The 106,241-nt window shown below is 39.1% G+C and overlaps 5 protein-coding genes across 6 annotated transcripts; 3 read left to right on the top strand and 2 right to left on the bottom strand.

Moving 5' to 3' along the window:
- Positions 1 to 14,974: 14,974 nt before the first annotated feature.
- Positions 14,975 to 22,336, bottom strand: LOC124272818. Its single transcript, XM_046708034.1, has 2 exons — positions 22,228 to 22,336; positions 14,975 to 16,063 (listed from the first exon to the last, which is right to left on the bottom strand). The coding sequence occupies exon 2, from the start codon at positions 15,877 to 15,879 to the stop codon at positions 15,130 to 15,132; it is 750 nt and encodes a 249-aa protein (XP_046563990.1). The 5' UTR covers positions 15,880 to 16,063; positions 22,228 to 22,336; the 3' UTR covers positions 14,975 to 15,129.
- Positions 22,337 to 22,389: 53 nt separating this feature from the next.
- On the top strand, positions 22,390 to 37,507 carry LOC124272815 (cytochrome c oxidase assembly factor 7 homolog). Its single transcript, XM_046708032.1, has 3 exons — positions 22,390 to 22,589; positions 23,957 to 24,097; positions 33,006 to 37,507. Exons 1-3 carry the CDS (start codon positions 22,490 to 22,492, stop codon positions 33,437 to 33,439), a joined length of 675 nt encoding a protein of 224 aa, XP_046563988.1. The 5' UTR covers positions 22,390 to 22,489; the 3' UTR covers positions 33,440 to 37,507.
- A 3,268-nt stretch (positions 37,508 to 40,775) lies between these two features.
- LOC124272814 (histone H2A-like) lies at positions 40,776 to 41,678 on the top strand. Its single transcript, XM_046708031.1, has one exon. It carries the CDS (start codon positions 40,853 to 40,855, stop codon positions 41,261 to 41,263), a length of 411 nt encoding a protein of 136 aa, XP_046563987.1. The 5' UTR covers positions 40,776 to 40,852; the 3' UTR covers positions 41,264 to 41,678.
- A 5,756-nt stretch (positions 41,679 to 47,434) lies between these two features.
- LOC124272813 (UMP-CMP kinase-like) lies at positions 47,435 to 73,752 on the bottom strand. Of its 2 annotated transcripts, XM_046708030.1 has the most exons (8): positions 73,607 to 73,752; positions 73,252 to 73,420; positions 67,790 to 67,936; positions 66,362 to 66,499; positions 49,693 to 49,769; positions 49,302 to 49,398; positions 47,784 to 47,829; positions 47,435 to 47,726 (listed from the first exon to the last, which is right to left on the bottom strand). In XM_046708030.1, the coding sequence occupies exons 2-7, from the start codon at positions 73,333 to 73,335 to the stop codon at positions 47,785 to 47,787; spliced, it is 588 nt and encodes a 195-aa protein (XP_046563986.1). In that variant the 5' UTR covers positions 73,336 to 73,420; positions 73,607 to 73,752; the 3' UTR covers positions 47,435 to 47,726; position 47,784. The 2 variants fall into 2 exon arrangements, with proteins under 2 accessions (XP_046563986.1, XP_046563985.1); XM_046708029.1 differs by having other exon boundaries at positions 73,252 to 73,752.
- Positions 73,753 to 75,499: 1,747 nt separating this feature from the next.
- Positions 75,500 to 101,978, top strand: LOC124272812 (SCL-interrupting locus protein homolog). The gene is given in 18 exon segments (XM_046708028.1): positions 75,500 to 75,585; positions 83,580 to 83,710; positions 84,356 to 84,460; positions 90,453 to 90,565; positions 90,839 to 90,942; positions 91,196 to 91,258; positions 91,524 to 91,771; positions 92,284 to 92,367; positions 93,064 to 93,150; positions 93,428 to 93,575; positions 94,000 to 94,109; positions 94,482 to 94,575; positions 95,097 to 96,656; positions 96,658 to 96,800; positions 97,496 to 97,577; positions 97,809 to 97,877; positions 99,255 to 99,442; positions 100,099 to 101,978. Coding segments are annotated over 17 exon segments (4,149 nt in total). The 5' UTR covers positions 75,500 to 75,585; positions 83,580 to 83,591; the 3' UTR covers positions 100,931 to 101,978.
- Positions 101,979 to 106,241: the final 4,263 nt, after the last annotated feature.

The raw sequence follows: 106,241 nt of genomic DNA, 5'->3' as shown, positions 1-106,241 counted from the left end.
AGTGTGGCCTTAAACAACATTGGATGGTGAGGCTTGCATAAGTGGTTGATGTATGTCTTTCTACCTCAGTTGCGCAGATTGATGCTCATGTCAGTCATGTTATTGTCTGGTTCAGTACAATGTGTCTGAGTGGGGTATTCATGCTCAACTGTGACATGGTATCTCAGTGAGCTAGCACTATAAAACCAGCTTAAGTCTGGGCTAGTGCAAGCTGCCACACATATACATACACACGCATGCACGTCGTCATATGAGCGAAATATTCTTAAGTGCGATGTTAAACCCCATTTCACCTGACCTCACCTTGTTCACTTTGTGAGGTAGGTACGTAGGTATCCTGCACCCACATTTTTCAGCATCCCGGATTAGCACATTTTGTTATAATGGTACTTGATTTGCGAGCATGAGTATCTTTTCACGAACAAAAATGTCTTTTTCATCTGACTACAGTTAATCTGTGATGGCTGGTTGGTATTCACAGCCTTCCTGCTGTAACTTCCCTTGACTGGCATGATTACATTAACTGCAGCATGTACAAAGAGCCTGAATGGGGATGTGGCTTAAGTAGTGTTTCACAGCATTTGAATCTGGTTCAGCAAGTGACAAGACAATGTAACATCAATGTGATCATGACATTTCAGTTCTTAGGTTTCAAGACGGAGCGTCAATTTGGAATAGTAACAAAGGGATTCACCCAGGTGTGTTACGGCTCAAACAGGTTCTATAATCCTAATCATGAACACTTTACGTCACAAGCCTGTACGTCACTGCTTTTGTCAAGCAATAATTATGTTTACAGCCCAAACTAAACATCAAGGACACAACCAGATTCAAAATGCATTCACTTTTCCCAGCCATTATATGTGTATAACAATTTAGCTTTTCACTTCAGATTGTATTAATGTTGGAAACTGTACAAGTTTTGTTTGAATTCTTCAGTTTCACTACTGGGTCTGCAGAGTTAAGATTGTGCTGGTCACAGAAAAAACCCACCTTTCTCTAAATAAAGAAGGATTTTGAGAAATTATCCACCTTTATGTATTTTGTGTATACTTACCTGCCTACACTATAAGTCACAGGTTTACCTGCCTACACTCTAAGTCACAGGTTTATCTGGCCCAGTCACAGGTTTACCTGGCCCAGTCCCAGGTTTACCTGCCTACACTCTAAGTCACAGGTTTATCTGGCCCAGTCACAGGTTCACCTGCCTACACTCTAACTCAGGTTTACCTGCCTACACTCTAAGTCACAGGTTTACCAAGCCCAGTCACAGGTTTACCTGCCTACACTCTAGGTAACAGGTTTACCTGGCCCAGTCACAGGTTTACCTGCCTACACTCTAAGTCACAGGTTTATCTGGCCCAGTCACAGGTTTATCTGGCCCAGTCACAGGTTTATCTGGCCCAGTCACAGGTTTACCTGACTACACTCTAAGTCACAGGTTTACCTGGCCCAGTCACAGGTTTACCTGCCTAAGTCACAGGTTTACCTGGCCCAGTCACAGGTTTACCTGCCTACACTCTAAGTCACAGGTTTACCTGCCTACACTCTAAGTCACAGGTTTACCTGGCCCAGTCACAGGTTTACCTGCCTACACTCTAAGTCACAGGTTTACCTGGCCCAGTCACAGGTTTACCTGCCTACACTCTAAGTCACAGGTTTACCTGGCCCAGTCACAGGTTTACCTGCCCACACTCTAAGTCACAGGTTTATCTGGCCCAGTCACAGGTTTATCTGGCCCAGTCACAGGTTTACCTGCCTACACTGTAAGTCACAGGTTTACCTGGCCCAGAATTGATTGTAATTGGCCACCACAATAAAGCGAAGACATTAGATGACATATCCACCTGGTCTGGTGCAATTTGGAGATGGAGTTCGGCTACTTATACCCCGCTTTTGGTCCATTCCCATTGCATACTTTCATTTCAGTGAAGATACAAATAATGCTGGACAGTATTTTTCAATATCCAAAATCATGAAAAGGCTCTACTACACCAGGCACCAATATAACAAGTTTCATCCAGAAATATTTAATGGTTTTGGAGTTCTGCTCTGGAAGCATCACTACCCTTATTTTCAGTAATGTACAACTTGTCATCATGAAAATAAACATAATTAAAAATACATGGAGTCTTTGAAGGACATTTAGAAGTGATACACATAAGGGCAACAATTGATGGATGTCAACTTCTTTATTTTGATGGACACAACGTTTCAGAGTGTTTTCTTACTCTTGCCTTTCAAAAATACATACTTCTCTAATCACCAAAAGTCCCCACTAGACTGATAAATATTGCAAGGTTTATCAAGAAACATTCAACGGGTTTGGTGATCTGCTTCAGCAATGGACAAGCTGATATCCTCCAGTTTTTGAAGTTGTTAAGGTCTTTTTTACCTGGACCCAGTTGTATCAAACTTTAATGAGTGAGTGAATTGGGTTTTACACCACTTTTAGCAATATTCCAGCAATATCACGGCGGGGGACACCAGGAATGGGCTTCACACATTGTACATATGTGGGGAATGGAACCCAGGCCTTCAGTGTGACGACCGAATGCTTTAATCACTAGGCTACCCCACCGTTTTAATGACGTCATGTTGTCATTAGCGCATCATTAACTTTGTGAAGGTTCTGGGGTATCATCAGAGCGTCATCAACTTGCTGGAAAAGTGAATGTTGCGCCAGAATTTTGTTTGCGCAGCACTGGCTCTACCTTACAGCTATAAAATTACACAGAAATGTAGAATATTAAATTCCCTGTACCATACTGTACACTCAAGTGCAAATACTTAGGTGGTTTGTTATCCGAAAAGTAAAAAACAGTAAATTCCTCCGCTTTTTATCGTCCACCGATAAAAGCTCAGTGCAATTATATTTTTAATGTGGCATCTTTATGGACAGTGTGAGTGAGCAGAATACTGTCTGATATCTGAACGACATAAGTATATATGAAATGAGCTTATGTGCTTCTGTATAACGTTACACACTCAATCTAAAAAATGACTCTCAATAAATGTTGAAAATGGAGCTTTCTCTGTAACGTCAAATGACGACAGAGAGGTCATATGCATCTAAAGATGAGGGTATATGCACAGTAAGATATGCACAATATGGCCTTAGAGCTGCATTAAAGAGACAAATTTTGACTAGGTTAACCAATTCCTTTTCTGAGTACAGGAAGCTGGGGACACCACCCCCAGTTCCACACCAAATGTCACCTACTTGAAAATATCTGTGCACACATTCAGTCATTGTGTTAAAAAAGGCAGAACTTAATATTAAAAAATGTCAGTTTTAATTACTGGATGGATGTACATTTACAAAACATAAATATTTTACACAATATCGTCAAATCACACCTGTCACATGCCTCCATCACAATTGAAATTTACTAGAGATTTGCTGCACTGAGGGAGCTGTAAGAGTTAAATAGTGAAATCATGTCTATTGCATCAGTGCTTTGCAAAATGTATTAGTTTTATAATCATACAGAAACCATGGCAGTTTACTCATATTTCACAAAAGAAGGGGGTCATGGGTTAATTCCATACATGGCTGGGGCTGCCTAGATCATACCAACCCAAAACATATTTTAAATCGACAAAAATTGAACTAATTTTTAAACCTGAAAACTAGTAACAATACATATTTCATGTCTATTAATGGTCAGTAGTTTGCCTTCCTCTGTTGACTTCATCAGACCACAGCAGAGTCTGCTACATTCATGGAATATGGTTTTGACAATCTTGACATGATGTGCTTGTGATTGTTTATAATTGATTGAACTTGAAACCCTAATTTCTCATATAGTTATACACTCAAATGACTGTCAGTGTTTGGTAAATCATCTATGAGAGTGCTAACATTAATGTTTGTTCTTTCCAGCAATATCACGGCGGAGAACACCAGAAATGGGCTTCACACACTGTACCCATGTGGAGAATCGAACCCGGGCCTTCAGCGTGACGAGAGAACGCTTAAACCACTTGGCTACCCCACTGCCCCTCTACACATTCAGAAGCCAGGTAACCATTACTTGATGGTAAGATTCATCGTGGGGGTCTCTTGCCACTGTTCGACCATAAACCGAAGCAATGATCATATCCAGGACACTAAAACAATCTCTTCCACCAAAACAGCCCTATCCTTACTCCCATTACCTTGTCATTTGCTTCTACATTAATGCTAACTTATATCCATGGTGAAATATAAACCGTAGAGCATATAAAGTATGAATTACTGAAATGTGCTCGAACCCTACAGGTTACTCAAAACCAAATGTTTTCCCACAGACTTCCATAGTAAAAAATAACCAGGGCGTTTCAAGCCATTACATGTACATATTTGCACAGTATGGCCTTCAAGCTGCAATAAAACACAAATTTCACTCAGGGAGCAACTGATATTTATTTCGTAGAACCTCAGTTCACTTGGAGAGAATTTACTGTGGGAAAGGACACCATATTTTCATGCTGTTTTGTTCATGGTATCATCGAAAACAATGATAGTCAAAACGCATCTGGCCCCATTATTTTGTCTATAAAATGACATAAACAAATTCAATGAACAAGACAATTCCTTTACAAATGTGTGCATATACATTTCATGAAATAAATATGGTAAATATTTTCATTAATATTGTCTGTTTTACTTATGAGGTTAAATTAAATTGCTGTTCATATGAAACTACAAAATTGGTTCCATGATAGGAACTAAAGTACATGTTGCAGTTATGCCTATGTTTCATCTTCTTACACTTGTGTAAAGGTTTAATATACTGGTGTACTACACTATATGTGTTAATTTCTTATGTAAATATTATTCAAACACAATTTTCAAAGACTACAAAACATGTAGCCCACATCCACGTATATGATATTGAACAAGGCTAAATGTTGATAATGAAATTAGTTTCATGACAAAATATCTGAACAATATGCAAAATATACATGATAATACTGAAAGGATAATTGTATTTACTCTTATTCAACTGACTTTCACCTCAAAGAAATTGCTAAATATATATGTTCAACAATGTTGATGTATGAGATCTGGGTTGTAGTCAAAAGGGCCAAAATTGAAAAAGTCAAAAAGGGCCAAAGAAAAGTCAAAAGGGTCAAAGGAAAGTCAAAAGGGCCACAGACTTAGGTCAAAATGGCCATAGGTCATATTTTATATATTTCATTATATGTGTATCAGTATGTAATGTTTCCTTTAATGTTAATGTTAACTGGGAGAGATTTCAAAGATATATATCAGAAAAGCTGGTCTGCTCTTGTGGGCACAAAACTGAGAATTCATATAATTATTTCTTAACTTGTACTAAACATAGTGAAATCAGAAAAAAAATGCCTGTGAACACATGAGTTGTCAATTATTTTCGTTTTAAGTGTAACCATTACGATTTTGCGGGAATTGTTAGGTTGCTGGGGCGGTATTTATATTAGCATAAAATGCTTGTTTACCAACCAAGGTTTAAGAAAATAAATATGTTTAAACCAAATGTAGTAACAATAGTAATAACATATAGTGTAATCATCATACATTCGAGTGTTGATATGTGATAAATATTCATAAGTGGTTCAAATGTTCATAATTCACACATCTCTAAAGTTCACTACAGACATCATCACTACAGACATCATCATGCACATCATAAACTAAACACTTAACCACTCCTGTTAATCTTCTTTGGATTACTGACGAGTGTAATTATCACCACTGACTGTTTAAACCTCTTGTAATCATTACACAAACAGTTGTATGGTTGACTATACTCATAAAATAAACAATTAGGCACTCTGAGATGTTTTAAATAAACAACACTGAGACACTCGGAGATGTTTAGGATGCAACAACATGTAATGAATTTCTTCTAATTTACCATTTTCTAACAGTTTGGCCCTTTTGACTTTTTTAATTTTGGCCCTTTTGTCCTGTTCCCTGAGATCTCAACCGATGACTGATTTCTTACAAAATGGCAGCTTCGCTGATATGGGTATGCAGGATTTTGTGAGGGACCTCCCCTTGATTCAGGGGTCATTTGTCCAAAGATGTGTGATGTAAGTAATCAGAAACATTCAGACTATCTGAAGGAAAACCAAGTTCTATGGATAGACAACTTCTTTATTGCAATGAGTACGACGTTTCGGTGTAGGTACTAACACCGTTATCATCACTCGCCTGATAACGGTACCTACACCGAAACATTGCACTCATTGCAATAAAGAAGTTGACTATCCATAGAACTTGGTTTTCCTTCATCTATATAACTTCTAAAATGCCTCTCAAAGAAATTCAGACTATCTGCATATGGTTAATTTGTTTCTATTGTTTTCATTGTAAGTGAAGCCAGAAATGCTGACTACTACCTGTTGTTTTCCGTAAGTCATGGCGTCACACTGCACAGAAACTGACAATTTCGTATGAATATATCAAAAAACTGTATTGTATCTATTTTTGATTTTCTGTTTCTTGCTACCATACTCTTACTATGCATAGTCTAAAAATATTGAGCCTATGCATGCTACGAGTGAATGTCTGAAAATTTGAGAAAATGCTACACCGTATAAAATCTGATTTTTCTTTGTTTATATTTCAAACAAGCGCGCTCTCTTATGAGCACAACGTTTGCTTTCACACATGCAATGTTTCGTTTTCATCTAGACACTTAATATTGGTGACAAAGACCATTTGTTATTTGATTATAAAATGTATGATGCGATGCATTTGTCACAATTGAATATGAAATATATGTATATGTGATGTAATAGGCATCCCATGACCGGCCTTAGCGAAACATGATTTTGTAAACACTAACCAATATGGCGGAAAGCCCACTTGAACAGCGTTGATGTTTGTGTATTTTCGAAAAACATCCAAACCGATTTTAGGTTTATCGGCGACATTTCAGAATTAAGATTGGTGATTTGATGAAAAAGAGGTATCAGTGATCACTAATCTGTTATTTTTTAAACTTTTATGCTTTGAAAAATCTTTCATGGGTGATGCCCGTGCTGCACAGCTTACTATCCAGTATTGAGACGTGTTTCTTCACAGCTGTGGAAATTTGTTTGTACCGAGGTTTAAGTGGTAGAGATACCATTTTGACAGACGACCGGAAGTAACGGTGATGTGTTTATGTCGGGGAATACCTGAATTTAATGAAAGTATTAACATTAGGACATAATTAGAAAATGCTAATAAGGGTTTGATACAACTGATTTTAATGATGCCATTAACTAATGATGCATTAAGAGATTAATATATCATAAGGTTTAATGTTGATATCAGTTAATGAAGCAATGATATAACCGGATCCAGCTCTATATATGTCCCTACTGAGCAAGGCAGTTTCAAGACAAAAGCTGAAAAAAAAAGAGAGACCAGCATATAGAGACAAAACACATTTGTAGGTTTTCCAATGATTTACTACTTACATCATGTTGAATATTTACACAGAATGAGAGCTAAAAATTTTCACATTTCAACACATAAGGAAAACACCCAATGTACATCAAGATAAATTTAACATACATTAGTCTCTTGGATATAATCCATCAGTACAGTAACATGATCAACAGGAAACAGTTTGTACAGCCAGAGGGACTCACATTTAATGTAGCATGCTCAGATGGGAAGGAAGGGTGTTATACGGGTCCATATCACATAGTCGGGTTATATTGGTCATATCACAGGGTACTCCAGAAGGAGAAGGGAGACTGGCGACCAAGGCAGGGGCAAAGCAACTGTAACCATGGTAACAATATCAACACCATGAATGACACAACAAGTTACTTGAGTCTTGAAGGGTGAACCATAAGACCACAGTAATAACTTTCAAAATATACCTAACTGCTACCAAAATGTAGCACGAGCCTGGACAAGCTTGCCTCTATGCAACAGCCTTCTTGATGAATGTATCCAGTTGTGTCAAACATGTCGGCCTGAGCCAATGAGGGCATGTCAACAAGCTTACCATATGTACACTGCACCTCAAGTCAAACTGACATCTTCATGTACAACAATGTACAACCTCCAACCACACTGTACAACACTGTACACCTTGAACCAGTCCATATCAACTACAAACCATCTGTGCAACAGTACCCAGCACTGGATCATTAACACAGGCTTTGCAATCTAAATAACTAATAATCATAAGCTTCATGCCTACCACTATGTCAAACATTATTTTCACCCACTGGTCATGTGTTTATCTAAAGGCCGCAGTAGTATTCCCCTTCTCTCAACAACCCATAACTTAACCCTTTGAACAGTAGGAATGATGACACACTGTGACTCATAGGTCAGTAACTGACCAGTTAGTTTCTGCCATCTTGTTAATTTTCTGCTGCCTTCGAACTTTTTAAATAAGGGCAGGTAACTCTAAAATGTTATACATCACACATTATACTATTCAGGTCAGAAACTTTAACACTTTCCAGTACTGTTTCAATTTGAAGTACAATGTCATACATAGGTGTTTGTCACCCACCCTGAAAAAGAATAACATACAAACAGTCACAGGGTCTACTAATTTTAGTCCAAATCTGGGGTTTATGCCTTAAAGGTTAATAAATGTTAGCAGGTTGGAGTGTACCCATCATCTGTCTGTTATAGACTTAATCCTTGTATATTAGTAACAGAATTTGGCATGAGAAAGGGTAAAGGTGAGAGAAAATCAGTTACTCATGCTCATTTGACCAACATCATGGACAGGCATCAGCACCATCCATTTGCAATCTTAAGCAGTGGCTCTCATTACTTTGGTTTCTTAGCAACAGAGGAATACTACATACCATAGATTTCAAAAACCCAACTTACTAAATATCTGTAAATATTTAACAAAGAAAATGTCTATTTTTACCCTCAAAATAATTCAATTACATTTACTACATGCAATCCCCAAAACAACCCTGCATGGGGAAAACCAGTGTAGATATTTCATAGCTTACAGCAGAAATTTAATTAAGAAATTGACCACAACTACTTGTCTTCCAAAATTGTAACAGCTAATCTGACTGACATTACATCATAATATAATGACAAATCAATAGGTTTATGTATATTTTCATACAAAAGTTGTTCATGAGGGCAATGAATGCCAAAATTCATGAAGATGAAGCAGTACAATGATATTTACACAGAAATAATGGTTGTATTCATGTTTTAGGTAAACAAACAAATCCAGTAAAAGTCTGAAGCAACAGCTTTACACAGAAATAACTTGCATGAAGCCTATGGTACAGGCACGTTTAAACTTAATAATAACAGTATCCATTGACTGAAACATCCGTACATCAGCCATTTTAAAACAAACACTATGTCACCATGGTGACAACATATTGTATAGATATTAGATACTTACATCTGGACAAACATTTGTGAAAAACTACTACATGTACTTTGTTGATTACTTAACTTAAATTTTTTTTCTAACTTTGAATATTAATGTCAATGATCTGTATCAGAATATAAAAGTCACATTAACATTAGAAAATACCATTTACTTCTATATATGTCTTCAGGCGGAATAGAAACTATATATATTCCATCGAACAAAGAAATGACAGGAGAAACTGTTGGTGTTTATAGCACTATTTTGACATGAAATGAGGGAACACTTTGTGTAGTAGATCTACGTATATCTGCCACATAGACACTATACAGATACACAATAACAAGGTGAACACAAATTAAAGGCCAAATTTCATCTAAGAAAAATATCCCTTCAATTCCACGGATTGGTAATTACATTCACTACCATGATTTCATACAAGAACAGGTGTCATGGACAATGTATCCCTTCTTGGTGCAAGTGAAAGTAAAACTAACTACATTCACACAACGGATAATGAGATTCAAAGTACAATGATATTTACACAGAAATAATGGTTGTATTCATGTTTTAGGTAAACAAACAAATCCAGTAAAAGTCTGAAGCAACAGCTTTACACAGAAATAACTTGCATGAAGCCTATGGTACAGCCGTTTAAACTTAATAATAACAGTGCCATTGACTGAAACATCCGTTACATCAATAAACACTATGTCACCATGGTGACAACATATTGATATTAGATACTTACATCTGGACAAACATTTGTGAAAAACTACTACATGTACTTTGTTGATTACTTAACTTAAATTTTTTTTCTAACTTTGAATATTAATGTCAATGATCTGTATCAGAATATAAAAGTCACATTAACATTAGAAAATACCATTTACTTCTATATATGTTTTCAGGCGGAATAGAAACTATATATATTCCATCGAACAAAGAAATGACAGGAGAGAAAAGTTGGTGTTTATAGCACTATTTTGACATGAAATGAGGGAACACTTTGTGTAGTAGATCTATGTATATCTGCCACATAGACACTATACAGATACACAATAACAAGGTGAACACAAATTAAAGGCCAAATTTCATCTAAGAAAAATATCCCTTCAATTCCACGGATTGGTAATTACATTCACTACCATGATTTCATACAAGAACAGGTGTCATGGACAATGTATCCCTTCTTGGTGCAAGTGAAAGTAAACCTAACTACATTCACACAACGGATGATGAGATTCAAACAAATGAGTTTGTACGACTCTTTTCATGCATGATCAGTTATCTGCTACATAAATAACAAAAGGTGTGGTAATTTGATCTTGGCTGTTATGTCGATATCAAAACCAAAATCTAGTTCATGAAGATAATGAAACTTCTTGTCAGTTAAGTAGAGACAATGCGAGGATGTGTTCAACTGTTAAATAGACATAAACCTGTGAACATGCACATACCAATCAGATGAAGCAATTACATGCAGGGACTTAGCTGCTTAATTTGAAAAAAAAAAAAAAAAAAAAAAAAAACCCAACAAAAATCAAAAACCCAAACATATTTATATAAATCTCTCCATGTCTTTCATGTGTTAAACTGAATGAAGTTAAATTGAAATTTGCAATGCATTTATCTTTTAGCGTGTTTTTCCTTGTTTAACATCATTTCCCCCCTAATATTCCAGTTATATACCAGCAGCCTGTAAATAATCCTGAAGTCCTGACTTCAGTGACTATCGATGTGAGCATGATCCACGTTGTTTAGTATAAGATTTCATACAGTCTGGCAAATCACCATATCTAACCACATGATCTGTTTGGTGTTGCTGTATGTGTAACACAGGCTTCTTGGTTACCAATACTAACCTGGGATCCATAGGGGCAGTGTACTCATCTATAAAGAACACACCAAATCTCAGGATTTACAGGACGCGAATTCCTGTGTCCTATACCCATAAAAATTGACAACGGATGCAACAAAATTTATTAGCGTGTCCACAGGGACTCAGAAAGTCTAAATACTTTTTGTAAAAATTCCAATGAAGTGACAATAAGTTATCACTGAGCTTGCTACTAGTTGGGTTATGGTATTATTTGCAATTTAATTACTCTTAACAATGTGATGATCATGATACACAATACAATAACAGTATAAAGAACAATATTTAAGTGTCTGGGACCCCCATTTTGTTGTCCAGGACCCCTGAAAATTAAGAGTATGAGTCCCTCAAATACAGGACTCCAGGTAAATCCCTGACCAAATCTGTTATTTGTTATGGATACCAATTAACCAACCTGGTACAAATTAGCAAAATAGAACTTAAGAAGTGTATCACACGTTAAAAAGAGAATTTCCATTAAGGAATTATAGTGCATAGGACAGTATGTCCTTTGTCCTACATATGATAAAACAAGATTACCAGTATACAAATCAATTACTGAGAAAACATTGGGTCTTGTAAACTCTCCCCACATTCAATTTCCAGTATTTTGGCTGGGACTTCAAAGTGTGATTAACAAAGTGAGATAAAGTATTGGTGTTGTTAAATTGGCTGATCACTGATAATGTACCTTATCTATTAACTAAAGACAAATTGTGGTTCAGATGTTTAGCAAGTTTGAGAAGCAAGTAAAGTGAGCAATTTTGGTATTGGTGGCCTCATAAAAGCATCCAAGTATGAAACCAGTGTGATGTACACAAAGCATTATGGGAACTCATTGTGAGCTCAGGTCAAGGTGCAGTACTGACACGTTACAACAGCTGACAGTATGTATCACAATATCACTTGCCACATTTGCTACATTCTACATGAAACAAGAGATCTGACTGGAGATGAAACACTTCTTAAATAACAAAATGGACTAAAATAAGTGTCAACATGCCTCTTTTCTCCATGCCTCTGGACAAGTTATATGTAGTGTATTCCCCCATTTCTTTCTTGGTAATTACAATACATAAATTTCATGCAGGGATTGAAATAAATAAAAGACAGGTTTATAAATCAGACTTGTGTGCTCTTTATAATCCAGATATGAATGAATATGATGCATGTATTCTCAAATGACTCACTTGCAACACACAAAGCATCTCATGCATTAACACTGGGACAAAATAACCCAACGTTTTGTGGATTTTTCCCCCATAAATAACTCTTAAACTTTAACAACACTATCACTGAAAATGTGACCCAAACGTGTGCTAAATTAGAATCATAAGGATCTGTGGCTCACTTGTTCTGGCATATCAGTACTCCCCTGAAGTTAAAACATGGAGTTACATACTTCATATACCAACATTCAGCAAAATTACGTTTCTGTTGTGAGAAAAAAATATGATACCATTTTTATGAAATATAAATCCCAATGAGGTGAACAAAACATTAGGCCATTATGAGTGCCCATTATAAAAAAACATTCCAGTTGATGGTTAATAAAATATACATACAAATTTGAACATCTGGTCCTTCCCATTACTAGATACATTCACAATTTGTCATTAAGAAGACTGCGCAATGGCAAATAATGATTTTTAATAATGTTCATTGGAGTTCATACTGTGAAAAGGATTCAAACCTTTTTATAAAAATACATCCTTTGTGAGAAATACTTAAGGAGTTTCAACTTTGGGGCTTTCTGAGATCATGTTTAGCCAGACAATAGACAACATACGGCAGACTAAAAGGCCACAATATAAACTCACTTCACTTGCAGTCATGTGAGCCCAAACACAGGAACTTAAAAATGGTAAAATATACAGCATGAAATATGAATATTACAGCAAATATTTTACTACCATAGTCTACAGCAACAGGTAAAAAATATATTTTGTCTTGATGTTTATAGTAAGTTCATTTTCCAACAGTAACGATGTACCAAAGTTCAAATATATACAGTATGACAAGCTAACATGACTGGGTAACATCGGACAGACCAGGCATCTTTATATGTCAAATTAACAGATCAACAAGTTGAAGGCAAGTGCTCAGGATGCTAATTTTAAAGACACTGACATACAACACAGATTAACAAACAGTTGCATGAAGATAAAACCAGATAAACATTTTAACAGGGAACAAGGACTGTCAGTAGCACTGTCATAGACATTTCATAACATTGTCCACTGATCATTGCAGTAACAATTACATGCAATAACTGTGAAACCTCATAAAGGCATTTCTTTTAAAAAAAAATAATAACTGTATACTAGTATTAAGATATGAAAAAACCAAAAAACAACCAAACTTGAAATGCTAACCACAAATATTTTTAATATTTTCAACTTTCAGTCAAGAACGTTAATTGTATATATGAAGATACTAAGATGTAGAGCCATTGCTACAAGTAAGTATTGCCACTACAAAGTACATGGAAATATTTAGAGATAAGAGTACAAAGTATCAAAATTATGTCTGTTGTCTTGAATAGAGAGAAGCTTGTTGTTGTGAAACATGTTGAATCTATTTTTTTCTAACAAAAATATATATAAGGACTATGTAATGTATTTGACCATGACGACATCCAGAAACATGCAACAAAGTAGCACAAATGATCACGTGTTCTTCTTGTTCTGGGCTATGACTTTGTCAAGGAACTTTTCTAGGTCCCGGTGTGATCTGTAGCAGTTGTTTTCGATACTCAGGGTCAGCTCAGGCAGCATCAGTTGAATAAGGAGGAACACCTTCTCTCTGAACTCTTCCAAGCACACATCGGAGATCGACATAGACTCACACAAGGTTCAAATACAGGCACCCCACAGTTTACCCCCAACAAAGTCAAACTCTCCAACTCGCTGCTCAACTCTTCAGAGTCCTTCACATCATCCTCTGCTTCAGCCTGCTGCAACAGCAGAATAACGTCATCAACAATCCTAGAGAAATGTCGCCCCTCAGGGGCAACCTTTGATAGCACTGGTTGTAACCTTGGAAACAGATGGCAGAACAGAGTGTGGAGTTTCGTCTGCAGGTTGGACAAATACAGACAATGACGCATGAATCTTCGTTCATGGGCTTGAAGTGAATTTTTGCCACAGACTGAAACCAAACTGCACTCACTATGAGACCTGGAGTGGCGTTTCCTTCGAGCAGGGCTCTTCGATCCAACACAACACTGACAGGAGGAGCTATTTTTTCTCCCTGCCTTTAAACGTTTGCTTCGGGATGAGCCACCCTTTTCGTGGCACTTGTGAGTGTCCTGGGAATGACTTTGAAACACTTTGCTTTCAACAAGTTCTGTTTCAGGTTTCTTGATGTTTGCTTCCCTCTTATCAATCACCTCAACAGCAAAATATTTTGGTGGAGAATTCTTAATGCTTGATTTCCGTTCACACTTTTTCAGCTTCAACACAAGTGGTGGACTACCATTACTGCTGGTCTTATTTGTGAGGTCACTGGGAATTACAGTAAAACGATGACTATCACATGAAAATTGTGGACTTTTTGTATGACCAGAGACATGATTGTCGTGTTCATGACGTGGACTCTCCTCACAACAACTTTCACTCTGTGAACCAGCGCCTGAGTCACTGGCACCTATTTCACAGCCATTCCGAGAAACATAACTAGTGCTGTCACAGTCAACACCAGCAGACAAAGTCCTCTCAATACACAGATTTCCACTGTTCGACTTTTTGTCCAAGTCTGAACCAATACCTGAACAAGAATCAATCTTGCTTGTGACCAGCTTTCCATTGGCAGATTCTAACTGATGGCAGCCATTACTTCTCACTGACTTCTCCTCGATCTGAGGCAGAAAGAGAAGCTAAGCAGTGCTTGCTACTTGTTTTCTTTGATCTATGAGCGTCTTTGGGAGCGAAAACATAATGTTTCCAATAAGGAATTGCACATTTTATCACCGACTGTTTTTGATTTAGGAAAAGATTGTTTCTTGATTTTCACAGACGACAGATGAGAATCTCCAACTGATTTTGATTGCTGACTGAGTGAATCCTCCTCCTCTCCCTGCACAGAAGCAGTTGTGTTATTTGGGAGCTGAAGGCTAGGAGTGAGTTCAGGGGGGTGTTCATGGAAATTACCTTCCAGGTGTTGCGAGTAGGGCATGCCTGGGGGCCAACAGTTACTGCTGGAGAAGTCATCTTGGATGTTGGGTGGCGAGTCATCACCACTAAGACATCCTTCACTTTCTTCTTCCAACATCATATCCTTTCCAATCCCTACAGAGGTGTCACATCCAGGGGACACAACTCCGCTGTCATCTGTCTGGCTGCCAGGGCTGAGGCTTTTCTTACAACGGACCCATCGCTTGCGGGAGTATTTCCTTATGACTGCCTTATATGCATGAAATCGCTGACGTGTGGTGGACTTCATACGCCTGCTGACTAGACTTGCTGGATTCATCTGTGTTGATTGCGGAGATTGATAGGATGAGAAGGGAGACAACTCTGTGTCAGTGTCGCTGTTGTTGTTTGTATCTACCAACATCACCTCATCTTCAGTGTCACTGTCTCCATCGCCACTCTTGGACTGGTTCAGCCAGGCTTCAAATGCCTGTTCAAAAGCCCCAGATTCTGATGGCAAACTCATTCTGTTCACTTCAGTTTTCACATTTCCTATGCTTTCTCAGTACTACTGTTCATAGGACAGATTTCGACATGTTGTTCACATGATTTAGAACCGCTTGAAACAGACAAATTTCACATGTTGAAACAGGGTGCAACACCTTGGTTGAAACTGATCTGAAGCTGTCCAGGATCTGTCAACTTGCCTCCTGAAATAAGAACAAAGAAAAAAAATCAAACAACAATGATGGATTTTTCAGCAGTTTTTTTTATCATGATCAGCTGATTATTTCATTGACATATTGGAGACAACAATCTGCCGTTAACAAATTTCTAGCTTACTGACTGTTTTGAGACTTCAATATATTCAAAGTGATCAGGCATGATTGAAATAGTAACTGCTGTCAAAGTACTTAATATTATTACTGGCAAACAATTCACCTTCAACAATTACTTTTTATTACATACACTCTGCCATGGTGAGCTAATGCAATGGTATTGGAACTGATAATGCAGTGTGAGAGACTGCATGAAATGCAGCAAGTATGTAAGTTATTACATGTATTATTCGCACAGTAGGTTACTTTGAAGCAACCATACAACATTTTCTTGTTGAGAAAACGAGACTGTCAGTGCAAATGAAACTATTGAAAGTGTAACAGTTTGATGTACATGCAATTTTGAATGATGTTACTGAATGTTTATGAAATAGGGAGTAGGTTCCAAGTCAGTCCCTGTGCCCCTGGATCATATTTTGGGGTTACTGTTGAGCATAGTTTGTTCTGGAGTGTATGTGCAAAAGGAACACAACATAAAGGCATGCATATCATCAGAATAAAATCAAAGGATGTGGTTGCTACATTGCATCTAAATGTCCAATCAACAACTCATGATTTAACACTTTATTATGACCTGGCAAACATCACTTGTTGACACAGCATTGTCACAATTAAATGACAATACCAAGCCATTTACATAACAACTACAGAAGCCAACATGGATGTACTTTACTTTATATATGTATTAAATTTATTTTATTGGTAACCATCTTGACTGGAAGCCTTTTATTCTGGTTGCAATAAAATCCCATTAAAAGGGGAGGTAACTTTTCACTTATGGTGATTTTTGCCTGAAAACAAAACATTCCAGATTAACTTGGTTTCACTGAACATGATTACTTCCTTGTGTGGACATCTTATAACAAAAGCTTAAAATATATATATGTCAGGGTAGAGACTGCGTCAGGGTAGAGTCTCAGTAGACATTGCGATCGGAGATTCTACCAGTAGAGATTGCGATCGGAGTCTCTACTGGTAGAATCTCCGATCCTACTAGTAGAGATTGTAACCGTAGTCTCTACTGGTTGAATCGGAGATTCTACCAGTACATTTTCCAATTCAACTGGTAGAAACTCCGATCCTACTACTAGAGGCTGCAATCGTCTTCAACTGGTAGAAACTCCGAGTAATCTGTAGGTAAACAACACAGACACTTTTTCTGAACAGTACTATGCATTTTATTCAGATATAACACTAGACTGTTTCCACTTCTACAGATATATTAAGGACTAAAAATACAAATGTGACTTGAGAGATCATATTACAATATATACATATATTACAAAACTGATTACAAGCAAGATCAATTGCATAATCAGTTTTTGTCCTAGGCATAAAAATTTAGGATTCATCGTGACTCCCTGGTGTCATGAGAGGGAGTCATGGACATGTTTTTGGGAGTCAACTTCTTTCATCAAGAGATCAACTGTTATTGTTTAATAACAACAGGTCCAAGTAAGGCAGGTCAGGTATTTAATCAGCACTGAGCAGTTACTTGGCAAACATTAAACTTAGTAGTTTTAGGTTTCTTGGCATGTCTGCATTTTGGGAGGATAGGTGTAGGGCAATTCCCCACCAGGTCATTACCCCATCTGCCATATCCCCACCTGGTCATTTCCCCCCTTTGGAAAGCAGTGTTTTTATAACAAAAAGTGTAGAAGTGAGCAAAGCTCACATACCCCCGCTTCCCACTTTGGGACATGGAAATGACTGATATTGATATATATAATGTGACAAGGATCAGCAGCTCACAAGACTTTCTCTTTGACTCTACTAAACTTTATATACATGTTAGATAATAGTTTTGGCATGTACTGATTACGGTAATTTATGGAAACTAGATTTTTTTGTGTTTTCCGTGGAAACCTGACATGCAATTGAACTTGACTGTCTCAAGTTGCACACAATGGACGTAGATGAAGATTGCTATTTTTTAGCACATGGCATATCTGTGGGTCATGATTAACTTGTGTATTAAGTTTGGTGAACCTAGCATGTATAGTTGCGATGATATGCCGTGGTCAGGTCACCTTATACATTTTGCATGTACCTAGCATGAACCTAGCATGCAAATTTTAAGAGATATGCTCTGGACAAAATAATCGAACACATTTGGCACTAAGTCATGTTTCCATGGAAACAGCAAAAAATACAATTCATATCTGGATCTACCCCCCAAAAGGCACATCTAGGGATCATGCTTGATATGTGTACCAAGTTTGATGAAGCTAGCATGTATAGTTTGGAAGACCTGCTCCGGACAAGATGACATCCTCATAGTCACAGCCTAAATCATGTTTCCATGGAAACAGCAAAAAAACTAAATTCTGAAAAAACTTTAAAATAGCAAAAGGCACATAAATGGGTAATGATTACTATGTGTGTGAAGTTTGGTGAACCGAGCATGTAAACTTTAAGAGATATGCTCCGGACAAAGTTTCGGGACGGACGGACAGAATGAACGCTATATACCCCCGTTACTTCGTAGCGGGGGTATTATTACTGATCATAAGTTTTGAAATACATCTGAATGAACTTCCTACTTTTAACTGAGACTTTGATAACAAACATTTAACACCTCACTGTAAACAATATCAAAATAAAAAATAAAAATGGTTTGTAACACTGTATTTACATCATGAGACCAAGCTGCCAAATTTGGACTCCACTCAAAAAAACAAAAATATCATTTCCCAGGTAGACAAATCTTACTTACATTTAACTGTAAATTTGGTATAAATAGGGATGTATTTTTACAAGGCTTCCTGATATTAAAGTTAAATATTGTTTGTTTATGGTTCGGACTATACATTGTAATTGAGTTTGAATATTCTTATAATAGAACGTAATATGATAGTGAAGTTCCCTTATAAATGTGGAGGAAACAATCATATAATTGTATTATTCGAATTTGAATAAATGTTACAATATTAACATTTCCATCATGTCTGTTGTGTTGATATCAGCCATGTTGGCGGTCAAGCGGAAGTAGTGATGCAGTTTATTTGAGACTCAGTGTAGCTGTCATAAAACTAGACACATTTCAATCCAAATTGATAATTTTATTGAGTGTCCTATGAAATTTGAGTATTTCACGTAGTCATGGTAGAATGTCAACTGCATGATGATGGTTCACATTCTATTATTGGTCTTATATATGGGCCAAAGGCCAATAGAGAAGTACTAGGGATGCCATGATACATCGATGCATCGATAGTTTTTCTAAGACAATACAATTATCGATACATTGAAAAGTGATGTTTAGTTTTGAAAGTATCAGTTTAAATGTTTGTGTATCATTTACGTTTTGCAATTGTACCATGTTTTTTTTTTGTTATGAGAGTTATAAATGATTATTTTTCATGCATAAAGATGGGAAATTAGAACTTTATAATCTCTCCGAATAAAAAATGTTGTTCTTTCATGGACAATTATAAAATATGAAATATTAACGTTCAAAATGTAACTAAATTTAAGCAATGCCACGAAAATAGGTATCGTGATAAGTATCGAATCGTGATGTGGGTATCGTGATACATATCGATTCATGAAACTTATGTATCGTGACATCCCTAACAAGTACCATATTGTTTACATTGATTTCCATATGTCTTACATATCTGATGAAAAAATGCATGAAATAAAGGAATGTGTGTCAGTCAAGAACTATGTTGGACATGGGTGAGCAAACTTTTCTTCTGTTTGGACACTGTTGTATATTATAATGGATATAGTTTGAATATTTTGATACATTGAAAATGGGAAATCGTATATAAAGAATTTCACATGATGGCATCTCAAGTTGAACATTTCAACACTGAACTCGCAATTCAGGGGTCTACATTGATATATATTTAGTATACTATTCATACATGCGCCCCAAGTTCCCTTTCTCAAATACAACACACACAACAATCAGTGGCAAGAACTTATTAGCCCCTATATTTGGCAGTGGAGCACCTTTAGAAAACAGCACCACAATTTCTCGTGCGGACGGTCTCTGTCATAGGTCACATGTCACTAAGTCAAGCAGCCAGTTTTGTGAGATTCCGTCAGACGCGAACCTGCGACCTTTGGATTGTTAGCCTGAAAGTTAACCGACTAAGTAGTTACCTAGTCATTCCTGAGAAGTTACAGAAATGAACGGAAAGCGTCAAATAGGTCACGGACAATTACGAAGGTTGCGGGTAGACTTGGGCATCTCGTGATTTTAATCTACGGACAATTGAAGAATGGTCCTGATGCAACTTGGCACATTTGTTCCATTCTGTAGTATACAAGATACTGTGGTGTGGAATGTGGCGGGAACTGAAAACGGCTGTTAACGTCAGATGTCAAATTCATGATATGCATGAATGACATGCTATTTAAACATCATTGGGTGACATCGGATAACAGAAAAGCATTGCTAAGAACACTGTAAGGATAATGTGGATCGCACTAAGGAATGAGGGAGGCATGAGCATGTCGAGGGTGAGTTAGCCTTTGAATCATTGCTGAACAAATGTATAGTGTGTGAAAGTGGCTTAAGTGCAAGTTCCAGGACAGTTTCCATTAGCCCAAAGTTTCAACATTAGCCATTTCATTGTGTGAAAAAATCTTAGAAATGCAAAAGGACAAAACAACAACAAATGGTACACATGCATTGCCATATTGGATTAGGACCCTAACCTAAACCCCTAAAAATAATCCCAATAAATAAAATACATTGACTGAAGCGACACGAAAATGGCTGATGGGTCCAGTGTAATGCATTCTTACTGCTTCAAAATATAATATTTAAATAAATAAACTCCATTCATGTGTAAAGATGCAAATTACTGAATGAAAATAATGTATGTATATAATAGTTCCCATTTATAATTCATTTAGTCCTAAATACTAAGTTGAAAGCAAAATCTTAAATATTTTCTAAAATAAAAGTGCTTTCTTAAACTGACGTTTGCTATAATATGCGCCACCGCCATCCATGTTTAACACACAAACTCCCTACAGTGCTTGGCTTACTTAATGCCAAAAGAGACAACCAAACACTGAGGAACTTAAACACACTTGATAACCGAGAAACAGTTTCACGTCACAGAGCATTGGTTTTTGGTAAAAGTTTCACAAATTATGTCATAAGGTATTGTGATGTAATTTGTAAACTTTGTGGTGCTGTATGGAATTTAAAGAAAAGTATGCAAATACAGAGAAAGAAAAATTATGAATATTGTCTGAATCAGATCGGGGCACCCATTACTACTCGTTTGACAATCACCCAAACATTTCTCCATGTTAGGCCCTGTTAACATGTGAACAATGATGCAGCATATAACTGTGAAGGTTACAGTTCTTCCTAATTACTTTTGACTCTTTGTCATAAGAATCACTGTAACAAAGTGTAACAGTTATATTTTGAAGAGTGAACATTCCATCATCAGGATTTAAGAATGCTTTAATTGGGTATTAAAGCAAATCATCGCAAAACTTTGCCGTCCACCATGTCAGTGTCACTTAACATACAGATGAGACAAATGCTTAAATGAATACAATCAATTAGAATGTACCTTATAGATGTCTAAGATAGGGAAAGTGAACCTGATTTGTAATACTAACAATATATGGTTTCAATATTAAAACAAACAAAAAAATATGCCTAAATGCGTAATGTTGCATATAATTATGCGTGTTGTGAAGCTATATTGGTTTTGCAGAATCATCTATATCTTATTACAGAAATGCTGTTTGCTAAAATGAAATGTCATTTAATGCGACAGACATTCTGGGCAATCCAAGAATATTAAACATGGCATTATTCGTGTTTAATCAATCATACGAGTTCGTGACAAAATAATAACATACTATTTACGCTTTGGGTAGGTGCTATTTAAGTTGTTTCGTCTGTTCTATTTTAGAAAAGCGATCACCTGCCCAAATGGAAAATGAATGTCAAGTGAAAATGTAAACATATCCCATCTGAATTTGAGACAGCAAAATACACTAAATTATAAACGACAGTTGATTCTATTTCTGTTTCAGGTATTAACACTCACATATAAGGAAATATGTCCGTACAACTTGCAGTCTCTAAGAGAAAATTGATGAAACTGTGAAATTTTAGTCCTATGGCAGCCGCTTCCCAATCGTTTAGAAGGCGCGAACTGCCACCTAGCGGCGAGTTCTTCTTCCGGCTTGCACCAGTTTGTGACGTAACATCCGTCGATCAAGTTCGGTAACTCGCGGCATGTTCACAAGTGCTCTTTGCTTTAACAACTAAAACTGAAAAAGAGCTTCCCTGACCCATAATAATTCAAAATGCAGTATGATTTCAGAGACGAGAAGCAAGCTCAAGAGTACCTAAAAACTCTCGACATTGAATACAGATTTCAGTGTTACAAGGAAAAGAAACCCGAAGGTCTAGGCCAACTATTCCTGAACTTGCTGCAGTTTCACAGAATTTGTAATTTGTTTTGGTTGTACAATTTCTTCGAATCAACGAAAACACGTGTTAAACAAGTTGTGTCGGCGCTCGACTTGTGACTGGAGGGCTGTATTTTAGTTTTACCGAAAGAAGTAAACATATGCATTTCCGCACAATACTAATTTCGTTTTTGTAACCGACCTATTTATATATTTGACAATAACATCAACAGTGAGAACAATATAGACACGATTTCATCATGAGTGAAAAGAAATCTTTTTCACTTTGATTGAATATGCTCTAATTTGTAAAAACATTTTGTTAAATGTTCATGATTTAAATCTCATTTCTCCCAGACATATACACATGTGACCTCTTGAGGTTACTGGTATGTGAAATCCTTCGCTACAATGTTAGTCCAGTACTTCTTAAACAGCTGATACCCGTCAGTTACAAGTTCAAGGACATGTGAAAAAAATGAAAAGTTTTCAGATTTTTAAGGATGGTATGTTATAGTTTAGAAATGTTATTTTTCAAAGAATTCAATCTGAAGTTAAGGAACACACACACCTGCATTGAATATGATTTATACATAAATGTATGTGCAAGCAGTGTTTCAAGGCAGTATATGTGAACAAAGTGTATCTTGTAAGACAAGAATACGCTCAAGAAATAATGGGATGTTTTCAGAATCTTGCTGTTATTGTCAACATGAGATTTAGGTTTATCTTTTGCAGTGAAGGAGTGTTTTGTAAAAAAGAAATTCAGCTAAATGCTTGCATTAATTTCTTAGGGCGGTGGGGTAGTCTAGTGGTTAAAGCGTTGGCTCGTCATGCCGAAGGCCCGGGTTCGATTCCCCACATGGGCACAATGTGTTAAGCCCATTTCTGGTGTCCCCCGCCGTGATATTGCTGGAATATTGCTAAGAGCGGCGTAAAACTAAACTCAGTCAGTCAGTCAGTCATTAATTTCTTATGTCATTGGCGTTTATAAAGAAATAATTCATTGGAGTAATCAACAATGGTCAAGTGTGTCGGTAAGGTGAAAAAACCTTATCAGTCAGATTACATCAAGGGCGAAACATGTTTCATGAATATGACTAGAGCATCATAAGCGTCGGCACAAAGTATTATTGAATCAAAAGAAGTGAAAGGTGAAATGAAAACTATTGACATTAGATCAAAGTACATACTCGTACTTGGGGAAACATATCATTCATCTTTGTATAATACAGTAACTAAATGCAGTTGGGTAAATTTCAATCAGGATTTGCCATCTAAACCATTAAAGATTAAATCTCTGATGCATCAAATTATAAAACCTGTGTATTAAGGTATTAAAATCTGCGCCTAATTTTGTAGGATGTCAGCGTCTTGCTGATTTCCTGGACAGCATCAGGAAGGACTTTATGCAGGCTGCCACTGTATACAAAGCAAACTGTGAGGACAGCAACTATGGCCTCAGCTGTTACAAGTACGCCAACTATAACATCATGGGGAAAGGTATGTAAAATGATGGACATCTGCCCTTCAATGTAGGCATTAAGAAAGTCTCTCAGTTATGCATCAAGATCTTGTCTCTGTCTTCCATATTAGTGAGCCCATACCCTGGTGACCAACAGTTTCTCCTTGCCTTGTTAGCACTACATGATCATGATTATCCCCTTGGAACAAGGCATTTCACATTTCTCATACATATTTCTGGTGTTTGAGCTGGCATGTTAAGTAGGGCAACGTAGCAGTTCATCACGTGTTTTGTGTGGTTTGATCATATTAAAAGAATGAAATGTGTTGGTGTGTGGTCCTGTGCATAGAGCTCAGATCACAAATCAGTTGAAGTTAAGCAACGAAGGCGCACAGAGTGTCCTTGGATGAGTGCCCATGTTTGGCAGCTTGACTCCTGAGAGTTTCTAGGACATCAGTCCTGCCCCACAACGAAGCACATGTGATACATGTGGTCTCACCTTAGGCAAGCGAGTTTGTTCAAAATTGCCTCTGTTCACCCAGCAGAAAATGGGTACTCAGTGAGATAGTGACTAATAACCTTCTAGCGCCTCACAGGCAGCTTGGGTTATCAAGGGTAATAATGGGCTGCGATTTGATTGTTAGCGCTATGAGCATTCACCTTGTGAAAGGAGTTTAGCTAGACCTAATATTATTGTTATGCACTTTTTGTTTCCCTGCCTTGGGGATAAAACACCGACTGGTCATCTCACAGTATGGTGTGTCTGACTTCCGTGTCTATTCTCAACAATGACTGGTCATCTCACAGTATGGTGTGTCTGACTTCCGTGTCTATTCTCAACAATGACTGGTCATCTCACAGTATGGTGTGTCTGACTTCCATATCTATTCTCAACACCGACTGGTCATCTCACAGTATGGTGTGTCTGACTTCCTTATCTATTCTCAACAACGACTGGTCATCTCAGTATGGTGTGTCTGACTTCCATATCTATTCTCAACAACAACTGGTCATCTCACAGTATGGTGTGTCTGACTTCCGTATCTATTCTCAACACCGACTGGTCATCTCACAGTATGGTGTGTCTGACTTCCGTATCTATTCTCAACAATGGCACAGTATCTCAGTGGGCTGGTACTATCAAACCAGCATTAGTCCAGGCTTGTACAAGCAGTCACACACATATGGATGCACATCACTGAATAAGCAGTCACACACATATGGATGCACATCACTGAAAAGTGCATTATTCTTCCTTATCCTGACTCATGCTAAATACTTGTCTCCCTCTTCTTGCGAATGATAGTGGAACACTTGAAATCCCTTGAAGTTCCCTTCTAAAAAGCGGATGTGAAATCATCACTCATCCCCGAGTAGTCTCCCTTGCCCCCTTTGGCACCCTTTTGGGTCACATGACCAGCCATGTTTGTCACTCTCCTTCTTCGCCCTTGAGGACGGTTGTGAGAGCAACTGGGTCCCTATACGGCACATATCCTTTTCTCTTTTGGACCTTTACATCAAAATTATTGCTATATACGGTTTTAGGATTGTATACTACTAATATGGTTTGAAATCATATCTAAATTATACATTGTTTGACATGTTTTTTCATCGTGTTTACATTTGATGAAAACTTGTAATCGTTGTAGGTACCGGCAGTCTGCGGCTGACCCACATTTATTATGTCCTGATTGCACTACTTCATGTTCTTCCAGCTCTTGCTGTAAATATTGTCAGAATTTAACCACTTTTGAATTTAATAATTACCTCTTTTCCATTCATAGACATGCAAAGGACTCGGTAAGAAGGTATTCACAAGTCATGTCTAAATCGAGTGATTACGCTGATAACCGTGTGTTAACTACTGCTGCCAATGTTCATAATTCCAGTGAACTGCCGAGCGTTTTACGGGGGCAGGTCGCTGTTCCAGTGATGAACTCTGGCTCCAATAAGAGATCGCCGTCAACGGAGCTGTCCTCTTCGCAGATGAGGAAGACTAGATCGTCTTCAACGCAGAAGAAGAAGGCTACAACCCCTAAGACTTTGACGAAGTCTCTACACAGCTCTACGCAGTAGACGAGATCCTTCTCTGCCGAGATTGTACCTCCGGAAGAAGCAGACGTGTATGATGATCCCCCCCATCCTCATACCTGAAGTAACAGTCATCAGCAAGAAGACGAAGCCTGTTTCTACAGCTACATCATCAACTTTATCAGCGCAGACACTGACAGAAGACCTTCTATCAACGCAGATATCAGGTACCAGAGATAGCAGCAGCGTCAGCTCTTCACAATTGCAGCGTGCTTTACAAGAGGCCTCATCGTTATCAGAAGCATCATCAACCCTGCAGCAGTCTCAACAGACATCGCAGAACTTCAACCCGGGGCTGTTTATGCAACAGTTTACAGACCAGATGATATCGATGATGGAACGTCGCTTCGCGCAGAAGAAAGCTGCTATGAAGACCACTACAATGACTACAAGCCTGCGTGAAGATTCAGCAGCCTCTCCAACGCACTTGGAAGACGAGGGAAGCCTGCGCTGAAGGCTAACGCACCCGACGTTCTTCCCCGTCTCAAGCTATGAACCTGGACAACACTACCAACGTCAGCTCAGCCTATGACGTCCCTGAAGGAGCCACTAAAAATTCTTCACGCAGAAGCAGATCTAAATGTTCTCCAGAATCCTACAGACGTCGTAGATATGGATCGTCATCACCATCGGACTCAGACTCACATCAGGTACCTGCATGCAGGCACTCCACATCTCACAGAGGGCAGACTACGCCTAAGAATCAACCTTCACGAAGGCCTAGAGAGAGATCTCAAGACTCCAGGAGGGATACACGATCTCATCGGGATCGTTCACCTGCGCGCAGTTTGACATATAGATCTTCATACAGAGACTCGCGTCGTCATGGATCGTCAGATCGAGAGATGTCTAAATCTGATGAAGAAGGTGAAATCATTTTCTCCGATGTGGAAGTAACCTCATGGATTGCCAATTGCCTGGACAGAGCACCACCTTCCAAGGACACAGACGAAGCGTTTACATACAAGATGTCCAACGATGATTTCGACACACTCACCTTTCCGCCTATCGACCCGATCTCCCAAGTACCAGACAGTCTCAGCTCAGCCTTTGATAAGGCTACCAAGTTCCAGAATCAACATATCCCGACGTTCAACACCAGGAGATTCCCCCTACATCACATGGAACCCTTCCTGAAGGCACCAGAGATTGATGAGGACTACAAGGTCATCAACGACTCCCGCTATAGAATTTACAAGATAGAGGACAAGAAGCTAGCGCAACTGGATACGACTGCTAGACGTACCTTTTTCGGACTAGCCAGGTCTAGGGCTATCAACGAAGCACTCATCTCGAAGTTCAAGAAATCCACCGCCGAAGATGACCGGATGATATATTCTGCTCTACTGACTCAGAAAAAAGGACCACCAGTTTATGTCGGAGCATCTAGCATCCACATAAGTGGGCCTGACTCTCCTGAGGAGACAAGGATTATTGTCAGTGTGCACCTGGAGTGAGCGGTTCACCAAGTCCTTATACAGAGCCCCATGGTCAGCATCATCCATCTCCGGAGGAGGAATTGAAGAAGTAGCCAAAAAGGTTACACACGAATCAAGGGAGGTCATGATGAATAAGTCCATAGATACTTTGGCAAATGTGATTCGCCAGACGTCCAAACGCTACTCCAACAAATCCAAGTTTGGAGGCGTCCAGAGAGCCAGAGAAAAGAAATATTTCAACTCGAGAGGAGGAAGAGGTTCTTTTCGTCGCCCAACCGGAGCCCCCAGAAGCAACCCTGAAAGAGGCCACGCACCCAGAGGTGCCAGGGGAAGCAAGTGCTGAAGGACAGGTTTGGAACAACTGGAGTCTTCCACCCCCAGCCGTTCCCGTACAACCTTCGGCAAGTGGGTGGACGTCTACAACGGTACTGGGAGAATTGGGGAATACTACAGGACGACTACGTATCCAAGATACTACGCAGAGGATACAAGATACAGTTGGAAGCCACTCCGCCGCTTACAAGCAACCTGCTGGCCTTCAACTACGCAGCCGACCAGACAGAAACTGGACGAAGCAGTCAAGACTTGACTCGACAAAGATGCAGTCAAAGATGTAAATCAAGATCTCATCACGCCCGGTTTTTACTCCCCAATTTTCCAAGTACCGAAGAAGAATTCCAAGAAGAAGTTTTGGCTCATCTACAACATGAGGAAGTTCAACCGGGAGTATCTCCGCAGACCGGCAAAATTCAAGATGCTACATCTTCCTCAGCTCCGACATCTCGTTTGTCCATCAGACTACCTCGCCAGCATAGATCTACAAGATGTTTACCTACACATCCCGACACATCCAGACTCAAGGAAATACCTAAGATTCCTTTTCAACGGACATCACTTCCAGTGGAAGGTTCTACCGTTTGGAATATCGTCGGCCCCCTGGCTGTTTACTCGAGTGACAAAGCCCATCGTCACATATCTACATCGTCGAGGTCTATGCAGTGCTTTTTACCTGGATGACGGAATTCAAGTTCATCACGATCCCAGTCAACTCAGACTGCAACTAAACTTCACCATCAGGCTTCTCACTCAGTTAGGATGGCTGGTAAATGTCCTCAAGTCGGAACTGGAGCCGAAACAGGATATTCAATTTCTAGGAATACGACTGTCATGCCGGTGAATCGCATAGTCATCCCAGAGGATCGTTGGGTCAAGATATAACATATGATATCTCAAGCAATGCTCTCTCTGTTGACACTATGTGCTTGGCAAAGCATGCTCGGTCTACTCACCTCAGCTCAAGACATGACTCGTAGAGGGAGATTACAGTTGCGCCCACTACAAATATTTGTGAACGCCCATCTCGACAGTTTGGATCCGCTGATACTACCGGACAGCCTGAAACCATACCTCCTACGGTGGACTCAGAAGTCAAATGTTTGCGGAGGAACCTTTTTGTCAGAGCCGGTTTGCAACACTCATCTTTACTAGATGCATCACTGCAAGGATGGGGTGCTCACCTCGACAACGAAGTGGCAGCAAGGAAGTGGTTGAGTCAGGATCAGAGTCTGCACATCAACCTGTTGGAGATGAAAGCAGTGATCAATGCTTTACAACACTGGTCCAGCGTACTAAGGAACGCAAGGCTCACAGTCCACACGGACAACTCCACAGTAACGTTCTACATCAACAGACAAAGATCAACAAGCCTGCTAAAACTCAGCTTTCTCCTGTTCAGCATCGTCGATGACCTGAACATCTACATGAAGGCATGCCACTTTCCAGGAGCCAAGGATGTCATAGCGGACGCCCTATCTCGTCCACTACAACCATCCCCGACGGAATGGATGTTACACCCAGAAGCGTTCCGGTTCGTCATACAGACAATAGGATCTCCACTGATAGACCTGTGCAACTACCAACATTCGTCTCACCGATTCCGGATCCTCAGGCATGGGCAACAGATGCTTTAAGCAACTCATGGGAAGGACTAAACGCTTATGCGTTTCCAGCACTTTTACAACAAGTAATGCAGAAAATCAAGCAGAGGACAATGTTGCAACTGATTTTGGTCACGCCCTATTGGCCAGCGAGGGTATGGTTTCCCGTCCTCATACGAGTCCAACCCTGAAACTACCAGAGTGGTCGAACCTGCTCGTCCATCCACACACCAAGAAAGCTCACGGGAATCCGGCATTGTTCCAGCTACACGCATGCTGCATGTCAAAGCTTGCCTGAAGACAAGAAGGTACTCCGCCAGACCAGCGAAAGCAGTAACACTACGCAGTAACTCTACACAGATCAACTCGCAACTTGTACAACGACAAGTGGCAGAGATGAACAGTATGCAACAGTATGCAACGAGGAAAGGCTTTCGACGGTAAAAGCAACCCATCCTCAAGTGGCGGAATACTTGTGTCATTTGCGACAGACAAGACACCTAAAAGGTTCAACACTCTCAACGTACCTGGCTGCTCTCAGCACAGTTATCACCATGAAGACGGGTGTCAAGCTGACCAAGGTACCAGAGATGCTGGCACTACTACACTCGTTCAAGTTGGAAGACCAACAGAAGAAATTCAAGGCTCCTGCCTGGGATCTCAACATGGTTCTACAACATCTCACTAGTGACGCCTACGAGCCTCTAGAACGCACATCCTTTGCACTACTGACACAGAAAACGCTGTTTCTGATTGCCCTAGCCTCAGCAGCACGGATGTCAGAAATACATGCTCTGGACTTTGAACGAACACGATTTGAATCAAGACATCGTGACATTGTACATCTAGGACTGAGATGGGACTTTATTGCCAAGAACCAACAGCCTGGCCAGCCTGAAAGACAGTTCCACATCCCAGCACTTTCTACAGTCCTTGGGCCACAGGATACACAGGATTTATCCTTATGCCCTGTCAGAGCATTGAAAGTCTACCTACAAAGGACAAAACAAGGAGACTAAAATTCAAGCGCGCCTATTCATCCCCTTATCCACTGAGACGCCCACGGAATTCTCATGGACAACTATATCGATTTGGATGAGAGCCGTCATACTAAGGGCCTACAAAGCAGCAGGACTTGAGCCTCCACGAGCCTCCAATCCCCACGAATTCAGAGCCTTGGCGTCTACACTTGCTGTTCATGGAAACTGCTCGATTACAACAATAATGGAGGGCTGCTTTTGGAAATCGAATACGGTGTTTTCCAACCACTGCCTCAGAGACATTGCCACCAAAGACATCTCAGGCATTCACCAGTTTGGGCCACTTGTTGTAGCACAACAACTAACGGTTCAACAAAGGTGCTGAGAAAAAATCTCATCCTTTTATCACGTGACTTGTGAAAGCCAACGCTCTGGGGAGCAAATGGTTAAAGTCCATGCACACGTCTAGGACAGGCTAGCATGAGTGATAGACCCTGTACTTGTATACTACTTACTCGTACATGAAGAAGGGTCGCATCTCCACTTGATGCGCATCAAGAGATGGAGTTGCAATAGATAACATTAGTATATCTAAATCCACACGAATATGTCAGGTGAAGTTTCGGAAGAAATCTGACAAGTTGTGGTTTCCCCGACTCATCAGAGGGAAGTTGGAAGAACAGAATCATCAGCAGTGCCGTCATAAGTTCCCATGGGGGTAATACAGGACGTAAATCAACAGCCAGTGAATCCAGGAAGTGGCCTGACCCACCACGATTCCGACGGATTCTGCAAGCATTTAGCATGAGTCAGGATAAGGGAAAATATGTAATTTTCTGACTAAAATTAATATTTTATACTTATCCTGACTCATAAGGTCAGCCCTCCCAACCTCCCCTCTCAGGGCACTCTGGATTTCCCTGTAAATCTGGGTGTCGGGCGTACAAACAGAGAGAGTGACAATCATGGCTGGTCATGTGACCCAAAGGGGAGGCAAGGGAGACTACTCGTGGGTGAGAGATGATGTTACGTCCGCTTTTTAGAAGGGAACTTCAAGGGATTTCAAGTGTTCCACTATCATTCACAAGAAGAAGGAGACAAGCATTTAGCATGAGTCAGGATAAGTATAAAATAACAATTTTAGTCAGAAAATTACATTATTCTGAAGACGACATTAAAACCCATTTCATCCTGAGTGGGAGTGCAGGTATGTGCTTCTCACCTTTTAGAAGCCTACTGATCATATAATGGATATATACTGACCACATAAAGAAACTGTGCACACAGAAAATATAAAGATAGGCAGACAGCGTCTTTATACATAAATAAAGGTGTGAACATAGCAAGTATTGGAGACAATCAAACGCTCATGCAGGTGCTAGGCGATGTGACGTCATTGATGGTGGCCTATAGACTTACAATGTGTTACTGCACGTGCAGCCTGTGCAGCTGCACACAACATGTGAAACTCAGAAATTGCTGTCACTGTCGAAAGCTTGATCTTTGGTCATTCAAACGTTCACAAATTCACATGAGAAGTCACATGCACATCATTCCAAGATTAACATCTGCTCAACGTCATGAAACCATTGGAATGGTTCGAGCAGGCATGAGCAAGCATGAGCCAACAACAGGTGGCAGCACATTTCCAATGCCATCGTAACATGATATTTGCATTGGTCAGGCGTTATGGAAACAGTAATGACGTCGCCGACCACCCACGTTCTGGGCGTCCCCATGTAACGACTCCAAGACAGGACAGATGGATTTGGGTGACTCATCTCAGACACAGGTTCCAGACAGCAGTGACCACGTCCCAAACCATTCCCCAGGCCTTTTCAATGCTCATTTAGTAGCCTCTATGCATCGACGATGCATTGCTGTGCTTCACGCGCATGATGGTCAAACCCGTTAATGACTTTGTGACTCTGCCATGTGACCCCCTGCTCAATTTTGAACTTCTGACGTCAAACGTTACGGATATTGTTCATGTTCTTTTGACGTTGTTGTGGCCCAATACTTCAGCTTATAAAGTGTCTACATCATTTCGTCCTTTCTGTGTTGTATTCCAATGCTGAAGGAATGTTCTGTGGGCACAGTTTCTTTATGTGGCCAGTATATAACAGATTTTTCAGAAACAAATGCAGACTGTATCCTGAATTTTGTAGTAGCATTTTTGCATGTTTAACTGACTCTCTCTCTCTTGAGTGGTGTGGTTATGACTTACTATAATGTAATCAATGTAAAAATGGACAACACCTTATGTCTACCATGACCCTTGAAAACAGTGATGAATTTTCTATCTTTTACCATGGAAATCAAAATCTGAAACTACTTCAGAGTGAGTAGAATAGCATTTCATATAATTTGCTAAATACTAGAAAAAAAACCACAAATAAAATTCTGTTTAACATTTAAAAAACAGTGGTTAGTTCAAGATGTTTTCATTTCTGACAGGCTGCCATTTTCAAATATTTATTTTCATGTTAAACATCACAGGTATGGAGAAGAATGAGAAAGAGGCAATGAAGTATTACAGTAAAGCTTGTGAGCTCGACCATATGCCAGCATGTCACAGCGTCGGCCTGATTCACGGTAGCAAGAAGATCTGCCCCCCGGATGACATGGGGGCTGCATTGAAGATGTTTATGAAGGCATGTGACAAAGACTTCGTTCCCAGCTGCTACTACATCAGCGGCATGTACATCAGGGGCAGTGACAAGGTGCCCAAGGACATGAAGAAGGCCTCAGACTTCTCCAAGAAGGCATGCGAAATGGGTCACCTGTACGCATGTTCCAACCTCAGTCAGATGTACAGGAAGGGAGAGGGAGTGGAGAAGAGCACCAGTTTGGCAGACAAATTCGAGGAGATGGCGAAGGAGATACGAGATGGTCAAACTCGAAAGGAAAGAACTATAAAGTTTGGTGAATAGGAGTGTAGTTCATATTAAACATAGCTCATGAGACATTACATACCTTTAATATTCTGTGTGATTTGTGTGATTTTTAGTGTACTTGACCAATCAAAAGCGATTGTTTGGAGTGGATGAAAAATCAGAAGATTGTAGGTATTTGAGAGACATTTACATATCTATTTTTATTAGGTGTTTCGTAATCATTTGTCATGGAAAATACATAAATCAAGTGTGAAAGGTGAGTTGATATTTAAAGTTCCATTTACAATATTTCATCCATGTCTATTGAGACAGTTGGATGCTCTCTGTTCAACATGTTTGTATTGCATATCTGATGACAGGATTGTATTAATATCTACTGGAGAAGGTTCATAAAACAAGCACTGAGCTGTCGGCCACATGTGGTATACTTGTGCTGCCTGTTGAGATGCACTCCTTTGTTGCTAGGGTCATCTAACATTGGGTTTGAATTTTAGCACACAAACCATCATCCTCAGTCAGACTGTAACATCAAATTATTGAGGGTATGTCAGGCAAAGGGTTCCATTGTTACATACTCCATGAAATTAGAGACTTGACATTCACATTATTGATAATAATTTTGAGAGAGGTAATTCAATTTAGTTTTTTGTTGTGCCATACATATGGTAATGACAAGCAAGCTATTTTAATGTGTTTGGCGACTGACATGAAAAATTTGGTCTATAAGACTGGAAAATGTGTGACAGACAATAATCACATGTAGCATGTCACATGATCCCCTAAGCAATCACACATGCATTGGAATGCATGCTCACAGACATTGCTCACAGGAAAATACATCAAAATTGCAAGTATAAACCAAAAGTGAGATGGCAGCGTGTGCCACTGGTAGGCCTAATGCTTGACAGTTTGAAGCAGCAGTCATCAGACAATACATGGTTGAAGATCACACAATGCCTAGGGCAATACATGGGACATTACACAAAAATGATGTTCAAATCAGGTTAGGTCATCTCTGCCACAGATTTGTGACTGCAGTCTGCAGAAGGAGACAGTTGTTCAGAGGAAGGGTGTCAGCTCAGACCATCAAGATATTGAGTGCGCACAGCAGGTATCCAGCTAGGCGACCATTGGGGGATCATGTAATGTCATGATTTATCTTGCCAATAGAATGATGCCACAATCCACTTTTTATCATCTGTGTTGTTACCTTGATGGAAGCAGAATGATAAACATATTCTTACATAATAACTAATATGCAGCGTCCATCGTGCCAAAGTTGTGTCAAGTTTATAAGTTGGTTGGGTATATTTCAAGTCACCCTCAGTGTATGTTTCTAGAGACCCAGGTGGCCCAATCATCTAATACCCTGTTCACATGCACAACACTTTGTCAAATAAATACTTTAGCACATATGTAACAATTCATTTGTTTTTATGTAAACTAAGGTGTGAATATGGCACATACATGATGCAAGGCTAATATGCTGTCTATAAAATGTCATTTTCCAGTCAATTTAATGATAACAATAATAGTCCATTTATCATGCACGTTGCAAGATGTCTGCATAAATGTTGTTTATGGTTTCAATATATTTTCCTTTCTGAGTAAATCTGAATGAGTTAAAAAGCAATAACTGCTTATGTAAAAACCTCTCCAGGCATTGTTTACATGGTAAAGGATGTATATACAGAAATATACAATGCCAGTACTTGTGTATCTGGAAGTCAGTGGTGTCTGTTGAAAAATACAATAGTGCAATCATCTTTTCTATATGAATTTAAAAATTGCTCAAATTCTTTTCTTTTGACAACAAAAAATCTGCACTTGATTTGCTTGATCTGAGCTGTCAGATACTGATGAAGCAGAGTTGAAATTCGATTGAAAAGATTTTAATGAGTTAAAGTTACTAATTTGACAGTCATGACAGTTTATTGTCATTTTCAGTGTCCAAGTCTTATGTTTGGCCTTCTGTGTTGTGAAATGATTGAAGGGTGTCAATGTTAGTATAACTACTTACTGAAATATTGCTATGAAATATTGATTTAAGATCATATGAATGTATGTACAAGTGCATAGTATTTCTGATATTATCAAATATTATGACAAGAAAAGAAAAACCTAGTTGCATCCTCCAAGGCATTCCTGCAAGTGTAGTCTGGTCAGTCATGGCATCTAACCTCATCTAAGTCTCTGCAGTCACGTCCAGATTATTGATAATTATATCAGAACAATTACTTAAGGATTTTAAATTGTTTTAGTGAACATGCATTAGTTGCTTTGTCAGGTAGACTGTTCCACAGGTTAAAGGTATCTGGAGAAATAATTTTTCACAAGGCTGGGATTCTACATTTTATTGTTTGCAAGTTTGATCTATTTCTCAGGTTCTAATGGCTATTTTCATACACTTGATTAGATATGAGATCGTTGACATATTCAGGTGATAAACCATTTCTCATATTGTAAAATGCATTTATTTGAAATCTTTGTTCTTTTAAAGAATGAAATTTGTTGTTATAAATTTGGCATGACTATTACCATAAACTGCCCCACATGGAGTTGTCATGATGGCAAATGCAAATTGTCTTAAAAATAATTATCTCCCGCCAGAAAGTGGGAGGGGGATATAAGTTTGAGCTCTGTCCGTCCGTCTGAGATGATGGGGTCAGATTTTCTCAAAAAAAGTTATAGATAGGGAAACCAAATTTGTTTTACGGAGAGGGTGTTCTAAGTTGTATAACTTGTACCCAATCCTTTTCTCATGAATAAAATATGTTTAAAACAAAATAAATTTGTTATGTGATTTCAGGACATGGATGCCTTGATGGAGTTCGAAAATTGAAACTGTGTTACAATGTGTTACAGAGTTCTGGCCCTTGTCATGCATTTCTTGACTTAGTGCATGTTATCCCCAATCGGGATAGATTTTCTCAGAAACCATGATAGATAGGAAAACCAAATTTATTTTGTGTTTTCAGGACATGAATGTCTTGATGGTGTTCGAAAACAGAAACTGTGTTAGGATTCTTTACAGAGTTATGACCTTGTCATGCATTTCTTGACTTAGTGCACATTATCCCCAGTGGGAACAGATTTTCTCATTTAACTTACGTAGCGTTTTTTGTAGGAAGAATGAAAAGTTGTCAAAACAGGAACAGAACACTGTGGTGGGGATATTGATGACCAAGTATGGTAACAGTAGTCGAAGATAAGGAGAACAGATGTTGACAAAATATCAAGCATATTTCTAGTCAGTCTGCACTTAAAGCTCCTTGATTATTGTACTAACTTTTCTAATAGTTTTGTTGATTTGTATTTTCCATGAACAATCATTGGAAGTGTAATACTTAAATGTTAAGGACATCGTACTTCATTATAAGAGTATCCGTCATGTATTAATTTGGTCCAACACCAGGTAAACAGTTGTTAATGCTGTATCCTGAACAAGACAACTTCAAAATTTGTGTAAATTTGCATGTGCATCTGCTGCAGACATGGTGCAGATTGATATACACGAATAAACTACTTGACAAGTTTACTTATGAGTATATTCATGCATGTATGCAAATATACGTAAAGAGACATATGAACAGGTAATAGGCCCAGCAAATGTCTGTGCAGGATTGTGTCACTTGGGTACGCCATATCTGAATGAATGTGGTTTGACTCCCAGTTTGCACTGATTACGATTCCTAGGTTCGTCATCACCATTACCCAACACCTGCATCATTCCCCTGGCTTCTCTTTCCCCCCATCAAACTAACAGGCAGTTATAAATATTGTTCAAAGCTGCTTAAACCCAACTCATTATATGTTTTTCTTACTTTTACCTATAGTGGTACATACCTCAAGTTTGTTTATTTCACATTTAAGTTACGAAAACAAGAGTTGATGTCATTATTTCCCAATTGTTTTTAAGAAGCAATTTTGGCTGTGAGCTGGGATTAGTAATATTATTTATTTGTAACCTGTTTGAAGAAAAGTGAGAAATGCAAAATATACATGTTAGTTTTCATTATCCAAGGTAAAGCATGGAATAATTGTGTGAATAGATGTGAAAGATTTGTGTGTTGTTGATTGATTGTATTATATAAAGTTGTTTTATACAAATAATTTTGTTTTTTGTCTTTTTGCAACAAACAGTTGCTTGCTCCAAACGTAATATTTTGGTCCAATTGTAGAACCATTCATTGAGAACACGAACACGAACATGGCTGACAACTTGCCATGAGATGTAATTATCAGAGATAGGGTTGCCCTGAGCTTTGATAAATATGGCCGGATTTCCTGATCTATGATCAGCAGCGATACAGTTGCTCTTAGCTGTTATTAGCAAGGTGAGTTAACAGCTGCCTTTAGCAATATTCCAGCAATATCACAGCAAGAGACAACAGGTCTTCACACATTGTACCCATGTAGAGAATAAAACTGGATGTTCAGCATGACATTCTAACGCTTTAACCACCAGGCTACCATACAACCCTAGCAGCAGGGGTGTTTGCTGAGCTGTTACCAGATAGGATATGGTTGCCCTGGCTGAGGTATGATTTTCCCAAGTTTTTCTGTGGTCAGCAGAGATAGATTCTCTGATCCAAGACATTTTGTACATGGTTGCAATGAGGTTTGACTAGTTATGACATGGTTGCCCTGAGTAATAGTTCACCATGAGCAGGGTCCAGGCTATTGGGGCATGCAAGGGGTACCCAGCCCCTTTATAACCACCCACCAGTTCCAGACTACCTTCATGTACTTGGGTTCCCAGCATGCCCATGTGATAGTTGTTAAAACAGATTCACATGGATGCATTCAAGTCGAACAGGGTCCAGATGTACATTATGTAATCAGTGTCATTTGTGCAACATTTCTCTGTGTAATTAAGTGTCAGCTGTTAAGACTGATAATCAGGATACGAGTTGAATTAACATACTAAGAAAGGTGTTTTGAGTGTTTTTCTAGGACATCGGTTGACTTTGGCATAGTCCCTCCAGTGTTCACTGACGTGTGTCATCTTACACTGTATAGACTAGTAGGGGCAAATATAAAACTGGAGGGATAGTGAATGCATCTTGTTCAGATGACAGTCACTTTACACAAAAAATTAACATACAGCGTCCCTGTGTATAGGAACCTGGGTCAAAATAGGTGAACTAATATAAATTGTCTCTGAGAATATGATCCAAGGGCTGAATAGTTGAACTAATATTGTGTTCCTAATTAATATCCCCAGACTGTATAGGTGTACTGATATACAAATGTTTAGAATCTTCAGTCAGAATAGGTGAACTAAAACTCTTATGTCCCTGTGGAGGGGAACTAATATACAAGGCCTTCCATATGTATGATCCGAGTGGAGTTTAGTCACCAATCATCCTACCCATGACGTAAGATATGACTGGGCATTTAGTGTGCAGTGTGCAGGTGTTTCTCATCATCCCAAAACATGCCGGCTGATTCAGTAATCATATATTGGTTTGGCTGGTCCAGGATCTGGTGTAGATTTAGTGCACTACAAATAAGCACAGCTGATGGATGGTCAGTTTCAATGGTCTGGGTGTTATTGCAATTCTTAATCATTAAACACATGTGATACATGTCTCACCTTTGGCAAGTGAGTTTGTTCAAAATTGCCTCTGTTCACCCAGCAGAAAATGGGTACCGGGTGGGATGTCATATGACTATAACCTTCTAGCGCCTAACAAGCAGCTTGGGTTATCTGGGGTCATAATGTGCTGTTTGTGTGTGCTTTGAGCATGCCCCTTTGTGGTGTGGAGTATTTTGTGGTATAAGTACCCTCATTATTATTATTAACTCTAAACGTCAAACACGTTTATTCAGTCTCTTCCACATCTGCTAACAAATTTCTGTCCTCATTTGCCTGTCTGTCTCTATAGGTTCCCAGGCGGACTCGATTCTGAGTATTATGCTGGGGGTTGGTTATGCTTGGTTTGTGCAATGCTTGAAATTATCTGAAGCTGAGGTGCATCAGGTTGAGGCACAAACCCTTACTCCAGAAGTAAACAAACAATCTGCACTTGATTCAGTCTATGGGTCTGAGCTTTCAGATACCGATGAATCAGGCTTGCGAATTCGATTGAAAAGAATTTTAATGAGCTAAAGTGACTATTTGACAGTCATAAAGTTTATTGTCATTTTCAGTGTACAAATCTTGTATGTACGCCCATCAGTTGTTTTTACGTTAGTCAAAATTCTGGACCGGGGCACATTTATTCTTTGGTCAAGTTGCCAGTCCTCCTTCATGCATTATTGGGTTGTTTTCCTGTTGATCAGGCCCATTTCCGAATTGTCCCCATCCATGGTCAGATAAAGGAATTTTGAGGGTGGGGGGTGGTTTCCAGGGGGTTCGAACCCTCTGAACCCCCCATTGTCTCCGCCAACGCAAAAACAATCTTCAATGTGGTCTTAAGTCATTTTCAAGAGGGTGGGGTTCGAACCCCCTGAAACCCACTCTGGATCCGCCAATGCCATCGAAACCTCCCCATCAAACAATAAATCCATTATCCCTCTTGCATAACTCTGGTCTATCTGCCCTTGGTTGGCGCATATACAGTACACACAACACCATTATATTCTGGATGTTAAATACCTTTATTGTTTCATTTGATCAACTCTGCATGTGTCACCTCGGGAATTATCTACAGCTCCTGCGTGTAGTGTCTGGTTATGCAACTTCCGGCTGTATCTATAAAAAGAATTTCATCACTATAATGTTTACGCAACGTCTTTGATTTACCCTCCTCCCCCGACAAAACTGCCTTCGAACACATAAATGACTAATATTTGCTCCTCGATGCACTCTCATTTTTTTATCACATAGTTTGTTGTAGTAAATTCTCGTAAATAGTGGAATCTGATAAAAATGGAAAAAATTATGTCGTATCCTTGTGAACTGAACCTCTCAATTCCTTTTTCACCAACAAATCAAACTTTATGAGACAACAACACTTTCTTTGGGTAGATATCTAATCATAGGCGGATCCAGAGGGGGATGCAGGGGTGCGCACCCCCCCTTTTGTGCTGAAAGTTTGTTAAATGACCATTGAAACTCGGGTGAAAATGAAGTGTGCACCCCTCCTTTACTCAATAGTGTGCCCCCCCTCCCTCTCTCTCAAAAAGCTGTATCCGCCCCTGATCTAATGTTGTTTCACCAAAATGCAACACGAGGTTTTGCCACAGCATGTTATCAAATACACATTCAGTATTTCAAACGTCCCTGTCATATTGTGATGAATTGTCGCCCCTGAACGGTTATCACCAGAGGGCGCTGAGCGCTCTACATCGGTTCTCGCAAATGATTGGATGTTTTTTAGGCGGGCAAGTAAAATTTCGATCCACTTCCGGTCTATATATACAACATTCGCCCGCCATATTATTAGCATTCAGGCTGCATTCGTGACGGTGACAGTAGCGTAAATATTTTCTGAAACAAAAATGTCAGGCCGTGGTAAAGGTGGAAAAACAAAGGCAAAGGCTAAGAGCCGTTCAACAAGGGCTGGGCTGCAGTTTCCAGTCGGCAGAATCCACAGATTGCTCAGAAAAGGAAATTATGCAGAACGTGTTGGTGCTGGTGCTCCAGTCTACCTGGCTGCTGTTCTCGAATATCTAGCGGCAGAAGTTCTCGAGTTGGCGGGCAATGCAGCCCGTGACAACAAAAAATCCAGAATAATTCCAAGACATCTTCAACTGGCCATCCGAAATGACGAGGAGTTAAACAAACTTCTTTCTGGAGTGACCATCGCACAGGGAGGCGTGTTACCAAACATCCAAGCCGTGTTGTTGCCTAAGAAAGCCGCAGCTGCTGCCGCCAAAGGAAAGAAGTCATCCCAATCGCAAGAATACTAAATTGAGAGGCGTGAATTGTGCTGTTGACATTTTTAGCCAGGACACTGAACATTTAGTTGGCCAACACCGTGCAACTTGCAAGCACGATCTGTTGAACCAGCTCGGCAGACATTTGTGTTTCCCGCCAAGTGTGTGATACCAGGTCATCCATTGAAGGGGTACCTGTGTTGTGAAATCAAACATTTTTAACTCATTCTATTCGTCTTAATTCATACTTCATCGTCCTCTGCATGTTTCTTTTAGACTTAAACATTCTTTTTTTGTGTCTTTAACCATTTTGTCATATGACTCATTGATAATCTTGTTGCACAGAACATATCATTTCAACTGAAACCTGTTCTAAGACACATTCATCTTTTATCCTCCTCTCATTTGTTGAAGAATCGTATATTTACGACATAAATTTACATGTACATATTCTTGTTGTGTCTTTTATATCTGCTTGGATAAACCTTGCTTTAGGTTTTCCATAACCTAACAAGATTTTTTAAATGCGAATATCCAGTTATTTGATATTTTAAATTGCAAGGCAGGGGTTACAGGTGGAAGTGTTGACTGACACTCAAAGCAGTTCTACAATTTCAGTTTCTCTGAAACTATAGAACCTCCAAAAGAAACGATTGAAATCCATGTTGCATGTTTCTGGATTAGTCCGGTTTGTGTGTATAGTTTGCAAGTTCATATAGTAATGATTCATCATGATATGGCTGAGATATTGCCGTTAAATATTAACTTGCTCACTCTGGAGTAATGATTCAGTTCAGATAATCCTTTAGAAAATGGCGTGAAATCCCTGATCTGAAACTGCCTATGGACTGAATGGGTGTACAAGAGCATTTCTGTGACATCTACCCATGAAATTCACGGGATAAAATTGTGGTCTTCAGCAACCAATGCTTGTAAGAATAGAATAACGGATTGGGTGTAGTGGGCGAGCTTGAGGTGTCGTGATTGTGCCTACCTGTGACCGTGTTAAAAAACCTTCGAGTCAACTTTGTGTGCAGATTCTTTCAGTGTTGTCACAACCCTTTAAGTACTGTCGGAAATAGAAAAAAACCTGTTTTTAGGCTGTTACTCTGTATCCCCAAAATATACACAACTGCGAATAGCATATGTCGAAATATCTCACTTCGGCCTAACTTGGCGTTCAGTGGGATGCGTAATAGGATATCCAGAAAAGCATGTTTACTCGTAAAAATCGGGCAAAACTTAGAAAAAATACGAATAGCTGCTGAAAACAATAGATCAGACTATAGATGGCAATTAGGTCGCTCAGCCAGGTATGACGATGGATCGTCGACTCGCCTGGCATGAAATGCATGTGCTGCCTACAGGCACAAGGGGGCATCTCAAAGATATTTTGTGCTTTTTCATGTGTGCTGACTAGGTCTCACCTATTGATTGCTCTAAAGGATCATCTTATCTTAGCTGATACTCTATCCCCTAGCCCGACCCCAACGATTGTCTGCGACACCCCTAGGTTTTGATTTTGAGATGAACTGTTTCTTTGTATAGTGACAGTGAGACTCCATGGAAGCTACATCCTTAACAGTTTCAGCATGAAAGTTATTATTTTTACGCCAGCTATCGTTTATAATGAATTTACGTCTAAATTCAAATTGGGCATTTAAAAAGTGTCCTTTGAAATACAATATCGTCGCACACTAATTTGCATAAAGCCATGGTGGGTTCCAAATAAATCGCATTGCTCATTTCTGCTCTAATCTCTCCTCAGTAAAGTCCTTTTTCTACGTTTCCTATGTCCCTCCCACTGAGACTGTAGTTAGGCCGAACTTAGTTTAACAGATATTTCACACTTGCACATATCAACTACATAAATTGTAGAGATAAATGAGAAAATACAGTTTTTATCTATTTCCGACACTACTTTAGTGTACAGTACACAACCCTGTGCACTTAAAAGAACCCACAAATCCATTCGTATATGACCAGATTGTGGCCACATGATTATGTGCAAACACCTAGTTGTGGTTACAGCAATGTGCAGTAAAACTTTGACAAAGTTGAAAGTACTGTGACAATGTGTCCCAGTCCACCCAGCTGTGAATGGGTAGCTCGTAAGGATGAGAAATCTGCAATAACTTGGTGCGCCTAGTGGCTGCAAGAGTTGTATGATCCTTGGGTAGTTGAGATTGATAATACGATGTGTTGTTGAGATTGACATCCAATGATCAAGGGGAAAGTATACCAGCGCCTTGAGTATGTAGTTTCGCGGATATGTGGGCTATATGAATATGATATAATAGTCTCTCACAGTCCCTGAACCACATTATTTTCTTTACTGCCAAGCCCCCACCCTGCAATGCTGAAGTTCTACATGAAGCAAGTCCAGATTTCCTCAGGTCCTGAATCTCCCATCTCACTGGGGCTTAAAGGGCAATCAGGTGGTCAAACTCGCTGACTTTGTTGACACATCGTCACATCTCAATTGTGTAGATCAATGTTCATACTGTTGATCACTGGATTGTCTGGTCCAGACTTCATTATTTACAGGCCGCCAACTCAGTGTTGAACAACCAACAAACCTTTTCAATTCACAAATGGGATTATTTGTTATCAAAACTACACATATTTTCAAAACTTAATGTTAGTTTAGATTGGGTAGTCAAGTTTGCTGACTTGGTTGACATATAGTGTTTATAGTACACAGATGTTTATCTCTCAACCCAGTTTGGACTGACTGACTGACTGAGTTTGGTTTTACGCCGCTTTTAGCAATATCCCAGCAACATCACGGCGGGGGACACCAGAAATGGGCTTCAGACATTGTGCCCATGTGGGGATTCGAACCCGAGTCTCGCCATGCGTGTGAGCCAATGTTTTAACCACTAGGCTACCCCCACTTCCAACCCAGTTTGGAAAATAGGGAATATCAGCATGTGTGATGGTTTTTGTTTCTGGGACAGAACTCTATAAAACCACTGAATATTTCTTGATGAAACCAATTATAAATATCAGTGTAGTGGGGAACTGGTGCCTTTTTTATAATTTGGGATAATTGACAAAAGCATTGAAAGGGCATATTATTTATAATGGGTCCTGATTATGTATTTAAAAAACTTACAGGACCCAATGAGAACAAGATGCCAAAGTCCATTTCCAAAATACACCAGGCCAGCTTGAGAGAACAAACACTTTATAGTCTACAACTTCAACTGATCTGAATCAGTACACAAAGTTCAAGTCCATATAACAACATTAATGAAAATGACCTTGAACATTCTGTGACCCAGATCACTATAGCTGAAAGCATCCTTGATAAACACCTTGTACCCATTCACTGAGTGTAGAATTTACTGGATCATTGATGCTGAGCTGTGAGTTCCTTCGTACCAGGTGAATCCAATCAGTATAAGTATCTTCCAATAAAACAAATAAAAATATTAGTGTATATTTTAATGACTTTATTATATTTGTCCCAATACTTCCAAGTGGTGTTTCTACATGTTAAGAATTCAATGTCATGGTACACCTGTAAACATTCAGACATGCATAAAATATATTCAGACAAACCAACATTTTGAAATTCTGACACTATATTAAATGAAATGAATCACAAATGCTATCTGAAAATGTCTGCAGTATAGACAAAATACATTATTTTGAACTTGCTCCTATTTAGATAATGTTTTTTCAAACTACTCTTAGACATCTATGTTTTTGTAGCCTTATCGACACTGTTGTGGGAACCTTAGTACATCAACAACTGTGACCACTACTGTAGGCTACTACAACATTTATAGGGAACTGGTCAAAACAGTTTGGATCATTTGAAAAATATACAGTTGTAATGTCAGATAATGTGAATGGGTATATGGATCTGATATCTACTTAGAGACATCTTAAGATTGTGTTGACTTAATGCAACCATCATAATTGTTTTTGTCATCATTACAATACAAAATCCCAAAGGGTTCATTACACACATGTCCCAAACAAAACTTAGACATATCCATTTGCATTTTTATACCTTACATGTTGGACTCCATACAGGTAAAAACTGTTAAACCTGACATCCCTCTAAGGGTGATATGCTCCATAAATACTGCTGAGATAAACACAAGACAAAGTGAGAACAGCACAAAGTCAGTTTGAGATAAGCACTAAATTAGTTAAGGCCACAGTTCTAAAGTACTTGGGTTATGTTGTTTTGTTGTCAGTGCCTGACTTAAAGTTGCAAAAAACATTTCTTGGTGAGTGACCTAATTAAAAGATTGTTATGGTGAAATAAAGTGAAAAAACCCTTCAATATCTGTCTACTTACATTACATGAAAATCACACATTACTGAATATTTGTAAGACTTGGAGGAAAGATTGTACTGATGGACACTATATGTGTATATTGTGAAATCCTGTTAGTTGATTCTTAAACCAAATGCTCCAAAAGAGAAGCACCCTCCTTCAACATGTAATATACACCTTACCCCACAAACAAACTCCATAGTGAAATGAATATGACTGATCAATTAAACATTTAATACTGGAAAATATACATGTCAAAATCATAACAAATAACCTTGTTCTGAGACAGCTGCTTGTTCAGGAACAACAATATAGTTTATATCACCACAATCAATAACCAGATTCCAACTATCACAATGGCTATTTCAACTTAAAAGGTAAATAATTTGCCTTTTCTGACACCCATAAGACTAATTAATAAACTGACAGGTGGAAATTACATTCGTGAAAGATAAAAAGATAAGCATAACAAAAGGCAGGTACAGTGGAATCATCTCTCGAGCCTGATGTGAGTCTGAACATAGTTTCAGTAATATCAAAGAATGATGGGAGTCCAGCCCAGTGACAGGATAGAGATTTTGTAACTTTGTTACCACTTTCAAAATACCAACCATGAGTGCAGGTATGTTTCAGACTGACCAAGGTTTTTTGTTGGCAATGGAACAAGTGTAAACACTGAACTACCTCTGTTTGGTGGGAAATAACAGGAAATGATTAAATTTGACATAAAACATGTTGATGCCAATGAGGGTTGTTGGCTACATATTATATATATCTAAATGAAATGGACATGAAATATCATGTGCTTCTTTTTGAAGCTTTGAAATTATTGCACATCAATCTCACTAAATGCAGGTTTTATTCATTCTTTAATATGAATAATTTAGAGAACTTCGTACAAACCAGGGGTGGAAATAACTTTAAAATTAATAGTGTACTCCGGTACAGTGGCACATGTAAAATCACTTGCCCTGATAATTTTTCCACTATACCGGCCGTTTTCTTGTTGAATTTTGTAAATAAACAACACAATTAACATTGGAAAGTCAACTGGACATCGGTACAGTGTGATATACAAATTTGCTTGCCAGACAGGAAAAAAACACTGGACTTGTCAGGGCAATGGGTTATTTCCACCCCTGCAAACAAACACAAAGATTCTTTCACAGCTATAGCCTTAGAAATATATTTCAAGATGAGTCCCAAGGACTAGAGTGAACAATATTCACTAGTCCTCAGAGATTGTAGCTAGTCCTGCTTGAACAGGACAAAAATGTGTTCTAATTGTAGCAGCATTGAAAACAGAAATATTGCCTTATGTGCTACTAGTCAATAACAACTACCATTATTGGAATTTTACTTTAGCTCAATGATTGTGAGGCTAGCAGACAAATGCCAACTTTAATGGCTGCAATTGTGATAACACCAATAGTCAACATTACTTTTTTTCATTTGTCACAAACATAAAATTGATTAATTGTGCTCACACAGAAAAGACATATTGGTAGGATACTTCTGGTACTTAAAGCTATCAGTATCTTTGTAGTAGCCAACATCTTCACATGAAACAGACACTGGGGATCTATCTCATCACTGCCTGGAGACCTAGGCATCAAACCAAGCAGAATCCTCTAAATGCAGGAGTTCAAACAGAGTTTTCCACTGTACTACCTATAAGTACTTGATCTTAATGTGCAACTGAACTAAAGGAACTGGTAAAGGAATGCAAACCAAGACTGAAAACCAAGCATCTCATATCTCCTGACAAAACATTAGCTTTATTTCCATATGTGGATGTTGTACACACAACAGTATATATAAGAAATAATACATCAGTGTGTGCAGGTTGATATCAGTGAATTACACAAGAGACTGTGAACATGGTGGAACAGGGAGACCAGGAAGACAACATCACATAGTGACCATTAAGACCTTGCTCAATATGCTCAGTTTCACATTGATTATTTAAATTTCCATACTCATAATAATGTAATGTCTTCAATTTGTATTAAAAATATACAAAACCATCGCCATCAATTTTTTAAAACTGGTATATTTCAACTCAATATACAGTGTACCATCACATATATACTGTATACAAGCCATCATCAATACACCTTGGAGGATAAAACTCTTTCTTAGAACATATTTTTTAAAGATGGCACAATATTTTCTTTGCAGTCAGTTTACTGTCAATAGCTGTCTTTCCTGGATTCCCAATATTTAATATATATCCCAGAGCAGTGGGTGGCCAACATTAACTGCGGATCTTCTCGAAAATACCCTTTACTTCAGCCCACACCTGAAAGTAAAAGATATATTTACATGACACCTTTTGGTACATGTACAGGATACAGGAAACTATGGTTGTAACAAGCTCAAACAGTATGCATTTCAATTACCGTAGATGACCATAGCAGTCTGTAAAAAGGTGTTTGGTCATCTATGGGTTACACTTTCAAACTTATTTTTGTGGTGGTAAGAAAATGTTGTGAAATCACTTCGTGTAAAAAGAACAAAACTTTACTAGACAAGATTATTTACCTTTTTACTTCTAATTTGTTCTTGTTCAGCATTGTATTATATGCAGGCATTAACATTACCATGTGTGCCTGTCTCATAAACAGAGTCAGAAATGGCAATCAGCTGTGCACACCTTTCCCTGTGATCTACTGGTGATTAAGTGAAAACATACCAAATAATATCATGGAAATATCTGATGCAGTGAGCAAAAGAAATATTATCTGAACTATTATTTTACCAAGAGAAATGTATTCCAGCAATGTGTCATTTTAATTGCAGGTTTTGTCCTATAAATGTAAAATATATAACACCATAACTAGGGATATGCAGCAGCACTCATGTATTGCCGGATGGAACAATTTGACCTGTCAATGTGGATTTGTTGACACTCTATTTCTGAAGACTGATTACAACAAGTAAATGAACGAAGGTTGGTGGTTTGGCTTATCTTGGGTCAAGTCAGGACCTCGGCTTGTCTATGGATCGGCTCATCTATGGTCACATACGGTAGACATTTACTCACAAGAAGGACCGTAGGGGAGCGCGATTCTATCCCATGTCCAGTGTTCCCAGTGGGGATTCCGGGTTAGGCTTGGTTAATACCAGCAAAGTATACTCAGGCCTACCACAGAAAACTTTCCCACTGTGCAGAAAAACACTGAAAAGTCCACATTAATCATGGAAATAGCAACATAAACATAATACCGCGCTATTGAAACAGTAAAAACAGCCGCTTTAAACCACTAAAACTGGATAAAAAAACGAAGAGCCTGCAACTTAGATTTTGCGCCTGTGCAGTAGAGGTCAAAGTTCGCTGAAAGAAAAATGTTGCAGTTTGATAGTCTTCTGTGCCATTTTTTACTGTTTCAGTAGTGAGGTATTATGTTTATGTTGCTATTTCCACAATTAATGTGGGCTTTTCTGAATTTTTCTACACAGTGGGAAAATTTTCTTTGGTAGACCTGTGTACTGGTGAGCAGCCACTTGGGTTGGCTGTCACTGTTCCGCATGGATGGTTGCTCTCAGCTTTGACTGTGAGCACACAGCTCAATAATGCAGAGTGTGGCATTAAGCATGTTATTAAGAAATACACACACAGCCAGAGACAGACTCCTCCCAATCCACACACACACACACCATATTAAACACTCAGCATATGAGGACATGGGTTCACCCCACAACTTCCTGTCTCAGTCCCTACTGGAATTCCTACATGTCTACACAAGGTGTACAGCAACTTGAATCACTTACATCATCCTGTGTCTTGTCTGCTTGTATTTCTGACACCAGGTCCAAATTGCGGTAATGTTCGATCACAGGCAGTGTTGAATCTCTGTATGTGTTGATCCTGGAGTACATACAAATAAAATCAAAACACTTGGCAAGTCTGTATCACTTTTGCAATTAAAATTGTGGGCTAATATATCTTCACAATGTCTGAAAGAAAAACATGAAAGTCTGAACATCTCGAACCATGGACACACTCTTATGTTTGTAGAGTGAGTGTGTTTAGTTTTATGCCGCACTCAGCAATATTCCAGTTATATGGCGGCAGTCTGTAAATAATCGAGCTTGGACCAGACAATCCAATGATCGACAGCATGAGCACCAATCTGTGCAATTGGGATTACCATTTATTTACCTTTTCTTTAAACTTTCCTCATTGTCATCAGATCTGCCGCTGGTTTTGCCTCTATTTAAGCAACGTTGAATGCAAACCTGCAAAAATGTAATTTTTTTTATTAAAATTGATATTTTATACTTATCCTGACTCATGCTTAATTGGTCGTCTCTTTCTTTTTGCGAATGATAGTGGAACACTTGAATCCCCTTTTGAAGCTCCCTTAAAAAAAAGCGGACGTAAAATCACTCACCCAGTTGGCGGGAAAATGTGTCACATGACCCAACATGCCCCTCACTCTCTCCTAAAAATGCGCCCGACACCTGGATTACAGGGAATCCAGAGTTTGAGTTTGGGGGGACCACAACTTGTCAGATTTTCTGGGAACCGCTTCTCCGACAGTAAAATTGGATTTATACGACTCCATGTCTTGATTTTCTCATCAAATGGAGAAGTGACCCTTCATCATATACGAGTAAGTCCTTACAAGTATAGGGTCTGTCACTCATGCTAGCCTATCTTAGACGTGCGCACGGACTCTAAGCTCCAACTCTTCCGAGTGTTGGCTTTTACAAGTCATGTGATAAAGGATGAGATTCATCTCAGCGTCTTTGAGGAACCGTCAATTGTTGTGCTACAACAAGAGGCCCAAACTGGTGGATACCGGAGACATCCTCTGTAGCAATGTCTCTGACGTAGTGGTTGGCAAACACCGTCTCCGACTTCCAATAATAGCCCTCCATTATTGTCGAGATGGAGCAGTTTCCATGTAGAGCAAGTGTCGACACCAGTGCTCTGACTTCATGAGGATTAGAGGCTCGTGGTGGCTCAAGTCCTGCTGCTTTATAGGCTCTTATCCATATTGATATTGTTGTACGTGAGATTTCTGTAGGTGTCTCCGTAGATAAAGGGATGAAAAGGCGCTTGAATTTTCGTCTCCTCATCTTAGACCTTTGTAGGTTAATTTGTAATGCTCTGACTGGACATAAGGATAGATCCTGGGTATCCTGTGGTCCAAGGACAGATGAAAGTATTGGTATGTGGAATTGCCTGTCTGGCTGACCGGGCAATTGGTTCTTTGCTATGAAATCCCATCTCAATCCCAGATGTATGATATTGCGATGTGCATCAAATCGTATTCGTTCAAAGTCCAGAGCATGTATTTCTGACATCCGAGCTGCTGTTGCCAAGGCGACCAGGAACAGAGTTTTATGTGTTAGAAACTCATAGGATGTCCTTCCTAGTGGTTCGTAAGCATCACTGGTGAGATGCTGTAAGACTACGTTGAGATCCCAAGCAGGCACTTTGAATTTCTTTTGTTGGTCTTCCAACTTAAAGGAGCGTAGTAGAGCTAGTATCTCTGGTACTTTAGTCAGTTTCACACCCGTCTTCATGGTGATAACTGTACTGAGGGCAGCTAGGTATGTAGAGAGTGTTGAACCTTTTAACCGCCTTGTTTGTCTTAGATGACAAAGGTATTCCGCCACTTGAGGATGTGTTGCTTCCATTGCCATGAAGCCCTTCCTTAAAGCATATTTCTCAAAACTCTGCCACTTGTCGTTGTACAAGCTGTGGGCTGATCTACATAGAGCTAATGTGACTGTGTTCACTGCTCTGGTGGATAGGAAACCACACCCTCACTGGCCCGTAGGGCTCGACCAAAATCAGTTGCTGGTTCTTCGTCTGCTTGATTTTCTGTAATACCTGCGGTATTAAAGCTCGAGGTGGAACCGCGTATGCGTTTAGTCCTTCTCAGGAGATGCTTAGAGCATCTGTTGCCCATGCTTGTGGATCCAGAATCGGAGAGACGAATGTTGGTATTTGTTTGTTGAACCTTGTAGCAAACAGGTCTATCAGCGGAGATCTTATCCTTTGTATGATGCATCTGAATGCTTCTGGGTGTAACATCCACTCCGTCGGGGATGGTTGTGTTGGACGAGATAGGGCGTCTGCTATCACATTCTTGGCTCCAGGAATGAGACATGCTTCCACATCGATGTTCAAATTGTCTATTATTTTGAAAAGGTGAAAGCTGAGATCTAGAAGATTCCTTGACCTTGTTGATCCTTGTTTGTTGACGTAGAACGCCACTGTGGAGTTGTCCGTATGGATCTTCAGTTGTGTGTTCCTTACTATGCTGGACCAGTGTAGTAAGGCGTTTATTACTGCTTTCATCTCGAGCATGTTGATGTGCAGACTATGCTCCTGATTCGACCATTTCCCTGCTGCCACTTTGTTGTCGAGGTTGGCACCCCATTCTACATAGAGATGAGTGTTGTACTCCGGCTCTGATAAGTAGGTTCCCCCGCAAACATTGGACTTCCGAGTCCACCACAGGAGATATGGTTTTAGTCCGTCCGGTAGTCTGAAGGAGTCCGGACTGTCTACATGAGCGTTCACAAACACTTGAAGTGGGCGCAGTTGTAGTCTTAGATTAGAAGATTAGGGAGTAAAAGCCAGGCGTGATGAACTCCTGTTTTATTTCCTTCTCGAGTAGAGTTGTGATAGCGTCGAGTAGGTTCTCCCTCTGGTCGGCAGCATAGTTGTGGGCCAGAGAGTTGCTTTACAATGGTGGTACTCCTTGTAGTTGTATCTTGTATCCTCTGCGTAGGATCTGGGATACGTAATAGTCGTCCTGAAGAATTCCCCAATTCTTCCAGTAGCATTGTAGACATCCACCCACTGTTGAAAGTTGTATGGGAACGGCTGGGGGTGGAAGACTCCAGTCGTTCCGAACCTGTCCTTCAGCATCTAAAGTTCCTGGCACCTCTGGATGCCCTGCCTATTCCGGGGTTACATCTGGGAGATCCGGTTGGGCGACGAAAAGAATCCTTGTCTCCTCTGGAGCTGCCGTATTTCTTTTCCCTGGCTCTTTGTATTCCTGTAAACTTTGACTTGCCAGAGTAGCGTTGCGAGGTCTGATGGATAACATTGGCTAGTGTGTCAATGGACTTGATCATCATTACCTCCCTTGACTCTTTCGTTACTTCTTTGGCTACGTCCCCAATTTCCCCTGCGAAGATAGATGGTGCCAACCACAGAGCTCTGTATAGTGACTTGGTGAAGCGTTCACTCCACGTACAGGAAGATAGCAATACTTGTCTTCTCAGTGTCAGTCCTGCTGATGTAGATGCCAGATGTTCGGACATAAACTGATGGGTTAGTAGTGCCGAGTAGATCATTCTATCTTCTTCCGAGATCAGGTTCATAAACTTTGTGATGAGAGTTTCGTTGATGGCTCTTGACCTGGCTAGGCCAAAGAAGGTACGTCTGGTAGTTGTGTCTAGATGTGCCAACTTCTTATCTAAGTCCTGGCTAGGGAGTAGTTGTAAATGTAAATGCTTCATTATCCTCTTTAGAAGGTGATGCAAGTTCAAATCTATTTGCCATCCAAGATTTGATCTCTGTATCGGAAAATATGATACCCCCATCATCTTCCGATTAAGAGGCTTCTTGTTCTGGAGATGGTTACGTGGAGACCTGCGTGGAGTCCTTAGCGAAGGCGATAAATTCAGAAAAGGATCCTCCCTGGAGTCTTGAGATGTATCTCTGTGCCTTCGTGAAGGTGTAGATTCTCTTCTATGGTGCCTTCGTGACTCCTGATGGCTGTCCATATCAGAGGAGGATGATCTGCGATGCTCCGGTGAACGTCTGGTTCTGATCCTTCGTGAAGGCTCCTCTGGTGAAGATGTCGTGGTACATCGTAGAGTGTGTGATCCTTCACGCAGGTTCCCTCCTTCGTGCAGGCTGCTATCTTCGGCGGGATGTGATCTGCAGGCTGCTTGTAGATGGGGCCTCGCAGGTTCGATGTAGATGGGGCCTCCGTCACTGCTTTTTCCTTGCGAACCTCCGTTCCATCAGGTCCAACATCTGCTGTGTAAACTGCTGCATGAAGACCCGGGGTTGACGCTCTGCGACGACTGCTGCTGCTGCTGCACTGCGGACGACGCATCTGAGAGTACCGAGGCTTCTCCCAAGAACTGCTGCACTTGTTATGATCTGCCATCTCTATCTGATGTCTGCATTGATAAAACGTCTGACTGCGTTGAGATGACTGCTGATGTTACTGTAGATGAAGACCTCGTCTTCTTCCTCACTGGCACTTCAGGGATGAGGATGGGTGGCTCATCATATACGTCTACTTCAGCTGCCGGGATGATCTCTGTAGCGAAAGACCTCATCTTCAGCGCTGCCTCATGTGAAGACATCGCCGGAGTCTTGTGAGTAGACGACTTCTTCTGAGAAGACGATGCCCTAGTCTTCTTCAACTGATGTGAGGTTATAGTTGATGTAGACGACCTCTTCTTGGAGCCAGAAGTCCATCAGTCACAGCGAGCTGCTCCGCAGACGCAGCCGGTAAAGCACTGGAATGGTGAATGTCAGCAGAAAACAACAAACGGTTATCAACGCAATCATTTGGTTTAGACCTGTCCTTGGCACGCCTAAGAATGGAATATAAATAATTATTAAATTCAAATTCAGATAAATGCTGACAAAGTTGACAGTGAAAGCTGGAAGAACATGGAGAAGTACAATTAGGACATATTTTATGCGGATCAGAAATCGACAACTGGTATCTGCAACGACTGCAAGTTTTCATCAAATGTAAACACGGTGAAAAAACATATCAACAACATGAATAAATACAGATAATTTGGACAAAAGTCGAAACCATGTTGTTGGTGTATCAATCCTAAAAGCCGTATACAGTTAATTAAGTAGCAAAGGCCTTAAAATTAAAGGATATAACGCCGTATAGGGGACCCAGGCGCTCTCACAACCGTCCTCTAGGGCGAAGAATGAGAGAGTGAGGGGCATGTTGGGTCATGTGACACATTTTCCCGCCAAAAGATCTAAAGGGAGATAACACTGGGCGAGTGATTTTACGTCCGCTTTTTTAAGAGAGCTTCAAAAGGGGATTCAAGTGTTCCACTATCATTCGCAAGAAGAAAGAGACAAGCAATTAAGCATGAGTCAGGATAAGGAAAAATATGTAATTTTCTGAATAAAATTGATATTTTATACTTATCCTGATTCATGCTCTTTAGCTGGTCTTCTTCTTCTTGCGAACATAGTGGAACACTTGTATCTCCGTAATTGAAGCTCCCTTCAATGTAAAATCACTTATTAGTACTCACCAAGAGTTGCTTCCCTTTCCGAAATGCGCGGGAGCGTAGGCGCCACCTCTTCCCACATGCTTCACTCTCTCCTGTTTAACAAGCCCAACACTTGAATTTACAGGAAGATGGGAGGGCTTACCTCATGAGTAATAATGAGTAATGTTGTTGGATAAGTATAAAATATCAATTTTATTCAGAAAAATACACATTTTTCTTTATCCTGACCTCATGCTCCTTTGCTTGAAGAATCCTACGGAAACAGAGTAGGGAAACAGAATACTTTGGATTATAAATAATTAGTGATTTATATATGTAATAACCCCCTACGGGAACTTCTTAATGGCACTGTAATTCAGATAATTCCTGCTGCTATAATACATAAGTTCTACCAGCTGCCATAGATGGGGGTACTACAATATTTAGATATTATGATAATAATAAGAATAGTATAAAGCGACTCCAAAGTGGAGAAGCGACCCAATGTACATGTAACATCAGTACTGGGCTTAAGGTTAATGTAGACTTAAGATATGTATATAAATAGCACAAAACTCCGTAGAGTTATAAGCTAGATAACAGTGTTACGATATATACAGGAATAATCTCGTGAGACTATGTCTCATCGTCTACAAGGGACTGTCAACTGCGGTGCGAGGACCATGGGACCGAAATGGTTGATACCTGAGACGTCCTCGGTGGTGATATCTCTCAGATAGTGGTCGGCAAACACCATGTCAGATTTCGAAAAGCAGCCCTCCATAATGGTATTCAACGAGCAATTTCCGTGTAGAGCGAGTGTCGAGAAGCCAGTGCTCTGATTTCATGGGGATTAGATGCTCTCGGAGGGTCGAGTCCTGCAGCCTTGTAGGCACGAAGTATGACAGTCCTGATCCATATCGATATCGTGGTACAAGAGCGTTCGGTCTGCGTCGCTGTCGATAGAGGGATGAATAACCGCTTGAGTTGTTGTCGCCTCGTTTTGGATCGTTGTAGATAGATTTTGAGTGCCCTCACTGGGCATAATGATAGGTCAAGCGTATCATGAGGTCCGAGAATTGAGGAGAGTGCAGGGACATGGAATAATCTGTGTGGTTGACCTGGCAATTGATTCTTGGCGATAAAATCCCAGCGCAGACCCATATGCACTATGTTTTGATTGTCATCGAAACGTGTTCTCTCATAATATACAGTGTTCACGAATAGCGTCTGAACAGAAGTCTACAACCCGCCGGCCCCAGTGTCTGACTGTATATTTCACAATGACTTTGACTGATGTTGTTTTATGTGACATGTGACACTTGTTTGCTGTATATAAAACTTATGTTTGTTAATAATTTCAATGTCAATTATAAAATATTAAATCTGAAATGCGTGTTTAATTTTATTCCATGGGTCCTGTGCATTTTCAGGACCCATGTCAGACAGACATCTGAAACTTACAGGACCCAATGTCCTGTGACTTTGAAACACCATTCGTGAACACTGAATCTAGCGCATGAATCTCTGACATCCTGGCTGCCGTTGCTAGGGATAACAGGAACAATGTTTTCTGCGTCAGAAATTCAAATGATGTTGATTCCAGTGGTTCATAGGCCTCACTTGTGAGGTGTTGGAGCATATATATCTAGATCCCATGCTGGAGCGAGAAATCTCTGTTTCTGATCCTCCAATCGGAATGAATGTAGCAAGGCCAGTAACTTTGGCGTTTTGGTTAACTTGACACCCGTTCTCATAGTTATCACTGAACTTAGAGCTGCGAGATATGTTGACAATGTCAAGCCTTTTAGACGTTTAGTTTGTTGTAGGTAACAAAGGGAGTCAGCCACTTGTGGATGTGTAGCATTTCTAGCTGTAAATCCCTTTTTAACAGCATTATGTCTCAAAACTGTGCCACTTGTCGTCATACAAGTTCTTGTGAGAATTGCGTAAAACGCAAGCGTGACTGCTTTCGCCGCTCTGGTTGAATAACCTCTCTTGTTCAGACACACTTTAATACAGTCCATACGTGAAGTTGGAATGCTTTGGGGTTTCTGTACGCTTGTTTGGTGTGAGGATGTACTAGTAGATTTGAGCGCTTTAGTAGTTGTAGTATTGGTTGTCCGATTTCTTGAATTAGAATGGGAAACCACGTTCTCGCTGGCCAGTAGGGCGTGACCAAAATCAGTTGGAGGCTCTGAGTTTGTCTGATTTTCTGTAACACCTTTGGAATTAGCGCTGGCGGCGGAAACGCGTACGCATTGAGGCCTTCCCAGGATATGCTTAGTGTCTCCGTTGCCCACGCTTGTGGATCGGGGACTGGTGATACGAATGTTGTTAGCTGATTGTTGAAGCGAGTGGCGAATAGGTCTACTAGCGGAGCTCCCATTTCCTTGATAATTTGTGCAAAGATTTCTGTATAGAGCATCCATTCTGTCGGTGTCGGTAGATGTGACCGAGAGAGTGCGTCTGCTAGTACATTCTTGGCTCCAGGAATGTGATATGCTCTGACATGTATGTTGAGATCGTTGATTAGATTGAACAGTTGAAAGCATAGAGTCAATAGGTTCAATGATCTCGTTGAGCCTTGTTTGTTTACATAAAACGCCACTGTTGAGTTGTCTGTGTGAATCATTAGATGTGCATTCTGTAGAATGGTGCTCCAATGTAGTAGGGCGTTGATTACTGCTTTCATTTCTAGCATGTTTATGTGGAGGTTCCCTAACCCTGATGTTGTCTGGTTGGCGAGATGAGTTCCCCAACCTTGGAGCGACTCGTCTACATAGAGATGGGTTTTGAATTCCGCCTCTGTTAAATAGATGCCTTCGCAGACATTCGACCTCCTGGTCCACCATAGTAGATGAGGTCTGATGTGCTTCGGTAGACTGAATGGTTGTAGGTCGTCGAGATGAGAGTTGATGAGGACCTGTAACGGACGTAACTGTAGTCTGCCTCTGACTGTCATGTCTTGGGCTGACTTGAGGAGACCCAACAGACTCTGCCATTGTCGTAGTGGTAGCGGAGAGAGTAAGGCTTGTGGGATGGTCTGTTGGATTTTTGAGCCATCGGTCCTCTGAGTGCGACGATACGATTCTGTGTCGGGATGAAATCGAATGCCTAGAAATTGCAGATCTTATGCGTAGGTTCTAGGTCCGACTTGAGTAGATTTACTAACCATCCTAGCTGTGTTAGTAGCTTGATGATGAAGCTTAACTGTAGTTTGAGACGCTGTGGATCTTGATCTACTTGAATCCTGTCGTCGAGGGTAGAATGCACTGCGTAGCCCTAGACGATGTAGGTAAGTGACGATAGGTTTCGTTACTCTGGTGAACAACCAGGGGGCCGATGATATTCCAAATGGCAGTACTCTCCATTGGTAATACAGCCCGTCTAGTGTAAACCGTAGGTATTTCCTGGATTCGGGATGTATCGGGATATGTAAATAAGCATCCTGCAGATCTATACTGGCCATGTAGTCCATGGGACGAACTAGGTGCCGTAGTTGAGGTAGATGTATCATGTGAAACGTTGGCGGTTGGCGTAGATAATCTCTGTTGAATGTGCTCATGTTGTAGATGAGTCGGAACTTTTCCTTGGAATTTTTCTTGGGCATTGGGAAAACTGGGGAGTAGAAGCCTGGTTCGATGTTTACTTGATCCAGTACTTCTATGGCCTGCTTGGTTAGGAGAGATGAAACAGCTTCTCGTAACTTTGGTAGTTGTTGAGCCTGGAAGTCAAACTTGTGAGGGTTGACTGTAAGCGGAGACGTGGCCTGTAGTTGGATTCGATATCCGTGTTGTAGGATGTTGGAGACATATGGATCCTGTAGAATTCCCCAGTTCTCCCAGTGCAGTTGAAGGCGTCCACCCACTTGTGATGGTTGTACTGGAACGGCTGGGGGTGGAAGACTCCAGTCGTTCCGAACCTGTCTTTCATCGTTTATAGTTGCGGGAGCCTCTGGGTGCCCTGCCCCTTCCAGATCCTCCCCTGTAGTTGCCGTAATGGCGTCGAAAAGAATCTTTTCCTCCTCTTGAACCGGCCATCTTCCTGTCCCGTGCTTTCTGTAAGCCAGTAAACTTTGATCTTCCTGAATATCTCAGTGATGTCTGCCTGATGACGCTAGCTAGCGTGTCCATCGACTTTATCATAAGGACTTCCCTTGAATCCTTGGTGACTTCTTTACAGACTTTATCTATTCCTCCAGCGAAGATGTGACGGTGTAGACCACGGGGCTATGTAGAGTGAAGATGTAAACTGTTCATCCCAACTGCAGGAAGCGAGGAGACCTTGATGACGAGCTAGAGTTATCGCTGCGGAGACTGATGCAAAATGATCCGTTAAAAACTGCTGGTCCTTCTTCTGCATAAGGAGGGCCGAGTATATCATTCTGTTGTCTTCTGATGTAGAATCTCGAAATCAGGTGATGAGAGTTTCATTAATCGTTCTTAATCTTTTAAGGCCGAAGAACATTCTTCTTGTCATGGTTTCGATCTGAACCAGCTTGCGGTCGTCTATCTTGTACGTCTTAGTCTTGGCATTGTTGATTACTTTGAAGTTATCGTCGATTTCTTGTGCCTTGAAAAATGGGTCCATGTTTTGGGCTGAGAACTTTTTGGCGTTGAACTGTAGTAAGTGCGGCGTCTGGGCTTTAGTGGCTTTATGGAAGGCTGTGTCGAGATTCTGTGGGACCCCTGCTATCGGGTCGATCGGAGGTAGGGTGATCGTGTCTGCGTCGTCCTCCCTCATGAGATAGGTGTGGGCCGGGTTCTCGTTCTTGGAAGGTGAAGATAGGTCCAGGTTGTTAACCATCCATAGCGTATTTCTGCGTCGGAGAAAATGATGCCTCCATCATGAGATAGGTGTGGGCCGGGTTCTCGTTCTTGGAAGGTGAAGATAGGTCCAGGTTGTTGACCATCCATAGCGTATTTCTGCGTCGGAGAAGATGATGCCTCCATCATCTTCTGTAACGGGATCGCTGATAAGAGGTTGATGCTCTTCCGATGGTGACTGAGGTGGAGTCCTGTATACTTGTACAGCTCTGCAGGGTGACGTCAACGGAGACCTGTCTGGGGATTTCCGTGAAGACTTGTGAGGCGAACGATGTGGTGAACTGTGAGTAGATCGACGAGGTGAACGACGAGGAGATCGACGAGGAGATCGACGTGGAGAACGGACTGACAAGCTGCGTCTGGGTCGCTGGACGCAGCGTCTGGAACGCTGAACATCTGGGTCCTTGGCAGAGGTGGGCCGTGACGTCCTTCGCTCAGGTGGGTTCCTCGATGATGACTTGGTAGCAGCCTCTACGTTGACGGGGGGTCCCTCTGGTGTGACATCTACGTTGGAGCCTTTGGCTCAGGCTCAGGCTCTGGGCTGGTTGCCTCTCCAGTCCGTAGTGGTCTTCCATCATCTTCATAATCTGAAGCACCAGGTCGTCTGGGACGGTCTGCGAAGAAGTAGTTGCTGCCCTATCTGCGTTGGTAGCAACGGGACCCTCAGGAAGATCGTCAGACATCAGCATTGGTACATCAGGCTGCGTGTTGATCTGCGCTGACGTCACTGTTGCTGACACCAGTCGTTTCTTGCGATGCACATCAGGTATGATGATCGACTGATCATCATACAGGCCCAGTTCTGCGGCGGGAACAATCTCGGCTGAGAAAGTCCTTGTAGACTTCGTTGATTTCCCCTTGGAGGTAGACGCTGCCCTGGGGGTGCGGAGTATGCGTTGAGTTGAAGTAGAAGCCCTCTTAGTCTTCGGCTGCGACGACGGGATGTCTGGGGATGCAGGACGCTTCTTAGAGACGGCGGACTCCGTCCCACGCCTCTCCTCCGAGGGTAACTCTACTGGAACACCAGATTGGAGGGGGTTGTCCGACAGCAGTTGACTTTCGAGGGGTTCAGGTGCATCAGCCATGGCTAGACTGTGCTTACGTGACCTATCTGCTGCACGTCTCAAAAAGCAAAGTAAATATTTGTTAAAAGCAGAACTAGACAAATTATTACAGCAACTGCAACGTGAAGAAAATGAACATGGCGCAGTACAGCTAGGGCATATTAAATGCGGATCAGCAGCAGAAAAACGTAACCTGCAAAGAGTACAGATTTTCATCAACGTAAACTACTGATCAATCACGGCGTCCCGTGAATAAACAGTAGAAATACGAATAAATATCAATACATAATGTTGAAGGATACTAGCTAAACCTCTATAGATGACTAAAAGAGGTAACTAAATAAGAATAATCAAAGGATATAGTGTGTAGGGAGACACAGGCGCTCTCACATCCTGCTCACTGGGCGAAGAAGCAGAGAGTGAAGCATGTGGGAAGAGGTGGCGCCTCCGTTCCCGTGCCTTTTGGAAAGGGAAGCAACTCTTGGTGAGTACTAATTAGTGATTTTACATTGAAGGGAGCTTCAATTAGGCAGATACAAGTGTTCCACTATGTTCGCAAGAAGAAGAAGACAAGCAAAAGAGCATGAGTCAGGATAAGGAAAAATATAAACTTCACTTAAATCTTTCAATAGTTTTGGAAAAAATATCCTACTATATAGGTTTATAGTACATTCAAGATTATTCTCACTTATACAACATACATCTTTGGGGCTAATGCTGGTGCCAACATACATGTTTGTGGCTAATGCTGGTTCCAAGTGCTAATCATCTGACATGCCAAACAGTAGTTTCTATATGGCAAGCCCACTCGAGACGCAATATATAGATTCTAGGCCATGCGGGTGGGCACTAATCATGACAGGAAATTTTACTGTCATGTCTTTCCATGCAAGCCCTGACTAAGGTGAAAGAATACAAATAATCGAAGGTAGACAACAAATATTTTCTGTCTGAGTGACTGCATATTACATACACATTAAAAATGTTCATGTGAAAGCATAAATCACACATGGAATCAATACATAATACACATGTGCTGCCCCGGTGAGGTCTACATTCTGTCATAAGGAACATGCATCACTATAGGTAACATGCATCACCAAACTTAACATGCATCACTGTATCAAATATGCATCACCATAATTAACACTAATCACCACATACGAAACACACATCACCACAGACATAACACATCACCATATATACGGAACACACAATACCATATATGTAACACACGTCACAATATACGGAACACACATCACCATATACGTAACACACGTTACCATATACAGAACACACGTCACCATATCATGAACACACGTCACCATATCATGCAACACACATCACCATATATTAACCTGCAGCCACCATATACGGAACACACGTCACCATATAATGTAACACACATCACCATATACGGAACACACATCACCATATACGGAACAGACGTCACCATATACGGAACACACGTCACCATATACGAAACACACATCACCATATACGAAAAACACTTCACCATATACGAAAAACACATCACCATATACGGAACAAACATCACCATATATGTAACACACATCACCATATATGAAACACACATCACCATATATGTAACACACATCACCATATGCGGAACACACATCACCATATACGAAACAAACATCACCAAACTTAACATGCATCACTGTATCAAATATGCATCACCATAATTAACAGGAATCACCACATACGAAACACACATCACCACAGACATAACACATCACCATATACGTAACACATATCACCATATACGGAACACACATCACCATATACGGAACAAACATCACCATATACTGAACACACATCACCACAGACATAACACATCACCGTATACGTAACACACATCACCATATACGAAAAACACACCACCATATACGGAACAAACATCACCATACACTGAACACACATCACCATATGCGGAACACACATCACCATATACGAAACACACATCACCATATATCGAACACACATCACCATATGCGGTACACACATCACCATATACGAAACACACATCACCAAACTTAACATGCATCACTGTATCAAATATGCATCACCATAATTAACAGGAATCACCACATACGAAACACACATCACCACAGACATAACACAACACCATATACGTAACACATATCACCATATACGGAACACACATCACCATATATCGAACACACATCACCATATATGTAACATGCATCACCACACTTAACATGCATCACTGTATAAAATATGCATCACCATAAATAACATGAATCACCACATACGAAACACACATCAACACAGACAACACATCACCATATACGGAACACACATCACCATATACGTAACACACATCACCATATAATGTAACACACATCACCATATACATAACACACGCCACCACCATATATCGTGTATGCAATACACGTCCAACATATACAGATCACATGTCACCATATATATGAACACACATCACCATATATAATGAACACACATCACCATATATCATGGAACAAACATCATCATATACTGAACAGACATCGCCATATATATAACAACATACATCACCATATCGCATAACACACATCACCATATCTAAACACACATCACCATATAATGAACACACATCACCATATACGGAACAAACATCACCATATACGGAACAAACACCACCATATACGAAACACACATCACCATAGGTAACACACATCACCATATGCGGAACACACATCACCATATACGAAACACACATCACCAAACTCAACATGCATCACTGTATCAAATATGCATCACCATAATTAACATGAATCACCACATACGAAATACACATCACCACAGACATAACACATCACCATATACGTAACACATATCACCATATACGCAACATCCATCACCACATACATAACATCCATCACCACATACATAACATCCATCACTACATACATAACATCCATCACTACATACATAACATCCATCACCACATACATAACATCCATCACTACATACATAACATCCATCACCACATACATAACATCCATCACCACATACATAACATCCATCACTACATACATAACATCCATCACCACATACATAACATCCATCACTACATACATAACAGCCATCACTACATACACAACAGCCATCACTACATACATAACATCCATCACCACATACATAACATCCATTACTACATACATAACATCCATCACTACATACATAACATCCATCACCACATACATAACATCCATCACTACATACATAACATCCATTACTACATACATAACATCCATCACCACATACATAACATCCATCACTACATACATAACATCCATCACTACATACATAACATCCATCACTACATACATAACATCCATCACCACATACATAACATCCATCACCACATACATAACATCCATTATTACATACATAACATCACCACATACATAACATCCATCACCACATACATAACATCCATCACCACATACATAACATCCATCACTACATACATAACATCCATCACTACATACATAACATCCATCACACATACATAACAGCACATACATAACATCCATCACTACATACATAACATCCATCACTACATACATAACATCCATCACTACATACATAACATCCATCACTACATACATAACATCCATCACTACATACATAACAGCCATCACTACATACATAACATCCATCACCACATACATAACATCCATCACTACATACATAACATCCATCACCACATACACATACATAACATCCATCACTACATACATAACATCCATCACCACATACATAACATCCATCACCACATACATAACATCCATCACTCCATCACTACATACATAACAGCCATCACTACATACATAACATCCATCACCACATACATAACAGCCATCACTACATACATAACAGCCATCACTACATACATAACAGCCATCACTACATACATAACATCCATCACTACATACATAACATCCATCACCACATACATAACATCCATCACTACATACATAACATCCATCACTACACATACATAACATCCATCACTACATACATAACAGTCCATCACCACATACATAACAGCCATCACTACATACATAACATCCATCACTACATACATAACATCCATCACCACATACATAACATCCATCACTACATACATATCACATCCATCATAATAGCCATCACACATACATAACATCCATCACTACATACATAACATCCATCACCACATACATAACATCCATCACCACATACATAACATCCATCACCACATACATAACATCCATCACTACATACATAACATCCATCACTACATACATAACAGCCATCACTACATACATAACATCCATCACCACATACATACACAGCCATCACCACATACATACATAACAGCCATCACTACACCATTACATAACATCCATCACTACATACATAACATCCATCACCACATACATAACATCCATCACCACATACATAACAGCCATCACTACATACATAACAGCCATCACTACATACATAACAGCCATCACTACATACATAACAGCCATCACCACATACATAACATCCATCACTACATACATAACAGCCATCACATACATACATAACATCCATCACCACATACATAACATCCATCACTACATACATAACAGCCATCACTACATACATAACATCCATCACTACATACATAACAGCCATCACTACATACATAACATCCATCACTACATACATAACATCCATCACTACATACATAACATCCATCACTACATACATAACATCCATCACCACATACATAACATCCATCACTACATACATAACATCCATCACTACATACATAACAGCCATCACTACATACATAACAGCCATCACTACATACATAACATCCATCACTACATACATAACAGCCATCACCACATACATAACAGCCATCACTACATACATAACAGCCATCACTACATACATAACATCCATCACTCACATACATAATACCATCACCACATACATAACAGCATCACTACATACATAACAGCCATCACTACATACATAACAGCCATCACTACATACATAACATGACATCATCACCACATACATAACATCCATCACTACATACATAACAGCCATCACCACATACATAACAGCCATCACTACATACATAACAGCCATCACTACATACATAACAGCCATCACTACATACATAACAGCCATCACCACATACATAACAGCCATCACTACACATAACATGCATCACTACATACATAACATCCATCACTACATACATAACATCCATCACCACATACATAACAGCCATCACTACATACATAACAGCCATCACTACATACATAACATATCACATCATACATAACAGCACTACATACATAACATCCATCACTACATACATAACAGCCATCACTACATACATAACATCCATCACTACATACATAACAGCCATCACCACATACATAACATCCATCACTACATACATAACATCCATCACCACATACATAACATCCATCACTACATACATAACATCCATCACTACATACATAACATCCATCACTACATACATAACAGCCATCACTACATACATAACAGCTTCATCACATCCCATCACCACATACATAACATCCATCACTACATACATAACATGCATCACCACATACATAACAGTCATCACCGTACTTACGCTATCTGAGCAGTTGAAGAACAACACTCTCTTAATCTCGGTCACGCTAGACATTTCTCGGTTCCAGCCATCAAGGTTATCCTTGTTCCGAGGAAATCCATCGATCAGAAAATTCTGTTTACCACTTTTTTTCATGGCCTGAAACACAAATAGAGTCACAAATTGTGTCATGTTGATATTATTTAAAGATTCATATATTTGAAAAAATTGACAAACAATTAACCATTACAAAATTAGATTTATACTCCATAAATGTACCTCCAAGCATTATAAGGAAACCCCCAATCTCAGCTGATCATACACAGCATATTTGATTTGTGTTTCTAAACAATACATACACCAGGTAATCTGGGAAATCTGAAGGGACAATTAGAAAGTAATGTTTATTTGTTGTGGCTAGCTAATAAGTTTTGGCATTATTAGCAAAATGTCATCCACATCCACAGGGATACTTTTGCAGCTGACATTCGACTGGCTGAAGAACCCACACATGCTTCACTTTAATGGAGTGGTCAAAGCTTGCTTGGGATTCACCTCAATATGAGAAACAAATTTGATTTTGAACATAATGTACTCTTCAAAGATTTTGTTGTCTACCTACATTGAATTACAAATGTTTCACAACAATGTGATTTTTCCTAATTTGACTTCACTGAATTATCTTAATCACCTAATTTAATCTACATACATATGTGAACCAAGGCTATGGATAATTATCAAACAATCCTGTAAATTTCCTAAAATACATAACAAAAGTTTGATGAAACTGTTGTTTCTTCATTAAAGAAACTTTGTTCAAATCTCCTTTTTCTGCATTTGTGATTTTGCCGAAGATATCTGCCATCTTGCAGCTGCTACAGGTACTGATATGAAAGAGTTAAAAGGTATTTTGCAGGGCTCCAGATAATTTTTCAACATCAAGAGTATGTACTCCTTATTTTTTCAATATAAGAGTACTGGAAAAACTTAAGTGTACATTTAGAGTACTGAATGGAATATAATGGCGGATCAGTAACCTTGTGTTTCGTTTCACAAAAGCATCATAATATTGCTACTCTTGTGTAAACAGGTCAATAAACAATAAAACAATACTTTTTCAGATAAATACGTCTGTACATGACTGTAAGATTTCTGTGGTGCGTATCTGTTACGTTTTCTAAATTATTTCCTACCATATCGTGCATATTTTATATCAGTACATACGCCGATACAGCCCTTATTTGGAGCCCTGATGATGGGTTCGTAAAGATGCAGAACATAGCTATTTACCCTTTAAGAAGAACAAGCATCATAAGTGGGACAAATATAGGTTATCAGCCCATCACCAAGACCTGATCCTGGGACTGCAAGGGGATGTAACTCAGAAAACATTGCAGCACCTTAAGACAACAAGACTACTACTGAAGGACAGAGAATTGTCATACAAACCCTGTGTAGGAGGGAGCAGGTTATTTCTACTGGCACAATAGTTCCATTGCGAATATGGGTTTCAATCTCATTGCCAATCTTGGAATCTTTGTTCTGGCGTTCTTCTCGAAGCAAATCCCCAGCGGAAAGGTGAATAAACCCAAATTCCTAAAACCAACAACATGCTCAATATTAGTTACATAATAGTGACAACATATTCTTATCAGACACATAAGAATTCATCCATGTGTAAACTTCACACTATAGCGAACATCTATCTCATTAAAATAAGATCTTAGTTCTTGTAACTTCTTAAAAAACATCAGAGGACCTTCCATATAAAATAACTTAACATCCAACCTAACAGGCATCGTTTACCAGATTAGCAAATTGACAGCTGGAAGGTGTTTTATCATCAAAAAATGTATATATAATTAACACAGGTTATTTGAAAGAATGTCACAGGCTGTATGACCGATTCCATCGAAATCTATCCACTGTAGCAGGATAAACATTTGAAATATAAAGCACTTCCCATGACACATGAAAAGTACAGCCATACAATCTTGGCCATCTACAGGACATTCAGATTCTTGCATTTTGTTTGTTCACTTTAAGTTTGGAATTCACAATTGTCAAAGCATAGTCTTGGAAAGTAGTTGCCATCTTGTAAGTTGTAATAGTTTGAACTGACTGACTTAGTATTGTTTTACGCCGTTTTTAGCAATATTCCAGCAATATCACGGCGGGGCACACCAGAATGGGCTTTACAAATTGTACCTATGTGGGGAATCGAACCCTGGCCTTCGACGTCAAGAGCAAACCCTTTAACCACTAGGCTACCCCACTGCCCCGTAGTAGTTTGAAACTGTTATAAAACTTAGCTTTATGAATGGCTAATGTCAATTTTTTGCTGCCCATCTCATTTGTCAAAGTTTGTGAAAGGTCATTTTGACATAATCTGAAAAAGGATGTTCCCAGATGTTCTCTGTTTATCATTAGTGAGCGCCAGGATCTGATTTTTATAAGGTTGGGTAATGATTAAAAACTCATTTGCAAATGTGAAAATCAGCAGTGTAAAGTGTGTGCTGGTTCTACAAGTGAAAGCTTTCTAAGATCCAGAATTTACTTGCAATTCAAGTGCTGTACTAGCAATATGGATAGTGTACTCCATGGAATCCATGTACCAACAATCTGGATGATGTAAGCCTCCATGGAATCCATGCATCAGGAACATGATGTACTCCCCATGGAATCCATGTCCAACAATCTGGATGTGTACTCCATGGAATCCATGTACCAACAATCTGGATAGTGTACTCTATGGAATCCATGTACCAACAATCTGGATAGTGTACTCTATGGAATCCATGTACCAACAATCTGGATAGTGTACTCCATGGAATCCATGTACCAACAATCTGGATGGTGTACTCCATGGAATCCATGTACCAACAATCTGGATGGTGTACTCCATGGAATCCATGTACCAACAATCTGGATGGTGTACTCTATGGAATCCATGTACCAACAATCTGGATAGTGTACTCTGGATGGTGTACTCTATGGAATTCATGTACCAACAATCTGGATGGTGTACTCCATGGAATCCATGGACCAACAATCTGGATAGTGTACTCCATGGAATCCATGTACCAACAATCTGGATAGTGTACTCCATGGAATCCATGTACCAACAATCTGGATAGTGTACTCCATGTATCAACAATATGGATAGTGTACTCTATGGAATTCATGTACCAACAATCTGGATTGCGTACTCCATGGAATCCATGTACTGGAATCCATGTACCAACAATCTGGATAGTGTACTCCATGTATCAACAATCTGGATGGTGTGCTCTATGGAATCCATGTACCAACAATCTGGATGGTGTACTCCATGGAATCCATGTACCAACAATCTGGATAGTGTACTCCATGGAATCCATGTACCAACAATCTGGATATAGTACTCCATGTATGTACTCCATGGAATCCATGTACCAACAATCTGATGGGTACTCCATGGAATCCATGTACCAACAATCTGGATGGTGTACTCTATGGAATCCATGTACCAACAATCTGGATGGTGTACTCCATGGAATCCATGTACCAACAATCTGGATGGTGTACTCCATGGAATCCATGTACCAACAATCTGGATAGTGTACTCCATGGAATCCATGTACCAACAATCTGGATAGTGTACTCCATGGAATCCATGTACCAACAATCTGGAACTCCATGGAATCCATGTACCAACAATCTGGATGGTGTACTCCATGGAATCCATGTACCAACAATCTGGATAGTGTACTCCATGGAATCCATGTACCAACAATCTGGATACTGTACTCCATGTACCAACAATCTGGATGGTGTACTCCATGGAATCCATGTACCAACAATCTGGATGGTGTACTCCATGGAATCCATGTACCAACAATCTGGATAGTGTACTCCATGGAATCCATGTACCAACAATCTGGATGGTGTACTCCATGGAATCCATGTACCAACAATCTGGATAGTGTACTCCATGGAATCCATGTACCAACAATCTGGATAGTGTACTCCATGGAATCCATGTACCAACAATCTGGATGGTGTACTCCATGGAATCCATGTACCAACAATCTGGATAGTGTACTCCATGGAATCCATGTACCAACAATCTGGATGGTGTACTCTATGGAATCCATGTACCAACAATGATGGTGTACTCCATGGAATCCATGCATCAACAATTTGATAGTGTACTCCATGGAATACATGTACAAACAATCTGGATATGTACTCCATGGAATCCATGTACCAACAATCTGGATAGTGTACTCCATGGAATCCATGTACCAACAATCTGGATAGTGTACTCCATGGAATCCATGTACCAACAATCTGGATAGTGTACTCCATGGAATCCATGTACCAACAATCTGGATAGTGTACTCCATGGAATCCAACAATCTGGATAGTGTACTCCATGGAATCCATGTACCAACAATCTGGATAGTGTACTCCATGGAATCCATGTTACAGAAAGCGTTAAGCTATACATAACCTTCTGGGGACATGTGTTACTCAACACGAGTGTAACAAGGAATTATGAATGAGTATGGTTTTACACCACCTTAAGCAATATTCCTGCAATATCATGGTGGGAGACACCAGAAATGGGCTTCACACATATTACCCATGCAGGGAATCGAACCTGGGTCTTCAGTGTGACGAGTAGACACTTTAACCATTAAGGTACCCCATTGCCCCAAGGAGTTATGAAATATGATTGGATCAGTAAGTTCATTTGCATCTCCATAACATGTTGTACAAGATCACGAGATGATATATTCTCCACAGATAAATAAGATGAAAATACAATTGAATCAGATACACTGTTTGAAATATTTCATTAAATATAAAATATTGTTAGTCGTTATCTTTCAAAATAATATTCATAAAATCATAACATTTTTTCTTGACTTATCTAAACTCAAAACAGGAATTAACATACTAATTATTAAAGACTTCCTTATGAATGTGACATATCACTTGAGGTTTGTCACAGTGCTTTCCAGTTGGACACACTGAAAGGCTTAATCTAAACCTCATTAAATGAGAAATTAAAAACATTCTTCACCTCTTCATGAAGATAACAGGCATTAAGTCAATGCACAGAAATTCATCATTCACTCCAATTTAGTAGGGATTGTGTTACATGTATAAAAAAAAAACAATTTTACATAACAATCGCTTTAGATTCACAAGAAGCATTATTAACATTATATCAGAAAACAATTCATGTATTTGATATCAAGCTTACAGTCATTGTAGGGCTGCGCAACATAACTGGTTTACCGGTATTTACCTGTCAAACATGAACACAATACGTATTGCGATATGCTGATCGAAAACCAGTATTTTATCTTTGTAACACTCAGAAATCTTGATAATTGTGATAATGGTGGTGGGAATGATCGGGGTGATAATTATTTTTAACTGGATTGTTAAGTTCGGTTCGAAGTTGTGTTCTTAATTTCAATTCAAATGTTTCGCAATGTTTCGGACCTGAATGTTTTAAATATTTACTCATTAATGACCAGTGATCTCTGATATGTCCTGACCTGGTCAAGTTGCTGTCTAAAATGTCAGGGCTTTTTTTGAGAGTGGAGAAACTAGTTCAAACTAGTAACCACTGTGTTGATGTTAAATCGTTCTTTTCCATATTTCATTTGTGCCAAATATTATTCACATTTTTGTATTTTTTGTCATGATTAATAGTTTCCATTTAAGCACAATCAAGCATAGTGATTTTATTGTGTTTTTGCTTTAAAAAACAAGCATTAACTCGATTATAAGTAGTTTTTTGTTTAAAAAAACCTTCTTGCAATATATTGCATTTGCAATACATATCGCAATATATGCTTTGGCATCGCAATATGAAAATTGTCTGCAACACCCACCCCTAATTCATTGAAGTAATTATATGTCAATACTGACAACCTACATTCAGGCTATATGACATGACACTCCCCCTTTCTCTTGCAGGCCCTAGAGCATAATTCCAGTCATCTCATTTCCAGCTGTAGGACAGACACACTCTTGACCAGCAACCCCACTTCCCAGTTTACACCATAGCACTTCCTCCTGCCTCCCCTCTCTGTCCAGTTATCCCGGTTCACCTGCTGACATTGGACTGACAGCAGGCTCACAATACAGAGGGTCACATGGGGTTAACACAGAGCCAAAAGAATATGCATCTTCCTCCCAGACACTGACATAGTTGATGTTTTGTTTGCTGTTTAATGCTGCACTCAGCAATATTTTAGGTATTTGATGTTGGTATGTAAATAATTGAGTCTGGGACAGATAAACCTGTGACTGACATTAAAAGCATCAATCTACACAATCATTCATATCATGTTCTACTAAGTGCAGGAATTTGTACTGGATTTCATCAGGTACCATCAGGTATGTGTTGTATCTTGTCTTCTTTATAAAACACTTAACATCTTTTTTCTTGATAGTTTAAGGCAGTGGAATGAACATTATTTCACAACAAATGGGAGGACAGAATAATTTCAATAACCTTTTAATGTATTAGCATTACAAAAATATGCTTTACAGAGAGAGAGAGGGAGGGTTTAACACCACTTTTAACAATATTCCAGCAATATCAGGGCAGGGGACACCAGAAATGGGCTTGACCCGGGTTTTCCGCGTGACGAGCAAACACTTTAACCACTTGGATACCTCACTGCTCCACACATCTTCAAGAAATTGAGCTATCGTTTCTATGTGATGTAATTAGGAAAATAATTTTATGAGACATTTCTGAACTGATCAAACTTAACTAAACACACAAATAAAGTTTGTTAAAATAACAAACATGCCAAAAATGCATAACCTGTGCAGTGGAACAAGATCTAATGCTTTAATCATTGAATATGACGTGACCAATATTGAAAAATGTACAGTACCTTGTCTATTCTCTCACACTGTGTCCCTTTTCCAGCCCCGGGTCCACCGAGTACAAAAACAACACCATACGCGATTTCTGACATGATGGAATATTGCTGAACAGTGAACTTGTTCAGATGCTTTGATATTATTTTGCCACCGAGAAGCCCGCTCCCCAAATGGCGTAAACTAAACAAGGATCGAAAAATTATTGCTCTTCACAACACTGTGAGTCAAAGGTTAAAATGAGTCGTTTGACACTTTGATCAGGTGCCGACAAATAAATAAACAAATGACTGGTCAGAAATCGCAGAATGATGAGGTGTCCCTCTGTATTTTGGGCAAATATTTACATAGGTTTTAAAATATACCAACCAAAAATACCAGGGCAGATATACCAAACTAATGTAACGTTACGTTCCTGTAAGGTTCGTTGACTCTATAAATAATTTTGAAACATATCACGAACAATAAATATAGACTGATCTTTTCAAACTCTCGACACCCCCATGTGGCAAGTCATATATGCGGTTGTATCTAAAAGACGAAATGGATATTGATAGGAACTTTTACTTCTCATGGTTTTCAACCAACGGAATATTAGCCTTCTCGGGCTCATATTTCAACAGGAAAATAGTTGGACATACATTTCATCATAGTAAACCAACAGAAACAAAGCAAAATATAACTGACGGATCAGTTATGGACCAGCTCTAAACTGAAAGTTTATATTCGTACATAACATGATCAAATCTAAAATGTGGTAATTGTTTCATGGGAAATCTTCAGTTGATGTAATATTTCTGCAAAATGTCTGCACCTAAAGGGGTGACTATCTGTTTAGATTTAACATATTTATTGTGTGTTCTCTTTTACAGTTACCTGTATATCCTGCACAGCTGTCATATATAATATTACACGGGTATAACGTATTTAATTACTATATGATATTGTTTGAAACTCTTTACATTTTTCATAATATCTGGACGACGATTCGATAAAGGAAATATAGGCCGAAATGTAATGTTTCGGTAGATTTGCCTTCATATATCGATACAACTGCGTCAATTAATTAGTTTGGACCAATTTGAAAAGCAATATGCTTGTATATTTTAAGGAACACCATAGGTGTTCCTTGTGTTAATGAGGTTCCCACAATTGCATCCATTTAGAAGTATAAGTGTAATTGCTTAGTCAGCATTGTTGGTAATCGGATTAACGCTAACTAATCTTCACATCGAGTTGTAAATATTTTACAAACTGAATGTGCTTCGCTCTAGTGTTAGGAACAATTATCGTTAGAAACCTGTTGTAAAAGCATCATAATGTGTAGTGACAGTATTATCTGTTATTGTTTAGGAAATACTCAATATTATTGATCAATACTCAATATTGTTGATCTACATTGTTCAATACTAGTATATGAATTCGCATGTTCTTTTCGTCTGTAAATCCTAAGTTTTGATTTGGAATCTACAACGAGGCAAGTGGCCGACATGCGCAGTGAGGAAATGGTTTGACTGCTAAGCGCCAATGTTGATGTTTACAGGTGAGTACAGGCAATGCATTGTTAATCATATAGAACACTTATGGAGTAACTCTTCTTTATCATGAAATTTGTGTGAGTGAAGATGCGCTAAGCAATAATGTAACATTGAAATAGATTTTGGTGGATGCTCTGATTAATCACTGGCCCACAAAAATCGACTCCAAACGTATAGGAACCTGTCAATGCTCAACGCGTGGGAACTTTGAAAAGTCCAGCGACTGCAATTGATTATTTTTCTACATCTGTCGCAGTGTACACTTCGATTTTGAATAATGTCTTGATTGGAATGGTCTAAGAATTCAAGAGAAGTTACATCAGTTGAATGACCCTACATATGTCAAGATCAAGTAATCACATGTTAGATGTAAAGTCATTCGCGGGACGCTGTCAAAACATGTAGGGGCGTGTTCTATTTCCATTAGTGGTATTGGCCGGCATGTGATTGACATCAGCATGTGAGGAACTCGATATTGTTTTATGTGTATTGTTGACAATTTGGTTTTGTAATCAACTTGTTTTGTTATGATTGTACTCAATCTAAAGTAAACTATTTCAAAAAGTCTGAAATACTGTTATCGTGCATGGTAAATTTGGCTATGCTGACTTGCAATGGGAGAATAAGTTTATGTTCAAACCCCACACATGTCAAAGTTACTCGTCACCAACAGTCATCAATGATCATGTTACTCCAATTAAGTGTGTTTGGTGTACATGATTCAACTAGAAGGGATCATGGATGTGTAATTACAAGCTAGGACTAGGAGTCCTTCAGTGCATTTGGATTATATAACAAATACTATGAAAGGTAAGTTGCTGTGAACTTAAATATGATGAAATGAGAATCCTTAGCCAGGGTTTCTATTTCAAAAGAGTTAATCTGCTTCAGGAACTGCTTTCTATTTTGCTCATCTATTCACATGATCACACTCACTGCCTCAGGCTTCTGAAAGATTTCTTTTATTTCTCTAACACAACTGGACAACTGAAATTGAATGCATTTGTTGCCATGTTGTCCTTTATCTAAAGAATGATTGTCAAACATTTGCTAAAATTCATCAGGACATTAGATTAATATGCTAACGTATAATAATTGAGGACGTTTCACAAATAAATATTTTTGAAAAGAAGTCTAGGGGACATGTGCAAATATATTTCACATCCCGTCTGATATTGAAGCTAGACCAGCTACACTAATTTTTATTGAATTAAGTATATTGAGGCCTTGTGTAGATAAGAAGATGACAAATGTTACTGGTCAAAATAGACTACATCACTAGACTTCCAATTTTCCTTGGCACAATAAAGTAGTCTCGGGCTAGCAAACAAGTGAGAATTTAGAACACTGCACTAGTAGGCAGCATTTGAAGTTCAGTTTGAAAAATATCTGGGTTCTAGCTGTTATTTGTCGTCATTGATTGTAGTAGTAACTTGGATAATTAGCATATGAACAAGATGCCATTGCTGTTTTGATCATTTTTGTATCAGGTATAGTATTAATAAATACTATGTTATGATTATATTTTCATCAATCCATATGTCTTGAGGGAGGGATGAATCTTCTTGAATACAACCTGAATAGAAGTACATCGTGCAATGCAAACCTGAAAGTACTACTGATGACTATGTGGAACATGAACTAATTCATTTACAAGAGATTAACAAGTTTGTTTTTTGTATTCCTGTTGACAGCTTACATGTATACATAGCATACATAGTGGTGTGGTTACAGTGTTTTTTTTGAAAATACAAGAAATAGAAAAACGTAAGAAAACACAAATCACTCGCTCTCTCATTAATACCCTAAGGCCTTGCATTTCTCTACCATAACATTAACTAATCATTTACAAGTTTTACATACATTGCCCAGGTTCTTTCGAATTCATTAAACTTAAGATTTGTTCCAATATCTGACTTTTTCTTCAAGATAATATTACTTTAATTCCTTCTTGAAGTGTGATAAGATAGGTATTATCTTTTGCAGCTTACATTTATAAATATAATATTTGGCTAGTAGTAGTATCCAGTCAAAGAATCATCAGTATGAAATGTGGGTGAACACCCAAAAATGATCAAATCACGTTGAAGATATAAAATACCTGTGTGTACACAGTTCAACTCCAGCCAATGTGAGAATGTTTGCCAAAAGTTCTTACTTACTCAACAGTTCCAGAAAAGATGAACTATTGATTCAGGTTCTGCCCCACAGAAAGTACATTGATTGCTTTTGACAATGTGCAGTTTAATCAAAAGGTTATTTACAGGTAGAATTCTGTGAAGCAACCTGAATCTTAGTTTGTTATTTAATGTGGTTTTGAATGGTTTAATAAATATATTGAGCCAGTTTATATTGATCAAAATCTCTCTCTCCTTCCCATGTCTCAATTACTTTCAGTTATTAATCATCATTCAGAGGTACAGATAAGCTGCGGTAACTGTGTAAATTACCCAAATATTTATGTGAAAACTCAATTCCTGTTAAGTCTATTGCGTACAAGTACGCTTCAATTTTTGGAAATAGTCAATAGATTTGATATTACATGCGTACAAACAATAATAGATAAAATAACTGAGGTATATTGAGAGTTTCTATTTCAGCACCTGGACTTGGCAACTTGCAGTCTTCTTATCGTTACTCATATAACAGCTCAAATATAAATAACTAACACGTTAACCAACATTTATACTTTAAAATATTTTTACAATTAATGGAAAATGGCAAAATACCCAATTTCGTTTGAGTGAGGTGGGTACAATTTATTTGGTTACTCAAAGGAAAGTTAGGATACCCAATTAAGATGAACACAAGTGAGTACATAACTCAATGACCCAAAAAGTTATCTGTAGCTCTGATTCATTATCTGTTAATCGAAAATAGTATTTTTTATCATTTTATTAACATGAGAAAGTATTCTTAATACAGAGTTTAACAAGTTACACAATCACAATATTTCAGTTGCAGATTTCCCTATGAAAGAAATTTTCATCCTGTGTTATCTACAGTAAAGTCAATGATTCAACAAAAGAGGTTAGATGTCCATTTTTTTTAACATGTTAAACAAGTAGAAGTGTACTCTGTAGGTCCCTTTGCAAATATTACCAGCAATGGGCTGGTATGCAAATATCAGTTTGTTATTATCACTGAGCTCAAACAGTCTATTTCTAACAGTTGTCTAACAGTTTGCTGCTGCTAATGTCAGTTCCACCAGGGATTGCTTTGAGGTGTGATTTATAGATTAAATTCACTGATCTTGATGAAACTATCACGACAAAGAAGAATCTCTTACAAATTAGGGCTGCTAACTACATCATTCCAATCAGATCTCAGTTCTTCAAAATCTTAATAAAGTTATGTAACAAAGTCATATAATTCATGACTTAACCAGTGGTAAAAAAAACATTAACTGGTCTTTTCATCAGTATTTGTAAAAGTATTTCCAAAACAGTTTTAGGTCTGCTTTGCATCAAAACATGTGTCTTCAGCATGTTTCTTACAGTGTGTTTCACTTGAAATGTTATTGTCAAAGACACTTTTTCTGTCAAAATATATTTAGGATGTGTGAGATCCAATATGTCAGCATAGTCAGAACTGTCTGAAACTCAAGTCAGTTGTTCGATCATCAGATCTCTAAACCTGGAAAGTGTTATACAATATCTAGTGACTAAAGAAGTTTTTTTGATACATTGAATATAATGTAAAGGTTTAGTTAAGAACAAAACTACCAAGAGGGAATATATTCTGAGTAAACAGTAACATACACTTTTATCCAGTTTATTCACAGAAACATAGGCCAAGGATGTACAGGAATGATATTCTTAAGAGTACTCAAGTCATTTTTTAACCATATTAGTACATGTGTACATTACTGGTCATTATCAGAACTGATGAAAACCAGATGGGTTTTTTTCAAACCATACCTCTCATTCATGGAATTGACTATTGTTGGTATGATAGTGCACTGTCATCATTAAAAGACCTCGTGTTGTACATTTGAAGTTATATAACAAATCAACTAAACATAACATAACATACATGAAAGAATTTAAATGTGTTTTTATTAGCCAAAGACAATGCAGGATTCAGAAGAAATCAATTTGCATCTCACAGGTAATGCCCGATAAGGTAAATATAAGTTTAATGGTGTTTTTAAGTCTGTTATTTTTCTTTCATATCTGCATCATGTCACAGTATGAATAGAGTAGTGATGAATATTGAGACATGTGTTTTAATATGTGAAACATATCAGAAATAGAGGATATTTCATATGTCTAGTGAAATATGATGTATCTGTCACTGAGGAATGTGAAAAACGTAATATTTTCACAAGTGGTGTGCCAAGACTTTATCCACATACACTTGAAATATTCTGTTCTATATGCTTCCAATTTTGTTTAGTTCATTTAAACATTGTTAATCTGAGAAAATTCCCAACTAAAGACTATTCACTTCTTTGTTCAGGCCCACAGATAAGAAATACAATGTGGTTCTGTATTCGAAAATAAAATATAAATCAAGACAACACATATCTGTATCAGTTGCTATATTTTTATTAATTGTCATTGTTTGAATAAGATCAGCACTTTTTATAATCATTTTTAAATACGGAAGAATCACAAACAAACATGGCACACTGAGAGAAAGAGAAGAGTGCAAATGAGAAAATAATTCACTATTTACAATGTCAAGCATAAATACAGGTAATGACTGGTGCCAATCAAGTGAAATATAATCACTTTTACATGAAATGTCAGTTTTGCACCCTGCCAATGCCTAACTCAAGTATTCTGAAGGTAAATTCGCACAAAGTGAGGTGTGGACCAAAGTGAGGTGTGGACCATCCAATGACCTGGCTTGGTGACCAAATGCATTTGGTGAAATACGTATGTACGTACATTGCCATTTATTATGTTGTTTGATAAGATACTGGACAGAAAACTTTATTGAGGCTTGAAGTAGTTCCACCAAAGTGACACTTCCACAGCTATTAAAAATCACTTTTTTCAAACTCAGAAATCTGTCTTCTGCACTGAAGTATATTATAAAGTGACATATGTATGTACACATGTATTTATTATCATTATTTTCTTTAGGATTTATCATTGTTTCTGTTTCTTATTTGAAACATTTTAACTTGCATTTTATTCCATATCAAAAGAGTATAAGTCTGGCTTTAATCATGTTATTATTAGTAAAACCAGTCTTCATGCTTGCCTGTGCCTTTGGTTACAATTCTAGAATATACACAAATATACTAAACATTCTTGAATACAGTAAGCCAGCAGTCTAATAATGCTAAAATATGTGGGCTGTCGTCTTGTGCTGGTGTAATTAGTTGAGAGGCCTGTAGTTCAGCATACATCTAGCTAGTTGCTAGCACCCGGCTTTATCTGCTTATGAAAAGAACATTTACAGTAGCAGGGGAACATAATCCTGTAATCAGATTTAGAACAATCAGAGACCTATTGAACCTGCACAGATTTTCTCTGTCTTTTCAGACAAGATTAGTACTCCTACATAAATCCATTGCTATACACCATGTTCAATATAGGTATCAAGTAGCCGACTGTGTTTTTGACGGTCTGCTTTAATACACTATCAAGACCTGTTGCATCGTCAGTTAATTCAGTTCTTTCAAATACAATCTGATTATGATTGCACTTTTGTGCACTCTATTTTCTGTGAAAACCGTTGCTAACACTCTGGTATTTTTGGCCAAAAGGAAAATGAATGGAAAATATTTTGTAAGTACCATTTTATCAAACATAATTGGACAGTGGTTCAGCTTTCAGACTGAAAATTAACTGTATAAGTTGTTTTTTAAAATAGTTCTATTATATTATGTGAAACCAGTTAATAATCTTCAGCCAACCAGTTAATCATCTAGTCCAAAGCCTCACTCTTGAAAGATGTATTGGGTATTTTAGTTTGTGAGTTTGGGTTGTTTAGTAATTTAGTGACCTCAGAAGCAAAAATTCAAATTGTATTTTGCAAAGTCCCTATTTGTGGTTATCATTATTTTGACTTATGTTTTGTTTTGTACAGTGGTACAGATAAGCTGCGTATCTCCGTAAAGTACGAAAATATTTATATGAAAACTCAATTCCTATTTAGTCTGTTGTGTACAAGTACGCTTGATGTTTTGTAAATACTCAATAAATGTGATCTTACATGCGTACACACAAAAATGTCAAATCTTAGCTTGTTAATGAGAGAGAATGAAAAAAACATAATAATGCAATATAAATGGTCGTATTGGGTTTCTTTTTTAAAACTAGCTCCTTGATCTGAGCAGTGGCACCAGTATGTCATCTATCCATGATATATTGAATGAAAGTAAGAATATCTTTTAAAAAGTCCCAATTTTAAAAAACTTATTTTTCTGCCAAATTGCATGACAGTGGCGCTTAGTTAGGAATCGCACATAAATCCAAGACTTAAAAAGATTATGAATGACAAAAAGAGGCTAGTAGACCTGTTATACTTAAAAGCAGCAGTAAATGAAAGTCAATATGTAACTAATTTATACTTGGTACTGCAGTATGTTATTATACTTCTTTGATGATTTTAGATTTTAAGAACTTGTGCCTAGTGCCAGGTGCAATTGGCTAGTGTCCTAAGTGTCCAAAATGATCACTTGGTCATTTCTGAAACTTGACTTACCATTTCACAGGTAATAATTCACTTGACACACAAGTATTGAATTAAACCATTAAGTCTGAATACTGTTTAGATGTCCTGTTAAATAGTCCTGTTATTAAAAGACAAGATCTCTATTAAGATTTGTTTATGTGCTTGTTCCAACATGCTGATGTGTATTTCATGCAGTTGAATGAGAGGCATGTGGGCACATTAAGTGAGCCAGCATTCATGGACATAATTGTGCAAACATCTTTTATCCTTCTGAAAGAATTATTTGCAGTTGAATAAATGACTATTGAATGAAAGGGTGCCAAGCCGTCAGTGTGGTGTGAGATACACTGTGAGGCCACATAGAAGGTGGTAGTATGAATTAGGCATAGTGTCCACCTTTGTACTGTTTGCCATGTATAAGGACTTGAGTATAAGGTGCGTGAAAATGTTTCTCTAAAGCCTGTTACTTTAGCCCCTAGTGCAATGAATCTATAAGGTCTGTTAAAAATAGTTCCTTTAACAACACAACAACACAAAACTCTACTGAAACTGATGCTCAACCCTGTCTTTGTGTAATAAGAACCAGTGAATAGTTTGAGCAGAAATTGTCTTGTCTTGTTCTGATATTAGTCGAAAGCTACATAAAACATCTTTCTTTTATCTGTGAAGATTAGCTTGTGTCTGTTGGTGCTGTGCCAAATGATTATTGGTTGGTATTCATCTCCTTCCAAAGGACTTCATCATGAAATCTGCAATTAATGACCATGATTTCTGAATTAAGTGTAAGTTGAATTTCATGACAGGAGTATATTTCTTGTTTAGTTCATTCATTCCAAGTTGCTGTGTATGTGTTTCTGTGATGAAGAAGCATTTCAAAGTTTCACGTAACAAAATATGTTAGATATATATTTCTGAATTTTAACAAAGTCAAGAGCCAGCAACATTATAATAATAATGATAATAATAAAGGCATTTGTAATGTGCTGAATTCCACACCACGGAGGGGCACGCTCAAAGTGCGACAGACTGATTGTTATTACCCTGGATAACCCAAGCTGCTGGGTGAACAGAGGCTATTTTGAACAAGCTCACTTGTGAGACCACATGTATCATATGTGCTTCATTGTGGGGCAGGACTGAAGTACTAGAAACTCAGGTGTCGAGCTGCCAAACATGCTCACCCATCCAAGGACTCTCCGTGCCCATCGTTGCTTAACTTCAACTGATTTGTGACCTGAGCTCTAGGCACAGGACCACACACAACCACATCAACATTCCACAGATGGCTACAGTGTCGTCCAGTTCACATAACTGAACATGTCCTCACTGCTTTTCTCCTGCATCTTCTGATAGTTTCACATTTAATAGTAATATTGTAGCATATATTCACATAATCTATGTGTAATAGAGATATGTTAGGATTTATGGAGGTGAGGTGAAATTGGGTTTAACGTCGTGCTTGAGAATATTTCGCTCATATGACAGCGTGCATGCGTGTGCATGTGTATGTGCGGCTGCTTGTACTAGCCCAGACTTAAGCTTGTTTTTATAGTGCTTGCCCACAGAGATACCATGCTGCAGTGAAGCATGAATACCCCACTCAGACACATTATACTGACTCCGAGCCGACCAGTCCTTGTTATACCCATTAAAGACAAACGCCAGGCAGGGACCAACAAGTACCATATTTTAACGTCTTTTTGTATGATGCGGTCGGGGATCGAACCTGCGACCTTCTGCTCTCCGGACGGACGCTCTAACCACTACCTCACGGAGGCGGTCTATGATTTATGGACATCCCATCTATGCAAGATTGTGTTTAAGTTTAAGATCGAAAGCGTTGATGCAATTCATGATATTTGATTGTGTGGTTTATCAAGATAAAGTATTTTCAACAGTTTTTCTAAGGAAGCAAATTTAGAGGTGGAAGCAAATATAGAGGTGGAAGTCTGTGTAGGAACTCACATTTGTACATGTTGTAAGTCCTAAATAACCATGCTAACACAATGGTGTTACAAATATTACATGTTCCCCAGAAGTAAGTGCATTGTGTCAGCTGGTCCTGGATACAAGCTTCTGTTTGTCACACCTCTCCTTCCCGTCAGACCATTACAGAAAGGTGTGGTGGTAACTGACAGTTAAGAGCTGACAATTGTTGTGATCTGTTACAGCCTTTTCTGTCAATGGCTGTCCCTATCCGCTTGAAGAGCATGCCCGAACACATCAGGGCACAATATGGCTTCCCTTACCCTCAAGTGGAGACCAGGTCCCAAAGACAGCAATGTATGGATGGTAGTCAAGAGTAAGTAGACGTGCCCCACTTGTTGTCTCTGTCACTCTCTATTGGCAGTATATCTGGTTTATGAACATCAAGCTGGACAACACCCTTATATAGAATATAGGGGAGATTTATGTGGCAGGAGATAGCTGAATTTGGAAATGAACTAGGCATATGTGTATTAACAATACCTGTTTATTTTTTCTTTAAACAGTCAAACATCATTGTGTCAAACTTTGATTAGTGGAACTCATGGTTGTCTCAAAGTAAAACCTTGGTCCAAATTTGCTGTTTCATCGTACCTCGGGTAACTCGAAGTATTATGTGGGCCCCTTCAACTTTAACATAACAGTGTTTGACTGTGTGTCAGTTTCATCATATCAAATTGTGTGTTATAAAGATATTTTACTTTTTAATGGCTCATAATGAGACATTCATAAGATAAATCAAGTGAAATATTTATTCCATAATGTAGAATTTATGGGAATCTGTTGTTAGTAGAATATCAGAATCAAGTGATTTCTATGATTTAAACAATGTTACCTCTCTTTTACGCATATTTAAGTTTAAATGTGTCAACTAATCCCTGATTCTTTGTTTTGAATTTTGAAATAATTCCCTTTACAATTTGTTATATATATTCTGACAGAAACAGTGTTTTTATTGCAGATTATGTGAAGACTTACAGATGTTACAATTTCCGAAGACAAAGGTGATTCTGTGGGATCACACAGTCACTGGGCCCCCGTTGTACCTTCACTTTGCCCAGTACAGGTATGTTGATAATATAATAATGAGACGCTGACTTCCACCACAGGGACAATGCTCAAAGCGCTGACATGTGCACAAATATAATCTGATTATTATTACCCCAGATAACCCAAGCAACCTGTAATGGGCTAGAAGGAAAATAGTCACATTACTTATTTCTGCTGGGTGAACAAAGGCAATTTTGAACAAACTCACTTGCCTAAGGCAGAGCTCCAGATAAGATTTAGCTCATGTGGGCACTGTACCCACTGTATGTTTTTGGAGTGGGTATTATGAATGTTGAGTGGGTATTTCATTTTCCGTTACCCACTGCTTTCAAATATGTGGGTATTCTAGTTATTTTACTCACCTAAGTAGATGTCATTGAGTAAGTTTACTCAGCAGGTATGTACTGCCTAATGTCACACCTAATCAAAACCAACTTAAATATAATAGAAATGATTTCATAAAAAATCACTCATCCTATACTGACAGTACAACACTAGACCTATACTAACAGTACAACTTGATAGCAACCGATGTCTTTTTCATTACGCTGAGCAATTTTTATAAATTATTCCGTACACATTTGTTTTAATCTTTTTGCGTATCTAACATTTTTAATGCATAATTGGTACGCAACAATTATTTTTCAATGCGTAATTGGAAATTTTCTATGCGTATTTTACCCGGATAGGCAGCTTATCTGGGCCTCTGCTAAGGTGAGACCACATGTATCACATGTGCTTCATTGTGGGGCAGTACTGAAGTCAAGAAAGTCTCATGAGTCAAGCTGCCAAACATGCTGACCCATCCAAGGACTCTCCACGTCCAACGTTGCTTAACTGATTTGTGACGTGAGCTCTATGCACATGACCACACGCAAGGGATATTGTGGTATGCATATGAAGAAAACCACAATGCTGCATGTACTAATATATATTGATGTATTTCTTCACAAATGGGTGATAGTAATGGATGGATAAGTAGAAGGAAGGACTACAGTCTGTTTGAGACAAAATGATACCGATGAATTGCAATCTAACACAAAAAACAAATAGACATAAAAGAATCAAACCAACACGGACTGCAATAAAAACAACAGACCAACTCTAGAAAAAAATTGCATAATTTTTGTCACAAAAATATAAAAGTTGTTTAAGAAACTATCATCATTTATTTGTGCATTTTCCAAATTTTTAAACTTATCCTATCTCATGACTTGCACCTCTCTTGCTTCGACTTTTAGTAGAACGACTGTAAACTTTTTTCCATAGGCCTCCTTGTCCATTCGCCCGTGCACTCCATGCTGCTCTCCTTAATTAGCTCACGTCACGGCCTCAAATAGATCTGTTCGCCACAAGGTTCAACAACAAACTTCCAAAGTTCGTATCACCAATCCCAGACTCCCTGGCGTGGGACCTCGTCTCAATGCCTACGCGTTCCCCCCTCCAGCTCTGCTACCAAAAGTAATACAGAAACTATTGGCCGCCAGCAACATACTACTGCTTTTGGTGGGACCCTTCTGGCCAGGGAGAAGGTGGTTCGTCAACCTAAGAAGCCTGGCAGAGCCAAACCCAGGACCGCTTCCCAACCGGGACGACCTACTTCTTCAGCCTCACTCAGAACTGCGCCACAGGTCACCTCAGACCCTCAATCTACACGTTTGGCGCATTTTCAGAGGTCTCTCATAGCTAAGGGCTACTCTCGCCGAGTAGCCAAAGCTATCACTTCAGCGCATCGTACTTTGACCCGTTCCTTGTACAACAACAAATGGAAGAAGTTTGAAGACGATTGCAAGCTTAGGGGAATTGCATCTCCCACTTCCACCTCGGCTCAGGTCGTTGCTGAGTTTCTCCAGCATCTCCGCACTACTAAGAAACTCAAGGGTACTACGATAGCTACCTACTTAACCGCCATTAACTCGGTTTTGGCTACCACCACGGGCATGAAGATTTCCACTGTTCCCGAGTTGCAGAGTCTACTACGCTCCTCTAGACTCTCTGACCAGTCCAGGAAGTTCAGACCTCCGGCCTGGGATCTGTCCGTCGTTCTTCGTCATATGATTTTTACAGATTATGAACCTTTAGAAGACAAGGACTTCGAACAAGTGACATTCAAGACATTCTTCCTGGTAGCTTTGGCTACCGCTGCTCGTATATCTGAACTGCATGCGTTTGATGTCTATCGGGTGCGGTTCGAGCGGAAGAAGCATGGCAAGGCTTTCCTGGGTCTCCGCTGGGACTTCATTGCGAAAAACCAACTGCCAGGGCAACCAGACCGGATGTTTACCATTCCCCCGTTGTCCACCATTCTTGGGCCTGATGATAATGAAGATTTGACACTCTGCCCTGTTAGGGCTCTACACGTTTACCTTGCTGCCTCAAAGGATCGTCGACGGCTATGGAAGCGCTTCTTCATACCCTTGTCGAACGCTTTAAGAACTGAGGTTTCCCAGCCTTCTGGATGCGTGCCATGATCCTGCGAGTCTACACTTTTGCAGGGTTGCCTCCTCCAGCCGCTTCCAATCTTCATGAGACTTGTGCACTAGCCTCGATGATGGCCCTCCATAGCAACTGCTCCTTGACCGCTATCATGGAAGGTTGCTTCTGGCGTTCTGACACAGTCTTCTGTTCACATTACCTGCGAGACCTGTCTGTCACGGATGTCCAGGGACTACACCAGTTCGGACCACTTGTACTGGCTCAGCAGCTTACATCGGCCCAACAACGCAGATGAGTGATGGTTCCGCATTCGCGTTACTACTTCCCTGTATATACTGAATAAAAGTTGAACTGGCTCTCAACCTTTTGTTCTCATTATATGGGTTTAAGAACTACTTCGCTTGGCCTCCATACCAAGGCATCGGAATACGGCCACCTAGCGTGGCCCTACGGACCTGAGGCACAATCAGTATGACGATGCAGAGGCGTTCGACATTCACGCTTACTGACCTCTACTCCACGGAGCAATTGCGTCAGTGAAGTGTGACACTCCCGAATTCCAGTGGATTTCGTTGCGTTCTGCCTCCAAAGTTGCCGGGCACATACTTTGACTAAGCTTAGGCAAAGGAGTGAGGGTCAATTTGATGCTGCCCGGAACTGAACGTTAAACCTTGGAGATGTCGAGTTGTGTTTCTCTTTCACCCGCCGCGGTCGGTGTCTGGGGGGCCTTCTTGAAGCAGGGGCTGGCCCGATTCTAGTCGCAAGACTTTAATTATGGGGGTACCTTGTAAATCGTGGCGAGGCTTACTTGCCGAGTTGCGTCCCTTGTCTTGTACAAGGTTATGGCCGAACACCACATCGCTCAGGAGCACCCATCTCCCTGGGAGTCGTTGTGCTTAGTAAGCCAAGGGGTTCCGGAGAACCCACTACAAGCATAGGAGTTGCGTGCATGCATAACAGGCCTTCCTTGTACATCGCTATCTACGGTTGTCATCAGTCCACACAGCTCCAAGACCAGCTGTTCGCACTGTCCAGTAGAAGGGTAATCTGCGGCCCGCCGTCCAACCCTGGGATAAGTGCAAGTCGTGAGATAGGATAAGTTTAAAAAATTTAATATAAATTGTATATATTTATATACTTATCCTATCTCACGCGATGGATGCCCGCCCGGCCTCCCCACTACTCAGATTACAACGTTGGCTCCAAGATGAGAATGATCATTCAAGGTAGTCACGCGTGGGCAATTAGTGGAGCATGCTGCAAGCTTTATTAGGAACTATGAAGCTAATTAAGGAGAGCAGCATGGAGTGCACGGGCGAATGGACAAGGAGGCCTATGGAAAAAAGTTTACAGTCGTTCCACTAAAAGTCGAAGCAAGAGAGAGAGGTGCAAATCGTGAGATAGGATAAGTATATAAATATACAATTTATATTAAAATTTCCAAGTTTGTTACAAGGGCGCGCATTGGCAACTAAAGGAACAGCGCAAAAAGCGAGATGCACATGTGTTAACGGGTTCTTAACAAATTTTTGGAGCTGGCGAGCTGTGCCCCAGCTGCACAGGCAGTGCGCTGTATGTACTTAGTAATTGCATACTTGGGTCACCCCTGTCATTTTCATCCTTGAAGAAATCATAGATTTTGTAAATTATAGACTTTCATTTTCTCTTACTTTGTCAATCAGCAGTAATCACGTTTCTAACGTCACTAATGCACGTGCATCTCGCTTTTCGCGCTGTTCCTTTAGTTGCCAATGCACCCTTGTAACAAACTTGGAAAACGCTCAAATAAATGATGACAGATTCTTAAACAACTTTTTTATTTTCGTGACAAAAATTATGCAATTTGGAGTTGGTCTGTTGTTTTTATTGCAGTCCTTGTTGGTTTGATTCTTTCTATTTGTTTTTGTGTTAGATTGCAATTCATCGGTATCATTTTGTCACAAACGGACTGTAGGTGTAACATGACAATCAGCTTAAAATGTTCCTAGTCTCATACACAATTAACTTTTAGAATAACTTGATCAATTATGGGTGTTGCCCCACAGTTGGTCACAATATAATAAACTGCTGGTATAGACAGTGGTGTTATTGTGGAAAATGAAAATTTTCAGTGTTTATGTGAGGTTAGAATCTGAAAACCATTTCTGCAAGTTTTTCAATGCTGATGAACTGATCATGACACTTATTTCATGACCCCGTTTGATATATATCACTGTATACATGGTATATGTGATGGATGAACAGCTGTTAGTGTGAGAGACTCCTCATTAACTCCAATCACTGTCATGTAATCACTGAATTGTTGGTTCATATAACATTATGTGGCTGATAGAATGTTCATGCTGTAATAGAAGGCATCTATCATGTCAGAATGCCACAAACTTGTCAGAGGGTTTCACAAAGTACATGACCAAAACTATCAGTTGTCAGACTTCATTTTGTGGATTGGTGTGGGCTGGCAATTAGGTGCCTCAATCTCAGAGTATGGGCTTGAATCCCAGATGGATCTCAGCCCCCAAACATACTACAATCTGTATTTGACTGAGAAAGTGTAATGCCAAAACATAACATAGGTTATAATATAAGTAAAATAGGTTAAACAATTAAATATGGAGCATGTGGTCTCTATTTTGAATCCCAAGTCAAGTATTTGTAGTAATATAGTAATGGTAATGTTTTCTCTTGATTGAAATTATTTGTTGCTTATGTATGGTTACTCTACAGGACATAGTTTCCCTGTCATATACTTGACAGTTGAAATAGCAGCCCTTCTCTAACAAGTGTAGAAGTGAGCACAGCTCACATACCCCCGCTTCCCACTTTGGGACATGGAAATGACTGATATTGATATATATAATGTGACAAGGATCAGCAGCTCACAAGACTTTCTCTTTGACTCTACTAAACTTTATATACATGTTAGATAATAGTTTTGGCATGTACTGATTACGGTAATAATTTATGGAAACTAAATTCTTTTGTGTTTCCATTGAAACCTGACATACGATTGAACTTGACTGTCTCATGTTGCACACAATGAAGTGGACGTAGATGAAGATTGCTATTTTTTAGCACATGGCATATCTGTGGGTCATGATTAACTTGTGTATTAAGTTTGGTGAACCTAGCATGTATAGTTTCGATGATATGCCGTGGTCAGGTAACCATCAAACACATTTTGCATGTACCTAGCATGAACCTAGCATGTAAACTTTAAGAGATATGCTCCGGACAAAACCATCACACATTTGGCACTAAGTTATGTTTCCATGGAAACAGCAAAAAAACAAAATTCTGAAAAACCTTTGAAATAGCAAAAGGCACATCAATTGGTAATGATTAACATGTGTGTGAAGTTTGGTGAACCTAGCATGTAAACTTTAAGAGATATGCTCCGGACAAAGTTTTGGGACGGAAGGACGGACGGACAGAATGAACGCTATATACCCCCGTTACTTCGTAGCGGGGGTATAAATATGTAACTTTAAGATACTAAGCTGAAAACAAAAAGACACATCTTGCCTGAGAACATGTACAGTGGAAATATATATGCATGTTTTCTGTATTTGTAGGAAACCTCGGATATGTCTATCAGAAAAAGTGTTGCGAATTGCTCACCGTCAGTGTATGAGCTGTGGTCAGGCTCGTGACTGTGTCCTGATTGGAAGCCTCATTGTTGACGATGGTAGGTGCCTGCATTTTAGCATTGTATACAAAGCTTGTCAGAGTTAAAATAGATACAGTTAATTTACTTTGAGTTTTTGATATTTCAAACAATCTAGATATCTACCAGATATAACCTGAAGACTGATACATGTTTTTTGTCTTGTGTTTTCCAAAAGGATATCTTTAGGGTTTCATACTATCTTTGCTTTTTGACATTGTTGTACTCTTGGGAACTCTGCAATGAAGAATAGTATGGTTACCAGTACGTAATATATGTGAATGTATTTCATAGATGGAGATGGTATGATGTTCAGCATCGACCGATTAGATAATAGACCTAGCAGTGCTTCCACCTTGAAGAACCTGGCACCTGGTGATGTGATGATCCCAGTACTGGTAAGCAGTGAAATAGTACCATTCACATTGAGATCATCTGGATTAGCACATTTAAGGATTAATGAATCAGTGTTGTAGAGTAATGCCCTTTGTAGACATGTACAGTCAGTACATGTAAATATTTACAGATAATTTATATTCAGTTGAGTGTTCATGGTATGGTCTTGATCTACTAATCATAATTTAGAGATGTTCTTATGTAATTTTATAATATGTTGGTTTTCGTTATTACTTATTCTGTTTTTCATGACAGATGAGTGTCAATGGCAGTTCTAGAAGTGGCAGTTCAGTGGAAGACTACACTAATGCACTCAAGGTATGTACATTGGGGGTCAACATATAGAAGGGGACACTATCTCCAACCGGGACACCAGGTTTCCTTTAAGAAAATTGGTCTTACTGTTGTTATGGTATTGCACTAAAAGGAGACAGATCATTCAAGGATTAACATTGTTGTACCAAATTAAGTCCTTGTCCATTTCACACGGTGCATTCTAAAACATTCAGTATTTCTTCTTCCATGAATACATCTGTTTGCTAACAGGAAGCATGATCAAACTGTGTAGCTGTTTGTTTTTCAGTTATTAAAACATCGCTGTGAGAGCAGGGAGGCTGTGGATGTATGTAACTTTCTACTCACCAAAGGCTGGTGTAATTTCCACAGTCGTGGGGACCAGTCCATTGCTCACCTTGACTTCGATGTTGTCACATTAAACACAGTCATCAAGGCATCTCCTATACAACCAGTTCCAATTATACCTACAGCACTTTCTAAAAACCTTGCCGGTCCGAGGAGTATCAGCCATGTGCAGGGGACTCCCAAGAGTGGGTAAGCCAGATGTACCTTTCTTCCATCATCTTGATGTTTGTAGTTCTGTACTTTTGACAGACTGGTACATACTGTGGGATTTTGGTGTAAGAATTGTATGACAATATTCTAGATTTATGTTCTTTTCTTGTGTGTGAAGAAATTTGTTTTTTTATGTTTAATGCTGCACACAGCAGTATTCCAGTTGCATGTTTGCAGCTTGTTAATTATCAAGACAAACTAGTGGTTGATATTATGAGCATGCAGGTGATAACATGCAATCAACCAAACCACCAAGCCTTACAGCCTGATCCATTTGTTCTTGCGAGGGTGAGCATATGTTCACAAACCAAAATGGATGACAAAGTGTCTCATGATTTAACGAGGAAGGTATGTTTTGTGCTGATCAAAATATTGGTAAGCTGTTATTTTTGTGCTGATCAAAATATTGATAAGCTGTTATGTATTTCTTGTCTATACAATCAGTGAATGTTGTTGGTCTGCTATTGATGGTTTATATTTCATTATGCCAGCTACCTAACAATGGACCACACACGGAAACTGTTGCTGGTCCTCGAATCGGATCCCAAAGTGCTTAATCTTCCTGTTGTTGGCATGTAAGTCAATTTTATAGTTACACATGTTACACTTCTCTGAGCAATGACTGGCAGCCTTGTAGAACAGTCTTATGCCACCCTGACACTTGCATGATTTTCGTGCCCAGAGTTGTGTGCCAATGATGAAATTCTTTGGGAACGAGTGAGGAGTGTGTGAAGGGTGTTGGTGTGCGTGCCATGTTGTAAAGAGAATATTTTTAAATTTTCAAAAATTTGGCACGCTTCAATGTTCTTGCCACTCATTGCGAACACTGGCGACAGTGTGTGTCAATGCTTGCCATGGGAATCCACCACACGCTCTGACACACCATACCATGCATTATTCACGAACTGTCCACGTTGTGGGTGTGCCTGGTCGCGCTGTGTTCATGTATTCGGGTGTGTCACAGAGCGGTCGTGCAGTCGTTAGAGTGTTGTCACAAGTTTTTCATGTGTTCTTGGCACACCCAGCTCATTGCAGGGACAAACATCGTGCATGTGCCAAGGTGGCGTTATTTTCTCCACTATGCCAGAAAGAAATGGAGAACTCTAACGCTGACAGAACACATCTTTTTAAGTGCGTTTTAGGAAATAAAAAGTGTAAAATACTATTTCATTTGAACATACCAATAATTCGTTCATGAAAACTGGTTTAGTTCCATTTAAGAAAACACCTGCTGGTCTATAAAATATATTGTTCTGTGGTTTAATTTTCAGCTGGGTGTCAGGAGTAGCAATGGTTCACCACCCGTTCGTGTGGGCTAGCTGTATTCGCTACCTCCATAACAAGGCCCTCCAAGACAGGTGGGTTACATGGCATGTTTGTGTCCCAGCTGGTCTCAATGTGTCATTCTCAGATGAATATAGATTACAATTACAATATGAAGAAATTTGTTGCTCTTCCTTTTTCTATGGGGATATTTTTCTTGCATCTCATTCTGCAGATGGTTAATCACCCATGTATTTTGGGTTTTTTTAGAGTTAGCAGCATTTATTAACTACATTTTCTGAAGCATAACCTGGACAAATGAAGTAGTTAATATAAACTGGAACAGTTTCATACTTTCAATTTACTTTACAGGGTGTGTAGTCCACCGGAAGGGTTCTTGGTGGTACTGTACAGCCCCCTCCATTCTCGCCCAGAATTCTATGAGTGCAACACCAACACTGGAAACAACAAGCTCAACTTTGACCTGTATGGTGGATATGAAGCAACAAACCTCAACACAGTAAGATATTTCTTTCATCAATGGTAGAGCGGGAGGTTTCTTGTGCTGCCCCTGTGTTGGTTGAAGAGACTGCCAAGTTGATCAGACTTGCTGACTAGGTGTATTGTGTGTCATGGTGCCCTGACAAAGTGGATTATTGATCACTGGATTGGCAGGTCCAAATTTACAGGTTGCATTGTGTAGCTGAAATGTAACTAAATGTGGGATTAAACAACATACATGACTTAAGATTTACTCATTATCAGTTACTAATAGCATAACATGACTTTATCTTCTTTCATGATCAAATGATTGTTTCCATTGTGAACCCCAAACTACACATTCACTTGCACCAGCAAATAAGTGTTAAGTAATTTGGTACAACAAAGGTTTGGCCAGATAGCACTGTGGACAAGAGATTGATGGTCAGTATGTTGCTTTCTAGGGTGCTGTGAGTCTACAGAATGGACTTTTAGAGTGTGAACTGACCAGTGTCCAGCAGGGGAAGAAGCGGGAGGTTTTTGATGCTGCCCTCACCCACACTAAACAGTCAATGTGAGTGGGAGTTATGTATCTCTGTATTGAACATTTAGAACAGTTCTTGGTTGTACTTTTGTGTTCATTTCATTCAAGTGAACACACAAGGAAAATAATCATGACTAGATATCTTGTAATGTAACAAAAAAGTAAAGACTGTGTCTCAGAGTTGGGTTTGAAGTTAAAATGTTTTTGTTTGTTTTTTGTTTACATACGGTCAATCATGAAGATGTATTTCTTAAGAACTTTTTCACCATATCAATTATTACATTCTTATTATATTTATATTGTAAGGAAAATGAGTAGGGTTGCCATGTGTGTGTGTGTGTGTGAGTGAAAAAGAACACACCACTATAGACGTGAAGCATGTGAATATTTATGTTGAATCAGGAGTGAGGTGTGTCCCCAGACCCAGGAACAAGAGCGTGGTGCAGGTTCAGAGGATATTGTACCCAGATCAATGCCAGCTCCACATCAAGCCAGGGTAAGCCAAGGAGGTGTTCAAGACATAGGGATGTCCTTGGGTCTCTGAGTTTCAGTTTTGCCATTTCAGTCCTAAGACCCACTAAGTCTTTGGTTCTTTTCATTAGGATTTTGGCATGAGTGCAATGACTTCAATCAATATATATATATTTTTAATACAGTGTATAAAACCATTATTTATCCTTATCCTGATCATACAGCTCGCTTCTCTCTCCTTTGTCCAGAGTTATAGTGGAAACTTTCTGTTACTAACAGAAGAAAACAATTTGTGGCTTGAATTATCTCTTCAGGCTTTTTAAATATCGTATCTATCAGTATTAGTAAATTTAGGATATTTTTCAACATTAAACATCTACATGAAAATCTGTTCTACAAGTAAACATAGAATACTGGATTGGGATCCTCACCCAATCTGCTCATGTGAGCCAAAGCATTGTAACAAAATGGAGAGAGTGAACATCACCAGCTTGGTCATGTGACTTTTGAAGTCAAAATTAACAGTAACGGCATTTACAATTTCAGATGTTTTCAGCTCAACCAATGGTACCAGAGGTTTCGCTGTATTTTCCTGATTCTCCTCAACAAAGTATGCCATCCACTGTTAGATTACAAGTTGGTAAATCTCAAGGTCAGGCCCAGAAGAAGCACTCACAAGTGCCACAGGATTTGGTACGGCATATGACATTCAGTCCTCCTGTGACACCAAGACTAAATAGTGATGAGGCTGATCTCTCCACTCCCAGGAGCCATCCAGACATGTCACACAGTGGGATGCCTCCACCACACAAACATGTTGCATTTACCAGGCATGTCGAAATGTCACAGCCCAGCTCAATTCCACCTTCTCAGGGTCCTGGAACAGTGAATGGCGGTGACAGTGTTAATATGGATGATGTAATGCATGGACAATACAATCAGGGTCCCCAAATACAAAATGAACATAAGCAGCAGAATTCTGTGCCAAGTAGATGTGAAAATTATCAAGGTGACCAGAATAGGCATTTTAGCAAACAGGGTTTCGTTGATCCAAGAATGATTCAGCATGTTCAGAATGCAATTAACCAAAATGTACAGGATGTGAACATTAACCAGAACTGTTACCCATACAATCAACCGAGACAATTGAATGGAAATGCTCACCAGCATTCTGTTATAACTCCTCACAAGTCAAATAGTGCTCTTACCCTCCCACATGTACAGTTGCCCTCTCACAAGCCACAACTACCTACTGCCCAGCAATCTAGCATTCCATCTTTTGGGCCTCACTTACCACATCAGAGTGGGCCTGTACCCCAGGGGCAACGGCCCCAGCCAACTCAGCTTCCGTCTGCTTCACTCTCAGCACCTACCTCGGCTTCCAGTGTACCCACTCAGTACACACAACTCAATAGTGCTTTTACTCCTAACCCTCACCAGGGAGGGCATATAGCTCACCACCAACCACAAGTGACAGGGTATCCTTCTCAGCAAAATCTGCTTGGCTATATACCTCAGCTCCAGACTTCCTATTCATCTAGTCGAGTTCACACAGAAAGCACTTGTAGTGGTAAATCTAGTGATGACAGTGGTCTGAGTGTCACACCAGACAGATCCAACCCATCTCCTAAAACAGGCAGTCCCAACACTCCAGACAAGACCAACTCTAATCTCCCTTCTGGGCTAGACACTATAAACTGGGAACAGGTGCCCCCTGAGATCTATCAGTTGATCTTGGCCCAGAATGCTCAACTTCAGCAACTACAAACTCAGATGCAACAGCTCCTTAAACAACAGTCCCCCGCACAGACTACTCCAACACCACGTACAGTTCAAACAGAATCTGGGATTGGAGTGTCACCAAGTACAAGAGAAACGTGTGAAACAGCTGTCAACACAACGCTGTTCTTCCCAAGCCCTGGAGAAACTACTATTCGTCCTGATGTCCAATCAGTGTCTCTCCAGACCAGCCCTGTAAAGGCCAAATCACCACAGTCTTCATCAATGGTCCACCATCAACAAGAACCTGAATCCCAGCCCAGCAGCTCAACGCAAACACCTGTGGAGATTCGGCACAAGGGAGCGCTACCCCTCAACAGCACACAGCAGAGATGACAACGACCAGCATGACATCACACAGGGGGACTTGACAGCTGTGGTGGACAACATCAATCTACACAATCAGACAGTTGATAGTGTCCAGTCAGAGCTCATACTGGACATGCCAAGCTACCAGTCGTCACCTACCAGGTGTGTAGTAGTATCAACAGTCATGCAATAGAATGCTACTCTTATAAAGCTCTTTCTTATCTGAGGTTGGCAACTGTGTCTATCACAATTTACTGTGAAAAGTTAGGTTCCATAATAAAGTCTGGATACTGTTATTGTGGGTTCAATCTTAACCTTTGTTTTTCTGCACCACAGGTTGCAGCAAAGTTGGAAATAATCATTTTGGTCTCACTTCACATTTTACCCGACATGTATAAATACTGTTAATCCCAACTCATTCCCTTATCTATGATTCACCTCATAGTTGTAATAGTATCTGTTGCTGTTAGTGATTTTTTACATTAAGTTTTGATGTATTGTACAAGTGTAGTTGTTGGCTACTTCTTTGGAAAAGGTGAATGTTTGTTTGCCTGTGTGTAAGGTTAATTATCCTCCAACATGAAACGTCTGTCCCTCCGCTTCTCAATGAGGACACATTTTCTCAAAAACTACTTAATTTAGAGAACTGAAATTTTACACTCTAAAATGAGTTCGAAACCAGTTGGCATGAATCATATTTTACGATGAAGGGGCCATTATTCACATCTATTCATATACCTTTTATGAAGACCGTGATCCTTGTGCCTATCCCTTCTGATGGCTTAATATGATCACTTTTTCTATGGGTTAACATTTACTTCCATATTTATCCTTATTAACACTGTTGTTATTTCCAGTCGTTCACCAAAGGATTCCGGGTCTCTTGATGGCAGCTATCAGACGAGCCCCATCAGTGCCAGCATGTGTGGCAATAGCAAGGTGAGCCTCAAAACAGTCTCCTCTCACCTTGATGTCTGAATACTTTCTTAGTGTTGGTAGAAGAGTACCCACAATGTTGCAGTAAAAACCATTTACAGGAGATAACAGATGTTCCTTGTGCAGAAGTACCAGGACTACAAAATAGTCTTATTTCACATAACAGAAGAAGCAAGCAAAGAATTGCTGTCCACGTTTGGAAGAATTTGAAACATATGCATTTTCATTTCACAGGAATCGTCTTCCCGGGGGGAGGAAGGAGAAAGTGAAGTTTTGGATGAAGCTTACTATGAACACTTGCTGGTAAGATCATGGAAATATGTATTTAGTACTTTGTACATTCTAATACAAGTTCAGATGTGCATACACGTGTGCTGTTAATATTGACAAGCAAATTATTATTATATATAACAGAATCTTTTATAAATTATATGAAAAGTAAGACCTCTATGTTCAATGTGTTTCACAAATGAGAACCTTCCTGCAAATACATGCATAAAATATTATAGTAAATACTGTGTAAAGTTAAATCTTAATGTTATTATGTAAAGAAAAACATAAGTAAATGATAATCCTTAGCAATTGCAATTAGCATTATTGCTCCTTAAATTAACAATAGTATAAGGCTTTTCCTGGGTTCTTTTAATCTCATTACGTCTGTGGGTGTATTAGATCCTGGAGAAAATCCAATGGCTTAGCGTTTTAGGAGTTAATTAGGAGATATGTGTTCCATGTTTTCAATGTAGAGCTAGGATCAGTAGATTTAACTATGCTAAATTATGGAACCTAACACACTGCATGAGGCCTCTGATACTTAATTAAGTGTGTTTTTAATCTATAGGTTACCTAGCTCTACATTGTGAACAAAGTATGTCCGTCTTCATTCAACTTTTGAAAACTAACGTGAACTCTTTGGTTTTCATAAATATATTTAGTGGAGCAGCTGTTGATCTAAATTATATAATCACAACACATAGATTTTTTACAAAATATGGCGCTGCATATGCTTGACTAGTTTGTTTATGCCATAATACTTCACTCCAACATATGACAGACATTGAAAGCATGTAGCACAGCAGGTCAATAAGCTAACATGATGTGGACACCTCTAAGGAAAACTAAGCAAGCCTTGTGAAGCTTTCATTCTACTCCTCACATCACTAACTTGATTTGATATTGCTCATTATAACACTTAAGATATGCAGAAAAATCACCAAATTCCAAAATTTGTCCTCAAAATTTGAAATACTTCTTCTTCATAGATTTCTACTGTGTTTCCTTCACAAAATGTATTTCCACATAGCCATTAAAACTGAAGAAACCGAATCTTGGGAGTTTTTTTACCTACAGCTGTACATAAAGTTATTTGAAAATGCCTGCTGACTTGAACTGGAAAAGAAGTACTATTATTCTAGGAATGATACCTTCTGTTCCAGTCAGAGGCGTTTTCTTGGATTTGATAACTCTGACCAATCCTAAGGCAATTTCATAGTAGAATGTTACATGGTAGGAATATTACCCCAGTAATGTGTCCTCATACTGATCATTATTATATTTTGCTTTGATTTATAAACTCAGTGTATTGCTGGATATGTCTGTAAGAATATCAAATTGTACCTTTTGGGTTTAATGGAGATATTTGTAAAGCACTGACTAACTATTTCTCCCTCCCTCCTCCAGGGTAATATTAGACAGCTGTTGGGTAAGCACAGTGATGTGACTGAGTTCACCAATGAGACAACAGATCTGCAGATGAAGCTGCCAGAATCGACTCAAGGGGACACAACCCTGCCTGGCCTCCCTGTCACACCCAGTATCAAAGCCTCTGGGTCTGCCGGACCTGCACGTGCACTTCTGTCTAACCTACAGTAAGTAAATCTCAGATTACAACAACTGAGTTTGTAGAATCTACATGCCAAGTTCCAGGTGTGTCCAAAAATTATTCTTGGTCTGCTGTCACCATGCACAGATGGACAGGTCTACTGAGGTCATCTTATGAAGTTGTTCCAATAAATGTCAAGTCCTGTAAGAAATGTTTTTGAAAAGAAACATATGAATGTTTTTGACAATTGGCACTGTTGGGGCTGCCCCTAATTTTGCAAGTACTTCAAAACATCTTGAGTTTAAACAGGGATTTACAGGACGCAAATTCCTGCATCCTATATGCACAAAATTTGACAATGGACACAACGAAATTTATTAGCGCGTCCACAGGGACTCAGAAAAAGTCCAAATACTTTTTGTAAAAATTCCCATGATGTGACAATAAGTTAATACTGAGTTTGCTTCTAGCTGGGTTATGGTATTATTTGCAATTTAATTACTGTAACAATGTGATGATGATGATACTCAATACAATAACAGTATTAATAATAATATTTAAGTGTCTAGGATGCCCATTTTGTTGTCAAGGACCCCTGAAAATTAAGAGTATGAGTCCCAGGGACCCTCAGATACAGGACTCAGGTAAATCCCTGAGTTTCACAATTTTCACAAATATTACCAATCACTGATTTGTTCCCAGGTTGAGAAATGGAGCTGACACAACCTTTATCCCTCGCATCAACTATCTGTCCATGATGCTGGAATCTGACTCGGACACATCCATGGAGATCAATGCAATGGCCCTAAAGTACCTGAATGATGAGCAGCTCACACAACTAGGCAAAATGAGAAAGAACTCCCTCAACCTCCCCAAACAGGTATCCCAGACTGCACTGCTGCGAAGAGTCCTCATGTCAGACACCACTATGTCGCCAGATGTGTCACAATATGGTATGTCTTCTAACAACATCACCATGGGAACACAGAAGTATTTAGAGAAATATGGTTTGTTGAACTCCACTAATGGTACAGCTTTAACAGATAAAACTGTAACAGATGAAACGCTTCAGTTAAAAGTAGACTACAGTATGGCAGCTTCTCCAGATCGATTAAGGGGTTACAATGTAGCTTCCCTAGCAGGCCACTCAAGGGACCACAGCACAGATGTACGAAGTCCATTGTGTGAAAGGACAAACAGAGTTGACAACTACTCAGGGTATTCCAGTAGCAGTAATGGGTCAAAGAGTCCTATCAAGAAAGACTTTGTCGCCTACTCGCCATCACCTCGGGATCCAAGAAGGCATTATCCAACATCTCCAATAAAGCGTCATGTATCCCCTCAACATACAGTCCACAGAGAAGAGGATTCCTCACCAGGATTATCCAATCATTGCAGGCGCTATGAGGAGCCCTTGAACCAGCATAGATACCCTAACTCCGACACAAGTGAATTCCAAGTGTTCAATACAACAGAAACAACAGACAATATTCTAGACATAGATAAACTTAGGCAAATGCCAAAGCTGTTATAGTAATGGCTTTTATTAGGTTCAATAAATAAATTATTTAGATTAGGAAAATATATTTCTTATACTCAAATATAATTGTGGTATCTATTTAAGTTAATGTTTTTAATTAGCACAATACATTTTGTATTTTGATTGCATAGATATTTTGTCATAGGATATTATCTAAGAGAATAGAATCATTTCAATACTGGGTAGACTGTATCAAGAACATATATCCAGCATATTTTTAGAAGTCTTTGTCAAAGTAACAATAAATAATTGTGTGGCGGTTCTGAAAAAAGGCCAATGTCCAAATATACCCTATGGGCTTCCAAAACTTCTCATGCTTGGACGCAAACACTGTTCAAAATAGTGCCTAGAAGTTGGTGTGCTAGTTGAATAAAAGTGTTGTGGTTCTTGGACTTTTGACATAAACTGATATTCTCACTCTTGTCGGAGGTGTGTGCATGTGAATGATATGGATGAAGTGTGGGAGAAAAGTTTTTAATTGTATATTTTCCTTGACTGTGATATTTTTCTATTCAGATCTTAGGTGCATTGGTACTTAGTGTCTTAGTGTGTTCAATCATTCAGGCAGATGAAGTCACTTCTTTCACAAAATTATACAGATGGTAATTTCACAATGTATCTGAATTACTCATGATACAGTACATCTGATATCTGAAATGTTATCCAGCAGGCAATCCAAACCTTCCTGTTACTCTAGAAGGCCCATGATATTAACAGCCCTCTCAAATAATGGAAAGGTGTTTTGAAAGGCCACTGAATTGTATTGAAGTTATTGTGTAAGTAAATATTAATTGCTGGTCACATTTCTGTATTGTTGCACATCTGAAAAATAGGAATGTTTAAATCACTGATGAATGTTTGTTTTTGAACTGCCACAATGGATAAAGCATGTTTAAGTTTTAAGATGGTTCTTACATGTTGAACGAATGTCAGCGATTTCCTCCATGACTCACAGGCCAGACATATGTAGATTTGTTTTTAAATGTTTTATAGTTTTGTTATGTACATAATATCCTAATTTAATAAATTATTTTTAATATTAGTATGCTTGTTATTTCTCTTTTCCTCAAACATTATTAATGGAAAATCTGGGTGAAAATGCACACCACAAATAAATATACATTAATAAGAATACACAGATCAGAATTTTAACTGTTATCAATTTATGAAGTTGGGCCTACTAAACTTGGATGTCAAATAGTCACAAGAAATTTGATTGTGGGAAGGTGAATGTATTCTTACAAAAGTCGTACTTTGCTAAATATAACTAATGTTACCCCTATTTGCTTCACAATTCATTGGATATCCAAACTACACCACTGCACTCTGAATTTGTTATGGATAACAACTTCTTGATTTATTTTTCACAATGTTTCTGGGCTAGTTCTTGCCCCTTCTTCAGGTGGATAATGGTGATAGTGAACAGTACGGTATATATATAGATGTACAGGAAGCCAGATATGTAAACTGAGTATATACAAGGGAAGAAGGAAGTATAATTAAGTATGTACAAACAATGCAGTGAGATCAAAGAGCAGAATACAATGATAGGGCGAGGGTGTGTTTACATAGCAGAGTGGTTAAAGATTGAGTTGAGAGTCTATGATTTCTGGGTGATGAACCAGGTGCTGGGGAGGTAAACCCCTTGATCTCCTGCACTAATCTTATTATGTTGAATAGTACTACAATCATGGTTTGTTAGCTTGATGGGAAAGACAAAAACTGAAGTGGTGCATTCTTTGACATTCACCTGTACATATTTGGTGGAAAGCACCACCATCGCTGACAAACCTACTAAGATGTAATGAGGGGAAAACTGTGACTCAATCCTTTAAAGGACCCTTGCACCAAAGATGACTGGGACACCTGATCCCCATTCAATATTAGAGGTGATGGTTACTATCAACCCTTACTCCACAAAACCTATGCCATTGGATGTTGAAATGTGTCATAACATTTTTTTAATTTAAAAGGACTTTTCTTTGCAGATGTATGATTTCTTTGAGGAATTATATTGTTGCTCAACTTTGGCCTGACAAAAATATACAGCATCATAAACCACCATACTAAATTTTGTGTTATCTGGACATTTTCTACAGCCACAATTTGATGAATTCATGGTTCAAACCTTTTGACAGGGTATGGATTGTAATACATGTACTAGTATACAGCCCATATCAACCACTGATGATGTAATGGCATTAGTTCTCCACCCACAAACACATAGCAATCTCTGACCTTTATTCCCAGTTGGGATCCCAGGTTGGAAGCTGCTATAATAGATCCCCAGCAACTCATGATGGTTGTTATTGGAGACCAAATGGATTCTCTACATGGTCCAAAATGGGTATCTTGACTCAACTATTTCGCCATGTTGCTTGAATATTATGCAGAAACCAATTATTAATATTCATCAAATTTTCCTCAGCAAGCAGTGAACACATTTAGCCATGTTTGTCTTGTTTCTGTCGGTATACATCATGTAGCCAATGTAGTTTTTAGGATATATAGATCGAAGTATGAATCTGATTAAAATGTTTTCAAAGATTTTCCAAACTTGATAAAATGACCAGCCTTAGTATTAGCAAAACTTGTTGACTGTTCATGAAATCTGTGGAATCCAAACATTCTCAGATGAAAAGCCTGGAGATCTCCATTTCAACAAAATACCATCTTGGTAATGAAACAAACATGGACCTTGGCAGCCTGACTGCAAGAAAGTGCTTGAACTTCAATATCAGGATTGAATATGCTCAGAAAGATAAAAGGCATTCTGAACCAAAAGGATCACTCTTGTACAAAATCTGGGATAATAAGTCGTAGAGAGTCCCATCACATGAACAAAATATTGCTGGAATTTCATCCTGAAGTAATTTGTACTCTTATGCTTGGCTCAATAACACATGGATCAGCCAAAACGAAATACCCACTGTCTTTACCAACAAGCAAGTCAACACAGTAAGTATTCTTGACACCAAACTTTTTCAAACTGTACACCAAATGCGACTGCACATAAACCAAAAGAAGAAGTCCACCAGTAACTGCTCCAATAAACTTTTAACGAAACATCCAAGCTGGCAGGTTCCCTTTTGAATATAAAGAGTGGAGAATCCTGTTTCCCTTTGAGTCAAAATGTGTGGTAATGTGGACTACTCATCTTCAAGACGGAAACACTTTGAAATAAAAGGATAGTAGACCTCCAAAACAGACAGACATTGGTAGCTGAACACAAGTCAACCTCCACGACCAAACTAAGGTTGTTCATTAATGAAGAGTCTTCAAACAGAGATGGACATCCCAAATGACTTGGTTCAAATGCTTCAAATAGTCATCTCCATAGAGAACAGCAGCTGAAAGTTATGTTGGTGCTATATACTTACCACTTTGACAAAAAACCCCAGTAAAGGATGAGTTCATGAGCAGGGAAACTCTTGGGATCAAACCATCCTCAAAGCAGCCTGACATGCAATATTTGCATTAAAGAAATAGAGGTCTTCAGTTTGGGAATTATCTTACAAATGTGAACAGGTTGCATTCATTCTTTGTAAATTCCAGTGAAATTTAAAATATAAAGAGGGATTGATACTTGTTCAATGATAATATAATCAATCTTTTCCTCACAACTCTAGTTAATCCTACACAAGTTAACTTCTTTTGAGTAATATATAACATGCTTTGTTAAAAATACATTAATTAAACTGTGAATAAAGGAAAACACCACTGATGATTTTGTCTTGTCTATTTCAGTTGACCATGCACCTTGGGGACTACATGATTTATGCAAATATTGTAATGATATTGTATCATAAAATTGAACCTTGGCATAACAAAATACATGGGAAATCCATCCCTGATGCTACTAAAAATAGAAGCATGGCAGTGTCAAATACTGAAGGGACAGCCTTGACATCCTGAACAGAGGATATTGTATATTATTTCAGCCAGATTATGGTTTAGAAATAACTAAAGTCCAGAGTAACACATAGCAAATAAACAAACCTGAGAATGGCGCAGACAAAACACAGCATATTGTCAAGGTGCATGTGGACATACACAAAGAATCTGAAACATGGGTTCAGGGCACATGCAACACAAAACACACACAAGGAGTATCAGTAATAATACCTTTATTGTTCCTGCTTTTCACAAGAACAAAACAAATTGTGTCATCACTCCACAAAATAATCAACATTTATAGAATTTTATAGAAATTTAATGCAAATTATACACAGGCTGATAGATGAAATGATGAGGACAGTTACAATCATAGTAATATGAATGAGTCTTCAAATAGTACATTTTTCTGCCTCCAAAATACCAAGAGGTGTCCAGGGGATGTCACCAGTTCACTCTTCCATTCATCACTGCTTGCACAACTCTTACACCGAGGCCCGGTGATGGGTCACATGACTAGATGCACAGTGCTACCTTTTTACCATAATCTAGGTCACTCTGCAATTCTCTGATCACAGGGAAGTGCGTAGAAATTGTGACAAGAAACAAACATAATTACACGTAAAATATTGCTTGAGTGAAGCATTATCTAAATTATGCAAAAACATGTAAATGTACAAACACTTAAGTATTTTGAAAATATATTAGAAACTTTTGAAATTAAGAAATAAATAGTAATATCAGACAAACTACTAACACACTAATCCAGGACTACAAACACGTCTTCAATAATTCCAAACAATGTGCCAAATATGATTATCAACAAAATATACTATAGCTTCCTCGGAGAGGTGCGTGTTTTGTCTTCACATTGAAAACTGCTGAACAATTAACAGCAGCACATGATATGCCAAGTTCAACTCACATATCAAAACAAAAATATTTTGCAAATGTTTAAAACTTGAAAATATCCAGCTAGCATGGCTAAGTGCACACAAAAGAATTTAAAATGCATATTTTCAGAACATTAATATGTTGCACATTTTCCACTTGTGGTATGAAAGTTTCCCATTGCACATTTTGTGTTACATGAAAGCTTTTACCCCAATCTGAATCTCGGTAGATAAATGTTCTATAGATCATCTTGCATAGATATTTGAACAAACCTTTTGGGGCTTTCATATAACAAGCAGTTATAATAGGTCTAATTAAACACAAGGTCTCTACTTCTCTAAGCCTCAAGTAATAGATCCAACTCTAAATGATTACTGCACTTAGCTGTACTTTATTTGCATTTCATCTTTCCTTTGTGAACTTGTTCACATATTTACTGTCATTTTGATATTCTGCTTAAAACATAGAAAAAAAAAAAGAACAGCAAAATGCATTCATACAACGTATAGCCGACAGT

This window comes from Haliotis rubra, unplaced genomic scaffold, assembly GCF_003918875.1.
Source record: "Haliotis rubra isolate DU_JTF1 unplaced genomic scaffold, ASM391887v1 Scf173, whole genome shotgun sequence".
Lineage (NCBI taxonomy): Eukaryota > Metazoa > Mollusca > Gastropoda > Lepetellida > Haliotidae > Haliotis > Haliotis rubra.
This window is presented reverse-complemented; position numbering and strand designations above follow the sequence as displayed.

Excerpts from the sequence above, each read along its gene's own strand:
- LOC124272818 (XM_046708034.1), bottom strand. The coding sequence starts at position 15,879 with ATGAGTTTGCCATCAGAATCTGGGGCTTTTGAACAGGCATTTGAAGCC.
- LOC124272815 (XM_046708032.1), top strand. The coding sequence starts at position 22,490 with ATGCAGTATGATTTCAGAGACGAGAAGCAAGCTCAAGAGTACCTAAAA. Across the intron at positions 22,590-23,956 it reads CAAGGAAAAGAAACCCGAAG|GATGTCAGCGTCTTGCTGAT; the intron begins GTCTAGGCCAAC and ends CTAATTTTGTAG. Across the intron at positions 24,098-33,005 it reads CTATAACATCATGGGGAAAG|GTATGGAGAAGAATGAGAAA; the intron begins GTATGTAAAATG and ends TAAACATCACAG.
- LOC124272814 (XM_046708031.1), top strand. The coding sequence starts at position 40,853 with ATGTCAGGCCGTGGTAAAGGTGGAAAAACAAAGGCAAAGGCTAAGAGC.
- LOC124272813 (XM_046708029.1), bottom strand. The coding sequence starts at position 73,335 with ATGTCAGAAATCGCGTATGGTGTTGTTTTTGTACTCGGTGGACCCGGG. Across the intron at positions 66,500-67,789 it reads CCTGCTCCCTCCTACACAGG|GCCATGAAAAAAAGTGGTAA; the intron begins GTTTGTATGACA and ends TTTGTGTTTCAG. Across the intron at positions 49,399-49,692 it reads GAGGAAAGTTTAAAGAAAAG|GATCAACACATACAGAGATT; the intron begins GTAAATAAATGG and ends TATGTACTCCAG.